We start from the raw sequence: 144,179 nt of genomic DNA on the forward strand, positions 1-144,179 counted from the left end.
GGAATGAGGCTCAGTTTTGCAGAGATCTCAATGGGGCAAGGTAGGCAACTGATTTGGCACTTCAAATTGAATGGAATGGAGAGATTTAGACAGGTGAGGAGTTGAAGAGGGCAAGAAAGCTCAGGGATCCTCTTCAAACTGCTGAAAACATCAAAAGCTAAAGCAAACCCTAGGTAGAGCACTACATTTTCAATGGATTCTACCATTTCCCAAGTTGTTTGTTTTAGTTAAGAAGAAACAAGATAGATAATGGCATATATAACACATAAGTAAATTCACAATTATAGAAGAAAGCACTATACCAAAACAAAATCCCGCATTAATCCCAAAGAGTGCTGCAAACCCTGATCTCAATTCTTTAGCCAAACTGCTGATATGAGTATACAATGAAGCTCCTTGCTTTCTCAAAAGTACAACCATGCTAATGACTGAAAGATCACAAAATATAGACAAACCATAACTCATCCTAGCCTCTAGGTGTCGATCTCACAAGTTTAGGAGTTGTTCCAACTAATTATAAACTGAGAACTAGAAATCAGGCAGTGGAACAGCTTACCTCTAGAAACTAGGGAACTGATTCATTCAGTTTCAAACAACTTTTTAATAGATGAATCTACCTCCATAAGTGAAAATTAGACATAATTACATCAAGATCCATCAATTATATCAAATTACATCACAAGTTTGACATTGAGAAGGAGAAAAAGTCAAACTGTCAAAAGCTAGGTGAAAAACAGAGTTTTCTTTGTCAAAATGAGCAAAATTTACGCAATGCGTCACGCTGATTTCCCTATGTGTAGCACCTGTTTGCAGCCACGTTAGGAGGCCTTCCCGGTGTCCAAATGTTCTCCAAGTGTGTTTTTTGGAAAGGTCTGCCTGTCCACTTTCCAACCCAAGTGGAATTTTTGAATTTGGCATCCATTTACCCCTCCAAAATTCAGTTCTCCCAACATTTCTTCCTGTGTGTCAAAATAGGGGCAGTAAGGTCATTTTTTGAGTGTTTTTTACCTTTTTGAGGGCTCAAATCCTGTCAAAATTTCTTGGCCATTGGTAGGCAAGCATATTTTTTCATGCAAAATCCAAAAATGCTGAGTTTTTGTCAATTGGAGGCTCCTATCAAAAGCGAGCGCCAAGTGGCGCGGCGCATAGGGCAGAAAATTCTGTTTTTTGAGCCAAAAATTCCAAAAATGCAAAAAGTGCCCCAAATTTTTTGAAATTTGGGCTGAGTCTTCTCCATCAAGTGCTGTGTTGGGCCAAGGAAGCCTCAGCCAAGATTTGAAGTTTATCTTGCACTTTTTGCCTCCTCGATCTCTTCTTCAATTTTGCCTTCAAGCTCCTGATTTTAGCTTGGCACACCATATTCCTTGACAAATAATGATATGCCATGTTTCTCAACATATTCTTCTCATTGATGGCTTTCTCCAACCTCCTCTCTAAGTGGATATTAGATCTTTCAAGCCATGATTCTCAATCGGCATTGATTTCTTGCTCAAGTGATGTGAGCTTCACCTTCCTTCTTTTGGAAGATTGGCGGTTTTCTCGTATGTTTTTCAATTCCATAATCACTTGATGATCCTAAAGTTGCTTGTTTCTTTGCTCCAGGTACTTTATTATCCACTCGGCTCTTTCCAAGTTGAAGGACAAAGCATTGATGTCTGCATGTTGCTCTTGGATGACTTCCTTGAGCTTTGAGCTTTGTTGGCCCAAATCAGTATCATCACCCTCAATGAGAATGAACTCAGTCTCCTGCTCACCTGAAGGCCCCTCATCATGTACTGGCCTCTTTCCCTTGTCCTGAACCTGCTGTACTGATGAAGGAAGCGATACCCCTTCCACGCCCAGTGGAGATAATGCTCGCTTTGCTGCTACAAATAACCCTCTAGTGCCCTTCTGATAGGTGACTAACACCGGCATACTAGCGATCTGTGTCTCATGACCCTCCTGCTGATGAGAAGGTCCACCTGCTTCATGAAAAGTCTCTGTTCGTACCTGAGGAGCCATGAAGAACTCATGAGAAATGAAATCCTCCCAAGTGATTCCCTGCAAACCAAGCTGATGCATGACCACAATCTTAATGAGAGAAAAATGATATATATTGTTGAACTGCTGCTGAGGAGTCTTTTATTGTACTAGGGTGGTCATCTTCTCAATATTTCAGCACATGAAGTAGGGGAGATTCATCATTCTCACCTTGGTAAAGTGCATCAACAACCTGATATGATAGGCATATAAATGAGAAAACCAGCCCTCACAGCTGAAATACTTCATTATCAGTTTCATCAAAGGAGCATAGGAATCTTTCAGGTACCGAAAAGGAAAAACTCTGTTGAGTTGTCTCAAATAACCGAGCTTGATGTATGGTTCATAATGTTTCCTGTCAATTTGCTGCCTTTTTTTCCATTACTCTCCAATATTAGGAATACCGGTTGCTAGAGAAATAGATTCTGGTGTTAAAGTGAATGTTACACCAGCTAGAGTGGCTTGACCATCATGTAAATGAAGCACAAACAACTGGGCCAACTCATAGTGATACTGAATTCTAGCAACCATCTCACAGAACTCATAGCAGGATTGGTGTTGGAAGCATGTGATGGCAAGAGGGCAAGCCTATAGCTCAGCAAGGTTAGTAGGTTCCTCTCGCATATGTTTGCCACCCTTATGAGGCCTCCTTGGTGCATGTACCTCTGTAGGAGAGTCACTGTGTATCTCTTCTTCACGATCATATGAAGGATCTAACTCCATTTTTGCTAGTAAGTGAGTTTTCTTGATGAGTAGTATGAAATTTATGGTGTCTTTAATTTTCTGCCACCAAGGGAAAAGTATATGAGGGACTGTGGAGGGAGAGAGTATAAGGGATTTTGGGACTATTGGGACAAGGTTTTGTTAGGGAAACAGGGGATTAGGGAGTGATATGTAAGCTTTAGGGACAGCACTTAGGGTTTAGGGATTTATATTTAGGATTTGGGAAAATGGGATTTGGGGATAGGGGAAGATGATTTTTGGGAATATGGGAGTTAGGGAATGGGGGAATAAGATGAGAAAATGAGTGAAGGAGTGAAAAGGTGAGGGAATGGCAGAATGGACTTGGCAGCCAAAATAACCAATGCAAACCCTAGGCAATAGTTTCTTGAGAAATGGCAAGGAGATAGGGTTTGATTTTTCTTTTAGACAACCACCATAAATTGTATGAAAAACTCCTTTACTAGCAATGAAGAGATCGTGACTTACTTGCACAATGGAAGATTAGAGCGATTTTGGCATTTTGAGGGAGTTGTTGAAGAAATCAAGCTTGGCAGCTCTATGCACCACGCCTCAAACCCAACGCGCCGCGCCTTCTGTGTGCACCGCGCCAGAACAAATTTACACTGAAAATCGTGGCCCTATGCGCCGCGCCTTCCACCCAGTGCGCCGCGCCTCCGATTTTGCACAATTTTCTCCAAGTTTCTCTCCTTTTGCTCAAACACCACTTACACTTTACTCACACTTTGTTCTTTGAATGAAAACGAGCCTTTTAATTGAGAAGAATGATTTATACCCAAGAGATTTTAATTTTTGTTTCATAGAACCCACTTTTACAATGTTTGGCGATATGACTTTATTTTTCCACTCCGTTTTTTGAGCATTTTACTTTATTTGAGCCTTCTGATGAACTGAATGACTTGATTTTTCTTGATTTTTGTTTGCTTTGCAGGGGATGGAGCTACTGAGGCTTGGGAAGGAGACCAGGGTTGCCTCTGAACTGCTTTGCATACAAGAGAACTGAAGATACATGAATTAATACAATAAAATATATCTCTGAGCAATTTATTATAAAATTTATTGGTACTGGAACCTCCTCATGTGCCTACTGACTGTTATTGGACATTCTGAAAACCTTTTTGATGAAACCTTAGACCTAATGACAGTGAAACCCTAGAAAATACTTTTGCAAATTCAAAGACAAAAAGTGACTGCAAATGATCTTGATGAATGGAAATGAGCCAGCGAGTAAAGGACATGAGGAAAAATGCACAACAATCCACTATCGTCAGATGATCCATGCTCCTAATGGAATGTAGCGAACTGAGCAAGACACCTAATATGCAATGCAACAAGAGAATTTAATCTTTGACGGAAGGATGAAGATACCGACACTAACAGCCCCCACTAGGTTTAGATTTCAAATCCTTTGAAGTCCGTTGGAGGAATAAAACCTCTGCCCTTTGTTACGAATCGATTGAATTTGTGAATGCATGTACTAAGATCTGTAGGAATCTAAGTAATCATGGAAGTCGATTCGAAGGTTCATCCGTTTCTTTCATACATTCTGTGTTTGAGGCCTCTGCGGCACCCATTGATGCTGGGCTCCAAACCCTCATCTTTGAACGCCATTGAAGTGGATCTAGAAGAAAATGAGTAGCATGGCAAGGCTTTGGTTAGAGAGATGCCTAAGCTTCTACAGCTGGAGCTTGTGGCTAAAATGACCGACGTTGTTTCTGATGTTGCGCAAACCAGATCCGTTCTATAATCCCTTGGAGATCGGCCGGATCACGAGGCTATGGATGAAGCCCGTCGACACGTTGCAGAGATCGAGCGCAATATTTATAGGCGATTGGAATAAATTGCCATGTAGGATTAGATGATTTTTTTATAGTAGAAAAACAATTTCTCTATGGCCTGCAGCTATCTCATAAATCTACCAGAGGGAAAGAGCCTTCAGTGAAGATATTAATGTGCTACAAAATTTTAAAAAAAACTTGTGAAACCCTCAGTATGAATCTAGAGCAACCCTGTGGCATTTGCAGCCCTCAAAAAATTGAGCCCAAAAAGTAGACGACTATGAAAAATGTAGAATTTCGTCTTTCAAATTCTTCAAAAATTCACTTGAGTTTATCTTTAGAAAATATGTTTCAAATGGTCAATTCTTTTGCTGAAAAAGGTTGAATATGGTTTGAGAAGCTATTATTTTTTTTGATACGCTAACTCTGAATTTTTGGTTGAAATTAACCATACATTTCTTCTAGGCTTCCGAGATTGAACTTCGAGAGCTTTGCTATTAAATTGCATTTTTTATATAGGGACTAAGATCCTAAAGCCGTGAGCTTTTTTAAGATTATTAATAACCTCTGGTCGAATTTACTTTTAACAAAGCAATCCATTCTTCTGAAAGTTGTTCTTTTCTATTTGTGCAAGCATCTTGGACGTCCTACAAAAACAAAGTTAATGAAAAATTCTGAAGGGTAGCTGTCTTCAAATCTAGACATTTTCTCCTCAGCCGCAAGTGAAATTCCTATTGCAATTCTGAATAAATCAAGCTCTTGACACTTGGGGTTTTAAAATTTTAATTTCCTACAAGCTTACGTCAAAATTTCCCCATTAATTTAGGTGAATTTCCTCATTGAACTTTAACATTAATTTTCCGAGGGTATTTCACTTTGAGAAAAATCGTTTTCCTTATTTGTGAAAAAAAATCTCATTTAATTATATTTGTCATTTTCATTATAGAGTAGAAATTTTTCTCATACGTTACTTTGGGAAATCAATCGGAAAAAATTTCATTATTAAATTCTTTTTATTATAAAGTTTTTACCATTTATATTTTGAGTAAAGTGAATTTCACTTTTGGAGAAAAATTGTCATATTAAACACAGTTGGCGCGCTAGTGTTGGACTTTGTTGGTAGATGTGAGGTCTCGGTTTCGAATCCTGCGAGGGTGCTACTCTTCCCTTACCAATTTGAATGTAGTAGATATTTAACAAAACTAGTCATGCATGCATGGGCCCATAGGTCTCAAGGGTTCAACATAGCTTTGATACCAAGTATAAGGACTAACCCTATAATTTTATTTTTTTTAAATACTAAAAATACAACCATAAGAAAATGGCATTGGGACTCAAAAATTATTAAGAATTACATAAAACTTTCCTAAATTTCATTTTATTGAACATATCATCTAATTTACATGTTATTAACTAAAACCATAATGAAGCCATACAAAAGAATATTATAACAACTTAGGTACCGTTCACCAGGAGACAAGATTCAAACTTGACTTGCCGCTATTTGCCCTCCTTTGTTGTCGATTGCCTCCAAGTGTGAATGTCAATGTGATTAATCTGAATGCAAAGACCCACTGGTTGACCTCCCAGCGTACTCCTTGGGTACTCTCCTTCCCCGCGGACCCCCGAGCTGCAATGGGATTGTACAATGGAGGAATGTATTAGCTGGTAGAGGAGAGCACTCCTTGGCTCAAGACTCCTCTCTCTAAAGTCCTCTACCTCACCAAACTCACTATAGCTCGTAGCCAAAGCTCTGACATAGTCTCATCCATCCAACAATAAGGTAAAGAAAAAAGTCCCTTCTCTTATGGCTCGCCCCATCTTTTATAGGAGTCCTCATAGGTGACACTTGGAATTTCATGCATAATTAATTATTTTCGATAATTCAATAGTTTGATTATTCACCCACCCATGTGTCACTCTCTCATCAAGGGTCTCCAAAATTATTTACTTAATTTTTATTTAAAACTAATATTTTTTCTCACCTCAACAAGATTCTTATTTCTTCTCCTAGTTGTCTCTTGATCCTCATTTTTACTCCTTAATTTGTGTTCATTACTAAAGTCAATTGATAAGTCAAGATTTGATCCCTTATCTACTCCCTAATTTAACTCAGTTTATCTATACCCATGTGTCACTCTCTCATCAAGGGTTTCCAAAATTATTTACTTAAATTTTAATTTAAAGCTAATATTTTTCTTCACCTCAACAAGATTCCTATTTCTTCTCCTAGTTGTCTCTTGATCCCCCTTTTTACTCCTTAATTTGTGTTCATTACTAAAATCAATTGATAAGTCAAGATTTGATCCCCTATCTACTCCCTAATTTAACTCAAGTTATCTATACCCATGTGTCACTCTCTCATCAAGGGTCTCCAAAATTATTTACTTAAATTTTAATTTAAAACTAATATTTTTCCTCACCTCAACAAGATTCATAATTCTTCTCCTAGTTCTCTCTTGATCCCCCTTTTTACTCATTAATTTGTGTTCATTACTAAAGTCAATTGATAAGTCAAGATTTGATCCCCTATCTACTCTTTAATTTAAATCAAGTTATCTCTTAGATGTATATTCTTATGTTGGTTGTTGCTACATGGAGGTTCTCTAAATTTCTCTAAAATTTAATTTATTAATCTTATTTTAATTCACCGTCCTCTTCTCTTAATTAGGTTTAACTATTTTATGATTAATATTTACCCTTACATTTATGTCTCTTTTTCCCCTTTTTACCTAATTAAACTACATTATCTATCTAATATTTTCCAACATGGGAAAGGTAGAGTTTTTAAAGCAAAATATTTTATTTCTTCCTATGATTCTCTTAACCCAAGTTTTATTCTTGATTTAATTACCTCGGTTTCTAACATCATTTACCCTTGATGTGAATTTACCTGATTTTCATATCTTGATTATATTTATTAATTTATTTATTTTTAATGATTTCAAGGGTGCCAAGTTTGGTCGTGCCCTTCAAGAACTTTCCTTGAAGTTCCAAGGGTGTCACGCTTAACAGTTCATTTGTGATGCCAAAGGTGCCAAGTTGGTCGTGCCCTTCAAGAAATTCCCTTGAAGTTCCAAGGGTGCCACGCCACTTGCCCTTCAAGCATTCAGTGGCTACAAGGGGAAAGTATAGGTGCAACAACAGAGACCACTATCATCTCTTACGCTGTCTGTTATAGTGAGACTAATGGTGTCAGGGATCAAGGAATCTACCTTGATGTGTGCCCCCCGGTAAAATCCTCACGAGCGACCCAACTTTGCAACCTGCCCTCATGTCATCGTGATCTTCAAGGCGAAGATGTTTAAACCTTTCCGGCCCAAGTCACAGTGGGAGTGCTGGTGGGTGAGACCATGGACACTGTCCCACCCCTCCCATGCAGTTCCATCCAATTGTACAACCCCATCACCCATATGTGAGTCATTTGGCCAAGAAACTAATCTATGCCTGCAACCACTGACATAACATCATAATATAGATAAACATATATAGCAAGTTTCAAAATTGAATTAAAATTTCAAATACAAAATAATATAAATTTTCATCAAACCAGGGGTCATCAGCGCGTCATATGTGAGTGCCTTTGATGGTTTCCTGTGATACTCAATAATCATCAGTTACAAGGTTTCTTAGTGTTAGTCATTGTCATAATAGCATCATCAACATCACCTAGTCATTCATATCATTGTTCATTGTGAACCAGAACTAATGCAAGTAGGTAACAAAGGGGGCACCATCATGGCTATCATCATCATAACATCAATGGAAACATACATATCCATCAAAGCTATCAACATTGTAACATCAATAGAAACATACCCATCCATCAAAGCTATCATCATAATGATATCAATAGAGAGCATACATATCATTTACTGACATCATCATCATGAATTCAATAGAGACCAAACATAACCATTTATGCTACAATCATCATAATATCAAGAGAGAACATGCATAACCATTAATGCTACAATCATCACAATACAAATAGATAACATACATAATCATTAATGTTATCTTTATCATAATATCAATGGAGAACATGCATAAACATCACAACCACTAATAATAGATTCATGTGCCCGGATCCTCAACCTGAGGTCCTCAAAGAATAATGTGTGGGCCTTAGGGCTAAATAAATGTTAATTTCATATCACTGTCAGCCAACTAGAGTGGGGCACTACAATTGCTGAGCAACAACAAAGGAGGATTGAAGAGGAGTGATTCGACATTTGGCGGGAGGATTCCCGTGAAGGAAATTAGGATTTAGAGGGAGTCTAGAAAGAACTTGTTCCTTAGAGGATTTCTAGCGCCAAAGAAATCTAGGTCCGAGTCTTGTTGGGGTAGCAGTAAGAGAGGGAGAAGAGAACCTATTCTAAACTTGTTTGAGCGGAGATGGCAATCAATGCAGTGAGGGATCAGGACAAATTGGATGGAGCATCCAACTTTGTCATTTGGAAGGCCAAGATCCTGGCAGTCTTGGACAAGAATTGCATCACGAATTATGCCTTGAAAGTGGTGGTTGTACCAGTCAATGTTGATCCTTATAATAAATACGAGGAAGCTCAAGCGAAGGCGAAGTGCATGATCTTAGACGGGGTCAAGGATCATGTGATCTCACATATTGCTGAAAAGGAAACAACAAGAGAATTGTGGGAGGCCTTGACCACCTTATATGAGGGAACTTCCGTCCAATGGAAGATGTTGCTTGAGAAATAGCTGAGACAGTATCAAATGCAGAAGGGAGAAGAAATTGATCCCTTCCCTCTCAGGGTGCAAGGGATTCGCGATCAGCTGACTTCCATGGGGTCTACACCAAATCCTAAGTTCATGATCAGGAAGCTAAGAGACCTTTTTCCAGTGCATCTTGGGCAGGGCTCCTCTCCCTAGTTGGGAGGAGATGTGGGCATCTCTTCGATAGGAAGAGATCAGGGGGTTAACTAAGGCAGGAAGTAGCAATAAAGGAGTTAGATTCAAGGAGGACGAGGAGGATGTAACTCTCGCATCAGTGGGATAGCCAGGGCAGCAAAAGAGGAAAAAGAAAGACATAACCAAAGTCAGATGCTTCAGGTATGGGGAACTGGGACATTTCGCCACTCAGTGCCCTGGGAAGAAGGGCAAGGAAAAGAAGTCTGACTCAAAGGCTGCTCCAACGAAAGCTGACAAAGAGGATGATGACGAGGATTGTGCCATGAATGCTCATGCACCTTTGGAGAAGAGGTGGTATGACATCGAGTTGTAGTCAGGAGGACTACACAAGAGAAAAATCCTTGAGGTGCTCAAAATCTTAGATCACATACGAGTACAGGAGCCCTTAATGACAGTAGCAGATTGACAGAAGTCAGTTGGTACAAGGGATAATGGAGCAACAGTGGCAGAGCTAGAGTGCCAGAGTTTGAAGCAGCATAGTGGAGGTTGCAGCAGTGCGAGAGGCACAGAGCATATTGCGGCAGCGCAATAGTAGCAACGGGTCGGCACAAATTAGCAGCAGAGGTAGCTTCAGCATCACTAGGTATCCAGACTGACCAGTATGCCAGATTTTGGGTGCCTTTTTCAGTTGCTTACTTCTCAACAACTGAGTTGCAGTGTAGCAATTAACAGTGGCAGTGTTATGGGTAGCAGGATGCAGCTTATTGAGAGGGAGTTGTAGTACAGATGCAGCAGTGGCAGTGGCAGTGTCATGGGCGGTAGTATAGGGTGCAGCGGTGCACTGGATGAAGGGCAGCAGGCCAAGCATCAGCATCACAGAGGACTGATGTCGTGGATCAGTGTGATACTTATGTTGAGAAGTATTGTTAGAGCACATTCCTCGCTAAAAGGAAGTGTTGATTTTGGGTAGCATCGAATGTGCTCTAGCTCCGAAATTTTGTAGAGAGGCTAGAATACATAAGATCTCCAAGACCCAGAAATCGTTTAGAGAAATTTCACCCAAATTGTGAGTTATTAAAATAATTAATATTTTAATGGGGTTCTGTTGAACCCCCGAAAATCGGGACTATAACAAGGGGGATACCCGCCCGGTCCGGACCTTGGTTGGCAGCTCCTTATCCGTTTGGTATAGCGGGTCCGACTAGGGATATGGGACCAGTTTCCCAATCTATGAGTGTGTGTGTGTAGAATTTGATGTTCCTGATTTAACAGTTCCTAATTAAGATATTCTAATTCTAATTTTAATCTAGTTCTATGCTATTGTAATTTAATAAGAAGCAACATCTAAGTCTATACTAACCCGGGATGTAATTCTTCTATTATGCGATTTAGAAAGATTTCAGAAAACAACTAGTAATAAAGATCATTCAGCTATTATAAGAAAAGAAATCAATAAGGATGAGCCACTTCGCATAAGAAGTTAGACGAAATAGTTGTGAAAAACATATCGCATAATGAGCTATTCATACATTAAGCATAAATAAATAGTTATCACCGTACAAAAGTGCCAAATGATAACTCAGGCATTTATGCAATAATACATAAACAACTAAAAATTGTATATCACTTTAACACATAAGCAGCAATGGTCAAGAGATAAAAGTACCATTTATGACTAGTCCTACTCATGAGCTTCAAGCGACAATGATTTATCTCTCCTTGCTCTAACATCTACTAAGAGTACAAAAGTGCAACATCAGTAGCAGATATCAAATGCAAACATCAACAAATCCTGTTCCATTTATTCACCAAAACCTCCTCTGAGAGTGCAAAAGTGCAAGTTCTGAGGACAAGTTTTTGATAAGGGTTTAAATACTACTAACTAAATAAATTAATTACACATATTCAGGATACGGTTTTAAATGACTGCCCTTTTTCTAAGCAAAAATAAAACAAAACTATTTCTAAAAATTAAATCTAATATCTAACTATTTCTGCATTTGCTCCTTAATGTTGCAAGCATTCAGTATTTGCCTAGAGTCGGTTGACTGTCTTCCACTTTTGGTTGAACTAAGAAAACAGAATTGGTAAGAGCTGGCACCATCTTTCCAGCAAAATCGATGATATACTTGAGAGTCATCTTCTGACTATGTGGCTTTACCGCATATGCCCAGTAATAATCCAAGTTCAACTTGATTAACCCTTGAATTGCTTCTACCTTTTCTTTAGCTTTCTGTTTCCATTTTATTTTATGATTGCTTTCTTGTAATTTTCAGGCTTACAAGGGACTGAGCAGTTAGAGGCTTTCCTTCTCGAACAATTTTCTCAGTGATGTGCGATTTAGGCGCTAATCGCGCATCGGAAACTACCTCTATTCTTTGATCCACGCTTCTCTAATGCATTTTTCACCTTTCGTGCCTCTTCATATTTATCGGGTATAAAGCTTCAAAATTTGTAAAAATAATGACCTCGTGAGCTCTTGACCCTGAGCATTAAACTGCCTGTTGATATCAACATCGTTCAGTACTCATTCAACCATGGTTGTATATGAAAGATCTGTAATGGATGGCTCAGCAGCATTCTGTGAATCTGCGGCTCTGTTGCATGCGGTATTTGTTTATGAGGGCGTCTTTTCTCTGTCTTTGAACATTGGAGCTTTACCCTTTTTCCTCATAGCTTCTTGCACATTGCTTTGTGTAACTTTTGTTTTTCGTTCCTGCAGTTCACAGGTGAGGAGAGAGTAATGATAATAAATAATGACAGGAAAGCTTTAAATGCTACGGATATGCAAAAACATGCCACCTGACGTGAACTGGCTCTTTGAAAACACAAAATCATATCTTATTAACAACTGGCATATAACTCATTAATTATCATTAAAGCGCGTATCCAGTTCTTGGTTTATGGAAAACTTTTTCTTGAATATTGAGCCAGGAAAATCTGCGATGGAATGTTTCTGCGATCTGCATCGCAGTATCGCATTTCGTTGTATCGCATTACCGCAATTTCATTGTGCTGCGTTATCGCAAGATCGCAGATCGCTTAATCGTTAAATCGTTATGTGTCTTTTATGCAATTTTGCGAGATGCGATATGCGATATCGCATATCGACGATTTTTTAAGGTTTTCCAACGTGAGTGTTTCTTAATGCATGCGATGTGATGGAGTTCGCGTCGCAATCTCGCATTTTACCATTTTGACTCATAAGAAAATGTCCTATCATTCTTTGCGCGATGCAATGTTTCTTAAGGAGTAACATATATGAGCACTAATTTTTTTTTGAATTTTTTAACTAAGGGTCCCCACTTACATAGTGTTATTGCTAATACTAAATAAGGAGGGGGGTTGTTGGTGGCCACAACAATTGGCGATTCACTTGGAAGAACCAGTTATCTCTGTTATTCTATTGAATTTTCTAAACTTCCAAAACAGAAAATTTTTCAGAAAATTAAACTTTATTATGGAAAGATAAAGTACATTATGCTCTAACCTGTCAATGATATTTTGTTTCAACTATTTTCCACTTTGATTATTTGCTTCCTCAGGCTAGTCCTTGTATTTACATCAGTCATTACTTGGTCTTGTAAAGATAAAACAAAGTCTTCTCTGTAAACCAATTTTAAATATGCTCATTTGTCGTAGGTAGAGCCTCTGCTGCCAGCAGGCGTTTATAGCCTCGACAGGGTTACCTGTTACCCAGCAATGATCCTGTATCCTACTTAAGGCAGCCTACAACTTTCAAAGAAAAATCCATATCCACACTTATTGCTTTGATTTTCTTTTTTTACTCTTAAAGAACAATGTCTTGGTTTGGTAGCCAAATTATGACACAGTCATTCACTTGATTTATAACTTTGCTGAACAAGCTGGCTCGTGATGAGACCCCTTGTCTTTTGATTGCAACAATATTGAGTCATTGCCCTGTTGTGGTGTACAGTATTGGCAAAGTCAGCAAGTTATAATATATGTGATTATGATAAGCCGGCTCGTGATGAGACCTCTTATTCTTCAAGATAAAGTGTATCCTTGGGTTGTTCCTCCGAAATTTGTGATTTCCTTAGCAGGGAGGAAGTCATTGTTTCCTTAAGATAGCTCTGGATGACAATAATAGAGTTTTTGGAAACAGTTGTTCTACAGAGAATCTTTATTTTGTTATTGATACCTTTCATTGTACTAAGATAAAACAATTTCTTCACTAAAGGTTGTTTTCATCAAACTTTATAAAGTTGAAACTAGTATCATATCTAGGCTAGAGTCTTTAACTGTATCTATCAATAATAAAGATCAATTTTCCAAAAGATTTGCTATTTATACAAGCGAAAAGTTCAAAATCTGAAAGAGAATTGGTGTCTTTTTCGTAAATGCCTAATGTAACTACTCACAACTGGTTTTATTATGAAAAAAAAACACTACTTTACAAAAATAGAAGAATAATCTTCTATGGAAAATATTTCTTGAGAATTTGTCCGTTAACAGGCAAAGAGTCTCTTTTACCTGCTAAATCCTGTAACACAAACGTTGATGGACCTATGACTTCTACAATTTGAAAAGGACCAAGCCACATTCTTTGAAATTTTGTATGTTTGCCTTTCTCTTCATGAGCCTTGTCCCACTTTAAAACTAAATCTCCCATCTGAAAATCTTCTCTGGTCATTATGTTTGAATCAAAAGAGGATTTTACTAGTGCTTGATGATGAGCATGCATTTTCCTAGCCTGTTCTCATTGTTCTTCTAATTTGATTATTTCCATTTGTCTTAGCTGTAAGGAGGAAGTGGGTACTTCATCAATGTATTGAACTAGAGACAAAGAGGGAATTGCTAAATGAGTCGGAAGAACCACTTCTTTCCCATAAACCAAATTAAAGGGAGAAGTGCCGATAGAAGCTTTTTGCGTTATTCGGTCTGCCCATAAAGCATATATCAAAGCCTTGTGCCAATTCTTATGATTTTGGTCAACTGTTCTTTTGATAATCCTGATTAGGTTTTTATTTGTGGACTCAGCTAACCCATTGCCTTGTGGGTAATAATTGGTCGAATATTTAAGTTTGAATCCTCTTTTAAGTGCAAATTCAGTCATTGAATTTCCAGAAAAGTATGATGCATTATCAAACATTAAAGCGGAAGGCAATCCAAACCTGGTGATTATAAATTGATCTATGAACTCAATGATATTTTCAGCATTAGCCGTCTTGAGTGGAACTGCTTCTACCCACTTAGTAAAATAATCTGTTGCTGTGAGGATGTATCTATGCTGCTTAGAAGAGTGAGGAACGATCTCACCTATTATGTCCAATCCCCACTGACTGAAAGGTTGGTCAATGTTAACCGGTTGTAGTGGCAAGGATGGCTTCTTTTGTCTTCCAGCAGTAGTTTGGCAGACTTGACATTTCCTCACGTAACTGTGCGAGTCTTTAAATAACGTGGGCCAGTAATATCCTGCGCGCAAGATTTTATGTGCAGTAGCATCTCCAGCATAGTGTCCGCCTGCCGGCCCATCGTGGAGTTCCTGCAAAACTTTTTTAGCTTCAGATTTCTCAAGACACCTAAGAAGAACAAAATCATAATTTATTCTAAAAAGAATATCATTTATGAGCTGATATTGTTTGGCTTTCAACCTTAGAGCTCTTTTCTTAGTATGGTCGAGGTGTGAAGGAGCATACCCATTCTTAAGATAATAAATGATATCAGCGTATAATGACTCTGCATCGTTTAGGCTTACCTCGCACATTTGTACCTCTGCAGATGGAATTTCAGAAATTTGCGATGCTCCAGCCAGCATTTTGCAAAAGCCTTGACCTCTTACAATGTTTGCTGGTTTAATCTCAATGTCATATTCCTGTAAGGCAGTAACCCAATTGGCCCTTTTCTCACCCACATCCTTCTGTACTAGAAGATTCCTTACCGCTGGAAACGGTACTATAATTTTAGTATGGGTTTTGAGCAAAAAGGTCTGAAGTATTTGATCGCTTTGAAAACAGCATAAGCCTGTTTCTCCACGTTTGAATAATTTAATTCAGCACCCTGTAAATTTGAGCTGAAAAAAGCAATTGGGGCTTCCGCTTTTTCTTGATTTGCTTGAGTGAGTATCGCAGCATATGACCTATCTGAGGCAAATGTATATAAAATAAAAAGCTCTGAAAAATTCGGAGTTGCTAACGATGGAGCATTAATAATAGCTTGTTTGATCAAGTTGAATGCTTCATGTTCATCTTGGCCCCATTTAAAATTTGAGTTCTTTTTAATCATGGCTTGCAAAGGAGAGACGATTCGTGAAAAATCTGGAACGAATCTCTTTACAAAGTTGATCTGACCAAGGAAAGATTGCATGGCTTTTTTGTTATGAGGTAAGGATATTTCAGAAATCTCTTTGATTCTGTCGGAATCGATGTGAATACCAGATTTTGACACTATGAATCCTAGAAGTTTCCCTTCACTTAATGCGAAAAAAGATTTCTTTGGGTTAAGTGAAATTCCATACCTTAAACACCGTTGGAAGATTTGCTTCAAATCTTTAAGATGGTCGCTTCGTTTCTTGGAATATACTGTTATATCATCCAAATAAATTACTACAGATTTATTGACTAAACCTTTGCATGCGATGTCCATGGCTCTCTGAAATGTGGCACCAGCAGTAATCAAACCAAATGGCATCTTTCGATATGCGTATGTGCCCCATTTAGTTCTGAATGTGGTTTTCAATTGATCATCAGGATGTACCAACACTTGATTGTATCCTGAAAATCCATCCAAGAAAGACATTAATTCTGAGCCCGCCACTGCCTGCAATATCTGTTCCATAGGTGGTAAAGGAAAATTATCTTTTTGACAGGCCTTGTTAAGGTTTCGAAAGTCAATGCAAATCCTAATATCTCTGTTTTTCTTTCTAACAGGTACCATATTGGAGACCCATTTGGAATGTCTGACGGGAAAGATTATTCTGGCTTTCAATAACTTATTGAGCTCAGTTTTTATCTGATTTTCTAAATTGGGATGGATCTTTCTCAGCTTTTGTTGGATAGGTTTTTCATTATCGATCATGGGAATAGTATGTTGGATGATGGAAGTGTCGTATGTTTTCAGCTCATCATAATTCCAGGCAAAAACATTTTTATATTGTCTCAAAAGACGAATATACGCTAATTTTTCTTCAGGGGTTAGGCCGAGACCTAGATTAATGTTTTGTGGTTTGGCATCGGTTCCTAGGTTTACTAATTCGTAGTTCAAGGTTGAACTTTGGAGTTTTGAATTGGTAGACCTTTTAAACCGATCCTTCAAATCGTACAAGTCTTCTAACTTGACTACCAACTTAGGTATAGCATTGTTAGTGCTATCTTGTTGCAATTGTCGATCATGTTGGTCTTCGTCAATTATTTGATTGGAGTAGGATCCTTCAGATGTGAGGAAATTTACAATATCAGGATCGTCATTGAATACTCTCCAATTTGTGATGTTATCAGGAATGGATGGTCTAAAGATTAATTCTATTGAGAATCTATCTGGACTAAAATCTTCTGAAGGAATAAGCTTAGAAGCTACGTTAGCCAAAAGGTCTGCACTTGCGTTTTGGAGTCTGGGGATTGAAGAGATATTAAATGCTATGAAATGCTCAGTCAGATCTTGAACTAAGGATTGATAATGTTTTAAATGACCTGATAAGCAATGTATAGTGTTACGTACCTGCCTAACCACAATCTCAGAGTCTCCGAAAACTTGAAGGTACTTGACGTCTAACCCAATTGCTTTGTACAACCCTTGGACCAAAGCCTCATATTCTGCTGTATTGTTGGTGCAATCAAATTCGAGTCTGCATGTTAGCATGATTTTATCTCCTTCTGGACTAATCAAAACGCATCCTGCTCCTGCTCCTTCGTTAGATCTAGAACCATCAAAAAATAATTTCCAAAACAAAGATTTATTTACAGGACTATCTAAAAAATTGATACATTTCGAACTATCAGTTCGAGAAAAAATTTCGACTTGGGACAAAACAGTGTTCTAAATAGGGTGACGCATGAGCATTGAAATTGCCGAGGAAAGAATCTACCGATTAATTGCCAATAATGCTACTGTTATATGCTACTGGTTCATTTCCCCCCTAGCTCCGTTACTATGTATTTCTGGTGTAATTCTCGTTCAACTTTTATTTGATTCGGTTTACCGTTGTAGGGCAGCCACATGTGCGACCAGTCAGTTGCGAAGTATCCATGAAGTTTTTCTGACCAATCCCTGCTAAGAATTAAGCCATAGAATTCTGGAATATCAGCAACTAAAATGTCAATAACTTGACATACCTTTGGGTTAGATGACAGCCTTATGGTTACTTGATTTAGTTCACCAATCATTTCGACTTGAGATCGATCTAGCTGAACTATGCGCACAGCGGATTTCTGCGGCTGAACGTTTAACTTGACACATATGGACTTTGGTAAAATATTGGATGAAGCACCAGAATCTACCAAACAATTGTGCACATTTTTATTGAAAATTTCATAAGGAGAAACGGGGGAGTATGAGATCTCGATCTTCCTCCAATTAGAGCGATGTCATTTGGATCAATCTTATTGATCGCGTTAGTTGGAGGTCTTCCCATGTTATGAGAAGCTTGAGAAAGTACAGTGGCAGGCAAAGGTGCAACTGGCACAGCATGTAATTCTTTCATCATTATCTTCTGTTGATGCTTTAACTTGCTCAGTTCGTAAAGGGTGATGTTGGCCCTAGTCTTTTTCATATCTTCTATAATATTGTACTCCATTTCATCCGACACGATCAGTGTTTTAGATGGAGTTGATTCATCTGTTTGGACTGGGTTGGTTTGAGTCGCTTTAGATGTCGTTTTCTTTGTTGCGACTTTATCCTTTATTGCAGAGCTTGCGCTCTTTGGCTTAGGGATAGTTTGGGGAGGATCAAGCTGATTTTTGCTTCGTGTGCTAACTAGGAATACTTCTTGATCTTCTTCTTGTGGGAGGATGAAATCCCACATTCCTTGTAATTCCACAACTTCTTCTTCATCAGTCTGCCCTTCAGTGGCAATTTCCTCTTCCTCTTCTTCGGATTCAGCATTTGAAATAGCATTGGGTGGCTTTGAATCCGTTGAAGGGCCTCTTTTAAAAGCTCTATAGGGCTTTTTTGAAGAAGTTTCTGCTACTTGCTTTTTGATGTCAACCATTTCATTGGACATGGTCTTTAAAACTTTCTACAATCCTTCCAAATCGAATGGATCTTTTGCTTGTTTCTTCTTGGAGTCTTCCTTGAAGGTGACTTTCTTGGATTTACGTTCCTCTATCGTGGATTTCTTTTCCAGGGCTATTATACGTTTCTCTACTGCTATTGCTTCTTTCATGTTTTCGGCTAAGGTTGTTTTATTAGCCCTGTCCACGAAGATTGCTATGTTTGATGGTAGAGCGGTGATATACCATTCACTTCGTACTTCTTCGCTGGGCTGGGAAGCAGTAGGAATTTTGTTTAGGATTTTATTGAAACGTAAATTGAAATCTTTTATAGGCTCTCAAGATTCGGCCCTAAGGTTGGATAGGTCGTTGATTAACGTTGCCGTAGACTTGTCATCACCAAACTTGGTCAGGAATTGTTGTTCCTTGCAGAGTATAAGGAAAGAGTCGAACAACAGCATCTTCATTAGTAACCCCATTAAGATTAATGGATAGCATAAAGTTGTTTATGTGCTCTTCTGCTAGCATGCCTGCCTCGGGATTAAATTTAGGCAGCCATTTCTCAGCATGGGTCGGTATTTGACTCAAGGGTGCAGGCATTAAGACTGCCCCAGGGTTATTCCATGGAGACTGGGCCATTGTTGTACTACTAACAGTGGAAAGTGCAGAAGATGATCCCTGTGGTTGGGAAGATAAGGATACTATGATTGTAGATGATTGAGGAAGAGTGGTGGGGGTTCCAGTGGACGGATGGACGATGATATGAAGTGGTGGAGTGGATGGTTGACTTCACGGTGAAGAAGTTGAGATGGATGATGTCGACGAAAGAGTCTCACTGTCGGACTCTTTAGGTGATTTCCTAGCTCTTTTCCTGGTGGGAAGAGGTAATTCGGTTGGCTGAACGCCAAACTTTTCACTCTTTAGCCTGGTCAGGGGATGAGCAGGGTTATATTGCGAAGTCACGCTGCCTTGAGATTTATCAGACCTTTGAGGAGAAATGGAAAATCGTTGAAGTTTTTGAATCAGAGTTTCGACTTCAGGAAGTTCAACGGTAGATTGTTCTGAAATGTCAAGGTTTGTAGCAGCGGTTGATACTCGAGCGACTTCTAATTCTGGATTTAAGTGTAACGGAGAAGTCGGGGGAGATGGTGAGGGCGATTTACTCTCAGAATGGTATTCAGATTTAGATTTACTTGCCATTCATAGTTCAGGCCCTCCTTCTAGCGCCAAATATGTTGAAGCCCCAAAAATCGGGTCTATAACAAGGGGGATACCCGCCCGGTCCGGACCTTAGTTGGCAGCTCCTTATCCGTTTGGTATAGCGGGTCCGACTAGGGATATGGGACCAGTTTCCCAATCTATGGGTGTGTGTGTGTAGAATTTGATGTTCCTGATTTAACAGTTCCTAATTAAGATATTCTAATTCTAATTTTAATCTAATTCTATGCTATTGTAATCTAATAAGCAGCAACATCTAAGTCTATACTAACCCGGGATGTAATTCTTCTATTATGCGATTTAGAAAGATTTCAAATAACAACTAGTAATAAAAATCATTCAGCTATTATAAGAAAGGAAATCAATAAGGATGAACCACTTCGCATAAGAAGTTAGACGAAACAGTTGTGAAAAACATATCGCATAATGAGCTATTCATACATTAAGCATAAATAAATAGCTATCACTGTACAAAAGTGTCAAATGATAACTCAAGCATTCATGCAATAATACATAAACAACTAAAAACTGTATATCACTTTAACACATAAGCAGCAATGGTCAAGAGATAAAAGTACCATTTATGACTAGTCCTACTCATGAGCTTCAAGAAACAATGATTTATCTCTCCTTGCTCTAACATCCACTGAGAGTACAGAAGTGCAACATCAGTAGCAGATATCAAATGCAAACATCAACAAATCTTGTTCCATTTATTCACCAAAACCTCCTCTAAGGGTGTAAAAGTGCATGTTCTAAGAACAAGTTTTTGATAAATTTCTGGACCCTTCTCTAAATGCATGAGAAGGGTTTAAATACTACTAACTAAATAACTTAATTACACAGATTCAGGATACGGTTTTAAATGACCGCCCTTTTTCTAAGCAAAAATAAAACAAAACTATTTCTAAAAATTAAATCTAATATCTAACTATTTCTGCATTTGCTCCTTAATGTTGCAAGCATTCAGTATTTGCCTAGAGTCGGCTGACTGTCTTCTGCTTTTGGTTGAACTAAGCAAACAGAATTAGTAAGAGCTGGCACCATCTTTCCAGCAAAATCGGTGATATACTTGAGAGTCATCTTCTGACTATGTGGCTTTACCGCGTATGCCCAGTAATAATCCAAGTTCAACTTGGTTAACCCTTGAATTGCTTCTACCTTTTCTTTAGCTTTCTGTTTCCATTTTATTTTATCATTGCTTTCTTGTAATTTTTGGGCTTACAGGTGGCTAAGCAGTTAGAGGCTTTCGTTCTCGAACAATTTTCTAAGCGCTAGGCGCAATCGGAAACTGCCTCCGTTCTTTGATCCGAGCTTCTCTGATGCGTTTTTCGCCTTTCGTGCCTCTTCATCTTTATCAGGTATAAAGCTTCAAAATTTGTAAAAATAATGACCTCGTGAGCTCTTGACCCTGAGCATTAAACTGCCTATTGATATCAGCATCGTTCAGTACTCATTCAACCATGGTTGTATATGAAAGATCTGTAATGGATGGCTCAGCAACATTCTGTGAATCTGCGGCTCTGTTGCATTCGGTATCTGTTTACGAGGGCATCTTTTCTCTGTCTTTAAACATTGGAGCTCTACCCTTTTTCCTCATAGCTTCCTGCACATTTCTTTGTGTAACTTTTGTTTTTCGTTCCTGCAGTTCACAGGTGAGGAGAGAGTAATGATAATAAATAACGACAGGAAAGCTTTAAATGCTACGGATATGCAAAAACATGCCACCTGACGTGAACTGGCTCTTTGAAAACACAAAATCATATCTTATTAACAACTGGCATATAACTCATTAATTATCATTAAAGCGCGTATCCAGTTCTTGGTTTATAGAAAACTTTTTCTTGAATATTGAGCCAGGAAAATCTGCGATGGAATGTTTTTGCGATCTGCATCGCAATATCGCATTTCGCTGTATTGCATTACCGCAATTTCGTTGTGTCGCGCTATCGCAAGATCGCAGATCGCAGTATCGCAAGATCGCAGATCGCTTAATTGTTAAATCGTTATGTGTCTTTATGCAATTTTGCGAGATCCGATATGCAATATCGCATATCGGTGATTTTTTAAGGTTTTCCAACATGAGTGTTTCTTAATGCATGCGATGCGATGGAGTTCGCGTCGCAATCTCGTATTTTACCATTTTGACTCATAAGAAAATGTCCTATCATTCTTTGCGCGATGCGATGTTTCTTAAGGAGTAACATATATGAGCACTAATTTTTTTTTTTTTTTTTAACTAAGGGTCCCCACTTACATAGTGTTATTGCTAATACTAAATAAGGATGGGGGTTGTTGGTGGCTACAACAGGTTCCTAAGTCTAAACTTAGGAAAATAAAAATATTAATGGGTGTTAATAAAAGTATGGGTGAGAAGCTTCTAAGAGATGAGGATCAAGTCTGTTTTAATCTTAGCCGTTGATTAGGGACTTAATCTCGATCATTGTTTCATCAACAGGAAAAGTATAAGAGGAGGCTTAAGGGTCACTTAGAGATACACCAAGATGATCAGTTAGTTTGATTTTTCTGGGGTGAGGTTTGATGAGAAAATTGAATAGGTGATCTGAGTTACAGTGAGGGGTAAAAGCAGATATTTGGATTGGAAAGGAGTTAAGAGCCAAAGAGTACTAGGCAGAGAGGTAGCAGTAGCATTAGAGAGGCAGCGCAAAGGCCTGCGCAGTCCAAGAAGGGGCTCACACAATGCTGATGCAGGCCAAGAGGGTCTCTTGCAGTGGCAGTGCAAGATATTCGTCAGAAGTTCAAGATTTTGCTGGAGAAGTGAGGTTCTAAGCCGGGAAGGATGAACAACAGTCTTCCTCTAGGAAATCGATCCAGCAGAAGGCGTGACGCAGTCTCCTAGAGGCAAGACGCTGGCCCAAGCAGTGATTGCGCTGGGATTTCACAGTGTTTGTCGGAGTCAGGTCACTCAGTGGATCAGTTATGACTTGGAGAACGAGGTAAAACCTTGTATGTATTTCTTGCTGCCAATATTTCTCTGAAAGGTTAGCCGGTGTGAGAGGCAACCTGTTGTACTCAGATTTTGCTTGCTTAATAATACAAACCCTTTATCTGCTGCATCGGTTTTACCACATTGGGTTTTTTCGGGGACGTGTTGTCCAAAAATAACGGTGTCCCTTATGTGTTTGTCTCATATATTTTCAGTTTATGATCTATATGTCAGATTAGTCTGCAGTAGTGTTTTTCATCACTGTTTATAAATAACTTGTTGAATGTAATAACAAGTAGGAGATGATAAACCAATGATTGCAGTAGGATTTCTAATATGTAGATTCAGAAATTTTCACGGTTGTCCCTAGAGGGTGTGACGTTGGGTTGACGCAGTGACTGCATAGAGGCAACCAGTTGTAGTTCATTCAGTAGCTGGATCAGCCAGTATTTTGAGTGACAATGTGAGGTAACCTCATTTATCTCTCTGTTAGTGATATTCTTTATAATTGGATTGTTTGGGAGGCATCCAGAGATTGTATTCAAAAATTACTACTGCATAACAATAAAACCCTCAGAGTTGTTGCACCGGTTTTCCTGCATTGGGTTTTTCCAGGAACATTTCTCCAAAAATAGCTGTGTAAATGTGTTGCATCTCTTTCTTGTTCAATTTCTTGTTTCTGCTTATAATTTAAATGGTGTAGAGTGTAGTGTATTAGTTTCAATATTTATTTTAGGAAACAATAAGTAACTTGATTCAGAAATTAGCAAGTAGGAGAAAACTAATCAGTTGTTGCAGTAGAAATTTGGGCATCCAAATTTTCACGTGGTATCAAAGCTGCAGGTGAAACAAGAGAACAGTGTTGGAAGATTCTAGCGCTGAAGGAGAAAGGGAGTTCGAAATTCCTGCAAAGACAACAATTTGAATCCCCGGAGGGTTTGCACAGTTCAAACCAGAAGGGCTAGATTTTTGTGGTAAACCTCTCTTTGAGTGATTCAATAGAGAGGTAGGATTTTCAAATCGAAATACGTCAGCGGCGGAGGGAGCAGTGCAGCAAGAGCTTCATTGAAGAGGGGTTTTCTAGTGGGACCCAAATTTCTGCTGGCAGTTGCTAGGCAGAAAGACGTCAGAAGGAAGGAGAGACACTTGAGGGAATTTCTTCCTCAGAGAATTCGTAGCCAGGGAATTCAAATTCTCATTTGTTGAGCAGCAGTAGGAGAGAGGAGGTCATTCGAATTTTTCAATGTGGCAGAGATGGCAGCCAATGGATTGAGAGATCAAGATTGGTTGGATGGTGCATCCAAATTGTTAATCTAGGTTGTCATTGATGTCAATATAGCAGTGTTTGTGATGGCAAATTATTTAATACATGATGTTGCCTATTGATGCCCATTGATCACAATGCTCATAGTGATGAAAGTTTGATATATCATGATATGATGAGATGGAGGAGCCAAGTGGATTGAATATATATATAATAGAAGCAGTAGACCCAAGAAGGAAAGCCATTGAAAGTCAAGAACAAGAGCAGTCAAAGAAGAGCTATCAGAAGAGTTCTTCGGAAGAGTTATCAGAGGTTGCAGGAAGATAAGCAACAGGAGCAACAACTATCAGAAAAGCGGAAGAGTGAAGAGAAGTCACAGGAGCAAGAACCCAAGAATAAAACCATGTAATAACACCGCGTCAGAGAATTTATATCAAAGGAACTTTATCGGCGGTTCCATTATATTAAGTTCTGTAAACACTGCTCAAACCCTGATTGCTATATAATGGAGTCAAGAAATGAACGGCGGAGATCAAATCCAAGTGCTTGCAGAAGAAGAATGGCGGAGGAATATATCTGGATCGTCAGATCGACAGTGATTAGCAACTCGGGGGTAGGAAAGTATGGATTTCCTTGAACGTGGCTGAAGTCCTGCACTCAATCCTAACCGTCGATCTCATATTCAACTCTTATATCACAGTCAACTGCGGGGGTTAAGGCCATTTTAATTCATGTGCCAGTCGAAGTCCCGCAAACCATAGATTGTGATATAATACGCAGACCCGATAGCTCCATTAGAACATATCTTTATGTAGTATCACGTCCAGATATCGGGGAAGTTACGCAAATCATAAGAGTTGTCACAGTCGGACCATCGATTGCGATAAGACTTGTGAACCCAACCGCAGATTGCGATAAGACTTGTGAACCCAACCGCAGATTGCGATAATATTATGGACCCGATGGATACATTAAAAACAGTTCATTGAATATCGCATCCGCTCCATCGGAAGACAGAGCATGTGCACACTTGTAAAACCTCTGATTTTTATGAAGTTGTGATTGCGGGATTAAAGGAATGACTTCGATTCTCATGAAAATGTGATTGCGGGATTAAAGGTGATGATGTGGCATGTGGGACCTCCATGTGGGTATAGCAGCTCTTATGTGATTTCTGTAAATAATAAGTCTATTGGATGAATATTAAAAAAGGGCCTCTCTGACATAATTTTAATATGCGACATCATAAGTCTGCCTCTACTCCAATAAACATGTCTTTTGGGTATTGATGAGACTCATATATATACAAGTTGAAACGCTTCACTTCAGGTAACGGATCTCGGGCATCTATCACAGAGAAGAAGGACAATTCACAACTCGTGAACGTGAATTAGCATAAGAAAGGAAGCCAAAGGTCAAGCAAATGAAAGTGGAAGTCGAAAGTCGAGCGAGCGAAGAAGGAAGCCGAAAGGTCCAGCAGAAGAAAAAGGAAGCCAAAGGTCAAGCGAACGAAAGTGGAAGCCAAAGGACGAGCGAGCAAAGAAAGAAGCCGAAAGGTCCAGCGGAAGAAGAAGGAAGCCGAAGGTCAAACATTTTGTTGACTGGGTTATGTATTGAAAAGCTCAGACCTGTGTTTGACAGTGATTCAGATAACATTTCAAAAGGACGCTCTGCAGATCTAAGAAGATTATCTGAGTATGAACAAGGTTGTTTTTAATTGAATGCACAATATGAAACCGCGACAGTGACTCCTCTAAAGAAGTCACTCCTGAAGCAGTTACTCCTGAATCAGTCACTCCTGAAGCATTTACCGTGACAGTGAGAACAGAGGTTTGTTTTTGTGCAGAGCTCAGTGCAGTTCATTGTAGACACATTGAAATTGTGAGCAGACTACTGTAGATCATGATGGCTATTTGAAATCATCATGAGTTAACTTTGCAGACTCTGTTTGGGAAATATGAAGAATTGTGAAGACTCCTTCGTATGAAAACAGGTTGTCATTGATGTAGCAGTGAAGTTGTAGATTGACATAACATAGTGAAGAAGATTTTGAGAGCAGTGTAATACAATCAAAACATTCCTTGACAAGATAGGATCGGAGCCCTTGGGGTTGGTGCCTCAGGATTGGAAGGATTGGTGTCCTTGGAGTTTGTGCTCCTAAATCCAAAGTTGGTGCCTTGACAAGATAGGGTCGGAGCCCTTGGGGTTGGTGCCTCAGAATTGGAAGGATTGGTGTCCTTGGAGTTGGTGCTCCTAAACACAAGGTTGGTGCCTTGAGAAGATAGGGTTGGTGCCCTAGAGGTTGGAGCCTCACAAAATACCAAGTTGGTGCTTGGCAACAGGTTGGAGCCTTATATATATTGTACCTGATTTATTGTAAAGATTATATTAATAAAAGCATTTATTCCTATTGTTCATTTTGTGTTCTAAATATAAATGATTTAATTGGTAAAAATAACAATTGAAAACGAATATTGATTCACCCCCCCTCTCGATATTTCCAACAATTGGTATCAAAGCCAATACCTTCACTCAAAGCCTAACATCTTGAAGGTTGATCATTAGAACACAAATGGCGAAGCCAAGGAAGAAAGTCTCCAATCCTCCTAAAGATGTGTCTCCCTCAACCACTGAAATCGAAGTCAATAAATTTGTGAAGGCTCCATTGTTCAATGGAAACTTTGATATATGGGAGGCAAGAATGAGGAATTTCTTAAAGACCCAAGGCATTGAAGTTTGGAAATCGGTGATTGTTGATAGCATGATGGATGGAGAATCCAAAGAACATAATACAAGAGCAATGAAAGCAATCTTGAATGGGCTACTTGATTCTATGAAGGTCAATTTTGAAAAATGCTCGTTAGAAAAAGGCATATGGGATAAACTTCACGATCTTCACTCAAAAGGAGCGTTGACAATGATATCTAGCCAAGAAAATGATGGAAAAAAAGAAGAAAATCCAAGGTCCATCAAGGAAGCTGAAGATAAGATTATTGACATCAAGGCTAAAGAAGACCTAGAAGATGAAGAGAATGAAAAAGACTTTGAAGAATATCTCCTCACTAAACTTATGGCTGCCATGGAAGAGATTATCAATTTGAAAAAGGAAAACGAGGAACTTAAGAAGAAAGCACTAGCTGGTGACCAAGACCAAACAAGGAAGAAAGTTGACCTTGTTAAGCTTCAAGTACAAGAAAGGGATGAAGAGCTTGCCAAGCTTAAGAAGGAATTTCATCAAAGCAAAAGAAAGCATCATGAAGAAGTCATATCCATGACAAATCAATTGGATAAAGCAAAGAAACGGGAAGATAACTTGTCAAGCCACCTTGAACAAAGGCACCAGATCTTGAACAAACTTGAAGCAGAGATTGGTCAATACAAGGAAGAGGTCTCCTCCCTTAGATCACAACTAGAAGAAGCAAGGAAACAAGCACAAGGAACTGAGAAGACAATGGAAGCATTGGTAATCATAGAAGGACAGGTTGATGAAGCAGAAAATGAGAAAAACACCATGATATGCCAACTAAAATCAAAGGATGAAGAAATATTCAAACTAAAATCCGACCTCAACCTTCTCAAGGCCGAAACATGTAAAGCTACAAGGATCATGGAAGAAATGGAGACAATTCTAGCTAAGGAAAATGAAGAAATCTTCAGAATGAAATCAGAAATCATCTCCCTTAAAATAGAATCAAATGAAGCAATATGTATCAAGGAAGAGTTTGAGAAAAAACTTGCTAAGAAGAATAATGATTGTGAAAGATTGGAAGAAGAAATTGTCTCCCTCAAAAAAAAAGGTTGAAGGGATGGACAAATTCTTGAAAAGATCTCAAGCCTTGGATGACATGCTTAGCCATCAAAGATCTCCATTTGATAAATCAGGTCTTGGCTATGAAGGTGAATCCTCAAGCAAGGGTGACCATACTTCAAACAACAAGGACATGAGGAAGCCTGATGGAAATAATAATGCTCCCAGTTCCAACAAAGGCAAGGAGAAGAGTCAAGGCAACAATGGAAGAAATCCTGCTCCAAGAAGACTTGCAGATGATGTCAAGAATACAAAAGGCGATGAATATTATCAAGGAATCCCAAGGCAAAAAGGATTTAGAAGTACATCAAGGAAATCTCCATCTCCCAGGTACCAAAGTTTATTCTTGGTTATTGTTATTCTTGTACAAACTTTGGACACATGGCAAAAGATTATAGGGCTTATAAGGATCCCCGTCAATCTCCAAGAAGCAATTTCGCAAGAAGAAGTCATGAATTCTTATTCATGAACATAGAATGCTTCAAGTGTCATAACATTTGTCATATGGCACGTGATTGTAACTTAACTTGGGTTCCTACACAAGCTAGAACCATGCCAGAAAAGAAAGTTACACAAGTATGGAGAAGAAAGCAAATACAGCCTGAAAATCTCCTGAACTCTCCAGGAAACAACACATGTTGTTGACTTGATGAAGATATTCTTAATATTTCTAGTGTTTGATGATGGGATTCTGCCAAAAAGGGACCATGCATGCAGTTAGGGGGAGCTTGTGAATTTTAATCATTATTACAAAAGCTATTCATGAAAGGGTCCTTATGAAATTCTTGTTGAGTTATATTAATAGTCATTCTTTGATAAAGATCATTTCTCAGGAGCACTACATTGAAGAACATGATCTTGTAACCATTCTTTGAACTGTTGTTGAAGATGTTTTCCACTTGATCACTAAGCAGAAATTGGAGCAGAAGAGAAGGCCATCCAATGCTAGATAAATAGGGCAAATAACTATGTTGTTGGTATTATAGAAGTTGAATGTCTCGACTCAGGGATATGATGTGAGAACAGGTAAATCAAGGACAGTAATAGAGGCAACCTTCAAACAAACAGACACATCTGGAATGGAGCTTGAAGCAAGAGCAGTTGGAAGAATCTAGCATAATTGAAGCATTGCAAAAATTTGTCAACCAGTAGAAAGAATTTAAAAGACAGTCAAGGATTAGATATTAAAAAAAAATGGGGAGAATGTTGTGCTGTCGAATATAACTCAGCAACTTAAAGAGAAGCACAGAGATACAAAGGAATCATGATTTGAAGAAAGATAGCGAGAATGACAATTTCAGTGGCATTTTCTCTTGATATTGACTGTGAAGGCCTCTTAAATCTGACTGTGGAGACAACAGAATATGGTGTAGAAGCATAAAAAAATGTACTTGGACATTTGGTGTATGAATATTTGGAGTTTGTTTTTGAAGCATTGAAGAGCATATTTAAGCATTGTTGAAAGCATTATGAAGAAGTTCTGAGACATGAAGAGGGGATAATGTGCTAGTTGATGATGAGGCAGCAATCCTTCTATCTTGAGTAAAAAGAAGAGCACCACGACAGGGGGAGTAACATACCCATAAAAATATACTATTCATACAGAACAGAAACAGTTTGACGGGGGGAGCAGTTCGACAGAGGGAGTCCTTGTGCACTCCTTTGCCATTGATGTCAAAGGGGGAGAGAAGAAGGATATTGCCATCAATGACAAAGGGGGAGATTGTTAATCTAGGTTGTCATTGATGTCAATATAGCAGTGTTTGTGATGGCAAATTCTTTAATACATGATGTTGCCTATTGATGCCCATTGATCACAATGCTCATAGTGATGAAAGTTTGATATATCATGATATGATGTGATGGAGGAGCCAAGTGGATTGAATATATATATATATATAATAGAAGCAGTAGACCCAAGAAGGAAATCCATTGAAAGTAAAAAACAAGAGTAGTCAAAGAAGAGCTATCGGAAGAGTTCTTCAAAAGAGTTATCGAAGGTCGCAGGAAGATAAGCCACAGGAGCAACAGCTATCGGAAAAGCGAAAGAGTGAATAGAAGTCGCAAGAGCAAGAACCCAAGAATAAAACCATGTAATAACACCACATCAGAGAATTTATATTGGAGGAACTTTATCGGCAGTTCCATTATATTAAGTTATGTAAACACTGCTCAAACCCCGGATTTCAATATAATGGAGTCAAGAAATGAATGGCAGAGATCAAACCCAAGTGCTTGCGGAAGAAGAATGGCAAAGGAATAGATCTGGATCGACAGATCTGTTAGATCGACGGTGATTAGCAACTACGGGGGTAGGAAAGTATGGATTTCCTTAATCGTGGTTGAAGTCCCGCACTCAATCCTAGCCATCGATCTCATATTCAACTCTTAGATCACAGTCAACTACAGGGGTTAAGGCCGTTTTAATCCATGTGCCAGTCGAAGTCCTGCAAACCATAGATTGCAATATAATACGCAGACCCGATAGTTCCATTAGAACATACCTTTATGTAGTATCACGTCCAGATATCAGGGAAGTTACACAAATCATAAGAGTTGTCACCGTCGGACCATCGATTGCGATCAGACTTGTGAACCCAACCATCGATTGCGATAATATTGTGGACCGGATGGATTCATTAAAAAAAGTTCATTGAATATTGCATCCACTCCATCAAAAGACAGAGCATGTGCACACTTGTAAAACCTCCAATTTTTATGAAGTTGCGATTGTGTGATTAAAGGAATGACTCTAATTCTCATGAAATTGCGATTGCGGGATTAAAGGTGATGACGTGGCATGTGGGACCTCCATGTCGGTATAGCAGCTCTTATGTGACTTCCGTAAATAATAAGTCTATTGGATGAATATTAAAAAAGGGCCTCTCTGATATAATTTTAATATGCGACATCATAAGTCGGCCTCTCCTCTAATAAACGTGTCTTTTGGGTATTGATGAGACTCATATATATACAAGTTGAAACGCTTCACTTCAGGTAACGGATCTCAAGCATCTATCACAGAGAAGAAGGACAGTTCACAACTCATGAATGTGAATTAGCATAAGAAAGGAAGCCAAAGGTCGAGCGAATGAAAGTGGAAGTCGAAGGTCGAGCGAGCAAAGAAGGAAGCCGAAAGGTCCAGCGGAAGAAAAAGGAAGCCAAAGGTCGAGCGAACGAAAGTGGAAGCCGAAGGACGAGCAAGCGAAGAACGAAGCTGAAAGGTCCAGCGGAAGAAGAAGGAAGCCGAAGGTCAAACATTCCGTTGACTGGGTTATTTATTGAAAATCTCGGCCCTGTGTTTGACAGTGATTCAAATAACAGTTCAACAGGACGCTCTATGGATCTAAGAAGATTATCTGAGTATGAACAGGGTTGTTTTTAATTGAACGCACAATATGAAACCGTGACAGTCACTCCTCTAAAGAAGTCACTCCTGAAGCATTTACCATCACAGTGAAAACAGAGGCTTGAAACAGAAGTTTGTTTTTGTGCAGAGCTCAGTGCAGTTCATTGTAGACACACTGAAGTTGTGTGAAGACTATTGTAGATCATGATGGCTATTTGAAATCATCATGAGGTAACTTTGCAGACTCTGTTTGGGCAATATTAAGAATTGTGAAGACTCCTTCATATGAAGATAGGTTGCCAATGATGTAGCAATGAAGTTGTAGATTGACAGAACACAGTGAAGAAGATTTTGAGAGCAGTGTAATACAATCAAAACATTCCTTGACAAGATAGGGTCGGAGCCCTTGGGGTTGGTGCCTCAGAATTGGAAGGATTGATGTCCTTGGAGTTGGTGCTCCTAAATCCAAGGTTGGTGCCTTGAAAAGATAAGGTCGAAGCCCTTGGGGTTGGTGCCTCAAAATTGGAAGGATTGGTGTGCTTGGAGTTGGTGCTCCTAAACACAAGGTTGGTGCCTTGAGAAGATAGGGTTGGTGCCCTAGAGGTTGGAGCCTCACAAAAAACCAAGTTGGTGCTTGGCAACAGGTTGGAGCCTTATATATATATTGTACCTGATTTATTGTAAAGATTATATTAATAAAAGCATTTATTCCTATTGTTCATTTTGTGTTCTAAATATAAATGATTTAACTGGTAAAAATAACAATTGAAAAGGAATATTGATTCACCCCCCCAGTATTTCCAACAATTATGTGATCTAGAAGGCAAGGATGTCATGCCTTCTGGATGAGAATTTTCTCAAATTCTACGTCGACACCGTGGTGGTTGAGCCCGCAGATCCAGATCTGCTCAAAAAGTACAAGGGAGAGATGGCAAAGACAAAGAGAATGATCCTCGACGAAGTGAAGGATCATGTGGTCTTTCACATCACTAGTAGAGGGACTGCCAAGGAGACGTGGGATGCATTGTCGACATTGTGTCGAGGATATTCCAAGCAGCGGAAGATGTACTTAGAGTAGAAGATGAGATATATGTAGATGCAGAAGGGGGAACGCATTGATCCATTCCTCTCTAAGATTCAGGAGACCCGAGATGAGCTGGCAGTTGTGGGGTCAACACCTCAAGGTTATGAGATGGTAAGACTGGCCCTAAATTCAGTATCTAAGGAGTGGCAAGTCTTTGTCCAGAGCATCCTGGGTAGGGCAACTTTGCCAAACTGGGATGAAATGTGGGCAGCGCTTAAGAAGGAGGAGTTGAGGAGAGACTTGGTCAAGTGTAAACTTGACGGAAGCAGCAACAGTGGGTCAAAGCCCAAGGAGGAGGAAGAGAATGTAGCCCTCACATCTAAGGAACAGCAGGAGCAACGGAAGAAGAAGAAAGATGTTTCAAAGATCAAATGCTTCAGGTGTGGTGAATTCGACCACTACGCAACACAATGTCCTCTCAGGAAGAAGGACAAAGATGAGAAGCATGATCCGAAAGTTGCAGCTGCGAAGATCGAGAAGGAGGAGTTCGCCATGACAACCCAAGCATCTCCAGGAGGGAGATGGGGTGATCTAGAGTTTTAGTTTGATAGGACTGCAGATGGGTAGGATCCTTGAGGAGCCCACCTCTCAGATCAATTCCTTTCTACGAGAGCCCAAATCAAAAGTAGCAGGATGGACCAGTGTCAGTTGGTGCAGAGAAGTGCCAGAGTGACATTCGCAGTGGCTAGGAGCGCCAGAGACTGATCAGTGCAAAGTAGAGTTGACAACAGTGCAGTTGGCATAGAGCAGAGGTCAACAACAACGCAGAGGCTTCATAGGGTCAGCGTAGATACTAGCAACAGTCAAAACTCCAACAACGAGGTGCATCATACTGAACACCATTTCAGTAATTTGGGATGTTTTTCTGTTGTTGATGCTGTAGCAACAGTAGTTGGAGAAGGTTGCAGTGCAGATGCAGTAATTGGCAATACCAGTGCCAACAGCAACACAGATGCAGAATTCAGAGAGAGTTGCAGTACGGATGCAGTGTTGACAGTGGTAGGGGCAGCAGCAGTACAAATGCAACATTTGCGCAGTAGTTGGTGGACAAGATGTCAAACATCAACAACGCAGAGGGAGATGATTCAGAATCAGAGTAATGCTTCAAAAGGTCGCATTACTATAGCACATTCCTCGCTAAGAGGGAGGGTTGATTTCTGGTCACATTGGATGTGCTTTAAGTCTCAAAATTTGCAGGGAGGCTTAGACACATGCATTCTCCAATACCCATAAATCGTTTTGGTAAATTCCACCCGGAGACAGTTTTATTAAAATAATTAATTATTTTTAATGGTACCCTAAGTCTAAACTTAGGAAATTAAAATAATTAGTGGGTACTAATCTAAACTGTGGGTGTAACTCCTAGAAGAAGACGAGGATCAAGCCAAAATGATCCAAGCCATTGATTAGAAGTTAATCTAGGTCGTTGGTTGTCCAACAGAAAGATATAAGAAGAGGCTTGAGGGCACTTGGATAACACACAGAGGGGAGATCAGAAGTTTGATTTTATGAAGCAGAGCAGCTGCCAGAGAGATTTTTGATAGTTTCTTTTGCAAAGAGGGGCAGGATAGTATCTGAAGGAAGATATTTCCTGGTCAGAGAATACTCAACAAAGAAGGCAGAGAAAGATCCAGCAATGGTAGCGAAGAGATAGAGAGGCTAACACAGGGCCACGCAGAGGCAACGCAGAAGCCAAGCGAGAATCTAAAAATCAGCTAATGGAATTGATTGCAGAAGCTGGAAGCTGGGGTGTGAGTCTGAGAGGTGAAAATCAAATTTCCTAACCAGCAAATTGATCAACTAAAGGAGTGACGCTTTCCCCAGAGGGTGTGACACTAGGCCGACACAGTGACTGTGCAAAGGCAACTAGGGGTAGTTCATTCAATGACTAGATCAACCAGGATTTCCAGCGATAGTGTGAGGTAACCTCACTTATCTCTTTGTTAGTGATATTCTCTGTCATTGGATTGTCGGGAAGGCATCCAAAGATTGTATTCATAAATTACTACTGCATAATAATAAAACCCTTAGAGTTGTTGCACTAGTTTTCCAACATTTGGTTTTTCCGGGAACATTTGTCCAAAAGTAATTGCGTAAATGTGTTGTATCTCTTTCTTGTTTAGGTTCTTGTTTCTAATTATAATTTAAATGGTGTAAACTGCAATGTATTAATTTCGATATTCACTGTAGGAAACAGTAAGTAACTTGATTCATAAATTAACAAGTAGGAGAAACTTAATCAGTTGTTGCAGTAGAATTTTGGGCATCTAAAATTTCACAGTACCCTAACTATATCATCCCCTTTAGAAGTAGAAACCACCTAATAGGATTATTGGTTAATCCCATTTGGACTTTAGGGGACATTGGCACATCCTGAAGCTCATTATGGAAGGGTGGGCCATAATGAAGTCTCCACCTGTGGTCCATGATTTCGTAAGCTTATTTACTCGATTTCTCTAATGACTACTTGTATTTGAAGGCTAGGGGACGCATTGAATCTTATGCAAGATTGTAGATGGTCTCCATTTTGGGATTGGTCTCCCTACAGGTCCCTAATCTTTTAGAGGGATACATTGGCACTTGTAGGGTGTGTGTTGAAAGCCATGGGCCTCCATAGCAACAGACAACACTCCATGTATCCCGACAATCATTCAAAGATTGCTCGTGATTCACTTATTGGACAAAGAAGATGCACCTGATCCATCATGCCTAGCTGACTCCAGATTTACACCATACACTCGGCAGATGATCCAGGCCTTGCACTATGATGTGGAACCACCTACACCGCCATCTTAGCCCTTGTAGGTGATCTATGAGCATCTTTGATTTGTTTGGAGACCCATGAGGACACTTGTGTGCCCCCACATGTCATTTGGAACACCATAGGTTATTACAAGGGGCCAACCCCTTGTCCATTGCTTTTGAGGGTCCTATTATTCATTGTCGCATCCATGGACCTCATTAGGCCTCTTAGAGGGCCCTATGACGTGCATAGATTATTATTTGACCTCTTGAGAGGCTTGTTTTTTTATTTATGAGCTAGTTTGGTGGGCTTGTCACCAAAAGTTGAATTATTAGAACATTATTTTATTTTGGGGGCTTATGTAGGCCAAGGAGGCTAATTCGAACTCCTAAGTTATGTATAAATACAAGTGAGATGAGCTCATTTGCTCATCATCACTTTGGATTGGATATTTTCTCTCTCTTGAGATTTTCACACTTTTTCTAGAGGATGAATTGAAACTTTATGGATGAATTTTGATGTGTGGATATTGGTCTATCTTCTCTTGGAGATTTTTTCTTGTCAATTGTGAATGGTTGGATATATTCAGTTACATGTAAGTTCATGTCTTTAATGTTATTCTTGTTTTACTTTTGTCATACATCAGATTGGGATTTTCGTTGTTCTAGAGCTAATTGTTGCATGCATTTACTGCTTAAAATTGTGAAATTTTGTCTCTATTATAGCTTCTCTCAATGTATGAGCCATGTAATGTGAACGAAATTTCCTAGGGGTAATTCTATCAAAGAATTTGACCTTGCTAAGACATTTCCTTTGCACAACGAAGTATAAGAGCTGCAAGATCGCTTCGTATTGACCTAGAAGGCTAATGAAGTGGTCTTGAGACCTCCTTGTGTAACAACCAAAAGTCATATACGCAACGGAAATATTTAAAATACTTTGTAGACAAAAACATCCATCATAGGATAGTAATTGTAAATTGTATATTGTATAAAGAACTAATGTAGGATGATACAAATGAGAATGAGGGTTCTATATATATAGCCAGGTAAGTACCCTTTCACGAAGAGTCATGTCTATAGAGACATGCATCTTTGTTTAAAAAATTATTATTTAATTATATATTATTATGATTATTATTTTTTATATATTTTTACATAATTTATGTTCATAACATTGCCTTCCCCTTCAAAAAGCTTTGTCCTCAAAGCTTGTTGATGAAAGGATTTGATCTCTTATCTGCTACGAATGTCTTCTCATCTCGAAACATTCATTCTTGTCGATACAAGTTGATATGATCCTCTAAGTGAAACAAAATTGTCCCACTGAGAAGGGATCAGACCATTCTAAATTGATCTTCTGTCGAATCTTACAGTGACTAGAAACTTGTGATGAATTGTTATCACATGAATAGATTGCAGTGACGGTGGTATTCTTCGGAGCATCAAGTTGTTGTTTCTGTTCTAGATACGTAGCTTGATTGAGTTGTCTACTCTCATGATTCGGATGTCGACAAGGAATTCTAGTGATTTGATTTTCCCTTATTTTGTTTGTGTTGTTTTATTGCTTTATTTGAAGTACCTGGTTTCCTTTAGCTATGGAAGTTGCATGGTTAATTTCTAGATCTTCACTTGAATCTTTTGTTGCTGGAACTGCAATTTCTTAGCACATCTTTACTTCAACTAACTTATCATTTTCTGGAGTTGTGATATTGACTGGATCAATATTTGTTGTTTTTTCATCAACTAGAATTTCTACATTTGATGCTTTCTTCTCAATAAGTTTTTGTACCGTGTTTTCCAATCACTTCTTGTCCTTCTTAAGCTTTTTAATTTGCGTCAATAATTTTTCACTATGGTCTTTAAGCCGAAAAACTTCTTCATTTTTGTCAATGGTGATCTTGTCTATTTCTCTTTGCAGATTTTGTAGTATTTTTTTACTGTCTTGAAAAGTTATTTTTGAAATATCTTGTATGTCTTCTGGTGTTACTGAATTTGGTTTCAGCGTAACATCCTAAGTGTTATTTTCTTGTTCATGTAGGAAAATGTTAAAAACTTCTTTTTTGTATTCAGGATGAAGGAACCAAAGGTTTCCATCCATGGCGAACCCAAAATAATGTCACCTTGATTGCTCCATAGTGTTTGAACTGAGAATTGCGAAGTAACTATATAATCGTCAATGTTTAACTCTAAATTGGTTATGTCATATTTTTTGTTGCCAAAACAATCTATTTTTTCGATTATATTGACTCTGGAATCACTAATTGGTTTGCGATTTCATGCGTTATATATTTTATGTTCAGCATGAGAGATAGCAATAGTGACATATTTTCCCGCAATAGACCATTTAATTCTAAATAGCATTAAAACATAAATACATGAAGTTTCTGGAAATTTTCCTTCATTACAGGTCTCCATTTTTCGTCTTGAAATGAGCCTTATGGTTTTTAAGGTAACCCCTTCCTAACTTCTTATAATAAATATTATTATCCTCTCTCCCTTGTTTTTTAAATAACCTTTAACATTTCTTTTATATATATATATATATATATATATATATAATTTAATTAATTAAATGGTTTTAAATTAATTAATTAGATTATATTCAAGTTTATAATGTTATTATTATAGCTTTATATGACCCAGCCAATTTATATGCAAGTCGAAATGTCTAAATGAATATTCTCAGGGCATTTGAATTGGATCCCGTTCGTTGACCACATAATAAGACAACGGTTGACTGCTCCCCGTGGCTCCAGTGAATTAACAGCGGTTTATGGCAATGACTTGCACAGCAGTGTTATGACAATGCTACTGACAATGGCTACGGACAACGTAGATAGCAGAGAATACGTAGCGGGTGTGAGGGCAGGGTTATGCGGCTCGATGAGCTTGGCTACGCGGCACCAGTGAGCACGGAACAGGGTAGTGCGAATGAAACAGTGGACGAGGGGAGGGATGAAGCAGGACGTATGTTGCACGATGAATTTGGTTGCGCGGGCATTGTTGGCACTGGTGGCAATGTGCGTTATTTGATGGCAGATAATGGGTATGTTGGTATTCAATGCGGCAATAAATGTTGTCGGCTGCTGCAAGTTCGAGTGGTGGTTATGATGGCAAACGTGTTTTGTTTTCTAATATATATATAATGTTTTTTTTAATATTTTCTTCATATTTATATATATACATACTTTTTTTTATATATGTTTTTTTTATATAATTTCTTTTTTATGTAGTTTTTTTTTCACTATATATATTTTTTTTAAAATTTTCTTTTGTTATATTTTTTTTTTATTTTTTCATTTTTGTTAAATGGCCAAAGGCCTAAATGGCAAGATGGAGAATCTCCAAACGCTTCAATTGATGGCAACAATGTTGATGAAGTTGATGGCCAAAAGTCGAGATCAGACGTGGCTCTGACACTAATCTAACGACCAAAAGTCATATACGCAGTGGAAATATTTAAAATATTTCGTAGACGAAGACATCCATTGTAGGATAGTAATTGTTTATTGTATAAAGAATTGATGTAGAATGATACAAATGAGAATGAGAGTCCTATATAAATAGCCCGGTAAGTACCTTTTCACGAAGAGTCATGTCTGTAGAGACATGCGTTTTTGTTTAACTAATTATTATTTAATTATATATTATTATGTTTATTATTTATTATCTATTTTTATATAATTTATGTTCATAACCCCTTGACCGGGAATCAAGAAATCCTACTCACATTTATCATAGACTCCATTCTCCCAAATATTAAGGCACTGATCTACCAAAAGTGGTCACCAAAAATCACATTCTTTCACCTTCTTCAAGGTCTAGCCAAGTTGGGGCACTTAGGGCATCAATTTCCCGACAAGCTAGCCCTCCAAAAAGTTCGATCTCCTCGGGTGTCTTGCGTTGATGTTTCCCCAAAGTATCCTCAAATTTTGAATCCATTCCAACGATGGAGTTGGGAGAAAAGCCAAGCCCTAACTCCGGGATCAAACTTTGCCTTAGTATCCCAAGGCCAGTACCTCATAGGATCAAATCAACACCTTCAAGTGAAAATTCTTTCTTTGATCCTTTCCCCCACCTTGTCTAGGGTAAGAACATCATTGGTTGTTATACTCATTCCCCCTATCCTAGACCGGGTCCACTTGGTCCTGTGTGGTCTCATTCTTTTGAAAAGAAAATTCTTCAAAAACCATCTGAGATACCAATTATAATAAGGATTTTAGGGATTGAGAAGTTCTTTCATAAGTCATATCCCATAAACCTAACCCTTGAATCCTCCTTCCCTTTCCCTAGAAGACATTGTACTTTGCTTAGGAAGCAAGCAAGCCTTATCCTTATAACTCTTCCAGAAAAGGGATTGTTTGGGTCACTTCATATCATTTCATTGACTTATCCTTCATCGGTGACTCCATAATATACTGGGTCTTCTCCCATCAGTGAAAGTCGGTAAATAGAAGGGAGCTTTTGCTGAGGTGATAGTGGGATAAGTCTCTATTTGTTGCCCGTGGCCTAGCATTTACCCTTTAGGGATCCCCCCTTAGGTCCCCTACTAGTTTGAGCGGTAACAAGACCAAATGGTCGAATTTTCAGTTGAAATTTGTTGGACACATGGAGACATTGTCAAAATTTCATCACAAACAAAGATTGTACAACTGAATTATGGCTGAATTACATCTAGAGCCATTTTGTGTTTTTTAGGACTGAGGATCTAAGGCTGTTTTTTGGTGGACATAAGTACATCTGTGCCATCTCAGCACAATCCAAATTTCTTCTTCATCCGACTTTGTATGCCCCTATTATGTCAAAAATATGAAACCAGTTTTAGCTCTTGCCCACCTCTGTAACAACCATATAACATGGTTCTCCACTTTCTATTTTTACAATTAAACTTGTAATATGAACCTGTAGTAAGCCATCAACAAGCCATTGCATTTTAATCATGATTCTCTTTTGGATCAAAGCCACCATCACATTAAGTTTACACAATAATAGAATTTTCGAGATACTGAACATGGATAAAGTAGTGCCTTGAAACTGTAATGCCAAATTGACTTACTCAAATACTTGTTCCAATTATCACTACATAAAATAAATGGATGATTAATCTGGCAACAAAGTGGTTCACAAAATGAGACAAGTCCAAAAAACTTAATTAAAACAGGCATGCCTCATTAAGTTAACATTTATCCATTTATTCAAGTGCAATCTGGAAGATGCATTTGATCTTTGTTTATCCAATTGATTTCACCCACTGTTCTTCACTTATATATTTCTTTGTCCTCTTTCATTTAGATCCTGTTAGAAGCCCCTATTTTTGGGTCCAGTTTGATCTGTGAGAGACGAGAAGTCACTTGCTAAGAATCAAGATCTTTGAATCGCTTTAGTTCTGGATTGAATGAATTATTAAACATCCATACCAATTTGCAGAAACCACTACAGCTTTAAAATTGATGAGAACGATATACCAGTTTGAACCTCCATATGAAGACTAAATAAGAAAAAATAAGTTCACATTGCATTAGGACTATTCATAGTGGCTGATTTTATAATAAAAAAAATTATGGACACTTCCAGTCAACACATGAAAGTGGGCACTTTTCTGGTGTGAGAATTTATTACAATAAAGCATGTCTCACACACTCACGGCATCTATCCTTTCCACTAGGTTTCTCTATTCCACCAAAATTACCCAGGACTTGCACCTGACCTCAACCACAATAAGGACTTGCGCCTGACCTCAATCACAATAAGCAGCCTGCTTACGCAGATGTGTTGGCCCACGAGTGGTTAACATGTCTTTGGGTGGATTTGAAATTTAGTGGGGGGAGTAGAAACACGACTGCTTTACCAACCAAGCCCCATGAATGACTTTATAATTTTTAAAACGATTGATTGTTAAATAGATTTGCTGGTCAGCTTATATCAAGAAAGGATCAAGTGAGGAGTTGGACATATTTCAATCAGGGTAGACATTCTCACAACACTCCATTTTTCTTCACTGTATGATCAACACACTTATATTGAATTTGACGTTATTTGCCATATTAAATGAATTGCAAGCTAGGATAATGCTAATACAGTAAGAACCTAATTTGTGCATATGAAATTTTCCCTTTGCAGTAACTTCCCTGTAATTAAATGACACTACTGTGACATCAAAACTATTCCACACAATTGCAACAAACTCCTAGATATAATATATGCCATATGGATATCTTTGTTTGTTAACTATGAGTTGTGACTTAAAATGACAAGTAGATCAGCAGCTTATAGGTTAACCATTTTATCAGATTAAGCACAAATGGATTGAATATCTCGTGACTAGATCTCCCTAGTTGCACTTGACCTACTAATGACAGTTCTGAATCCCTGATTACAAAACTGCATGGGAAATCTTTCCAGCTATCCCTATGAAAGAGTTTGTCATAGAACATATGACACATTAAAGACTCCAAAGGAGAAACACATTGGCATAACTTAGAACGCAGATGTATAGTACATACTACAGACTCAAACCTGACTAAATTTCGGACTCCGCCGACCTCCATAGAATTAAACTCCTAGTTACAACATGGAAAACATAATCTGAGAACTGATTACGAAACAGGTAATATAACACATATTAGATGAATTGCTAGGTAATAAACTTACTCATGCCGGCATCATATGGAAAAATCCCCAGTTTGGTGTTCCGCTTTCTGCAGTTCTTTTCTCATTGTGCTTTAACCATAACTCATTTTTCATGCTGAGTTTGTCTGTTTTCTCCACTTTATCAAATTTAAAATCCCCAAAAGTTTCGTGTACTTCCTCATCAGACTGAGAAGGACATTTTGAATCATATGAGCATAATTTCTCCTTGATACTTGAATCCCAAGAATACTTTTGGCTAGCTTCAAAGAGAAACTGTAAATTGTTTACTTCTACAGAGCTGTTGCTATCTGCAGAACTTCCTGAAATCCTTTGATCAGAAACCTGTGAACCAACTCTTGATATGTCAACAGAACGGTCAACTTCAGTTAGTGTTAGAGCACTATTTAGTCCAGTTGAACATGTAAGTCCATCGACAGTCTCCTTTCTAACTGGGGCCTCTACACCCTGCACAAAACAATCAATAGATGAACTATCAGTTCCAGAATCTGACAAAGCTAATTGTGCCATCTGCATCTTGGGATTCCCACTGAAATTGCCAATTTTTGGATATTGATCTTTATACAATTTCCATGTGTCTAATTGAGATCCAGCAAATTTATCCCCTGAGACTTCTGAGAGTGCTCCACCAGCACTAATTCCAAATGATGCCCTGTTTGCTTGAAGTTGTTTTGTCTCAGATTTATTTAAGCTCTCTTTGCCAGCCTGGCTGAACATACTTGCACTGAATGTATCTGTTTTAATCTGCCTCTTTTGTTCTGTGTCTTCACCACTACTACAGAACACATCCGGCTTCGTTGTGTAGTTATATTGTTCACCTCCGTACTGGACATGGGACCGGTATGTGAACTTCACTTTGTCTGAACAGAACCCCTCCGACGGACCAGAGCAGGAAACCTCTGAATCTTGTGAAAATATGAAAGTTTTGGACAGTATCTTATCAAGATTAAGCAGGCTGGATGGGTCATTTGTCGCAAAAAGAGCATCTTGAGCAGAATTTGAAACACTCAAACGAGCAGGAAACTCCAGGTCACGAAATGGAGAAGAGGCCCCTGATCCAGAAACTCCTGATTTTGGTGATATCAGATGACTGGCAGGGCTGCCTGGATATAATTGGTAGGAGACCTGAATATCCTTAGTTGCAACATAACGTGGCGAAGCGAGAGGAGAACACAATGTTAAACCTCTTTGTCTGCTAGCACTTTTTGCATCTGAAGAAGATGCAAACAGCTGTGCAAAAGGAACCTCTGGGGAAGAGGGAGTGGTAAGATGAACTGATTCAGGTGGTGGAGTGAAGGGAGCAGTAGAAGGTTCTGTGTTAGCCGTCGAGAAAACTGGAGGTGACACAAGTTGGGTCTCATGCGCATATGGTCCTGTGGCAAATATGTTTAATGTTGGTCCACCAGATGAATAAATACTTGGTGACATGGGAGATAGAGAGAAAATTCCAGCAGGAGACTGGACTGCAGATGAATTGCTTGAATTTAGAAATGAAGCTGGTGAAGACGGAGGTGCCGCTAATGTCAGAGACAATGTCGCAGGTGGATGGGCACCATTAACTAGTTGATCTTCATTTCCTGATGCAGTTCCTTCTGGAATATGTGATGCAGGTACAATGCGTTTTACTTGCTGCTTCGATCCAAAACACCAGAATCTAGTCCACCAGCCTCGCCACCTTCTTTTCTGTCACACGAGCCCATACTCCAATGACTTTAAAACATAAACTTCACAATACAATATATTAAACACGCATTAGAGCATTATAATTTAGATATGGCAAGCCACTATATCCCGCCTCTGTCTGTCTCTCTAATGAGAATAACGAAGAGAGATGGGATAGCTGCCCAGAAGAGTATGATTCAACTCAAAGATTCTTTGAAGCATAGGTGAAAGATGAATGAGTACATGAAAGATTTCATATTCATTTGAACCATGGGAATTATCGCATTCATTCTATTAACAGAGGCAACTGCGATTTCTCTAACAAGAGTTTAAGCCTGATGTTTCGATTCCACCAGGCAATGCAGGATCTAAATGCCAAAATGCTCACTTTAACTTCAGCATATAAAATTGGTCAATATGTAATCACCTAACCAGCATATCACAGACCAATGACAGACGACTGCCATGAAAATGTACAACCTTATTGTGAGTGGCTGCGTTAGCGGTGTGCAAAATTGCCTTATATGGATGCGTCGGTTTGGCTCAAAAACTATGAAAAGCTAGACTGCATCTGTGGGGACATAAAATATGGAGCAAAGATGTCATAGCAACAGCTATCCAGTACTCAATTTCATTCTTTTAATCGAGAATAATTTTCATGACAAGCAAATTCAAATGGAATAGTAGCGGTTTTCCCGATTTGCCCGAACAGAGCTTTTATTACATTAACAATATACATGATTTAAATCTCTACAAACTAAGCAAGCATTAAATATTGATTTACTCCTGTCCTTGATAAATTATACTTTTATTTACTACATGATATTTTACGTTTTGTTATTTTTCCAACAGCTACTATCTGGAAAGGTGGAGTGGAGCTAATCGTTCGAATCTCCGGGAGTTAATAGTTGATAAGAAAAATGTTTAACTATTCATGAACTATATGTTGAAAATTGCCAGGCTCCTAGTTAATCCTTTGTAGCCTTTCATAAAACGCAATTAGTTGAAATTGACTATGATTACTCAAATTAGATCAGACACAAAGTTTAGCTTAAAAAATGAAGCTGCCAACCTCATGGAAATTCCCTCTTTTGCTTCATGACTAAACTTCCATCATTGTTTATCAACAAATGGTTTCCCATGTCAATCTTTCTGTATCTGCCTAGCTTGACGATAGCAACCAAAAATTCAACAACAGTTTGAGGCATATACTGGCTTAGAATTAGAATGTGCTATGAGCAAAATTGAATACCATGAATTTGTTTTGATGGAATTATACCATATGGTACGGGAAATAAGGCAAGACCGCCGGTGTGATGGGCATAGACATTATGTGACAGCCCAGGCAGTGAGGAAAATGCCAAGTCATAAGTTGTACCTGCGCCACTCTCTTTTTGTCTCTGCCACCTGCCTGTCTGGTTGGCTACTGAAATCAGCCCCATGACTTCTTGTTTGTTAGAAATAAGTCTAAATCCTATGTTTAGGATTGTTATTTATAATATTCTAAGTTAGTGTGGATCCTATCAGTTGAACTTGGGTCATGAGAGGAATATTTGTCTCACTTGTAAGTCATCTTCAACGTGTCTTTACTATATGCACTTTAATAATGTATAATATATTTTGAGATTATTCTCTAGGCTTATCATAGTTGCGCCAAAAGGCGCTCTCCAGCTCAGTGTGGTAGAGATGTGGTAATGTTTAGCATTTTGACATGGTCAAAATAAACATAAAAGTTTAAATTAAAAAATAAAATAAAATATAAAATATAAAATTCTCCGGCCCATGGTTTTTTCCCATGGTATATTTTTTTAATGTGGTCTATTTAAAGGCCAATAATTAAACCAGCCTAGATCCATCTTAACTCCGGATCTACCAACTGTCAAGAGGGGTCAAGATTCAAATCTCTTTTCACTCTAAAAGAGATTTGCACGTCAAGAGAGAGATTTGATCCCTCTCGACGCTTGGTAGATCCAAAGTTAAGATGGATCTAGGCTGGTCGAAGATATGTCAGAGTATTTTTAGACTATTCTCTTCTCACATTTGGTAACTTCCATGAGAGTGTAGCTCCTATATTCTCTCTTATTTGTATAAATAGCTGTCCATTCTTGATCTATTTGACTATGAAAGGTAGTCTAGGACTGTTATTTTGGAGTATTCGTTCACTTCCTTATTAGGGTAAAATTGTTGTGACATGTATGCATTCTCATTAATGCAACATAGCTTCTTTCGTGTGAAATATCTTCTTCAGTAAAATATTTGTTCTGCTTTCTTTCAAATGTTCTCTTCATTTTCTGACATCACAGCCTGCATGTGTTTGTAGCATTCTGTTCATTGTTCTCTTGAATGAAGTGCAAGGGTGAAAAGAAGAAAGCTTGAGATAGGTCACTAGTTCCAGATCCAACCTTCCCTCATAAAATGGGTAACTTTTTCATTTGATATTGGATTGAGGTGATTCAAAAACTGCTAGAACATTGAAAAGAAGATGTAAAATTTTTATGTTCCTAAGGTTTTTGGATTCATCCTGCAAATATGCCAAAATCAAAATTCACTTAAAATTGTCTGATATAAGTGTAAAGTTCTCTGGATTTATTCTACTGGGACGCTAACAAGCTATATGCACAAATTATGCCATGTGGAAGTTCAAAATTTGGAGCAATTTGGGATTGAATAAGCTCAAGAAGATCATTGAAGGAGAATAAAAGCAACCCGATATCCTAGACTTATTGAATGGGAAGAAAAAGACGATGCCTTTCTTCATTATTGGCCTATTACAACAAATTCTAGCAATTTAGTGCAAAGCCTCAGTGGGTGACCTAAACAAAGTGCAACAATCAGACTACCACCACTGTCACCTTAGAAACTGCTCCCCTTGCTTTAGTGATGAACACAATCCAACACAAGGGAGTCTTCCCTAGTAGACCTTAGGGATCAAATAATCCAATCAACTTAAGCTAAGTGCCCCCTAAGGGTTCTACAATGATTTTCCACCAAAAGGATGAAGATAGAAATTTAGGGTTTAAGGTGGATTTGTGAATCATTTCCAGATTTGAGTTCAAAGGTCCCTACAGCTCTTTTAGAGGCTTACGTCAACAAAAAGATGCTCAAGATAGGTTCCCAGACATAGACAATCAATAAATTTCACTTGGTTATCATAAACTAGCTTGAAAAAATAGAAATTGCAACAATGTAACAGTTTATGGCAGTAGTGAATTTAGCCTCAGAAATATGAGAGCAAAATGTAAAATGAGGGCTAAGATAAAGAGTAAATAAGAGACTACATTACAACAAATTTCAGTGGTTAGAGAGACATATAACAACAAATAGAGCCTTGACGTCAGCCCTAATCAATGGCTGGAAAATGCATATAAACTGTAACTTTTACTTATTCCATGCATTCCAACTAATTCCTGACCTTAGAATATTAACATCCAAGTCAATTAAAAGCTGAAAATATATGATTTTGCTATAATAAAACCCCTAATTTACCCTAAAAGAAAAAAATGGCTTTAAGAGTATGATTGATTGTCACAAGAGAGACAGGACTAGTGCCTTCTCAATCTAGAGTTATTGGAATCTTGGAACGAAAAAACTAAGGGAAATATGGAGTAAATAGAAGACTTAGAAAGACTAGGTTAAGTTGACCTACCTATCCTAGAGATTTGAATCAAGGCTCACAATTTCCAAAGATGAATTAAGAAAAGGAGCTAACATGCTATTTCCTCAAAGACTTGGAAGAAGGGTTTGTTTAAGAAGGATAATGAAACAAATACTATGCTAACACTTGATTACATTCATCCAATAAAACACTAACCAAGATAAAAGAAGTTAACTTACTAGATTTATCATGCATTCATCCAAGCTTCACCATAACCATCCATGAAAAGAGATCAAATCCACATCAACAAAGTCCCCAAGAAAGTCGCTCAACTAGTGCTCCATAGTGAACTAGAGAAAAGTGTAATAATCCAAGAGATGAATGTCTCTCAAATGTTGTACATATATTTTTACTGATGTAGTTGAGCTCCATAGTGAACTAGAGAACAGTGTAATAATCCAAGAGATGAATGTCTCTCAAATGTTGTACATATATTTTTATTGATGTCAATTGCAGTGTCATTGATGTCAAAGGCCAGTAGCATGGGAGATTGTTGAGTGTGTGTTGTCATTGATAGTACAGTCAAGAAGCCTTATGAATAGCACGTTGTCAAATTTGCAGTTTGGGTAGCATATCTTTTAAGGCATTTCTTCCCCAGCTCCCTAGCCCAAATGAGAATGAAAGTTGTATGGTTGAATAGCTTGTTCTGAGACCTTTCCAACGATATATGACACTTCTCCTAACTCCACATGAACCAAGAGAAGAAGTCAAAGCAGGGTTCCAGCTGGTCAAAGTTTCATCTTATAGTTGAATCTGGCCATTTGGGGATGCACTGAGGCATCCAGGCATCTAGGCCCTTTGTTGCACATCACATTGGCATAACAACCGGATAGTGGATATATCTGAATAAGTTGTTTGGATCTAGGCATTCAAGCCTCCAAGAGTGCAGTAGGTAAACGCTTAAAAAATTAGCTAGATCCGGATTTCCTAGCACCAAACATAAGGTGGACCCCAATACGATGTGGCAGCACACATGGAAATAGGTGGCAATGATGTGGCTCAGGCGATGATGTGGTAGCCAAAGGTGACAACACGTGGCACTCATTTTCAACACTTTTAGGTGGCCAATTAGATAAGTGACAAATGACACATGGCAAGTACCCAGACATGTAGCAACAACAGAGAATGGCACGTGGTAGTATGATGACTTGGAAAATGAAGTGGTAGGGAATCGGGACATGGTAGAGATGACGTGGCAAGAGAACCACATGGAAAGTTCTATTTTGTTCTCGGAGTTTTGACGTGGCAATTTCTGAAGTCTCGAGATTCGCACGAGGGACTAGTTTAGCAAAGGTTTCATGTGTATTTCGTTTTGGCCAAAATGGTGAAAAATAAGGAAATCATGCCAAAATTAACAATGGGGCCCTTATCTGGCTATTCGACCATACGGGAGCACAAAGCGTTATCCAAGCATTTGGCATTCAGGGCGTACTTAGTGTACTAGCTAACAATGAGCCCAGATCCAGATACATTAGAACCAAAGGAGTTGGTCAAAGTTCCAAAATTGGTTGTAGTTCTATGGCAAAAGTATATCTGACTATCTAGGTCTCCGAGTGTGAAGCAAGTATATTTGTTAAAGTTTAATCCCGGATCCAAATTTACATAATGAAAAAAGAAATGGTCAGAATTCCAAATGAGTCAAGGTTCTATGTGGAGAAAGGTTATTCGGCCATCCGAGTATCCAGGGGTAAGCAATGATTGCTAGCTAAAAGTAAGCTCGGATTTGGATTCGAGCGAAGACAAAGGATCTAGTCAGAGTTTTGGTCCAACAAGATTCCATGTGGAGGTAAAAGATATTTGACCATCTAGATATCTGGGGGTAAGCAATGATTGCTACTAACAATAACGTCTGTATCTGGATTCAACTACGAAAGCAGACTGGTCAATGTTCTATGGTCATAATTCCATGCAGAAGTCATTAAAATGTATCTGACCTCCAATTCATCCAGGCCTCAAGTAGGTGTGTGACTTAAGGAAGACTCGGATTCTCGAATATCGAAGCTTGCACTTTAAGGTTGTGATCCCACCAATTGGTTGTATGGGATAATATTGAAGCCGCTAAAGCTAGAGTTAAAAGTAATTTGGGCAGATAAAAGATCCGAGTGTCCAATGATTTTTGGCTATGTTGTAGCGGCTACAACCACCCCCAAAATTTTGGCTTGCATGCAAATTTCGGAGCCTACCGTGGATCCTGTGATCAATCGTTCCTTGGTCGCTTATTGGTAAGTTGATGATCTCAAGTGCCACTCCTTGATCTCAAGAGTTGTTCACATTCTCATCTTTATGCAGAATGAGTCATCTTTAGGCATAGGGATTATTGTTTGTCATGCAAAGGGAATGTTGTTCTGCTTCAAGGGGAAATCTTGTGTATGGTTGTTCTCATTACATAGACATGTTTCACACTCACTTCACGCACTCTTGTCACGAAAGGTTGTTGCATCAAGCAGAGTATGTCTTATATGTTTTGGATGGTCTATGTTGTATCACTAAGTGTTCAAGTGTGTGATCATAGTCAAGTTCTATCACCGTTTACATTAGTTTCACTGATCTCACACTTAGCCAGTTTCCCAAGCAACCTAGCCTCGTCCAGCTTTCCGGAACTGCACACTTTGCTTCTGCAACCCTCAAGGTTTTCCCTTTGCCTGTTGGAACTGCATAATGCGCAAAGACCCCAGCTTCCCTTAGCATCCAAAACTGCGTCGTGGTTTCTTCCAGTGTCCTTCCCTAGCTGTAACCCAATGTCTTCAGAAACTGCATAGTATTGTCCCTTAGCTTCCCAGTATGTCTTGCATTCAGAAACTGCGTAGAGGTGTCCTCCCAAGACCTCATCCCTTAGTCTGCCTTGCATTCAGAAACTACGCAATATTGTCCCTCAGCTGCCCAATTTGCCTTGCATTCAAAAACTATGCAGATGGGCCTCCCAAGGCCTCATCCCGCAGCAGTGTCTTGCATCTCAAAATTGCGCAGTTTTGTCCTAGCTGTCCAATCTGCCTTGCATTCAAAAACTGCGTAGATCGGCCTTTTAGGGCCTCATCCCGGCAACAGTCATTGTCCACTAAAACTGCGTAGATCTATCTCTCAATGACTACAAGGAAATATGACATGCCAGATGACTCTCAAGGAGTTGAGGAGAAAGACCAAGGAACCGAGTTATGACAAGAGATTGGGACCGCATGCAAACTTCATCGAATGCATAACCATCTGGAGGGGAAGTATGGTAAGTAAAGTACATCTTTTTGAAGCACATCTCTTAGTGTATCTTGAAGTACTGTTGATCATCATCATATCATTCCGCCTGTTGGACCAACTGTCGTCTTTAGCATGTTGATTGCTATGCCATGCTTGCGATCCGGTTCTGGTGATTTCGAAGGTTTGTCTTTGTGTGTTTGGGTTGTCTTAGCTATGTGAACACCCATCACACTCACACATAAAGTCATAAGCACTATCGCGCAAGTGTCGTCACGGTCATCCGAAGGTCTATCCCAAGTGTCGCACTTGTCACTTTCACCTATAGACAGTCCCACAGAGGGTCATGCTTTTCTATGTTGTCTCAGTGGTTAGTGTCGTCATGTTGTCGAAATATGCTAAGTGTGTGATTACAATGTCGAAGTCATCACAAGTTCACTTGCCTCTCACACTTAGCCATTTTCCTGAAAACCTTTCGACGGAACAACTTCACTTCCCCGGACCCCGACTAAGCTGCCCTGCGCAGTCTTAGCCCTCAATGGTGCTACTCTGTTGTCTAGAACTATGCAGTGCTTGAGGTTGTCCCTCAAGCCAGCTTCACTGCGCAATCCTAGAAATGAGCAGTTGTCTTCCTTCCCAGAACTGCGCAGAAATTGCCTCCATGACCAAACTGAACTGCACATTTCTCAAGCACAGTCATCAAGCCTCCCTCTTGCTTGTCGGAAGCCTGCATTGCTCTGAGACTTGGGTCTGCACTATTCCCCAAAACTGCGCAAACATGCCCAACTGGTCATCTGCTGACCTGTCCTGCACTGTTCTCAGAAATTGCGCAGAACTGCCCAACTGACTCTTGCTGCCTTGCTCTGCACTGCCTCCAAAAATTGCATAGACATGTCTAGCAGTCCCCTTGTTGCCTGTCTTGCACTGTCCTGGAAAACTGCGCAATCATGTCTAGCATTCCCCCTTGCAGCACTATCATGCATTGTTCCTCAAAATTGCACAGAGCTACCCAGCAGGTCTCTTTGTAGCCCTGCTCTGTCTTCCGTTTGGAAACTGTGCAGAACTGCCCAGCAATCCCCTGCAGCCCTGTCTTGTCTTCCCTCTGGAAACTACGCAGAAGCTGCTCCCCTCAAGGTCCCATCTTGCAGCTGACACTGGTGACTTTCACTTCACAATTCTACCTCCCAGTGATCTCTACGTAATTTTTCCCGGCAGTGCAGGTTGTCCCCTCGGAATGCCTCATTCCGGTTGCGCTTTGCATTGTCTCAGTGAGTTTTCCTCCCTCCTTGTCACCCAGAACATGAGAACAATGCATCATGCTAGACTAGGAGGTTTTGGATTTGATGTTGTCTCATCATGAGTGATTGCAGGAACAGGTACATTGATGGAACATGGCGCAACAACGAACGGGATGAAGAAGGAGCGCATGCTAGAAGACTTGCTCGCAGTTGAACGAACGAACGAAGCACATCAAGCGGCAAGCGAAAGAAACACATGCATGGAACCATCTTGCGAAGACCAAGACCATTGAAGACCCCGCAACACCAAGCTATGTGGAGATGAAGACAAAGTACATCCAAAGACACATCCATCACTTAACAACACAACAACTTGACACGGACACCATAGTCAGCTAGTACATGTCAATAGTGTCATGTCAAGTTGTGTTATGAGTTGTCTCGGCCACCTCACTACTGTGAGCCATAACTGTTGTAATCAAATGTAATGTAAAGTGAAATTCCAAGTGTCATTAGTGGAATGCAAACAATCATATGTAATGTAAAGAGTTATATGTAATGAAGTTCAAGAGTCATGAGGGTAGTCCAAGAGTCAAAGGGGAATGTCAAGGGTCACCCCACCCTTTGCTATATATAGAACCTCATAACTCATAGAATGGGCTTTTGGGAGCCAAGCTTTTGATAGGCATTGCTTAGAGAGGGCTTGGAGAGTATTATGACGAGCCTTGGCTTCTCCATAGTGCAAAGCGAGTACATATCTTTGGAGGAGCAGGCGGTGTTGACTGTAATGTTCCACTACTGGGGCTAGTGGTTGTCATGGTGTATGTATGGATGGAACTTTCACTTTATAATATAACAGAGCCAGCATGTTTCATGCATATGTTGTTATTGTAGTTCGACTATTCTGGTTACTTTAGCAATGTATGTTGTTTTAACTTACGCATTTGTGTATGAACTATTTCGTATATGATTGTATGAATCTTGTTGAAGCATGTTGTTGGTTTAACCCATCACCTTGGATTGTGGACTACTCCGCTTCCAGCCCGTGATGTCATTCAGCTCATGTGTTCCTTTCAGGCTGCGTACTATTACAGGCTTCTAAAGGACACACTTCATTTTCCCTCCGTGTGATAGAACCCCCATGCATCTCTCTTGACTTGCTACAAGGTCACACCCTTGCTTCCGAAAAAGATATCTTGCTTACCATTGTGCGCTCTCGTAGTCAAGGCATTACTGTACTACCCACTGTTGGGACTCCTACCCCAACCGTCTGAGGTCTAGTTGAGACTTCTTACCAGGGAAATCCCCTGACATGTTGGTGGGTCCAGCACTGTCAACATGCTACTAATATTTGTTGTTTAGTTTTCAGCTACTACAGTGACACTTTTTACAAATAGACAATTCATATAAGCAAACACCTCCACTCTAAATGACTCTATTAGAGGCATTGATCTCAGTGAGGAGTTACTTGGGGTTAATTTAGGGATTCCTCCCTTGGCCATTTAGGGGGTGTTGGGTCTCTATAGTGGGGGCTTGGACCAAGGTGACAGTGGATCCCTGGCTTGTGTGTGCCTATCTAGCAAGTTGCCAAGGCCTTAGGAATACTACTAATTCAATCGGTAACAGAACTAAGACGATGTATGGATCATCATTAAGTACAAGCTCAAGGAATCAAGTAATATCAACTAGCATGGATACAAAAGTCGTTGAAGCATAAAAGGTGGACCATATTCAATGTCAAAGTCATGTAAGTATATCACACAAAGTATCTTCTTCAAACTTCACACTAGTTTAAGACCTTATACAAGTTGCCAAATTTAGGTATGAGAGGAACATAAAATGCCCCTAATAGGTGTTCCTGGACCTAGGGGAGGAATAGTTCCTATGGTGACCCTTCAATCAGCAAGTGTGAGAGATAAGTTATATGGTCTGGGATTTGTTGAACTTTTTAAGTATTACCCATTAGAAATTTTATCTGTATTCTCTGGTTTATTTCTCCTACTTGTTAATTACGAACAAGTTATTTAATCATATAAATACTGAAATAAACACAAACAGTCTCAACCATTTACAGATTAACAGCTGAAAGAAATAGAAAACACACAATTGACACCGTTATTTTTGGAAAACTCATCCCCGGAACAACCCAACTTGGGAAAATTGGTGCAACAATTCTGAGGGTTATTTTATTATGCAGTGTTTTTGAGTACAAATGGGTACCAAACTGGCTCACCTGACAGAGAAAATAATCTGCCAGTAATACCTCTCTATTCGGAAGCAGATATTTGGAAAGTCTACCCCACGAAACCCTCTCCAGCACAATCTGAAGCTCAACGTCAACGCACCTGGCCTCTATGTCAGCCCGAAATGCGTCAGCCCTTTAACGCTCTGCACAACGTCTACGGCCCTTTTTGTCATTCCTGCAGCATTTGCATGGATGACGCATGCCCTTCTGGCCTCTGTGTGGCTCCCTGTGGCTCAGCATCTGCCTCTCTCTGCTTCTGTGCTAGTCTCTCGGCACTATCTCTGCCTCTTTGTCTCGTACTCACTGCCCCTTGCTGCAACTGATCACTGATTCAACTTCTCTTAGCAAGCCCCGCTCTAAAGAATCGAATGACTGATCACTCTGGTGTGTTCACCAACTGACCCTCAAGCCTCCTCTTATACTTTTCCTGTTGGTCCTTCAACAGCCAAGATTACATCTCTAATCAAAGGCTAAGATTAGATTTGGCTTGATCCATGTCCTTTAGAACCTTCTAACCCAGTTTTATACTAATACCCATTAATATTTTGTTTTTCGTAAGTTTAGACTTAGGAACTCCATTAAAAATATTAATTATTTTAATATCTCCTAAACCGGGTAGAATCTGCTCAAACCATTTTTGGGTCTTGGAGATCTCATGTGCTTTAGCCTCTCCACCAATTTTCATGGCTAGAGCACATCCGATGCTACCCCAATTTAACACCTATTAGCGAGGATTGTGCTCTAGTACTACTCCACACTGAGTATCACTCTGATTATACGGCACCGGTACCTATGTTGATCCTAGGCCTACCCGCCCAACATCCTCTGCACTGTTGCATCCTATAATGCTGCCCATGGCCCTGCCACTGCCACTGTTGCATTCGTCCGGCAGCTCCCTCTGCATCCGTGTTGCTACTGGTCCTTTCTCCCAACACTGCGTCTACACTACAACCCCTTCTCGTCATGCTGCATCGTGCTACTGCACTGCAACTCAGTTACTAAGAAGTAAGTAACTAATCCACCCAAGCACTGACATCCTTGTCAAGCTAGAAACACTCCCGATGTTGAAGCTCTCTCTGCTGCTATCTCATGCTCCCTCTATTGCCTCTGCATTGCTGCAACAACTCCCTGCCTCTCGCACCGCTGCAAACCTCTTTGTGCCATCCTGCATTGTTGCAACCTCCTCTGTGCCTCTCGCACTGCTGTAGCCTACTAGCTCTGCGCTGCCCAGGACTACTGCACTGTAGCACTCTCTATCGCTTCATCCGCATACGTTTCTCGACATCTGCCAATCCTGCTACTCTCTCTTTGGGGCTCCTGTAACAAGGTATAATCCAAGAGTTTGGGTACCTCAAGGATCCTGCCCCTCATCGCCTGTAGTCTTCCTGACTACAGCTCGATGTCTCCCCACCTCTTCTCTAGAGGTACATGAGCACTCATGGCACAATCGTCATCCTCCTCTACCTCCTTTTCCACCTTCGTTGGCGCTGCCTTGGAGTCAGACGCCTCTCCCTTATTCTTCTTCCTCGGACACTGGTTCGCATAATGCCCCAGTTCCCCACAGTTGAAGCACTTTATCTTGGAGAGGTCCTTTTTCTTCCTCTTCTCCTGCTTCCCTGCAGATGCCAGAGCTGCATCCTCTTCCTCCTCTTTCTTGATCCGGACTCCTTTGTTGCTACTTCCTGTCTTGGACAGTCGTCTGATCTCTTCTTGGCGAAGAGTTGCCCACAATTCTTCCCAATCTGGAAGATTCGCCCTGCCCAGAATGCTCTGGACAAATGTCTCCCACTCCTCGGAGACTGCATTTAGGGCGGTCCTCACCATCAACTCCTGATCCGGTGTGGCCCCTATGGAAGTCAATTGGTCCCAGATCTCCTTCAATCTACTGAGGAAATGATTTATTTGCTGCCCCTTCTGCATCTGGTATGACCGTAACTAATTCTCAAGTAACATCTTCCTCTTCATAGAAGTGTGCTGATACAACTTCTTCAAGGCGTCCCACATTTCCTTTGTCATTTCCTTCTCGGCAATATGCTGGACCACATGATCCTTGACCCCATCAAAGATGATGCATTTTTCCTTGTCCATTGCTTCCTCGTACTTTTCATTTTCAGCTGGGTCAACTGGGATAGCCACTGTTCTCAAGGCAAAGGCCTTGATGCAATGTCTATCTAGAATGAACAAGATCCTGGCCTTCAATACGAAAAAGTTGGACATCCCGTCCAGACTGTTCTGATCCCTCAGTCCATTCATGGCCATCTCTCTACTCTTCCTTTCGACTCCTCCGAGTCTCTACTTCCCTTTGGAAGTTCTCTCTTCAACTCCCTCTGAGTCGCTACTTCCCTCCTGGAAGTTCTCTGCTAGAATCCCTCTGAGTCTCGATTTCCCTCCTGGAAATCCGTCTGCCAACCGTCGAGTTGCACCTCTCCGATCTCCTATGCACCTGCAACACTGATCTGGATTTCTTGGCTAGAAATCCGCCTAGGTAGCGACTCCCTCTACCTTGGTTTTGCCCCGTTAGGTACTGTTTTGTCTCGGCAGCAACAGCACCCCACCAGCTTCACTCCCCGCAATCTGCCCACAGCTTCCTATGCCCCAGCAATTGAAGGACTGAGCCTCTAGGCTCTGCACAATCCCGGCACTAGCTGAAATGCTCCCTTAGCCAACTGCGTCAACCCTCCTCGTCTCTGCGTGGCTCTTCGTGAGCCTTTTTCTGCCCTCCTCAACCTTTGCGTTGGCCTCTTTCTGGCCCGAACTAATGACGCAGTCCCTCTGCATCAACCCTTCTCTACTGCTTTCTGCAAAGAACAGCTTCTATCTCTCGGGACACATGTTTCTGCTGCAAATTCTCTACTTCAGTTGGTGCCTTCAACTCTCTTATGATCAGCAACCACGCTCTCATACCATGTTGAAATTTCTAAGTATTACCCATTAGAAATTTTATCTATATTCTCTGGTTTATTTCTCCTACTTGTTAATTACGAACAAGTTATTTAATCATATAAATAATGAATTAAACATAATACAGTCTCAACCATTTACAGATCAACAGCTGAAAGAAATAGCAAACACACAAGTGACACCGTTATTTTTGGACAACTCGTTCCTGGAAAAACCCAACTTGGGAAAACCGGTGCAGCAATTCTGAGGGTTATTTTATTATGCAGTCTTTCTGAGTACAACTGGGTGCCAAACTGGCTCACCCGACAAAGAAAATAATCAGGCAATAACATCTCCCTATTCGGAAGCAAATATTCAGAAAGTTTGCCCCACGAAACCCTCTCTAGCACAATTTGAAGCTCAGCGTCAGCCCACCTGGCCTCTGCGTTAGCCTGAAACTCACTACATCAGCCCTCTGAGGCTCTGCGTAGCCTCTACGGCCCTCTGCATCACTCCTGCAGCCTCTGCGTGGATGACGCAGGCCCTTCTAGCCTCTGCGCAGTCCCTTCTGCCTCTGCGTGGCTCCCTCTGGCTCAGCGTCTGCCTCTCTCTGCTTCTGCACTGGTCTCTCGGCACTATCTCTGCCTCTCTGTCTCGTACTCACTACCCCTCGCTACAACTGATCACTGATTCGACTTCTCTTAGCAAACCCCGCTCTAGAGAATCGAATGACTAATCACTCTGGTGTGTTCTCCAACTGACCCTCAAGCCTCCTCTTATACTTTTCCTGTTGGTCCTTCAACAACCAAGATTACATCTCTAATCAACGGCTAAGATTAGATTTGGCTTGATCCATGTCCTTTAGAACCTTCTAACCCAGTTTTATATTAATACCCATTAATATTTTATTTTTCCTAAGTTGACTTAGGAACTTTATTAAAAATATTAATTCTTTTAATATCTCCTAAACCGGGTAGAATCTACCCAAACCATTTCTGGATCATGGAGATCTCATGTGCTTTAGCCTCTCCACCAATTTTCATGGCTAGATGTAACGACCTATCTATAATATAGCGAACACAAGAATATTAGCATGCATATGATAGCTACATATGCATGTATCGCATGCACCGCACTAGTATTTATATAGTAAATTAACTATAAATATTAAATATCATGACACTCCTTCAAATAGAAGTTATATTCACCCATCAACATCCATATTGCTTAATGCGTCATGATTAATGGGCAAATACCAATGATATAAATTTAAATGTATAACGTAAAAATAATTATAAAAGATAGATGTTAAAAAATTAAGCTAATCTTAAAAAATGGTTATATAATTATATATCTTAGAATATTAATAAATTATATTAATAAAATAATAAAAATAAATTAAAGATAAAGTATTTAATATGAACCTAAACCTTTATATTAAAAACAAAAAAAAAGAATATTAAACCAAAATTCATAATACAATCAATATACCTTTTAAAAATAAATATATATTACGTGACATGGGAAGGGTGTCACGATGAGGAGAAGCGGTGGGTTGCTGGTGGAAGGGCGGCCACCGCCAAGAAACAGCTTATAAAGCACGAGAGAACAGTTTTGGGAGGGCATCGGGAAGAAGAAGAAAGAACGAAGGAAAGAGATACGGAAGAGGGGCGGAAATTTATAAACCTGAGTTACCAACAGAAGGAGGGCTGGTTGTTCTGAGGTTTCTGGGCACGGGGGAACAGTCTGCTTCAACTGAGAAGCTTACTGGACTGAGTAGCGAGGTTCTGCTCAGTTTGGCTGGGTGGTTTCGGTCTTTTGGTAACTGAAGCAAGAGCAGCTTGAGGCATCATCAACCGCAGGAATACAAGTAGGTACTCTCATCAATTCTGTCAATTAAATTTGTAAAATTTCAGGAAATTTTATCACAGGCTCATGATGTTTTTTAAAAAACCCTTTACTGTTTTTACAATGGTTGTACAGTGTTTACACTAGAGCACATCCGATGCTACCCCAAATTAACAATCATGAGGGATTTTCCTCCCCCCATAAGTTGATTTCAGCTCCCGAAACTAGCCCCTTAGCAATTCGCACTTCTTTCTACATCAGCCTCTGCATAGTGTTTGCGCTAGCCTTACTACTGCTGCCTCTGGTAGCTCCTGAAATTTGCAACTCTGCTTCTCTCTAGCTCTGGAACTGATTCACTGGACCCTCTGATCAAAATCCCAGCCACCAGCTACTGAATCAACTGCTCCTCCATCTAGATCAAACTACACTGTTGTTGCTGCCTACGCAGTCCTTGCGCAGACCCTCTGGGCATACTCGCACTCCCTCAATCTGACTCTCTAAACCTGGAAAATCTTCCTCCGGATACTGCTGACTTCTCCTGCCACCTTCTACTCACCCACTGGCTCGACCTCCACTGCTGAATCACTCCTACTACTATTAGTTCAACCTGCCTAGGCAACTGAGTATCTACACTTGTGTGTTCTCTATCTACCCATCGACCGCTTCTTATAATCTCCAGTTGGGATTCCAATGCCCATGATTAAAACTTAATCCGATTCGGATCATTTCCAATTCGCTCTGTGTGAGTTTCTAGAAGATTCACGGATTTCTCAAATTAATTCCTATTAATTAACCACTTTTCCTAAGTTAGGAACTTTTTAATTTATGGTCAATTAATTAGTTTCAATCTCTAGGTGGAATTTCCAAAAACGATTTCTGGGTTTTGGAGAACTCCTATGTTTTAGCCTCTCCACAAAGTTTGGAGACTAGAACACCATCTGATGCTCAAAAACTAACACTCCCTCTTAGAGAGGAAAGTGTTCTAGTGTCGTACTGCTACAATACCCTGTCTCTACATTGTCCTCTATACACGTTGTTGATGTTTGGCCACTGTGACTGCCTGCCATTGCCCACCAACCACTACGCAACTCTGATGTTGCATCTATGTTGCTGCTAACACTGCCATACTGTTACCAACTCTACATCTACACTGCAACTCTCTCTCAATTGTTGTTGTTGCCGCTGCAATTGAGAAGCATCCAAGATACTCTATCCCTACTACTGAAACAGATTCTCCATCATACCCATCTATTCTCTGAAATAGATGAACTTAGCTCTCCCTAGAGATTTCATGAGGATATCTACAACCTGCTCATCTGTGGAACATATTGTAGCTAGATCGCTCCACGCTACACGCAATCTCTGATGAAATGACATTAAATATCTATGTGTTTCAACCTGTCATGAAACACTGGATTCTCAGAGAGCTTGATGCAACTCTGATTATCACAGTAGACACTAGTTGGCTCCATCCTCTACCTGAATAAGCTTACCAGCAACTTCCAAAGCCATATAGCTTGCACGTAGTTGTGCTTGCTGCCATATACTCTGCCTCTGCAAAGCTCAGTGCTATTGACTTTTGCTTCCTACTGCACCAAGAAACCATCCCTAATCCAACGTTGAAGCAGTACCTAGAGGAACTTTTCCTATCCACAGAACTCCCTTCCCAATCTGCATCTGTGAACCCACATAGTTGGATGTCACCCCCTCAGGTATATTTCAACCCATACTCTATTGTGCCATGCACATACCTCAAAATGTGTCTCATTGTTGCCCAATGTACCCTCTTCGGTTCCACCAAGTAGATATTTGGCCTAGTGTTGACCAAATACATGAGAGAACTGATGAGTTGTCTCTACAAGGTGGGGTCAACATCCTTGTCATCTAATGCATCAATTTTCTTCCAGTTGGTGATTATCGGCGTAGACATGGGTTTACAATCCTACATTCTAAATCTCTTCAGAATATCTGTAGCATGTCTTCCTTGTCCAAGGAAGATCTCCCTGTCCTTCTGCCACACGTCCAATCCTAGGAAATAATGCAACCCCAAATCCTTCATATCAAACTTTGTTGCCAAGTTCTTCTTATAATCCTCTATGAGCCCTAAGTTTCCATGCTTTGATTTGTAGACTTATTCATCTTGAAAGAATTTATAATATCTTGTGCTAACAATTTAGTGTTTCACTTTTCAGGTTTATTTTGGCTTTCCATTTGAAAGCATTTCACTTCATCTTAAGAAAAATACAATTTCATTTCTTAAAGAGTGAATACTTGGAAGGCACTGGTTGTTTATGTATTTCATGCTTATCTTATGATGGTTATTGCTCATATCAATTTTTTGCTTATAAATCTTAAAGAGATAATTTATTTAACTCTAACAATTCTCCTAGAAACTCACATCCTTTTTAACTTAATTTTTCATTAGGGACCACCCCCCTTAGCTAACCTAGGAGATAGCTCAAACAGAGAGAGTCGGGATTAGTGTGACAGCCCCTTCTCTGAGTTCCTTGTCAAGAAGAGATCATCCACATACAACACTAGAATGAGTGGTTCATCATCTACCATCAAATAATAAAGGTTGGGATCTTCGTCACTCTTGACAAATCCCATCTGCTGCAAGTAGCTATCAATCTGACCATACCATGCCTTGAGATCCTGCTTGAGCCCTTATAGAGCTTTCTCTAGCTTGCACACGTGTGCATCTTTCATGGGTCTCGAAGCTCTCTGGCTGCTCTATGTACATCTCCTCCTCTATCATCTTGTTCAAGAATGTTGTCTTGACATCCATATGGTGAATCTGCCACCCCATCTGGGTTGCTAGGGATATAACTAACTGAATAGAGGTGTATCTAGCAACTGGGGCGAAGGTCTCCTCATAATCTATCCCTTTGTTCCACGCATACCCCTTTGCCACAAATCTAACCTTGTACTTCTCCACACTTTCGTCTGAAAAGTACTTGATCTTGTATATCCAACAAGAACCTACAACTAACCTGTACTCAGGTCTCGACACCACCTCCCAAACATCATTCGTCATGACAGAGTTGTACTCCTCTACAAGGCATCTATCCACACCTGATGTTGTGCAGCCTCCTGAAAGCTGGAAGGTTCTGCAACTTGAGCCACCAATGCTTGGTACCTATTAGGCTATCTACGTTCTCTCTTGTTCATCCTAGAAGCTCCAATGAACTCCTCCGCATCTCTCAATGTTTGACAAACTTCTCTGCTGGTACGACCACTAGTGTTGGGAGGTTCAACCAGCTCCTCCTCATCCTACCTCTACTGCTCTGTCTGCTGTGAACTCGGTGGATCCCCTGCACCTGAGGAAATGTTAGTACTGGTCATTGTACTGGATCCATGTTACTATTCTACTGGCGGTCCCACTGGTTGCCCCTATGGCTGGACCAATGGAGTTTTTGCTTGCTTACTTTGATCTCCTGCTAGCATCTCACGAGATCCCTTGAAGGCTCTGTCCATGAACTTTACGTCTCATCTCACTACGATCTTCCTATTGCTAGGAATGTAGATCCTGTATGCCTTTGAGGTTTCGCTATACCCAACGAGAAACCCCTTCTCTGCAGTCTGATCCAATTTGGTACGCTTCTCATCTGGCACATGGCAATAAGCTATGCTACTAAAGATCCTGAAGTGACTTACCTCAGGCTTCTTTCCTGAGAAGACCTCTTCTGGCGTTATCTTCCCCAATGCCTTATGAGGAACCCTGTTCTAGATATACATTGTTGTGTTACATGCCTCTACCCATAGAAACCTAAGCGCGCAAATCTTGGTCATATAACATCGCTTTTGCAGCCCCAACTATAGATCTGTTCTTCCGCTCCGCTACCCCATTCTGTTGTGGATTGTATGGAGTTTTCCACTCTCTTCTAATGCCTTCGCACAGAAATCTGTGAAGTCTTTATCTATGTATTCTCCACCATTATCTAAGTGAAGCACCTTGATCTTCTTTCCTGTCTCATTCTCTATCAGAGCCTTAAACTTTTTGTACCGATCGAAGACGTGATCTTTGCTCTTCAAGAAGTAGATCCAAGTTTTCCTAGAATGGTCATCAATAAAGGTGACGAAATACTCGGCCCCAGTGAGAACTCTAGTGGACATAGGGCCACAAATGTCTGAATGTATAAATCCCAAAATGCCATCTGTTCTACTGTCACTTCTTAGGAATCCTGCCTTAGCATATTTCCCAAGCATGCACCCTTTGCACACATCATCATGTTTCGTACCAAGTTCTGGAACCCCTGTCATAGTCTCCCTGAGCATTCTAAGTGCTCCATGGTGTAAATGTCCCATTCTCCTATGCCATATCTCATTCAGGTCTTTCCCGCTGCTATTGTCGCTGCCTACTAGTGCCATTAGAGAATCAAGTTGCAACCTGTACAATCTGTTGCTTCGAACTCCAATCTGTTTCACCCTCTTCCAGCTCGGGCGTTTGACAAACACTCTTCCCTACGAAGTGCACATCATACCCCTTACCCTGTAGCTGGCATACTAAAACCGGGTTCATGCCTAATCCTGGCACATGCAGCACATCTGGAGCATTGGTACTTTCCCTTGAATCCCTTTGAAAATCGATGGTACCTCTCACCACTGGAGTACACTTTGTCATGTTTCACATGGCAATCTAGAATTCCATCTGCTCTTCATTGTAGCTAGAGAAATATTCTCTCACCCCTATCATGTGAGATGATGCTCCACTGTCTATATACCAGATACCCCAAGAAGTTGAGCTAGATAAGAAAGAAAATTCGTCCTCCAATCTAGAAGACAATTCTGAAGCCCCCTGAATATCACATTTGTCCATGGCCATACTGGAAACATCTGAGGAATTTACTAGAGACATCCTGAGTATAATTCAGAGTGTTATTTCTCTTCCACCCAACACTGAATTTTCTCTAGAAAACTGCTGCAAACCCTCTGTGCCCAAACAACAAAATTTGCTCTGCAAAAATCTAAGGAGTTGCTCCCTCTTTCTGCTGGAATCGTTTTTTTGGACAAATCGTATTTTCTTGCAACTGCAACTGGAAAATCAAACCCTTACCCATCAATTTGCACTACCTGGCTAGGCACTGCGCAACCCCTGAAAATTTGTCTTCCTACTCCCTCTAAATAGCGAATTTTCCTTTCTCCGCCTCTAAGCTTCTCATCTGTCAAATTTGCTCTGATACCATGTGAAAAATTCACTACAAAATTTGCAGCAACTGGAATTAATTCTTGTAATTGTAAATTAATTAGCAACTTATTGCTACGACAACAACGAATTAATCGCACTGCAATCTTCACAAATAAAATACTAGAGAAAATAAAAGTGCTGGAAACTGAGAAATGCTAGAACACACACATAAAAATGACACCATTATTTTTGGACAAAAGTGCCAGGAAAAAACCCCAATGTGGGAAAATTGGTTGCAACAGCTGAGGATTTATATTATTATTTGGAGCGAAAAAGCTGAGTACAATAATTTAGATGCAAAACTGTGAAATCCAATCTGAGAGAATCATTGGCAAAATTATCGTGAGGATTTTTCCTCACCCCACAGCTGATTTCAGCTCCTGAAATTGGCCCCTCAACAATTCGCACTTCCTTCTGCGTCAACCTCTACGCGGTGCTTGCACTAGCCTTGTTGACATTGCCTCTGGTAGCTCTTGAAATATGCAGCTTTGCTTCTCTCTGGCTCTGAAATTGATTCACTAGACCCTCTGATCAAAATTCTGGCCACCAAAAACTGAATTCACTACTCATTCGGGCTCTAGCGAGATCAAACTACACTGTTGCCACTGCCTATGTAGTCTTTGCGCAAACCCTCAGGGCAATTTGACTCTCCGGAACTAGAAAATCTTCCTCCAAATACTGATAACCTCTCCCGCCACCTATTACTCACCCACTGGCTCGACCTCAATTGTTGAATCACTCTTGCTACTGTGAGTTCGACCTGCCTAGGCAACTCAGTATCTGCACTTGTGTGTTCTCTATCCACCCATCGACCTATTCTTATAATCTCTACTTGGGACTCCAACAGCCACGATTAAAACTTAATCGATGGTTGAGATCATTTCCAAGTCGATCTGTGTGAGTTTCTAGAAGATTCACACCATTCTCAATTAATTCTTATTAATTAACCATTTTGCCTAAGTTAGACTTAGGAAATTTTTAATTTATGGTCAATTAATTAGTTTCAATCTTTAGGTGGAATTTCCAGAGACAATTTTTGGGTTTTAGAGAACACGTGTTTTAGCCTCTCCACAAAGTTTCAAGACTAGAACACCATCTGATGCTACAAAAACTAACATGATCCAAGGCCCAGATGAGGTTTGTGTCACCCTTTGAAACATAGGAGGGCTAGCACCATTCTCCGACCCCTCAACGATGGAGCATATTCAAGCTATTCTATCACCAGGAGAACCATGAGACACATTTTGTGCCCCAAACACAAAACTGGGCCCCACTTGATGATTTGCATGAATGTCTAGGGGCCAACCCCTAGCAGACGATTTATGGAGCCCTCTTGACCCAATTTGGCACCAAGGGAGCTCAACACATGCCTCAAAGAGCCCCACACAGTGACGACATCTACATTTTCGATCTCTTGTGGGTTAACTTTTATGTTTTCACATTAGCTATGTGGTTGGCTTGTAACCACAATTAGTTTTTTCCCTCCATTTGACATCTAAGAGGGGCTTTAGGCTAAAATTAGAGTTGATTGAACATGTATAAATAGAAGAGACCTCATTTGAGTCTCTCATCATCATCATACTTGGAATCCGATTTCCCTAGAGAGACTCGCACTTGTTCCTGCTTGGCTATTGGAGATCTATTGGATGCATTTCGATATTTGGAAGCTATTTTTTATTGTCTTTGGAGCTAATTCTTTGGATAATGGATGGATATACTACATGTTGTCTTGTAAGTGCTTATTGTTGAAGATTTTCTATCTTGAAATTGTCTAATGTATTGAATTGTTGCTTTTAGGTTATGCTATTTTGTGCCCTAGTTGTTAAAAATTAATTTTGAAAGGCTATCTACTTGAGTATTGCATATGTTATTCATTGTACAACATGCAATGAATGTTCTTAGTGGAGGAAATCTTTGACCTCTCCATTAAACTCCATTTTCTTTTGAAGTGGGTAAATGCTAAAAGTTGATACCTAGGGCATCAATTTTTAGCCTACTTAGAAAGGATCTAGCCTATCTATCTCATCCTTGATTCTCTATGCGAAAAGGACAGGCACTAGTCCAAGTCATTGGTGATCAACCTTAAATCTTATCCATAATTTTCTTTCCTAAAATTGGTCCTTTTAAGGTTAGGGCGAAAAATCTAGGGCTTGCAACAAAGTTTTAGGGATGAGATTTTTTTGGTGATTTGAGAGCCTAAACATCAAGCTTAGGATCTACGCTACCTATTCTCCAAGTTTGGTGGGAATCCACTCAAATTTCATCCATAAAATCTCTCTCCCTAGGTCTTGCTCCAAGAGGGAAACCCTAGTTCCTTCTCCCTCAACTTGAGGACTTTGGTGAGGATTTCATGAGCCTTGGATTATCTGAATATCATTGTAAGAAACCCTTTCCCTTGGGCCTTGACCTTGCGAACACCTTTTACCATTGAAAACCTCAAAACCTAAGGTCTTGAGCCTTCTTTTCTAGGGCTTTTCTTGGAGAATGATTTGCTTCTTTGCAGCCTTGTACCATCATCAAGCCTCTCTTTCGAATGAGCTTTAGCTTGACCACTTTGTGTCATATATCCTACCGAGCAGTGTTACTTGGGAGCGGGAGCGGAAGCGGGGAGCGGGAGCGGAAGCGGGAGCGGGAGCGACCATTTTCAAAAGCTCCCGGTTTGGGAGCGAATCCCGGAGCGATTTTTTAAAAATATATATATTTTTTATATTTTTTAATTTTTGATACATATATGTCAACAAAAACATGTAGAATGATGAAATAGACATAAAAAACATAAAAAAACATAAATTGATCATTGAACCATATCACATCAATCATCTAGAAATTATAATCGTCATCAACCTTAGTAAAATAATAAATTAAAATAACATTCAATTCAATAACATTTATCATCATTGATCACCAAAGTAACAAGTTGTACTTGTAAGCCAAGTTTAACCATTACAAGAAGTAATATCGAAGATATTTCTAAGTCCTAACTTCTAACTGTTAACATGATATGAAATGTTAAAAATTTATAAAATGAAACATGAATAATGAGATGAAATGAAACAACTTTAGTCTTTCACAAAGCATCATATTCATAATTCACAATCATTACCAATGAGTTATAATTGCCAAGGCCCAACTTCAAACTTCAAATTTTCATTGTCACAGTGATATAATGTTTACAAAAAATATCATAATGTCATAATGATATGAAAGAGTCAAGAGTCAAGAGTCAAGGACTCAAAACTCAACACTGAACAGTTATGAAAACTAAAGTGACAAGTCTAATAGAAACTAAAAAAGACAAGTAAACTGTAAATCTACAAGTGGCCCTTGCCACGAGAGTCTCCAGGAGTATAAGTAGGTCGTGGCGGTCTTCTAGGAGTCTCCCGCCCAGACCGACGACCAGAACTAGAGCCTCCACGCGAGGGTGTCGATGGAGGTGGCGACAGCAATGGAACAAGACTCGGGCCCCGAGAACTGCTACTGGATGGTGGAGGTGGAGGTGGCATGGCTGCTGCAGCTGCTTCAGCTTCATCCCGTACAAGCTCATCTTCTAGTTCTTCCATATGTACAATGCCATCCTCCAAATTGTCGTCCTCAGGGTGATTGTCCCAAATTTTATATGTGGGATCTTCATTAGCCCGATCACAGTAATGGCTCAACAACCTCAAATTGTAGTGCACATAAACCAAGCTTTCTGCTCGGTTTTCGTTGAGCCTGTTTCTTTTCACATTATGTATATAACTGTAGGTGCTCCAACACCTCTCTGCAGAAGAAGAATTTACAACCTGTGCAAGAACTTTCAATGCCAATTTTCGCAAAAGTCCGTCGCCGCCATATGTTTCCCACCATGTGAGAGAATCAAATTTATCTTTGTCGTCCATTGCATGGAAGTTACCATACAAACCACTGCCAGTGAAGTATCTGCCTATTTCAAGGCGCACAGCTGCACATTCCTCCCTGTCAGGCACCAACTTTTCTAATGCATCCAGATATCCTTTAGTTACCTCTCGATCTAAATGGGGTTTGGTCCTAACACCACCCCCTGCTGCAGGTTTGCCCAACCAAGAATCTGAGTAGTATTTTGGCGTAAGGATATACGCCAAGCAATGTAGTGGAAGGTTAAGCCTTTTCCACCGTTCACACACACAATCGTGAATCAGATTGTACAAGTCGGGATCTCTGTTATTAACAATGTCTTTTATTTCCCCCAACATGGTATCCATTTGCTCATACACCTCGCCAATCACTGGTTTGTCTGTATCTGCAAACCGAATCATGTTATAAATTGGCTTGGTGAAATCCAATACCTGTCTCACAGTTGTCCAAAACTGCCCATCAAGAGCGGCCTCCTCCACCGTTTCAAAACCTGCAATGTCAGCTACATTTGTAGCCCTTTCCTTTAACACCTGCCAATTTGGACTTGATACCATGCTAGCTAAACCCTCTCTTACCTTCAAAAGGCGCCTGAAGGTGAGGTAATAGCTACCAAATCTAGTCCTCGCAATCTTCAGCAACTCCAATCTCAAGTGACTGCGGAAAAGGCCATGGGTATTGCTATGATTTGTAATAAATTTTATCATTTTTTTTCCTTTCTTGTACAAATCACCAATCCATTGGTATTGTTCATTTTTGTTTTTGACAATATCATGCAACAGAAGGTTCAATGTGTGAACCAAACATCCAGACCAAAATATGTTCGGGTATCTATCCTCAATAATTGCTCCCGCTGCCTTACAATTAGGAGCATTATCAGTGATGACTTGGATGACATTGTATGGGCCAATACGCTCAATTGTTTCAAGCAATGCTTCTGCAATGTTGATAGCGGTCTTGAACTTGTCTGAGTAATCATGTGCAGCTAGAAAAATGGGACCACTTCGGGACACAGCAAGAACACTTATCAATGGCTTGCCTTTTACATTTGTCCATCCATCAGATACAATGGACACCCCATTGTCAGTCCAAGAACTTGTCATTTTATTCAAAGAATGTGATATTTTTGCTTTTTCATGATCAAGGCCAACAGTTCTTGCCTTGTCATACCCAGGGCTCTTGTATCCTTTAGGGGCATCATTTATGGCAGAAACCATTTCGTGCCAATAAGGTGAGCGTAGAACATTGAATGGTATCCCATTTGCATAGAGGAACCTGTAAATTTTTGAATCCACATCATTCCTACACCCCTCATCAAGGAAATCTGATATGGTTCTACGGCGTAAAGATGATGACCCTGAGCCTCCATGTCCATATCCACTGCCTTGGGAGGATGCTGAAGGAGTTCTTTGTGAGCTTTCAAAGAAACCCCTTGATCTTTTTGCTTTGTATTGGGCGTCCTCCTCTTCCTTTATGTATTTGGCTCTATCTGCTGTTGACACCGCGTTGCAAGTTCTGATTCCTATTTGTTTCTCTCCATCCCATGCCCTTTTCCCGCAAAGGTGTCTTCTCAAACGGGTGTATGAGCCTGTGTAATCAGCGTTGCAATGGGGGCAATGAAATTTAGTGGTTCCACCCCCTCTCCCTGTTTCAGCCCTCTGAACATATTTCCACAATGGAGTTTGGTCTTGTTTAGTTTTTTGACCCTCATGTTCACCCTCCTCCACATCCTCCTCACTGGGGTTTTCACCTATTTGACTTCCTCCGGCTTCTTCATCCACCTCTTCAGTTTCAGGCCCCCTCCGTTTCCTACTCTCCACCACCATAATAACCAGAAAAGGGACCAGGAAGAGGAAAATGCCAATAAAAATCCCCAGGTCCATCGTGTTTGATGTTTGTAGGGTTTGAGTCTTGAATCTGCAAATTAATTTAGTTTATTGGGATTAATTCATTTAATTTATTAATTTAATTTAAATTAATGATCTTTAAACTCAAACAGGTAAATTAAACTAAACAAACTAACTACCTAACCAACTAAACTAACTAAATGATTAAGTTACTTACCTCTGCAAGCTTGCTCCTCGCTCCTTGGCACTTGCTCCTCGCTCCTCAGCTCTGGCTCCTTGCTCCTCAGCTCTTGCTCCTTGCTCCTTTGCTCTCCTCAGCTCTCAAGCTCAAGCTCAATCTCATTGAAATGATTTTTTTTTGGCCCATTGGGCTTATAAACCAAAAAAAAATAGTTAAATTTTTTTGTTTTTTCGGGTCCGGCGGAATTTTTTTCCGCCGAACCGCTCCCGGATTTTTAAAATTCGCTCCCGGAGCGTTTTTTAATGCCCGGGAGCGATCAGGGAGCGATCGCTCCCCGATCGCTCCCGGGCATTAAAAAGCGCTCCAGGAGCGCGGGAGCGATCGCTCCCTGAAGCGCTCCCTCACAGACCAGGGAGCGCAAATTTTTTTACGGGAGCGCGCTCCCGAAAATCGCTCCCGTCCGGGAGCGATTTGGGGAGCGCGCTCCCGACCCGCTCCCGAGCCGCTCCCGCCCGGAGCGCGCTTCGGGAGCGGGTTCGAAGGGGGGGGGCCGCTCCCCCGCAACACTGCTACCGAGACTCCTCCCATCGACGAAAGTCCATAAAGAGTAGGGGATTTTTGCTGAGGTGACGTTGTGCCTCTACCCCATTGTTAGCAATTTGTGTAGCTTTTGTCTTGTAGTCTTTCCCTCTCCAAGGCCTACGAGATTTTGTGGTAACGGGTCCAATGTGTCAATGAACTTGGCCCTCTGAAAGTTTGACCCAATAGCGGTAACTCAATCTTCTAGAAATAATATCAATTCGGCCCTTGAGAATTGCTACAAGAATCACCTACAATTTCGAGCACAAATGGGAAATCTAAATAATTTCCCCACAATGCCAACTAGGGTGGCTATGGATGACCACTGAAATCGACTGAATACTAGCTAGGGTGGCAATGAATGTCCACCAAAACTAGTTTGAGAGTCTCACCTAAAACCTCGAGAGGAAACTCGCCTGAGCTCCAAACCAATCACAAGAAATAATTATAAACCAGAATGAATGAGAAATGGCCTTCTCTCCCCTTTTATAAGATTTTGTCGGATCTTCTCCAATCTTCTAGAAATCTCCTTTTTATTATTTTATTAATAAGTCACTTAATGCATTTTCCTCCTATTTTCCAAGCGACTTTTGCCCCTTTTCATTTACCCCTCAGATAAAAACACTTTTCTACTTTTATTTAATAAGTGACTTTTTTATTAGTAATTAAAGTCACTTTTCCCTCCATAAAATACTTAAACTTCCACCATGGTCACTCGGCCTCCCAAAGCCCCTTTTCATCATCCTGCCTTGTAGATATTTTTGTCCTGATTCCAACGATTTGTTACACTAAGGTGTTTCTCCAAGTAATCAGCCCTGTTACTGCTCAATTTAGTAGGGGTCCTAGGAGGGGTTCCTAAGGAAATATTACTAGATCAAGTGGCAACAATGGGACAAGGACCCACTATCACCTCAGTTAATGTCCCCTGCTTTTTACAAACTTTCACTGATGGGAAGAACCCCGATATGAGAGAAATCACTAATGAATGATAAGTCAATGATAGGATAGGTAGTGATTTCTAGAGCCCATTCATAGGAGAGACTCAAAGGATAGAGTTTGCTTGCTTTAGAAGCAAGGTGTGGGGCTTTCCAAGAAAGGCTCAAAGGAGGCCTAGACCTAGGATTAGAGATATTCCTTGATAAGGGATGCCCTAGACCTAAGATTCCTAAGGGAAGAAAGTTTCTAGGTGGCCTTGTGAGATAATGAATGATGAAGATATGGGACCACAGAGAAGCTGAGAGGACCCAAGCCAAGCCTAGGGTTTCAGGTGAAACTTCAAACAAAAGGTCTAGACTAAGCAAGGGAGAAGAAGGGATCAAAATAAGTGAACTTCCTTTGAGTTTTCAAGCGAAATAGATCCCTTTGAAGGCCACTAACCTAGAAGGACCAAGGGCTAAACGATTTGGGAGCTAGGGCTTCGTGTATCTCACAAACCGACCGTGGGATTGACTTCAAATTTGGAGGGCATGTAGAGGATACCCCAACGCAACTCCTCACCAACTCGCTAAGCAAACCAGTGGCTAGAATTGAAATCGTTGGATGCCCTAGGAAGGTCGTCTAGGGTTAGGGCATGAAAATTTAAGAAAGGAAAAAAATTTGTGGTGATCACCAAGGACTTGTAGACCAGTGCCTTGCCTATTGAGGAGAATGGAGTCAAAGTGATTTTAATTTAGGATTCTTGCTCTTTCAAGGAGCCTTATTGCACCTTTGCATGCCCTAGAGAAGCAGCTACAAGGTGGCAACAAGGATTTATACTTTGTTGTGCAAAATAATGGAGTTTCAAGGTGTAAAGAATTAACCCACCCCTAGGAATAGTTCGATCTCCTTGCCAAGATGAATAATGTATACAACGAGCCAAGATTACAATGTGTTTATGAATTTTGCATCATCAATTAGGGCACAAATTAATCAAGCATAGCATTCCATACATTAGACAAATTACATGAAAAATTTCACATAAAAGAAGCACTTACATGACAAGAAGACTATATCCATCCATTAGACTTGCAAAAATGAAGCTCCAAGACAAGTAGCAAATATCCAAACATCAAAATGCATCAATTAACATCCAATTCGTCCATCAAATTGTAGGTCCGAGTTCTTTCTCCAAAGAGATACAAATCCAAGTGATGATGAGGAATGAAATGAACCTCTCATCAATATATATGATCCTCTAAGGGATTTGACTTGCCTAATTAGGCCTAATGATGCCCCTAATAATAAAATAATGTACAAATAACAACCCTTTGGTGACAAGCCCACCAAAATAGCTCCATAATATGAAAAATAAGCCTCTCAAGAGGGCCGAAATGATAGACAAGTAGCTAGGAGGGTCGTTGGGAGGCCAAATGGAGTCCAACATGTGCCAAAATGAGTGGAAGGGCTCCAAAAATAGTGATGAAGGGGGTGGCCCCTTGATCTCCAAGAAAATGACCTGTGGTGCCCCAAAGTGGCTGTGGGGGCACAAATCATCCTCATGGGTCTCCAACTGAATCAAACAAGCATGTATCCCATCTACAAGGGTTGGAACAATGATGCAAAGCCTCCCTTTTGTTGATTTTTGGTAGCATCGGATGTGCTCTAAGCATCAAAATTTGCAAGGACGTTAAGACACATGTTTTCCACAATACCCAGAAATCGTTTTGGGAAATTCCACCCGGAGAGAGTTTTATTAAAATTATTAATTATTTTTAATGGGTGCCTAAGTCTAAACATTAAAATAATTAAAGGGTATTAATCAAACTGTGGGTGAAACTTCTAGAAGAAGACAAGGATCAAGCCAAAATGATCTGAGCCATTGATTAGAATCTAATCTGGGCCGTTAGTTCTCAACGAGAAGATTATAAGAGGAGGCTTGATGGGCATTTGGAAAACACATCGAGTAAGAGAGCAACGCAGCAGTTGCCAGAGAGGATTCGAAGTGATTTCTTACAGTGAGAGAGGGGCAGGGATAGTAGACCGGAGGAAGTTTTCTTGATTGGGGGAATGCATAGCAGAGAGACAACGTATTCCACAAAGAGGCTGACACAATGCAAAGAAGCAGCGCAAAGCTTCAGAGGGAGATTCGTACTCGCTGAGAAGTCGAGTTTCAGAGGCAGGAGCCAGAGTGGGAGCTCGGAGAGACAGAAGATCGATTTCCCAGAGTAGCAACTGATCAGCAACAGGAGAGAGAGACGTTGGTCCCAGCAAGCTGATGCAGAACTGTGTAGGCTGGCGCAGAGGCAACAAGGGGCAGCGCATCTTGAGCTAAGGTCAATGTCGGATCACCGATGGAAGTGAGAATTTTCTCACTAGACGTTTGTCAGTTATTTTCTTTGCATGGATTGCTAGTTCTAAAGCATCCATAGATTTGTACTCAGATTACTACTGCTTAATAATACAAACCCTCAGCTGCTGCACCGATTTTCCCTCATTGGGCTTTTCCAGGGACTTTTGTCCAAAAATAACTGTGTACATGTGTGTGATGATTATTTATCTCTTGTGCTATATTTAGTTTCTGCATTTTTTATTTGTGTAGGCTGCAGTGTATTTAATTCGATATTTGTCATAGCACACAGCAAGCAAATTGTTTAATTGAATTAACATCAGTTGTTACAGTTGGAATCGGGTAACCGATTTTTCACATGGTATCAGAGCACAGATCGTGAGCAGAAGAGCTCAGACACGAAAAGGAAGAGGAGTTCAAAATTACTACAGAGGCAACAATTCAAAACCCCAGAGGCAGTGCAGTTTGTGGGCCAAGGAAGTCAAAGTTTTGAGGAGAATTTGATTTCTCTGAGTGAGTCGATAGAGAAATTCGATCTCCAGATCGAAGCTTTCAGGAAGCAGAAGTGAGCAGTGTATTTTTCCTTGCAGAGTAGATCTTCAACTAGGACACAAATATTTTGCAGCAGTTGCTGGCAGAATAGTGTCAGTGGGGGAGAAGAAGACACACTTGAGGGAATTCTTCCTCAGAGGACTTCCAGCCAAGAGGTCTGAATTCTCATTTGCTGAACAGCAACAGGGAGCAGCAGATCTACTAACTCCAACAGAGAGTGAGTAGGCCAGCCTAGCAACAGTGCAGAGGAAAGAGGAGGCGGTTCGACATTTCATTGGCAAAGATGGCAGCTCATGGGTTGCAAGATTAGGATCGGTTGGAGTGTGCATCCAACTATGTGATTTGGAAGGTAAGGATCTCATGCCTTCTGGATGAGCACGATCTCAAAACCTATGTTGACGGTGTGGTAGTTGTACCTGCGGATCCAGATCCACTCAAGAAGTACAAGGCTGAGCTGGAGAAGGGCAAGAGGTTGATCCTCGATGGAGTGAGGGATCATGTAGTGTGTCACATTGCCAGCAAGGATACTGCCTGACAGATGTGGGAAGCTTTGGCCACGTTATACGAAGGATCTTTCGAGCAGCGAAAGATGTACTTGGAGCAGAAGATGATATCCATGCAGACGCAGAAGGGGGAACGCATTGATCCGTTCCTTACGAAGCTTCTGGAGATATGAGACTCGTTGGAAGCTGTGGGGTCAACAACTTAGCCTACCAAGATGGTGAGGTTGGCCCTGAACTCAGTATCAGAAGAATGGCAAGTGTTTGTCCAGAGTATCCTGGGCAGAGAGAGATTGTCAGATTGGGAAGGAACGTGGGCCACTCTTCAGCAGGAAGAGATAAGGAGAGACTTAGTCAAGTGCAAACTTGATAATAGCAGCAGCAGCTGTGGGACAAAGCCAAAGGAAGTGGAGGAGAATGCAGCCCTTACATCTAAGGGGCAGCAAGAGTAGCGGAAGAAAAAGAAAGATATTTCGAAGATCAAGTGCTTCCGGTGTGGTGAACTTGGTCACTACGTTACACAGTGTCCTCTCAAGAAGAAGGACAAGGACAAGAATCATGATCTGAAGGCTGCATCCGCAAAGATCAAGGAGGAGTAGTTTGCCATGGTTGCCCAGATAACTCCAGGGGAGAGGAGGGGTGATCTAAATCTAAATCTCCAGATCTTATAGCTAAATCTAGACCCTCGAGGGTAAGATCTGGGCTCAAAGATTGTTTGCAGGAATAGATCTAGGAAATAAGCCAAGTAAATCTTCAGATCTGAGATTTTTTCAAGCAGATCTGGGGGTTTTGAGACAGATCTAGGCCCTGGAGGGCAATATCTTGTCCCAAATATTTTTGCAAGGCCAGCCATTAAAAATTTTGCAATAAATCTAAAGATCTGAAGCAAAATAATTTTTTCAGAACAAGGGTTTCAAGTTTTGGGGCTCCTAAGCCCAGATCTGCCTTCTCCTAGCCCAACGCTAGTTCTATTGGGCCTAGTGCTAGCTCTCATTGGCCCTAGATTCCCCTTGCTCCATTTCTGATTTGAATATTTGATTTTCTGAAGCTAATCATTAGTGGGTTTTTGCAGAAAATTTGGTAAAAATTTGTGTTTCAGATATTGAAATTTTTTTGGCAACTTGGGCAAGTGATCTTCAAGGCCTAGGGCCTAAGGGTTTGATCTTTAAACCATCTTTTTCCTCACTGTTTGCTACAGCCTTAGTCACCGCATTCGGCGAATTTAATCAAAAAAATTCGAAATTCGGCGTATTTAATGGACAGTCGAATTTATTCGTTTCAATTCGGCGTATTTAATGGCGTATTCGAATTTGAATGCGTATTCGAATTTTTGTCGAATAAATTCGACATTAAAATCGATTAAATTCGTTTTAATGCGTTCAAATTCGTTTTTCGGGCATGCGTGTTGGTAAATTGCTGTTTTAGGCTTTAGATTAGGTTTTATTGTTGTTTTCATTGCCGCCGCACGACAGAGACAGAGAGACTACACTGTAAGTCTGTAACACGACGCGTCGACACCTTGACGGCTCGGGCTAGGGTTTCATTGCTGCCGCAGGCCCGCACACGCTGTAACTTGTAAGTTTTTCATGAAATACATATATTAGCTACCCATTATAAATGATCAAGGCTCTTCGTATGAGTTTGTTTCAATATGAGGATCGAGGCTCTTGCTACGACTCACGAGTTTGTTTTCTTTTATCTTTAAACACAAATTTTAGTTTGTTATAGGTTGCAGTCCTTTGCACACCCGCACTCTTTCTCTTGTGACCTGTGATGATATTTTTCATGCTTGACATAACTAGGTGGATGCAGAAATTTTAAATAATGGAACTTCCGTAGCTATTGATATGGTTGTGGTCCAAATATGTATTAGAGAAAACATTGAGCTGTTTGAAGATCATCTCGCCATGCAGAGAGACGGTATTAAAGTCAGTGGAAAAATGCAGCAAGCATTAGTAACAAGTTGGATCGGAATTGTAACCAATTTTGTATACATTTTTAATTCAAAAAAACTTAAAAATCATTATTATGATAAATCTTTCAACACAAATATAACTTTTTTGTTTTTGATATTGACTTTTGCGCTAGATATATGATTTTATTTTTTTAAAGGCAAGCACTTCTTTGCATCCAAATTTGTGTAGTTACTTTCTGTTTGAGGAAACGATGTACCCTTTTTATCATTCAGTGAAGTAGTCCATGTAATCTAATCCACCCAATCGGTGCTAAAGTTCGGGTGATAACTAGAATTTTCATGTTTCCTTCAACTAGGTTAGATTGTAATGCGGTGACTTTGTGTTTGAGGGACTCGTATAATTTGTGACTTAGTAATTCATTGACCATATCTATTCAATCTATACCGATGCAAACGATGTCCTCCAGGAAAAACGACACAGAAAAGAGAACCATATAAAAATGTCAAACTTGAAATTGCAAATAGCATTTAAATGAGAAATTTCTAAATCGTCTTCAATGAATCTGAAAGGACTTAAGTGCATCTAAATCTATTGTAATATAATAAAATTTTAATTTAATTCTCTAGAAACCTTTATATTGTCTCTCAACAGTGACAACAAACCCAATTCACATCATAGTCTACTTATTCATCAATAAGACATATTTAAAAAGGTATTAAATTGAAGACCTGCTAATAGAATGCTAAGATTATAACCCTTCTCTCTTTCAGAACAAATCTTTGCTCATATTGAATCAAAACAAATCTTTGCACTTAAAATTTTAACTTGTAGACCCTATTCGTGTGGAATTTTATGATCTGTAATTCATATCACAGCATTCAAGTTCATCTACGCGGAGGGAAAAGAAGACTGATAAATTTAATAACTTTTGAGCCCAGAAAACTTTATAATTCAGTTTTGAGAACTTGAAAGTTGAGGTAAGGTTCACCGAGGAAAAGGGTTGAATGTGCTAGTAATTGAAGTAACATTTATCTGGAAAAATATTCAGCAGATTAAACGTGGAAGTAGCTGGAAACTAGCATCCCATATCATACACCCACTAGAACAGTCTTAAATCAGGCTCATTCTATTCACTCAATAGACAGAAAGGTAGTTTATTCTAGGCTCAATTCCAGGCTCATTCTAGGCTCAAATTTCAATGTATTCTATTACTAATTTACTATACAGAAAGCCTGAAAGGTAAGCCAGAAACAAGCTGAACAGAAAGGTAGTGTCCACTGTCCAGTTCCACTGTCTTTCACTGTTATTTCAACAGTCATAACAAGATCAAACCTCTGTAATTTTATGTCAAGCCACTGTTCTGTAATAAATTATAATGATATCAGCCACTGTAATTATGTTCTAACTTCTCACTGTGTTGAAGGCTGAAGCCTGATTTGACTGTGTTGAATATGACTAACGAAAATGTAATTTCAACACGAATTGCAGGCATTTCAGACATTGAACAGACTTCTAAATTCCAATGGCACCCCCAAAGTCAACTGCTGTAGCTTGGACTTTTATCCAAAAAGATGGTTCTAATCTTTCATGTCAGCTGTGTGGACATAATTTCAAGGGCACTTTGACTAGAGCAGTGGATCACCTTCTCGGTATTACCAATGGAAGTGGAGGTGGTGTTGAAGCCTGCAGTAAGATCACTGATGAACAAAAAGCCAAAGTGGATAAAGACCATTCCAGTTCACAGATGCAAAGGCAGAAAATGGTGAATAAGAGGCAGCGAATTGAGAGGGAGATTGCCATGTCTTCCTCCACCATTAATTCAGTTTCAAACATTGGTGGATCTAGTTCTACAGCTCCTCAAGCAAAAACAGGTGTGCCGAAAACATTAAATCAATTCTGGAAACCTGTTGAGAAACAGGAAGTTGATGACGTTGTTGCTGAGTATTTTTATGCATGTGCAATTCCCTTTAATGTGGCGAGGAGTCCATTTTTTACAAATGTAATTAAAAAGGCCATTGATTTTGGGAAGGGCTATGTTCCTCCTGGATCTGAAGCTTTAAGGACAACTTTGCTAAAGAGAGCGAAAGACAGAGTGACAGAAAAGTTGGCTGATATTAGAGAGTCCTGGAAGCTTACAGGATGCACAATTTTGAGTGATGGTTGGTCAGATTTGTGTCATCGCCCATTGATCAATGTGCTTGTTTATTGTCCTCAAGGGGTAGTTTTCTTGAAGGCAGTGAATGCAATGGATCAAGTGAAGACATCAGAATTCATTTTTGGAATTTTGGATGAAGCGATTCAAGAAGTTGGGGTGGAAAATGTTGTCCATGTTGTTACAGATAATGCATCAAATTGTGTTGGTGCAGGGAAGCTGATTATGGAAAAATATGGGCATATTTATTGGACCCCTTGTGCAGCTCATTGCTTGGATTTAATGTTGCATGACTTAGCCAAATTTCCTTGGGTCAATGAAACAATCCGAAGAGCCAAATCAATTTCAAACTTCATCATCAACCATCGTCTCACTTTGAGCATATACAGGAAGAATGCATCAAAAGAGTTGTTGAGGCCTTGTGATACAAGGTTTGCCACTTTTTATATTACTCTGAAAAGAGTTGTTGAGGAAAAAGCGAGCCTAAGAGCTGTTTTTTGCAGCACTGAGTGGGAGAGATCTACTCTCTCAAAAGAAACTAAGGGGAAAAATGTTGAACAAATAGTGCTCAGTAATGGCTTTTGAGAAAATGCAAACAAGGTTTTAAAAATTTGTGGCCCAATTGTTAATGTGCTCCGCATGGTTGATGGTGACAAACCTTGTATGGGTTTTGTTTATGAAAGCCTTGATCGTTGCAAAGAGGCCATTGCAACTGCTTTTGATAATGTGGAAGCTGATTACAAGGAGATATGGGATTTAATTGATAATAGATGGAAGAAGATGCATAGTCCATTACACGCAGCAGCATGCTATTTGGACCCTAGATTGTTTGGGTTGCCAAGACATAGGGACGAAGAAATCATGAATGGACTTATCCAATCTATTGAGAAGCTAAATCCAGATCTAGAGATTGCAGGTTTGATCAGAAGTCAGTTGAGAGCATACAGGTAAATGTCTATTGAATTATATTCCTTTGCATGCAATTATATGAATCTTGTTGTTAATGTCTTGCAATTATATGAATCTTGTTGTATATGAACTGATTGAGACTCTCAACTTGAATGCATACAGGTTAGAAGAAGGATTATTTGGAACAGTATCAGCAAAGTATGATAGGAGCAAAAGTGATCCAACACTATGGTGGGAATGGTATGGTTCAGGGGCACCATAATTGCAAAATTTTGCAATGCGTATCTTAAGCCAAGGAGCAAGTGCATCAGCATGTGAAAGGAATTGGAGTTCCTTTGACCACATTCATTCCAAAAAAAGAAATAGACTGTCATCTCAAAAATTAGAAGATCTTGTTTATGTTCGTAGTAATTTGCAGTTGGCATTGAAGAATGTGGCTAAAGAGTCATCCAATTCTTCTACTCCGTGGATCGATCCTGTTCCAAATGCAACAATGGGTGATGCTGATTTGTACATTGATAGTGACAGGGAATTCGCTGATGAATCTGGTGCTGAAGCATCTAGCGGATCCATATCTCATACTGCTCTTGATGACATAGAACTTTTTGATATAACAAGTGGGCAACAGGAACGTCAAGAATAAAACTTGTGTTCCTGTTTTAGAGTTCTAGTTTAGTTTTTGCATGAACAATTTGCTAGAGCCTAAAACTGCCAAGCTAGCTGCTACTTTAAAGTTTAAAGTTTAAACTCTCTTTTTATCTAATGTGGAAGCTGTTCACTCTTATTTGATGACTATTTACTCAGTACTGTTCTATTCGCTTTGATGGTTACATGGTACATCATATTTTGGTTGGTGATCAAATGGTATCTTTTAGAAATTTTCATTATTTCTTTGTCAATATTGTTGACTCATTAGAAATTTTCATGTGCTACATAAGTTATAAGTTATAACTTGCTGATTTTTCCTATACATTTCAAGCTTTTCATCGAATTATGCTTTGACTCCATTATTAATATAATTTCTAACAATAAGATAGTCTTTATAATTGTATAAATCTGCCCTCTATCTTTAATATACATTTTTTTTTTCGAATTTCTATATGTCGAATTTTATGTCGAATTTTATCGACAAAATTTGAGTTGCCGAACTTTATTCGAATTTCAAGGTCCTCGAACTCGAACTCGAATTCGAACCTGGTGACTAAGGCTACAGCAGTCATATACCTTTCTAATAGTGGTGAAAAATACATCTAAGTGGTTTGAAATTAACTAAAAAAATTGTTAAATATATTAATAAGTCATTTATGTTTGTGTGTATCAAAAATTTGGCCTAGATCTACATTTTGGGTGACTGTTATCTCTGAATAATTCTGTTTCTGAAAACTGAAATATAACAGTGGCAAAATTTCATGTGGGTTAGCCTAAAATCAGTTCCTAAGTTATCTAATACATCAAGAAATTAATTTCTTGAGTTGGGCATTCATCATTAGGCTTATTTCATGTTTTAATTGATGGTTGCAATAAGTATATCAGATCTGATATAATTTTGGAAATCACATCATAACAGGCTGAAAATTTTTGATAATTCATGTGGGCAAGTTTGGAAACTTTTCGGTAAATTTTTGGCATAAAGATATCATTGATAACTTACTGTTTTCATTGTCATATCGCTGCTATCATAAAGTTTTTCTTACTCTTGTCCTAAAAACTAATTTTTGAAAATTAAGTGCTCTGTCATGAAATTGTGATAAAATGCATATATTTTGTTTCATAAACTGGACATTTTTTGAGCATCTGTTTACATTGATTGCAAAGAAGTTTTGTTCTCTTTGAGTTATAATTGTATCAAAAAAGATTTGAAATAAGCTTGTGGTTTAAATGTAATATTTTCAGGGGTTTATTTTTAAGTCTTCATCCAACAAAGCAAGCATTTTATTTTGATGATTAAGGGCTTTGATATATAACTCTGAATCAGATCGTAGCATAAGCACTTTTCATCCTTGAATTTAACTTCATCTCATGTTCTAATCATCTTGTGCGTTTGCATATTAAGTTAGTTCTGCATAACTAAAATTTACTTCCAAGCATAAGCTTGGTCGATAGAGAGATAGGTATCCATCCATCTTTGCTTGAGAAGCCTGCTTTTAATAGTACTTAAAATGGTGACCTTGCAGTCGTCAGAGCCACAGCTCTCTGCAGCGCCGGAGGCACCGGGTATGTTAGATTTTCAAGAGAGGTATTGTTAATCACACCTTAGTGTGCTTCACCTTATCTTCTTTCTGCCAATTACTATGAAATCAAGCTCAATATAGAAAGGATCGAAGGGTTAAAACTTAGATAGGCATTTAACTAAAATTAACCAAGATTCTTGCATCTCATATTAGCTTTAGGATCTGCACTTCATATAAGATAGTCATTCATCCAAGCAACAGTTGCAAATCAATTACTTGGTCCTAAATTTCCTAGCAAGATAGTTGACTCCATAAGGCACTGGCATCAATTGCTTAAAATCTAATCAAATCCTATAAACCTTGCTAAATCTAAATCAAGTACTTGGTCGCTTCACTATGTCTCCTGAACTGGCTAGTTTCCAACTAGTTCTCCTTCATTCCATTTTCATAGAGTCACCCCCCTTAGACTGTTGTAGGGAGACAGCTTAAACGAAGAGATTGGGGATCAGGGTAACAGCCCCCGATCTGCGCCGTTGTCACAATGCCTAGACATTCTGTGCGACAATAGGAGAGATAGGCTCTAATGCCTCCTTCCTTCTCCTATTGTGTCATATTTGTACATCCTTCAATCCTATCCCAAGTTTTTCTTAAGGGGGGATGTTAGGATATTCCGACACATAGGAAATAGTTAAGTATAACTTGGTCTAATGTAGAGTTAGGTAAAGTGTGTTTCTTTACTATCTACTTTTGTAACTTACAATCTGACGATCACAATATATTCTAGACATGAAGTGATCTGACGGTTCATTCTCTCCTCGGTATTACTGACACTTGATCCGTGGCTTAACACCTGATTGGTCCATGCTCTCTATTTAAAGAGCATGGAGGGTCATTTGTAGGGTGACCGTTCATGAGAGAAGCTTATGTAAATTTTCTTTCTTTTATTAATAGATTCCCTAAAGTGGCCGCGTTGGCTCAGGCCATGCACTATTTCCCTCTTTGAGGGTTTTAACCATGTCAAGAATACTGGTGTATTGATCTGTGATCTGTTTGTGAGCAGTGTACTTTGGTGTTCTATTTGAGGAACTTACCCTGTAAATTCCTACAGTTGAGGATAAGCTGGGGGTGTAAAACATTGTTTTGCTTGTTGGCTGACCTTGACAAGTTGTCAAGAAATACAAATAAATTCATATCTCCATGAATACATGTCGGAATCAGATGATCATTAGATCAATCCTACACCTATCGATGAGAGAAATCCAAGAAAAATATCAGCTGCCATAAATAAGGTGACCCACATGGAGTTTGGCCCTAGTTGCCAATTTTAACAGAAATTCAAATACATTCTTGCCCAATGGATTTGTGAAAATATCTGCAAGTTGATCTTTGGAACCACAAAAAGCAAGTATTATGTCCCCATCATTGACAAGCTCACGGATGAAATGAAAACGTGTGTCAATGTGCTTGCTCTTTTTGTGGAAAACATGATTTTTTGATAAAGAAATTGCTGAACTGTTATCACAGTAAATTGGAGTTGGCTCCTTCTGAACATTTGAAATATCTTTCAATAATCTTCTCAACCACACTGCTTGACAAGTTGTTGAATTTGCTGCTACATATTCTGCCTCTACAGAAGATATTGAAATGATTGATTATTTCTTGGATGCCCATGAAATCAGATTGGTTCCAAGATGAAAAACATACCCTAAGGTGCTTTTGCGATCATCTAAACTCCTTGCATAATCGTTGTCTGTATAACCTGAAAGTGAACAATTTTCAAAATGTGTATAGAACAAACCATAGTCTATTGTCCCTACAATATACCTTAAGATCCTTTTTGCAACCTATTACTGCTCAAACTAGCAAGGGACCTAAAGGGGGTTCCTAAAGGGTCAAATGCTAGACCAAGGGAAACAAATGGAGACTTAGCCCACTGTCACCTCAGCTAAGGATCCCTACTATTTATGGACTTTCACCGATGGGAGGAGACCCAATATATATGGAGTCAGAAATGAAGGATAAATCAACAAATGGATATGAAGTGACCCAAATAATCCCTTTCCAGAAGAGGGTCAAGAATGGAGCTTGCTTGCTTTCTAAGCAAGGTACAATGTCTTCTAGGAGAAGGATGTGGGGATTTGAGGGTTAGGTTTATGGAATATGACTTGTGAAAGAGTTTCCCAATCCTAAAATCCTTATTGAACTTGACTTCCCAAATGGTTCTTGAAGATTTGACTTTTCAAAGATGCGGGACCACACGAGACCAAGTGGACCCAACCTAGGTTAAGGGGCAAGAATTTAGCAACCAATGATGTTCTTAACCCAGACAAGGAGGGGGGAAAGGATCAAAGTAATAATTTTCACTTAAAGGTGTCAAATTGATCCTATGAGGCACTAGCCTTGGGGATGCTAGGGCAAAGTTTGATCTCGGAGCTAGGGCTTGGGTTATCTCACAACTCCACCGTCGGAATGGCTTCAAAATTGGAGGAGGCCTTGAGGACACACCAACACAGGAGAGGCTAGGAGATCGAACTTTTTGGAGGGCTACTTTGTCGGGAAAGTGATGCCCTAGGTGACCCAACTTGGCTAGACCTAGAAAAAGAAAAAAAGGTGAAGAAATAGGTTTAAAGTGACCACCTTTTGATGGATCAATGCCTAATTCCTCTTGGGGATATGGAGTCAAGGAGAAATATGAAGATGGATCTCATTTCTTGTTCAAGGAAGCTCTCAAAGTCAACTTCGTCTAATGTTGAGGGCAAGAGAAGAAAAGTGACCTTAAAAGCATTTATACTTCGTTGCAAATGGAGACGGCTTTTCAAGGTAACTTTGATCCCTAGGACAATTCGTTCATCAAACATGGCCCATACATAGAGATAAGCTATATAGAGACATAATTCTACATTGATGTCGTAAATGCATGCAACAACTAGCCCTAAAATAGCGAAAAAAATCATGATCAATGTATGCAGCAAAGTAAAAGAAAATAGCGTCAAAATTGTACTTACATGTAAGAGAATATATCCAACCATCAACACATTTGCAATTAAGAAGCTAAAAGATAAGAAGACCCAATCCACACATCAAAATTCATCCATGATCCAAAAATATCATCTAAGGAAAAAAAATGTGAAGTTTTCAAGAGAGACACTAATCCAAGTGATGTGTTGATCCAAAGTGAATTCATCTAACTCCAATTTATACACTCATTAGGAGTTCAAATTACCTAATTGGGCCTACATTAGCCCCTAAAATGAAATAATGTGCAAATTAACTAACTTTTGGTGACAAGCCCACCAAACTAGCTCACAAATAAAATAATAAGCCTCTCAAGAGGTCAAATAATAATCTATGCATGTCGTAGGGCCCTCCAAGAGGCCTGATGAGGTCCATAAGTGCCATAATGATGAATAGGACCCTCAAAAGTGATGGACAAGGGAGTGGCCCTTTGTTCTCCAAACAATAAACCTATGGTGCTCCCAGTGGGTGTGGGGGCACAATAATAACCTCATGGGTCTCCAAATGAGTCGAAAATGCCTATAGATCATTTGTAAGAAGTCTAATGATAGTGTAGGTGATGCCCCATCATCCTACTAGTCCTAGCTCAGCTGCCAAGTGCATGATACAACTGTGGGGCTGGCTGGGCAAAGGTGAACCAGGTGCATCTTCCTTGTCCAATAGGTGAATCTCGAGCAATCTCTGACATCCTCGGGAATCCATGGAGTGTTGTCTACTATTGTGAAGGCCCATGGCTCTCAACACGCACTCTACATGTGCCAATGTGGCCCTTTGGAGGGTTAGGACCCCGTATAAGGGAGACCAAACCCAAGATGGAGACCATCTGCAATCCTGCATAAAATCCAATGTGTCCCCTAGCCTTCTCGTGGAACAAGTCATTAGAGAAATCGAGTAAATGAGCTTACCAACCACGGACCACAGGTGGAGGCTTCATGATGCCCTTCCATAATGGGCTTCAAGATGTGCCAATGTCTCCCAAACTCCAGATGGGGTTAACCAAGTATCTTATTAGGTGGTTTATACTTCTAAAGGGGATAATATGTTCAAGGTACATCCTTTAAAAGGTGGTGGTATGTGATAGAGAGGTGAATGAAGTAGGGGATGATAAGGGGCAGCCTTGGGCCACATGCTCGGGTGTAAGGGCAGCTAATAAAAGGGAAGCCCACACTTGGGTTTATAATGTATAGGAGGGAGCAATCGGTGGTACATGAGGATGCCCCAGCCTTGATTTTTCCACCCTTGTTTGTATGCCTTTTGCCTTTTTTTTTTTTTTTCTTTGATTAACTACTCGGGGCGCAAGGGGTACGAGCATGATGTATGAGATGTAGTAGTGGATACCCCCTTTTAAGGTAGGGCGGTTCATTCCCAACCAGTTCCTATTTGACGAAGGAGCCTCACAAAACCTGTAGGAAGCAGGGTGATGGCCATGATGATGGGGTAGAGCTCATGCATTAGCTTTTGCCCACGTGCTAAATGTGTTTGTCTCGACTATCTTTTGCATTTTGTGATACATTTTCCTGTTGAATGTGGCCAATTATGCTTTTACTTTTCTTTTTAACTGCATCAACCTCCGGGGCATCATTCTAGACCCGACCCAAGGTGTGGGCAAGGGGAAGGGGAGAGCTAGCCCTATGTGGACCCAGTGGAGGAATGTGGACCCAAGTGGGAGAAATGATGAATGGGGTAATAATGAATGGAAAGGGGAGAATATAGGTGGATGTGGGGGCAGAACCACGCAACCAAAATCAAGGTTTCCCGTGAAATACCATCCCTAAAGCCAAATGGTCAGTAAAAGAGATCCCACAGGACTAGAATCAAAGGTTAATATCCAAAAGGGTTCTAGGGGACAAGAGCACAGACTTAGCCCATTCTTTCCGCCGAATCCCCCCATTAATCCATGCCCAAAAGTGTCCATGATAAGCAAACTACAATACCCAATTATCAAATGACAAGGCATACCTTTAGGTTCGGGAGGCCCACCTTCAAACGTACGATCATGGCAAATGGGTGAGGGACCACATGGCTGGCCTAGGTGGCGGAGAAATGGCATAATGAGCTAGTTGGTGGCTGCAAGGGGCTGCTAGCTACTCGCTGAAGACCATCTTGGAGAAAAAAGTTCTCCTAGGGATATCACTCACAAAATGGTGGGTAATAGAGCTCATGTATTGGCTTTTCCCCACGTGCTAAATGCATTTGTCTCGGCCATGTTTTGCATTTTGTGGTACATTTTCCTATTGAATGTGGCCAATTACACTTTTACTTTTCTTTTCAGCTGCATCAACCTTCAGGGCATCATTCCAGGCCCGACCCAAGGTGTGGGCAAGGGGAAGGGGAAAGCTAACCCTATTTGGACCTAGTGGAGGAATGTGGACCCAGGTGGGAGAAATGATGAATGGGGTTATAATGAGTGGAAGGGGAGTAATATATACAGATGAGAGAGCGAGACCATGCAACCAAAATCAAAGTTTCCCATGTAATACCATCCCTAAAGCCCAAGGGTCAATAAAAGAGATCCCACGGGATTAAGGTCCAAGGTTAACCTCCATAAGAGGTCTAGGGGACAAGAGCACAAACCTAGCCCATTCTTTCTGTCGAATCCCCCCATTAATCCATGCCTAGAAGTGTCCATGATAAGAAAACCACAATACTCAATTACCAGATGACAAGGCATACCTTTAGGTTCGGAAGGCCCACCTTCAAACATACGATCATAACAGATGGGTGAGGGACCACATGAATGGCTCAAGTGGCGGAGAAATGGTACAACGAGCTAGTTGGTGGCTGCAAGGGGTTGTCAGCTGCCGATTGAGGACCATCATGGAGAAAAAAAATTATCCTAGGGATATCACCCACAAAATGGTGGGTAACATGCTCCAAACCCACATTTGGGGTCCACAAGATGATTTGCACCAAGGTACAGGGGCCAACCCCTAGATCTTGATTTTAGAGGCCTTCTACACCTGTCATGGCACCAAAAGGCCTCAATGTCACCCTTCAAGAATCCCACACATGCATGACGTCAGCATTTCGGTTGGCATTTGTAGAGATAAATCAAATTTGCAAAAGTTATTAGGTCAACATGTTACCTAGGCCATTATTCGCACATTATTTTATGATTAGAGGGGCTTGTAGGCTAAAATGGGATATGATAGAGCACATATATATTAGATATCTCTCATTTGATCTCTAATCATCATCACACTTGGAATTTCAGCCTCATAGAGGAACTTGCACTTCTCCCTTGTGGATGAACTGGTATCTTTGGATGAATTTTGATAGTTGGAGTTAATCTTGGATATTCTTTGGACCTATTCTTTGGAATAATGGAAGGAATTCTTGCATGTTGTCTTGTAAGTGACCTAATTTATTGAAAAATTATTTTTCTATGTCTAATGTATGGAATTATGATCAATTTGGCGGGCATCCACTCCAATTTCATCCATAAATTCTCTTGCCCAAGGTGTTTTCCCTAAGGGAAATCCTGGTTTTTCTTCCCTCAACTTAAGGACTTCTTTAAAGGTTTCATGAGCCTTGGCTTAGCTAACATTCATTGTAAGAAAACTTTTCTCCTTGCCTTGACCTTGAGTTGCTCCAACACTTGTCAAATCTATCAACCCCCAAGGTCGAAAGAGAATTGCTTCCTTGTGAATTCTTAAACAAAAATTGTGTCTTTCTTAAAGACCTCCTAGCGAAATCATTTCATACTTTAACCCTAGAATACCTATTATAAGTGATCTCTTTTCTACCGAGACTCCTCCCATAGGTGAGAGTTTGTAAAGAGCAGGGGGTTTTGATTGTGGTGACAGTGGGCCACTACCCCATTGTTAACACTTGGTCTAGCTTTTTCTTTGTAAGGTTTCCCTCTCCAAGACCTACTAGATTTGGCGGTAACAGGACAAAAGGTTCAATAAAATCGTGGGGCATGACAATCTATGTAGGGATGCGGGCTATCATAACCTAAAATTAATTTGTCCCCCCTTCAGAGAAACTCTCTTACTCTCACACTATCCTTTACACTATCTTATCCCAAAGTACATAATTCCATTCTCGACTCTAGTTAAGTCCCTGAAGATATCAAGAAGTTAAACAATAAATCTAAAGATCAAGAAACCCTTAGATATCATTTGAGATCTTCAAAAATATCTACTAAAGAAACCAATATCGGAGAGGTGGTAGAGGGGTTTGGGACAACATGACTAGCTAGTCCACTATTGTTACACCTGGAGGGAAATCAATGTTGAAATTGGCATAGAAAAGGGCTGAACATGAGATTATTAGTGGTAAACAACAATTGATGATTGGGGCCCTTGGAGCTAGGTTGGCCTTGGGAAGGGGTAAATAATGTTAGTCCTTTCCATCAATATCTAAGGGTTGGGTTACTCCTAGAAAACACTAGCCCTAAAACACCTCTTCAAACTGCACAATCTAGATATCTTTTTTATCCAGGAATCTATGTTAGATGTTGAACAGTCCAAAAATATTCTAGCTTGCTTGAGCTTTCTAGAAATATACCATGTATAAAATTGTATACACAGTTAACCTCCAGAAAGCTCAAGCAACATTATGACTAGCTATGAAAACCTACACACTTAGAATATTCTGGCTTCCTCTAAAAAAACTAGCAAATTTTAGGATCAGATTCTAATAATGGGGGTACTGTAATTGAGTAAAACTACTCCCTTTATTTAGGCATCTAGACACAATTCTTGTGAGAAAAAATTGTTGTTTAACTCTTTTTGTGGCTTGCTGTTGTCCATGAGTAGAGCTCTTGGATGTGCAAGCCTTGAGATCATTTGCAAATGCCACAAGGTGAGTTAGATAATGGAATATGAATTGGGAACATAATGGCTTGATATGATATCAAACAAAAATGGAACCCTTGTGGGAGAATCACGCTTGATGAGATTAGAATGAACTTTGCATCACGATGATAACACTTGGCTTGAAATTGATTTGATCGGAGTGTGATAACGATTAGTGCATGTATCACGTGATATGTTGGAATGTGACTGAAGGATCGGATACCCGTCTGAACAGTTGTTGAAACCTAGGAAGTGAATCTCAAGAGAGATGAGATTGTCACAAGGAGTGTACTTGGTTCGATGAAACCCAGATTGGGTTTATGTATGCGGATTCTTGGTTAATGCCCTAAATGCTCTCTTGTATCTTTTGTTATGTCTTTTATGAAATTAACAGAAAATTCTATGCAGAATACAATTAGATTAGATGCTGGATTGTGAATGACCCTTGAGATTGATGATTTGCATGGCCCTTCTAATGTTTGTTGGAATAGGGTTGCAATCACATTGTTTGTGTGTAAACATTCTTGTGTTTAAAAAAATGGTCATTTTTCCAGTTCGACATAGCATTGAGGGCGCTGCACATTACAGCTCAGCCTTCACTTTTGTGGCTTCCTCTACCTAACAATCATACCTCAATATAGAAAGTATGAGTGGTTCTTATACTATCACTGCACTGCTGTCAAACGATTGGAGAAACTTTCTTTTGAGGCCAGTGGGTTGTGTGACATGACAACATTTGTAGCATTATAGGGACATTCCCATCAGGCGGCAACAATTCTGCCTGACCCTACTAAAGCATGACCTTGCTTTTGCAAAGGCTTGGTGTGAAGCCTCGGGGACAAGGCACCCCAATAACTGGGGGACTACGGGCCCGGGGGAACTGAGAAAAAATTTCTTTGAAGTAACTGACGAGGTACATTCACACTCATTCAAACTACGTACTATTTCGTCAAATTTAATCCACTCTATTCTTTCTAATTTAGAAATGAATTTATCTTAATCTAACTATCAATATAAACTAAATCTTTCCCGGATGCAAGTGCCCAGCAAAGATAGCAAGGTGGCGGCAGAACAAGACGGCATGTGGCCAGCCGCCATACCACATTGCCCTCCGTAATCCGACACATCAGTCTAAAAAATGCATTAACACTAGCCATAAATGGCATTTAAGTTGGCGTTGTCTTCAACCAGCCTGCAACTACCCACCTCGGCTCCACGCAAAGATGACCTCTGGTGATAATCATACCACCGCACCTGTCTCTTATCCCCTGCCTCTGCAATGTCTATGCCCTCAGGCAGCTGCAGCACCTAGCTCTCGCACTACTACGGGGAGGCGCTGCAGCCTCCTTTGTTGCATTGATTTAGGCCCGGGAACTCACTTCACTCAAAGCCTGGCTTGCCATTTCGTTTTCCACTCGGCCTCTGCAGCTAATCCCTCCTTTGAGCCGCCCGCTAATCCTACTGAGCCTTCTCATCACTCTGAGCCTAATCCTGGCAGCAATTCTCATACACCTGATGTCAACATGCCGAGAACACGACATCGAATGCGTAGTCGCAAGGGTGGAAGTAGAGGAAGATTGACTCGTCCCCCTCATTCTTCGGCCTCTGAAACCACATCCTCTATGGCTCAGCAGACTACGGGTTGCTACCCAAACACTCGTAGTGGCAAAGGCCACTCACAACCTCACCACCTCTGTAACGACCCAGCTAAATTGATCCATTATATAAAGTTTTAAACCTTATAATAAGACCAAATGTGATGAAATTCAAACAATAAATGTGTTAAGTTTTTATAAATAAAATTTAAATTATAAACATATATAAGTTAAACTTTATAAAAAGTATAATTAAACCTTTATAATATATATATATTAAATTTACAAAATACATAATTGAACTTATGATATAAATCTTATATACTATATAATGGACCTTATAACATAAATCTTATATACTATATAATGGACCTTATAATATAAATCTTATATACAATGGACCTTATAAATCTTATATATTATATAATGGAACTTATGATATAAATTGATAACTTAAATGTTATAAAGATCTGGCTGAACTTATAAATACGTAGGCAGCGTACAAACACAACCTCATTAAAGGGTCCATTAATCAGAAGCGCGTTCCACCAATTGAGAAGTTATAACAGAGCGTAGAGGTCAGTAGAAAATATCGGAGAGCCTTCAATGCGTGAAAGGCGGTGGCTGCAGGGAGGAGGGCGGCCACCGCCAAAACCGTAAATAAAAGGAGAGGCCTGATCCGAGAGAGGGGGGCAAAACCAGGAGCAGAAATTCACCAGGAGAAAACCAGGAGGAAGATAACTATCCATTGGAAAAGCTTTAAGGGTCTGAGGTTCTGGGCACGGAGGGACAGAGAGCTTCTGTTGTGAAGTTCTCTGGATTGAGCAGCTAGGTTTGCTCAATCTGGCTGGGTGGTATTGGTCTCCCGGAATCTGGATCCAATAATCACGACACCACCAGCAGGATCAGCAGCACCAGTAGAATCAGCCGCATCAGCAGCAGTTGAGGTAAGTACAAATTAATTCTTCAGGCTTCTGTATTTCAGATTTTAAATTCTGTGTGTGAATAGTTATTTCAGATTTTAGTTACTGTTGGGATGCCTCCATTTGAAGCTTTATATGGCAGACCTTGCAGAACACCGTTAAGTTGGGACAGGTTAGAAGATCGAGTGATAATAGGACCAGAATTAATCCATGAAATGGAAGCACAGGTCAGACAGATTAGACAGCAATTAAAGGAAGCACAGGATAGACAAAAGAGTCATGCGGATGCTCACCGAACTGATAGGAGGTATGAAGTAGGGGACCAGGTCTTCATCCGCATCAAACCAAATAAAAGTACTATTCGATTCGGAAAAGGGACAAAGCTGTCACCCCGATTTATAGGACCGTTTAAAGTCGTGGAAAGAGTTGGACCTGTTGCCTATCGTCTTGCCCTGCCACCCCACCTGCATAGAATTCATAATGTATTTCATGTTTCTGTATTAAGACATTATGTAGCTGATCTATCTCATAAGATCCAGTGGAAAGAATTGCAGGTATCGGACGAGGGAGTCATAACGGTCGAACCTTTACGTATACTGGAACGTAGAGTTCGACAGTTGAGGAACCGTTTGGTGGACCAAGTTAAGGTCCAATGGGACAAGTATAGTCCTGGATCAGCAACTTGGGAAGATACAGAGGACATATGTCGGAGATACCCTAATTTATGTCCATTTTGAAGAACTTTACAATATGTTTTGTATATATTTACTTCACTACAGTCAGAGACTCAGAAACATTTTGAATGATTATGGATAAACATGAAACTTTGTGGCATAATATATGTTTAAATTTCTGCTGGTACATGGATACCAAAACAATATATGTGGTTCATTTTACTAAATTATAGTTGTTAAAGTAAAGACATTTATCTATAGACCGGATTTATTTATTTTTGTCAAATATGATCAATAGAATAGAGATCAGAAGGTGAATACATTCTAGATGAACGTCAAAAGACATGCATGGAATATGACAAAATATGTTGTATTAAAGTATCATAGGTAAATTCATAAGGGAATAATATGTGAGTTATTTGAATATGCTGATACACATTTTATGAATGCATGGATAAGCGTCTGATTGCAGGTAATACACAGTTACCGGGATGACCACGTGACGACAGAACCTCAGATCAATTAAAGCTCAAAGTGATCCTATGATAGGGTAGTAGCCCTAATTTTATTGGGAGGGGTGGAGGTGTTGCCCACCGTTTATCCTCCGAACCCTGGGGTCATGGGAGGACTGTGCGAGTCACGCTCCCCTAGACGTGTGATGATGACTGCCGGATGCCTACTGGGGATCAGGTCGGTATAACCGACGCTGTCACCTTAGAGTTATGAATGGAGAGGTCAGTAAAACTGACACCATGGCATACTCTGGTAGAGGACGGATAGGATGGGAGCAGAAGAGATTAGGGAGGATAGGATGATTTTGAATAGCTTGGGGACCGGGATAGAAAAGGTCATGTCCATTAAAACCTTGAACCTAAAACTCTAAACTTCGGGACGAAGTTCTCAGAAGGGGGGGTGTATGTAACGACCCAGCTAAATTGATCCATTATATAAAGTTTTAAACCTTATAATAAGACCAAATGTGATGAAATTCAAACAATAAATGTGTTAAGTTTTTATAAATAAAATTTAAATTATAAACATATATAAGTTAAACTTTATAAAAAGTATAATTAAACCTTTATAATATATATATATTAAATTTACAAAATACATAATTGAACTTATGATATAAATCTTATATACTATATAATGGACCTTATAACATAAATCTTATATACTATATAATGGACCTTATAATATAAATCTTATATACAATGGACCTTATAAATCTTATATATTATATAATGGAACTTATGATATAAATTGATAACTTAAATGTTATAAAGATCTGGCTGAACTTATAAATACGTAGGCAGCGTACAAACACAACCTCATTAAAGGGTCCATTAATCAGAAGCGCGTTCCACCAACTGAGAAGTTATAACAGAGCGTAGAGGTCAGTAGAAAATATCGGAGAGCCTTCAATGCGTGAAAGGCGGTGGCTGCAGGGAGGAGGGCGGCCACCGCCAGAACCGTAAATAAAAGCAGAGGCCTGATCCGAGAGAGGGGGGCAAAACCAGGAGCAGAAATTCACCAGGAGAAAACCAGGAGGAAGATAACTATCCATTGGAAAAGCTTTAAGGGTCTGAGGTTCTGGGCACGGAGGGACAGAGAGCTTCTGTTGTGAAGTTCTCTGGATTGAGCAGCTAGGTTTGCTCAATCTGGCTGGGTGGTATTGGTCTCCCGGAATCTGGATCCAATAATCACGACACCACCAGCAGGATCAGCAGCACCAGTAGAATCAGCCGCATCAACAGCAATTGAGGTAAGTACAAATTAATTCTTCAGGCTTCTGTATTTCAGATTTTAAATTCTGTGTGGGAATAGTTATTTCAGATTTTAGTTACTGTTGGTGTTTGGTCACTACAACCTCCATCCGACACCCCCTGCTTCGCCTCCCAGTGGCATTCCTTCCAATCCACAGCCGCCTCTCCATTCCGCCCAATTCATCTTTCGTTCCTCCATGAACAGGCCCATCATCACTGCCACCATCTCCATAACCTTTCACGAGACGGAGCAAGCTATTGAGGGTGGACACCATTCCAGAACAACGCCAGCCAGAGTTGCGGGGAGCTCCCATTCCATCACCTCTAACGAGGAGGAGCAGGCCACTGAAGGTGGTGGCCACACCAGAGCAGAACCAGCCATGGTCCAGAAGAGCACTCACAGTGCAGGGACGCAGCAAACTGGGAAGGAGACGGACCAGGACCAGCATGACGACGAAGACATGGATCCTTACCACTGTTTTATCGAGGAGGAACAACCGGCGCAACAGGCAGACAACACGGAGGCTTCAAAGCAGGCAGGTGTCGACATGGAGGCTTACAGATGCTTCATTGTTGAGGAACACCCGTCGTCTCCGCCACGCACCTGATCGGCCACACAACCTGCCACATGTCTGTTATTCTCAGGTTTTGGGAATTTGCTTACTGGTTTCTTTTTCGGGGCTATCGGAAAAACTGTTGGTATTTGGTTACTTGGTTGTTTTATGTTTCTCCCTGAGAAATTGATAAAAAAAAACTATGCGAAATTGCTGGTTTCCCCTGAGTGGGCAGCAAGATAATATTGGCAATCCTATTTTGGTTCGGACTGGCTTCCCATTATGGGCAGTCCAGACTCTGTTTTCGCTGTTTTTGCCCAACACTCAGGCATGGATATGCACAGGCTAAAGCCTCAGTGTACTATATTTTTCAGTAATAGAATTAGCTTAATTTAGAAAGAAAAAAATATAAACTGAATCTTAGATGAAAATATATTCATCCATTTCTGAAACAACAGAAATACATTACGTTTCCTTGCCAGACACCTTTGGCTGTTAATATGCTTCAATACCAAAATTTCAGAATGGAATCCCTACGATTTGCAGATGATACAGTTTGATTTCTTATTTTAGGATAAAAAAATCATGGAGAGTTTGGTGAGCAGAGATGTATAAAGTGGAGAAAAGAGTTTCTACATTAAAATTCTGCAAAACAGTTTCGAGTACTGCATATCTTGTACAAGTGTTTTAAAAATTTTCATTCTTTAAAAACAGATAGTAATAATGATAACTGGGCATTGATTCACTGTTGGGATGTGGGGTTGGGCTCGATGGATTATTAAGCCATCTACCACGATTCCAATCTCACTGTGTTCCAGTCCACAGTCAAAATGACGTGATATCAAAAGAATCAAAATATTGCTAACTGGGCAATAATTGACTGTTGGGATGTGGGGTTGGACACAATGGAGTATTAAGCCATCTAACAAGATTCCATCCTCACTGTGGTCCACTCCACACTCAAAATGACATGCATATCAAAAGAATTAGAATGAGTCCAAGCGTTAAGTGATTTGGGTAGAATTGTTACCCCTCAAACCTGACATTTAAGTCCAAAAGGGATCCATAGCAGGGGCATGTTTTACTAAGCACTTCCAAGCAGAAAAGGGAAAAGGAAAAGTTTTGACTTTGGAATTGCTGTCTAACAGGAGATGAACTTTATACTTTTTATGTTGGGCTTGCCAGGTAGTTATACAGACAGCACAACTTCTAGACCCGGGTTTCAATGTTAACAGAGTCTGCAGCTTGTGTAGAACCCACTTTACCTTGGACAGCCTTAACAGACAGCACAACTTCTAGACCCGGGTTTCAATGTTAACAGAGTCTGCAGCTTGTGTAGAACCCACTTTACCTTGGATAACCTTCACAGACAGCACAACTTCTAGACCCGGGTTTCGATGTTAACAGAGTCTGCAGCTTGTGTAGAACCCACTTTACCTTGGATAGACTTCACAGATAGCACAACTTCTAGACCCAGGTTTCAATGTTAACAGAGTCAGCAGCTTGTATAGAACCCACTTTACCTTGGGTAGCCTTCAACTTGTAGATACCAGTTTACCTTGGGTAGCAGGGAAGTACCGCATGGGTTTATAGGCCAGTGCATTTCACCAAAATCATATAAAAACATGATGTCTGGGGAACGGATTTATGGAGAAGTGTATTCACCAAAATTATAATATATATACCCACATAAATATCACAGATTTTTGCAAATTAACATCAAAAGAATTTTAGAAAATTCGATCCTCTGACGTATCAATAAAATTGGGAAATTACCTGTTGTGAAAAAAGATTTCGGGAATCAATAGCACTGATGGCAGCTACAGCAGCAGTCAAGGTGTCAGCACCGCCCAAGCCATTGTTGTTTGCCATCATCTTCACATTTCTATCCTTGGAAAATATTTCACATCTTTTGCTTTGTTTTTCTAGATGGCGGGCAGCCCTGCACTGCCATGAGAACAAACAGCTCCCATTAGAAGTCACGAGACCAGGATGGTCAAAGGATTGCTCTTAGATTTTTGTGGGAAAAACTTAAGGGGTCGGGTACGTAAGTTTTGACTTTTGGTAAAGTTAAAAACTTTATGTCCTTGAAAGTCAAGTCTTCGTTGCCACGTATGGCCATATAGCACCAATAATATCAACCCAAATTTCTATCCAGAATTGGCCGGGACTGTGAATGGACATAATATTAGAACAGAAATTTGGCCGGGACTGTGAATGGACATAATATTAGAATAGCCTGTGATAGGTAAATAATGGAAATTTTTAGTAAGAATATGATAAAATTTAGTAGAAAATTTTGAAAATATAAATAATAATGGTTAAATTTCAAAATTTAAAAAAAAATTGAAACACTCCAACATTATTTTTTAAAATATTTTTGTCAAATTCTAACAAAAATCTACCATACAGTTAATAATAAATAACACCAATAAAAATTACAAATAATTTTAGCTTGATAGTTTTTGTTTAGCTGCAAACAATTTTAGTTTAAGTGTTCAGTGGTGGAGTATGCAATTCCTATTTGTTTATGTGTGAGTGACATTTCTTTTATGGTCTTCGAAGTCAAACATATTTTTCGGTATTGTGAATGGACATATGTTAGAATTATAAATAATTTTAATTTGATAGTTTTATTTTAGCTGCAAATAATTTTAGTAAGTATAGTTGAGCTGCAAACAATTTTAGAAAGGCTTCGGCGGTGGAGTTTGCAATTCCGATAAACCTTCGGTGATATTACTTTTGTCGTCTCTAAGCTGCAGTGATATTACTTTTGTGATCTGTGGAGCGAAAGATAGTTTTTTATTTAGATAAAAAAATTTAATGTAAGAGATTTTTAACATAATTTTGATAATAAAGATTTATTTTTAACATAATTTTGATAATAAAGATTTATTTTAATTATAGATTTATTAAGTTTTAGAGGAATTAATTTTTTTTATTTGTATTTGGAGAGTTTGATTTCTAGAGATAGTTACTAAATCTCAATTATATCTATATATATATATATATATAATTTTTCAATTCTAAATGTATAAATAAATTGTTTTGAATTTTTTGTAGACCTTTCGAGAGGTAATCACATTGAATTTCACCCAACTTGCGACGCAGCTCAAAGTCATGAAGATCTCGTAATCTTGTGAGGCATGCGCATATGTCATGTGATCTGTTGCAACTGCAGTTACGCAGACAAGGTGGGTTAAAAAGAATGCGCACCTTAGTTGGGTCCTGTTAGTATCTTTAGCGAAGATTGATTGTGAAGTGGTGAAAAAAGATCGTTGTTGCGTTGTTTGAACTGGAGATCGGGAGCCACGGCTGCAGTAAGGGAAAGCCATGGATCGAATACAGAGTCGACTTGAGTTACGTCCCGAGAGATTTTTGTATGAAAATTAAGAGCGGGCAAACCGCAGAAAAGCGCCACCCTGAAGCCGACAGCCAGCCAAAGAGGGTTAAATATTAGGGCAGGTCATCTCACCATAATGGTTTCTCTTGGAGCGACAATGAGTTCTCGTTTGTTCAGTGCAGTTGTTTGAGCAATGTGAGCAGTGTGGTCAACAATGAGAGCAGCGAGTAGTGATCAGTGTCAGAGCAAGTTGCTTTTATGCAGCAGATGTATCAAGCAACGAACAAGGAGCAGCGATAACCTGAATAGCAAGGAGCAGTGCGAAGTAATCTTGGCATTTTATAGACCTACATATTTCTCAAAATAGGTTGGACGACAAATGCATTCAAACATGACAAAGGAACAAGAAATTTCAGAGCATGTGGAGACAAATGATTTAGGACAAGTGAAAATTTCCTCGTTAGCCAAAGCTGGGAAGTGGGTTTGGGTCAATGCCAAACAATATCGAGGCATTTTAAAACAAAGAATAGCCCGTCTAAAATGGGAGAAAACAAGGAAGAAACGATCTAAAAAGAAAAGTACTCGAGCCCTTCGCAAAAAGCACTCAAACAAGTCTCCTCTACAAGCACGTGGCAACAAGAAGTCCAGAGGAAAAGTCATTGATGATTTTGCCTTATATAGTCCCACATCCACACCTCTCACCTGGTCATTTGATCTTTATGTGAAAGAATTGTTAAATGCAAAACAAAGGTTGGAGGTTTTAGAAGCTAAAGGGCAGGAAAGAGATCATAAAATTCATATAATAACAACTGAGAACAAGGCTTTAGCATAAAGAAATAAAGTTTTAAAAGAACAAGTGGCATTGCTACAGGAAGCTCTCCTGATAGGGAAGACAAAATGGCAACGCATGAAGGCGAATGTGCAAAACATAAAGAAATCTAAAGTGGAAAGTACATAGGTGGTGAATGTGAAATCATCCTAGGATAAAGGGAAAATGATTGCCCAAATAAACAACCATGAAGAGGATGCAAGAGAAGAAATGAAAGGAGATTCAACCAAAGTTTCCAAAACTTGGGCTCAAGTTATTAGAAATTCTACTAATAAGGAAGGAGAAACAAATATTCAAGTTGACAACATGCAAGATAGTGAAGGCAGGGAAAGACAAAACAAGGCAGTAAACATAATTATTAAAGGGGTGAAAGACTATGGGAAAAATGAATGTACTCTTGACCTTGCAAGAGACTTCTTGAAAGACAAGTTGCTATGGCAAGGAAAAATATGCCAAGCATGGAGGGTGGGTAAGTTTAATGAGAAGAGAGCTAGGCCCATAAAAGTCATTATGCCTAGATTGTGTGATAAATATATCATTCTAAGCAAGAAACATCTCTTGAGGGGTTCTTGTTTTTTCCTAGAAGAAGATTGAATGAAGGCAAGAGAGCATGGATTCATAAAGGCAAAGTTGTGATAACGCGATTTGGACCTCCTTCCAAAACAAAGCAACAAGATGGTAATAAAGAAGAGGCAACAAACTCTTCAACAGGAAATCAGAAAGAAAGATCAGTATGTGAAAGCAGGGACAAAGACTCAAATGTGAGTCTTGCATGTCAAAATAAATAACAATCAAGTCATACCCAGGTTCCTTAAGATTAGTTTGTTGGAACTGTAGAGGTTACCCATGGAGATGAGGACCTGGGTTAGGGCCTATTGCGAAAGATAGAGACATAATTTGCCTCATAGAAACACATGAGTATGAAGGGTGCAATACACCTCTATTTGAAGGATATTGGAAGATGGGAGTGTGGAACAAGGTAGCATGGAATCGCAAGGGGCATGGGGGTATCATGGTTTTAGTAAGGGAGAAAGAAGGTCATCTCATTTAGTTAGAAAAAGAATACTCAAATAAGCAATTCATTTGGTTTAAAATATCAAAAAATGGAAACCACATCAGAATTGCAGCATGTTATTTTGTGTCTTAGCTTTCAAAAATATACAAAGGTAGAGGGCTTGACCACCAAGATCCATTTGCAACCTTAAAAGCGGATATTGCAACATATTCACAGCTAGGTGAAGTCATTATAGTGGGTGATTTCAATGCTAAGACTGCAAGTGAGCAAGCTAGCATTCTTTGTTGTAAAAATGATTGTGACCCTATTTGGCTTACAGAAGAAAGTAATCATCAGTGGGAAAGAATTTCAGAGGACAAGGGCTGCAATCTCTTTGGTGAACAATTGTTTACTCTATGTGGGGCCTTTGATTTAGTCATGTTTAAAGGCTTGACTAGATGGGCAAAGTCTGGTAATTTCACTTGCAATACTTATAATGGAGCAAGTGTGGTAGATTATGTAATTTGCTCGCATGGTTTGTGTGAGAAAACGGAGGAAGTTTTGATTGGAGATTAGCTGTGGGACTTGAAATCAGATCACAAGCCAATTTATTTATGTTTCTCTTGGATTGGAAAGAAACAATTAGAGTAAAAAATTCAACATGTCCAATAAAATCTCCCACAGGCAGAATTCTTTTGACCCCAAAAAAGTGTAATACCTTCAAAATGACGCTAGAGAGGCTCTTCGAGAAGGAGAAAATTACAATTCACAGCCTTCATAGTCATGAATTAACACAGTTAATTCAATGCACACTTGCAAAGTGCAAAAGAGCAAAAATTAAGAAGTCTAAAACAAATTGCTTTCTGGTTAATGCTTGGTTTGATGAGGAATGCAAAAGGCAAGGAGAATGTGGAAAGAGTCAAACAAGGCTAACATAAAGCTCAAAGCTTACAAGCAGATATTAAGCAAGAAAAAGGTTGATTTCATGGTTTCAAGGAGGGAAGAACTAATCTTCCTTGAGAAAAATAATCCCAAATTATTTTGGAAGGAGCTCCAACCGAAAAAGATACAAATTGGAAATAATATTACAACTTCTAAATGGTTTGACTATGCAAGACAACTCTATGAGCATCTTCCCAAGGTTGACCCTCCCCCCTTGGTCAACACTGATATTGAACTCTTCACAGTACAAGAGGTAGAGATGGGTATCAAGAAGTTGGGTGTTGGAAAAGCAAAAGACTTAGCTGAACTCCAAGCAGAATATCTAAAGTGGGGCTCAAAGATTCTTGCACCCCACATTACAAAAATATTCAACAACATCATACAACAAGGGCTCCCCAAAGATTGGACAACTAGTCTGGCAATACCTATTTTCGAGAGTGGTGACGTTAATAATCCCTACAATTATAGGACCATCATGATAAACCCTTTGTTTGCAAAGCTATTTGGAAGCATGCTAGAAAACAACATTAGCAAGTAGGCAGAAGAAAGAGATAAGCGTGATAAAAGGAAAGCAGGTTTTAGACCTAAACGTTCCACAGTTGATCATTATATAACTTTAAGGCACATCATTGAAAAAGTTTGGGAGAGAAAGGAAGAAGTCTTTTGTTGCTTTGTTGATTTCAGAAAAGCATTTGAATCAGTTCCTAGGGATAAGCTTTGGCACAAAATGGAGGAACTTGGGGTTCCTAAACATCTGAGAGCAGTTGTGCATAGGCTGTATGAAGAGGTGAAAGTCAAAATTAGAACTTCAGTAGGCATTTCTAAAAGGTTTAGAAGTGATATCGGGGTCAAGCAAGGTTGCCCACTGTCTCCTACCCTTTTTGGTTTATATATCGACAAGCTTGAGGAGTGGTTAAATTTGTGAAGGGGGTGCTGGTATCTATTTGGGCAAGTTTGTTATAAGGCTTCTTTTGTATGCAGATGACCTTATTCTAATTGCTAAATCGGCTCTTGGTTTGCAAGAGCACTTACTACCCCTTGAGCATTTTTGTGGAAGTGTGGGGATGCAAGTCAATATCAACAAAACGAAAGTAGTGGTCTTCTCTAAGAAAAGAAAACATAACTAGCATAAGTTCTACTTTGAAGGCAACATTCTAGAAGAAGTTGTGGAGTACAAATACCTCGGAATTGACTTCAACAAAAATCTAAGCTGGATGGTTGCAGAAAGAAAAGAACTTTGAAGGGTTGGAAATCATTTTATGCTTTTCAAAATAGGTGTAGAGAGGCAGAGTTATGGGACTGGAAAACCACTCAAACTCTTTTTGGGCTTCTAGTGATTTTGGTGATTCTCTATGGTTTGAACTATGGGCCAGTAGTACTCTGACATGCAGTGGAGACAAATTGAGAAAATTCAGAAGCGTTTGATTACAAACAAATTTAAGATTAAAAGTGCAATTCCTTATGATATCTTGTTAAGTGAAACAGGGACTGCTCATATTGAAGCAATTGCTATGGTGCGAGTCATAAGGTATGTAAAAAAAATTGAGCAAATGGAAGAGGGTAGATGGCCTAAGGTTGTCTTTATTGATAGGTTGTGAAAGAGAAAAAAGACTTGGATGCAGCAAAACAACAAATGGTTTAGTAAATGGGGTATTTGCTTGAATGTGTGCCTCATAACAGCAAAGAGATAAAAGCTTTTGTTATGAAAAAGTTCCACAAGCGTACTTGGGATAAGGAGATATGAAGAAAGAAAAATTACAATATTGAAGTGTTTAATCTCACTCATAATCATCAACCAAGAACATGCATAGAGGCCAATATCTCTTGGAGAGCCAAAATTCTTATTGCTTAGTTAAGGACTAATTCTCATCAACTCTGTTGTGAAACAAGGCGCTGGAAAAGGCCAAAGGAAGTGTGGGAGGAAAGAGTATGCATTTTTTGTTCTTTCGGAAAAGTGGAAATAGCAAAACATTTCATTTTAGAATGTGAGGCCTTCAAAGACAACAGGGAAAGTTATGCAGCTATGTTGGCAGCTAGCTCTTGGGATAATCTATTTAGCGAGGGGTTTCTCGAGACGCTGGGAGCATTTATTTTGAAGCTTGACAGAAAAAGAGCCGAATACATCAAGCAAATGAAGAAGCAAACTATCCCATAGGTTATCTTTAGTCTCATGGACGTTAAAATAATTTCTTTCTTTCTTTCTTTCTTCTTTCCATATAGAGTTGACATTGAAATATTTTACCTAACATAAACATTGAAATGTTTTATTCATCAACCACATTATCCACATTAAAATGTTTTTTTGTTATTAATATATTTTTAAATACACATTAATATTAAAATATTCTATTTATGATCTATATTAAATTTTATTGTTATTATACTATATTTTGTAAATGTCATATATTAAGAATTAAATGAATTGTGTATTTTCCTATGTGTTGAAATCTTTTCCGAGAAATCACATTAGAGATCGACATGTTTCTAACAAGTGTGGTTCATCTTCAGGACAATATGGAGAATCAAATCATGGCACCAAATTAAATAAAGAAACCAATGTAGAGACCCTTAATATTTTTAAGGGCTATATTAAACAGCTAGTGTTGAAAAAAAAAAGATTTTTAGGATGTTAAAATTGACTCAAGTCAAATTTTGAAAAATTCAAATATTCTTAAACTAAGTTAAAAAAAAAAATGACTAAAATATAAATAAATAGGAATAAAATTAAACTAATAAAATAAAATTTTATTATATATAATCAAATATTTATATTGATTATATTAAAATTAAATTTATTAATGAGTTATGGTTAGATATTAAGTCAAATTTTAAGATTTTCTATGGAGAAAGATGGTGTATCTACCTCTGGGACTGCGGTTGTTTTGGATCTTGCCAACCGCCCCCTTAATCCCTTATCCCTTCATTTGCAATGTCCCATCTGTGGGTTTATCCTATCCTCTTTACCTTAATCCCATTGTTAACAAATATCATGTTAATAACTTTGAATCTGATTTTATTACTAATAATAACAAAGTAGAAAATAATAATAATAATAATAGTTGGGAATCTAATAAAATAAAATAAAAAATTAGATGAATTCGGAATCTAAATATACATTCAATAATAACACTAAAAATAATAATTATTATTATGAATCTAATTATATCTTTAATAATAGCAATAGCAACAACCATAATAATAATAATAATTATTATTATTATTATTATGTTTCTCTCTTCTTATAATAATGAGTTATTAATATTTCAAGTTTTTCTTCTGAGGCTCTGGTTTTTAGTCTTTTAGGGAAGGGATTAAATTTTTCCCTTGCCCCCAAACAAATCCAGTGAACGCATTATTTACGGCATTGAGTATGGGATTAGGGATCTGTCGGACAACATTAAAGATAGCATCAAACAAGACTGTGTTGTTGTCCTAAAAAAGGCAAAGCCCCCTAAGAGCAACATTAGTAAAGAAGAGTTTGTTGCCCTCATATCTTTGAACAATAACCAAGACATTGTTGTTCTCAAAGCCGACAAGGGTGGGGCTGTAGTTATCCTAAATAAGGAAGACTACCGGTGTAAAATGATGGATCACCTTTGTAACAGCGGGAGCTATAGGAAACTTAATAAGAATCCCTTAAAGAAGATTTCTAGAACAATTTTTATGGTGTTAAAATCAAGCAACAGTGTTGTCTCCTTTTGTCATAAGTTCATGGAGAGTAACCTTATCACTGCCCAAATCTATGGGCTTCCTAAGATCCATAAAGAGGGCCCCCCCCTAAGACCCATTGTCAACACTATTGGGGGTCCTACCTATCTTCTAGCTAGTTATTTAGCGCAAAATCTTAAGCCCCTTGTTGGTTGTACTGAGTCCTTTGTTAAAGATTCCTCATCTTTTATCAATGAGTTAAAGGATATAAAGTTGGATCCTAATGATATTCTTGTTAGTTTCAACGTGGTCTCCCTTTACACTAATATCCCTATAAATGAGGCCATTGAAGTTATTAATCGGATCACAGATCCAGATACTGCTAAATTGGTTGAAATTTGTCTTACTTCAACTTTCTTCAGCTTTGAAGGAGAATTTTATGAACAAACTTGTGGTGTCACCATGGGTTCCCCCCTCTCTCCTGTAGTGGCCTATTTGTTCATGGAAGATTTTGAATATAGAGCTTTGGCCTCTGCTCCTTTCAAACCAAAGCGTTGGAAAAGATTTGTGGATGACACCTGCATAATTTGGCCTCATGGTTGGGAGAAGTTGGATCTATTTTTCCAACACCTAAACAATCAGTCTAACTCCATAAAGTTTACCATGGAATGTGAGGTTGATGGTTGTCTACCTTTCATTGATGTCCTTATTTCAAGGAGAGATGATGGTTCTTTTTCCTACCAGGTCTTTCGAAAGAAAACTCATACTAAGCAGTATCTTCATGTTAAGTCCCATCATTTCCCTGCTCAAAAGCTAGGTGTTCTCAACACCTTAGCTACTCGTGCATTAATAGTTTCTGATGAAAACCACCTTTCTGATGAAAAATCCCATCTTCTTAACGTGTTCAATAATAATGGATATAGTAGGCATCAAGAGCTCAAAGCTTTCCTCAGGGCTAGTAAAGGTCCTCCAATTAAGAAAGAACTCAAAGATCGAATTTCAGGTGTCCATCTTCCTTTTATCCAAGGGATGACTGATAAGATTGCTAGAATCTTGAGAAAGCATAAGGTTCCCTCTACCTTTAGGCCTCTTAACACCATTTGAAGCTCCCTAAGGTATGTAAAAGACTCGGTTGATCCTGAGAACATGAAAGGTAAATTTCCAAAATTCCATGTTCTTGTGGAACCCTCTACATTGGTGAAACTAGCCGTTTGAAAAATCAACAGATCCATGAGCACACAGTTGACATAAAACATGGGAGAACCCACTCCTCAGCTTTAGCAGAGCATGCAGAAAAGACGAAACATCACATATGCATTAAAGAGGCCCGGTTCATTGCAAGGGTTGATCATTTCTTTCATCGAAAGTTTAGGGAGGCCATTGACATTGATATGAAGTCTTGCAATCTAAACATGGATGATGGATGAAAGATTAGTGATCATTGGGTCCCTACCCTTTCTTCCTAAAAAAATATTAATAATAATTATTATTATTATTTTATTACTATTATTATTTTTTGGGTCATTAAATTTACTAATAATTTTTTGAATGAATATAATAATTAATTAATAAATTAAATAATACATATTGGTCAATAAATTTATTTTTATTTCTTTAATACTTAGACTAAAAATCTATTTGATTTTATTTTGAATTTTTACACTTGCTTTTTTATTATTCGAAAGACTTTATTATTTTATTTTTGTTTGGACCTTGTTTTAAGTTTGACTTGAATTCATTATTTTCATATTTGAATCTAAATAATTTATTTTATATTATTACATATAACATTTATTTCAAATAATTTAATTCTTGAATCTAAATATTTGACTTAATATATAACCATAACTTATTAATAAATTTAATTTTAATATAATTCAATATAAATATTTGATTATATATAATAAAATATTAGTTTATTAGTTTAATTTTATTCCTATTTATTTATATTCTAATAAAAAAAAATAACGTAGTTTTCATCTAAATATTTGAATTTTTCAAAATTTGACTTGAGTCAATTTTAACATCCTAAAAATCATTTTTTTCAACACTAGTTGTTTAATATAGCCATTAAAAATATTAAGGGTCTCTACATTGGTTTCTCTATTTAATCTGGTGCCATGATCTGATTCTCCATCTTGTCTTGATGATGAACCACACTAGATGGTTTGAAATGTGTCGATGAACTATCTTTAATGTGATTTCTCCGAAAAGATTTCAACACATAAGATATGGATCACATAAGCCTAAATTCAGTTGTATTTTTTCCTCTTATTATTGTTATTAGGAAGTAATTGCATTTTTTTTCACTTTCAATTATTTCTTATTAAAATAAATGATATTATATAATTTTTTCTTTAAATATATGAATTATACATCTTCCTCATACTTAAGAGTCAAAATATACGATTTATGTTTTACTTCTAATTACTTTATTTCTTTTTAAAATTGATACAATATTATCTTATTTCACATGGACAATGAAATATCAATAAGAGAGCAAGCACAGTTACAACAATATTGTTAATCTAGGTTGTCATTGATGTCAATATGGCAGTGGCTGGAATGGTAAATTCTCTAGGGTGCTAGATGACATGTCTTACCTCTAGTGATCTTAATGGATGATGAAAAAGACCACTCTTGGTGAAGGACTAGATGAGGATGGATGACATGATGACATGGATAACATCATGAGCCTATAATGAAGAAGCCTAATAAGAGGAAGTCTAATTCTACACCAGTCACATTAGGTCTAATTCTGCACCAGTCACATTAAGTGTAATTATGCACCAGTCACATTATAAATATTCTTTCACCTCCTTAAAGGCTGCATCTCACCATGAGACCTATACCATTCTTTAGAGAATAATTTTAGCTTTCCAATGAGCTATTATTTAGTCCGAAACTCCAAGTAACTTGAGAGAAATGAATTTTATAAGAAAAGAATGTTATTCTCGACAGTAAGTCGACCTGTACTTTGTCTCTCATGTCGACCTGCCTATAGGAGACATGTTTTTTCGCATTGGCACCAAAAACACTATATATAGGGGTGCTCAGACATCATTTTAATCATCAAGTCTTCAGTGAAAAAGACAGACGAAGATAACCACAGTTCACAACTCATGAACTTGAAGATGGAAGGTGTGTAATTGAAAAAGGAAAAGACAACGAATATATGATTCTGGGTTATATTGGATGGTTGAAAAACTCCAGGTAGCGGATCAATCTTATTCACTATAAACATTCCTAGGACCCACACTAATACACAGACTAGAACTTGGTGCATATCACAGAAGCTCGTAACAATGTTAAAATCCTTGGAGACAAACCCTCGGACCTGTCACATAAATTTTGTGGCTCGGTGAGTATCACAGTAGCATGAATCTAGTGTAGTCTCTGCATTTCTTTGACCTACAACAATAAACTTCGGACCTATACCTCTTATTTATTGTTGTTACAGTGGTGGTAGAATTGGAGCTTCGAACCATATCATAAACTCTAGACTTCGGACCAGTGCAAAACTGTAAGTACCTTCTTTTTCGGACCCGTGACAATCCTTAAAACCTTAGTCTCGTGGCTCTATTTCAATCTGAGCAGTAGCATTGGAGTAATATAATTCGACACAGGAATATTGATATGATTCTTATGTAAGAATATTGGATTTGTTTGAACAGTGGTCTTGGTGCAACAGTGTTTAAGTTGTCTTGAGATAATCTAGTGATTGAAGCAGTGGAGAAGTCATTGTGTAAACTTTGGTGCAGTATTGATAAAGAAGTGGAGATGATGCAGTATGGTGTAGATTGGTGAAATGAAGCATCCTTGAACTAACAACTTCAATAAAGTAGCAAGGAAGGATCGGTGCCCATAAACACAAGGTTGGTGCCTTGGAGAAGATAGGGTCGAAGCCCTAGAGGTCGGAGCCTCATTAAGTCCAAGTTGGTGCTTGGCAATAGGTTGGTGCCTAAATTTTGAAGGGTTGGAACCCTCACATCTTATTATACTCTTTCATTTGATAAAATGATTTTTATCCTCCCTGTCTCTATAATAAGATCATTCATTTCTCTTATTTTAATTATGTAGAATATAAGTGGACATAATAACAATTGAAAAGAAATATTGATTCATCCCCCTCTTAGTATTTCCAACAATTGGTATCAGAGCCAACTTCTTCATAATCAACCTAACAGCTGGAAGAAGGATTCTTAGTCACAATTAAAAATCATGAGGAAGGCTTCCTTTGTTTGATGGCACAAATTTTGGTTTTTGGAAGAAAAGAATGACCTACTACTTAATGTCCCTTGGACCTGAAGTTTGGCATTTTGTTTTGAATGAGTACACTTCTCCGTCCACTCTTCCAAATCATCAAGATGAAAGGAAAGCTTAAATTGCAAATGCGAAAGCTTTAAATTCCATCACTAGTGGAATCATTGACTCTGAATTTACAAAAGTCATGAATTATGACTTGACCAAAGAAGTATGGGACAAGTTGATTGCCTTATATGATGGGGGTTCTAAAGTTAAAAAGACAAGGCTTCAAACTCATAGAAGACAATTCGAAAGTCTTAAAATGGATGACGAAGAAGATATTACATCATACCTTCTCCGTGTAATTGAAGTTGTCAACTCCCTTAAAGGGTTAGGAGAAAAAGTTGAAGAAAGTACAGTTGTTCAAAAAAAATTGAGATCTCTTCCTGACAGATTTGACTCCAAAGTGAGTGTTATAGAAGAAATGAAGGATCTAGACACTCTCAAGATGGATGAACTTCATGGAATTCTCACTGCCTATGAAATGAGGAAAGGAATCCCAAATTCCAAAGAAGCAGCATTCAAAGCCTCAAAATCAACAAGAGGAAGAAAAGGGTGGAATACCAGCAGTGATGACTATGATGCTGAAACTAAATTAACACAATTTGTACGAATACTCAAGAAAGGATCCATGCTAAAAGGTAAGTACCTTCTTATTTGTTTCAATTGTGGAATAATAGGTCATTATGCTGCAAAATGTCCTCGTAAACATGATAGTGATTATGAGGAAGATTCTAAAAGGATGGTATACAAAAAGAAAGGTTTTAATAAAAAAAATTTCTTCTCTCAGCAATATGAGTCTGATGAAGATGAATTTGTAATCATCAAGAAGAAATCAACCAAAAATTTCCCTCATCACAAAGGAGGCAATGATGCATCAGATGAAGAAAATGACTACGCCAGAAGCCAAGAAGTATTCTTCATGGCATTCACAAATGATGATGATTCAGGATTAGAAGGAAATGTAGATGAATTGTTAATAAGTGCCATTGAAGAAAATGAGAAATTACGAAATAAGATCATTTATCTCAAGACTTAGAAAAGGGGGAAGCAAAAAGAAGGGAAGACCTCTTGAAAAATAAGCTAAAAGAAAAGGAAGAAATCTGTGAAAATCGTGAAGCTGAAGCAATATCTCTAAGGAAAGAATTGGAGCAAGTCAACAAGAGTGGGAAAAGCTCTCAAACACTTAATAATATCCTTAATGCTCAAAAACCTCAATATGACAAATCCAGGATTGGTTTTAAAGGAGAATCATCAAGTACAAAGGATAATGCAAGGAGTTATACTGATATACTTTCTAGCAATCCAAAAGAAGAAAAGTCATCTCATCCAAGGCCCATCTCAAATCCAAAGAATGAAGAAAGAGTAACTCCAAGGAATAATGTTGATTCAAGTCATGGCTATTACAATAAGTACCAAACTATTTTTTTGGGTATTGTTATTATTGTAAAAATTTTGGTCATCAAGCTAAACATTGCATAGCTCGTAAGAATGAAACACCAAGATTGAAGTATCAAACAAATAAACCACGTGGTCTCAAAGGGCAAGGACAAATCAAGACCTATAACTCCTTTGATCCTTTGACCAAGTTTGATCCAATTTTCTCATTATGTAATGATTATGGACATAACGAACAAAATTGTCCACTAAAAAGAAGAGAAGCAAGAAGGGAGAATCTCAATACGAATAATTGTGGCCTAGATCTATGTGCTCATAATGATGAAAACCATTGCTTTGTGGACAGTGGGCACTCAAGACATATGACAAGTGACAAAAAGAAGTTTGTCTCATTGAACAATAAGGATGGAAGTGGATATGCTAAAATCACTGGAAAAGGGATCGTTGCCCTTGTTAATGGAAAAGGAAAGGCTCAAAATACTTTGCTGGTAGAAGGACTCAAACACAATCTCTTGAGTGTTAGCCAAATTTGTGACCAAGGACATAATGTTGTCTTTAGCACCAAATATTGTGAAATAAGAAACTTGTCCTCGGGAGAACTTGTGGCTAAAGGAGTAAGAACACCAGATAACGTTTACATCTTGAGAAAAATCCACGAAGATAAATGTTACTTGAGTCAAACAGATGAAAGTTGGTTATGGCACAAGCGATTGGGGCATACAAGTTTTGATAACTTGCTCAATATTTTTCAAAATTAATGCAGTAAGGGACATTCCAAAGATGTTCAATCCAGATCACGTTGTATATGGCCCATGTCAACATGGTAAGCAAACTAGAACCAACCACAAGACTAAGGAGTTCTCAACATCAAAACCTCTGGAGATCATTCATGCAGATTTATTTGGGCCAACTAGAAATCCAGCACTCCAAGGTGAAAGGTACTTTGCTTTATTTTTGGATGAATATACTAGAATGATGTGGGTATATTTCATAAAATATAAATCCGAAGCATTTGAATGTTTTAAGAATCTTAAAGCTCTTGTATAAAATGAAAAGGATTCTAAGATTAAATGTCTTAGAACAGATATATGTGGAGAATTCACATCAAAAGAATTTGATGAATTCTGTAAAGTACATGGAATTGAAAGAGAACTCTCTGCTGCTAGAACACCCAAGAAAAATGGGGTAGTTGAAAGAAGAAATTGAACTGTTCAAGAAATGGCAAGGACAATGTTACTAGCAGCTGACTTGCAGCCAAAATTTTGGAGAGAAGCAGTCGGGACAACAGTTTATACCTTGAATCGAACTCAACTAAGACCAAATAATGATAAGACTCCTTATGAATTATGGAAAGGAAGACCTGCTTCAGTAAAATACATCAGGATTTTTGGAAGCAAATGTTTCATAAAGGTCAATGATGACTCACCAGGAAAATTTGATTCTCGGGTTGACGAAGGAATATTCCTTAGATATTCTACTAGGAGAAAAGCTTACAAATTCTACAATAATCGACTACGGAAAATAGTGGAAAGAATTGATGTGAAGATTGATGAAGCCCTTCCAGAAAAGGAAATTGAAGATCATGAAGTTGACCCCTTCATTGAAGAAAACAAAGAAGAACCTGAAAAAGAAGAAAAAGATCAAGAAAAACAAAAAGAACCATCTCAAACTCCTTCAAAAGTGAAATTCCTCCAAAAACATCATCCAAAAGAGCAGATTATTGGCAATGTAGATGAGGGAATACAAACCCAAAGAAGGATGACAAGTACACCAAGGAAAGATGATGTTTCTCTCCTATCTATAATAGAACCATAAACTTTTACTCAAGAAAGTAAGGATCCTCATTGGGTGGAAGCCATGGAAGAAGAAATGTCTCAAATCGAGAAGAATGAGACATGGGAGTTCGTACCTCATCCAAAGGATAAAAATATAATTGGAACCAAGTGGGTATTCAAAAAAAAAATGAATGAAGATGGACAAATCATCAGAAATAAGGTAAGGCTTGTTTGTAAAGGTTATTCACAAATTGAAGGAATCAACTTTGAAGAAACCTTTGTACCGGTAGCTCGTACGGAAGCTATAAGGATGTTCTTGGCGTTTTCTTGCTCAAAAGGATTTAAAGTCTATCAAATGGATGTAAAATCAACATTTCTGATGGGGAACTCAAGGAAGAAGTCTACATGGAGCAACCAGAAAGGTTTGATCTAGCAGAAGGAAAAGAATTTGTATTTAAGTTGAAAGAGGCATTATATGGGTTGAAACAAGCTCTTAGAGCTTGGTACACAAGATTGGATCACTATCTACAACAACAAGGCTTCAAAAAGGGGGTGGAAAGAAGTAATCTCTACATGAAGATGGACGCAGATAAATTACTAGTCATTGTTTATGTTGATGATCTAATTTTTGCTAGCAATGATGATGAGATGAGCCATGAGTTTGCTCAAAATATGTCAAAAGAGTTCGAAATGTTGATGATTGGTGAGTTATCTTACTTCCTTGGACTACAAGTATCTCAAACCACAACAGGCATGTTCATATCTCAAGCAAAATATCTTAAATACATTCTTAAAAGATATGGGATGGAAGATTGTGCACCTATGAGCACACTGATGACCACAGACTGCAAATTGAGCAAAGATGATGAACCCCATCGATAGATGCAACACTTTACAGGTCAATAACTTGAGCTCTCCTATACTTAACTGCTACAAGACCTGACATTATGCAATCAGTTGGAATGGTGGGAAGATTCCATCAACGCCTAAACAATCCCATTTGTTGGTTGTGAAAATAATTCTTAGATACTTGAAAGGAACTCTTGATTTTGGTATTTGGTATCCCAAAAGCACAACTCTTACAGTGAAAACTTACACCAATGCTGAATGGGCTGGAAGCGTGGACGATCGAAAATTTACCAACGGAAATGCATTCTTCATGGGAGATTGTCTAGTATCTTGGCTCAACAAAAAGCAATCATCTATATCTCTTTCCACAGCTGAAGCTAAATATATAGTTGTTTCAGATTGTTGTACACAGATATTATGGATGAAGGAAGCTTTGAAGGATATCAACATAGAAACTAAACAACCAATCACCATCTATTGTGACAACACTAGTGTCATCAATCTCTCAAAAAATCCAGTAATGCACTCAAAGACCAAACATATTCCTATCAAATATCACTTCCTCCATGAATATGTTGTTGAGCAAAAAATCAAGTTGGAATACATCAATACAAAAGAGAAAATTGTAGATATCTTTACAAAAACTCTTCCACGAGAAGCATTTGAACACCTTCGCCAAAGGATGGGGGTCATTTCTCTTGCATCACATTAAAGAAATCAAGCAAAGAAGCAGAATGATAGGGGGAGAAACATGACATAGGGAGTAGCATGACAGGGAGAGTCTATCGACACCCCATTTGGCATTGATGTCAAAGGGGGAGGAAAAGTTGGAATATTTCCATCAATGAAAAAGGGGGAGATTGTTAATCTATGTTGTCATTAATGTCAATATTGCAATGGTCGAAATGGAAAATTCTCTAGGTTGCTAGATGACATGTCTTACCTCCAGTGATCTTAATGGATGATGAAGAAGACCACTCTTGGTGAAGGACTAGATGAGGATGGATGACATGATGACATGGATAAAATCATGAGCCTATAATGAAGAAACCTAGTAAGAGGAATTCTAATTCTGCACCAGTCACATTAAGTCTAATTTTGCACCAGTCACATTAAAAATATTCTCTCACCTCCTTAAAGGTTGCATCTCACCAAGAGGACTACACCATTCTTTAGAGGATAATTCTTTTCTAATGAGCTATTATTTAGCCTGAAACTCCAATTAAGCTGAGAGATATGATTTTTCTAAGAAAAGAATGTTATTCTGGATAGTAAGTCGACCTATACTTTGTTTCTCATGTCGGCCTGCCTATAGGAGACATCTCTTTTCACATTGGCACCAAAAAAACTATATATATGGGTGCTCGGACATCACTTTAATCATCAAGACTTTGGTGAAAAAGACAGAAGAAGATAACCGCAGTTCACAACTCGTGAACTTGAAGAAAGAAGGCGTATAACTGAAAAAGGAAAAGACCACCAATATATGTTTTTGGGTTATATCAGATGGTTGAAAAACTCCAGGCAGCGGATAAATCTTATTCACTATAAACATACCTTAGACCCACACTAATACATAGAACAAAACTCGGTGCATACCACAGAAGCTCGGAATAGTGTTAAACTCCTTGTAGACAGACCCTCGGACCTATCACATAAATTCTATGGCTGGGTGAATATCAAAGTAGCACGAATCTAGTGTAGTCTTGGCATTTCTTTGACCTACAACAAAAAACTTCGGACCTGTACCTCTTATTTATTGTTGTTATAGTGGTGGTATAATTGGAGCTTCAGACCATGGCATAACCTCCAGACTTTGGACTAGTGCAGAACTGTGAGTACCTTCTTTTTGAGACCTATGACAACCCTTAAACCCTTAGTCTTGTGGCTCTATTTCGATCTGAGTAGTAACAATGGAGTAATATAATTCGACATAGGAATATTGATATGATTCTTGTGTAAGAATATTAGAGTTGTTTGAATAGTGGTCTTGATGCAACAATGTTTAAGTTGTCTTGAGATAATCTAGTGATTGAAGCAATGGAGAAGTCATTATGCAAATTTTGGTGCAGTATTGATAAAGAAGTGGAGATGATGTGGTATGGTGCAGATTGGTGAAATGAAGCATCCTTGAACTAACAACTTCAGTAAAGCAACAAGGAAGGATTGGTGTCCTTTGGGTAGGTTCCCATAAACATAAGGTTGGTGCCTTGGAGAAGATAGGGTCGAAGCCCTAGAGGTTGGAGCCTCATTAAGTCCAAGTTGGTGCTTGGCAATAGGCTGATGCCTAAATTTTGAAGGATTGGAACCCTCACATCTTGTTGTACTCTTTCATTTGATAAAATAATTTTTATCCTCTTTGTCTCTATAATAAGATCATTCATTGTTCTGATTTAATTGTGTAGAATCTAATTGGACATAATAACAATTGAAAAGAAATATTGATTCACCCCCCTCTCAGTATTTCCAACAAATATTATTGATGGTTTTAAATTTATTTAATTGAAAGTACCAAATATGTATCTTTTTCTTTGTTTTTTCTATTATAACTGAGATTACTTTTTTTATTTACAAAATATTTTATTTTTTATTTTAAAAGGGACACTTGTCAACTCAAGGTTGAGTATGGAAGGAATTACACATCTCCTTCATTTTGGGTTGTAGTATGCACCTCTCAGTGCAATAAAGGAGCAAGCACGGTTACCACATCGTTATTAATGTCTTGTAATGTTTTTAACTAAAATTGACCAAATATGTATATTTGTTTGCATGTAGTCTAAAAGTGGCCTTTTTTCAGGGCATTTTTTCCTAGTTAATTTTGACCAAAATCTGGATATTTTTAAAAACTCGAGCTTAGGTTGTTTAATATGTAGAATTCAAGTATCTCAAATGCTTTTCATGGGGCTGAACATACTTATGCATTAAAAAATGTATTTTAAATAATAATAAATCACAACCTTGCTTGAAATTGTATCACCAAATTCCAATGGAAAATGTCATTTCGTTTATAAGTTAGATTGTGCCTATTTGTTCTTGGTTTTTTATTATAGCCTACATTACTTTTTAATTTAAAGAATATCTTATTTTTATTTTAAAAGGTATACGTGTCAAATCAAGGTTGAGCGCGGAAATAATTACATATCTCTTTCACACTGAGCTATAGAATACACCTCTCGAAGCAATGTTATTTACTTTTCCATTCTGACATTTGGTTTGTATAACATAGTGGAGAAGATTTGATATTTAGCAATGAATGAAATGTAACTACAATGTGGATCCATACCTTTAGAACTAGAAAAAGGCCATTTCATTTATACATTAGACTGCTCGTATTTTTTTTTTTTGTATTATAGCCAACATTACTTTTTATTTAGATAATATTTTATTTTTATTTTAAAAGGGACACATGTCAACTTGAGGTTGAGCATGGAAGAATTACACATTTCCTTCATACTAAGCTATAGAATGCGTCTATGAGAACAATGTTATTTACTTTTCCATTCTAACATCTTATTTGTATAACATAATGCACAAGATTTGTTATTTAGCAATGAATGAAATGTAACTACAATGTGGATCCAGGTCCTTTATGTTAGTTTTTGATGGATATTGTAGCATCAGACAGGTGTTATAGTCTCAGATGACGCTAAGAGGATAAGGAACATGAGATCTCCAAAACCCATAAAAGGTTTCACAAGATAATTTTGGGAAACACCTTAATTGAATTAATTTGCCATAATTAAGATATTTCCTAAGTCTAACTTAGGAAAAGTTGTAAATTAATTTTAATTAATTAAGGGTGTTTGAGATTGCTCTAGAGAATTCTATTGATAAAGGCCAACTGATCTTAGTCATCAATAGAGATTTAATCATGGTCGTTGAGACTCCAACAAGAGATTATAAGAGCAGGTTGAAGGGCTTAGAGATATCATCAGTGTGATTAATTGTGAAAGGTAGTTCGACTCACCCAGGTTGCAGTATTCAGTGAGGGCACAGTTCGAGCCATAAGGAAGAGCATTGGAGAGAGGGAGAAGTAGAGATTTGGGAGAAGATCTACGGAGGATATTTTCCTGAGTTTCCAGAAGAGGGTTTGTTCATTTTTCGAAGGTTAGATCAATGTATGGAAGGCAAATAAAATTCACTCTACAAGTAGAGCGGGGATAAACAACCTAATTGGAGGTAGATACAGGGTTGTGTGAATTGCATAGAGCTAGCATTGTGTATTGCGGGCGACAGTGTGAGTTGCAAGTGTGGGGTGCGAGCAAGCTAGAGGAGGCCAAGTTGATTTGCAAAGGAGATCTGGGATCTCCAGTATATTTTGCTAGTGTATTATTAGAGGTTTTCCAGTTGGGAAACATTGTAATAATTACCAAATTGTTGTATCATAAAATAAATCCCCATTTGTTTCTCTAGTTTCCCCTTTAGGGTTTTTACAGGGATGTTTAGTCCAAAATAACGATGTCAATTTTATTATGTGTGTGTGTGTGCATCTATTTCCCGGTTCCTGTTTTATTTCCATGGTGTAATTTTATGGTAAAGAATTGCAGTGTGAATTATTCATTATTTGTCGTTAATAATTTAACAAAATATGAACAAATTGTTAAGTTAGAATAATAATACTCAGTTGTTGTAGTTTGAGGAATTTTCACATGGTACCATAGCATTGAAGAATAGATCAAAGGCTCAAAAGTGAAAGGAAGAGAGATCCTGTAGTTTTAGAGGGATATCTGAAGCACTGTTTCTAAATCTACACGGGGAATCCAAGCAACGCGAGTAGCAGAGGGGCAAAAATTGATTTCTAGTTTAGGCTGAAGGAAAATCTCAAGTTTGGCTCAAATATGTAGCAATAGGCAGTGGAATTTCCAGAGAGAGGGTTCTGGTGAGCATACTGTTATACTGGAAAATACCTCCTCATCAGCTCAGAGGAGAACAACAATTTTTTACTAGAATAAACCCTTATTATAGGCCTTCTACCACTATAACACACCTTGAAAACCTTGAACAGAGGGTGTTAATGTTGGCCACAAACCAACAACCTGTGTTACCCTAGCCAAAAACGATTTGTATCTCAATGAAGGTCGTGTTACCCAACTTTCAAGAGCCCATGAGAAAAAATCATGAGTTAACTCATTGTGACTTCCTTGCTTACTCAAAGCTGACTCTAAAAATACATAAGATATCACCTCAAGCTCATTTATCAATGTTGCCTACCCTAACCAAAACTGCTAGACTGGGAATCAATAAAGTGGAGGAAACATCCTTCAGCCTTTGGCTTTTGTCGAAATTAAATTAGTGAAGAAATTGGTAAAAGCTCTAAGCCTTCCATTGCTTATATATTGGAGACTAGGTCAATTAGGATCAGAATTCATGCACTATTATTCTGTCAAGAGATCGTCTAAGAGAGAGAGGTTGAAAAGTTAGGAGTTGGAGGGGGTTATGTTGCACCCATATATGGTTGTAATCTTTCCTCACTAAATATATAGACTTACTGTTGTTTTGTCCATATCATTGTCTTAATCTTATGTTGCTTATGTTATGTTGTAATGATTTGGATTATGATCATTGTTGATGTATTTAACGGTATCATGTTGCTTACTTACTAGTGTTTTGGATTGGTGAAGTTTATATGCTGTGAAGATCACATTTGTCTGCCTTGTGTGTAGGTTTTGTCTTTAGGACTTGTTGAGGATCCTTTCTCAACCACACTGACTGTTCCAGCTGAGCTGTGCATAAGGACAAGTAGGTTATCATTCACCTCTTCTTTGTCAGTTTCAATCTAATGCTTTCTTTATCAAATGCATCTACCTTTATTGCATTAGATCTCTTAATTCATTTGCCTTAGGTTCCAGGAAACCTGTGAGGGTTTTCTAATTTGTACACCTGAGCTAAATTTCCTACAGTAGAATTGGTGACTCCACTGGGGATCATTTCAAATTCCCAGTTTTTATTATACCTCCTAGATCTTGAATCTATGCACTTATTTGGTCTTGTCGCATTTGAATTCATGTCATTTGTGTGTTTTTCTACTAGTATTACTGGTCTGAGTCTATGTTGTGACCTGGATTTTTCTTTTTGCAATAAAAACCTTAGTAACACACCCTACTAGTGCCTTCTAGTGCGTGTTAATGCATATTTCTCTTTTACGTGGTGCATTACCCTAGTTGTCAAGGCCCTGTGTAGTCCAGAAACCTGCGTTAGTGCCCTGAAAACTTTGTTTTATGCCTAGTTTGTGGATTTCACTATTTTGGGTTTGCTTGTTTGCTAGTCCTTAGGTCTATGCTGTCTAAAACTTTGATTCTTCTCGTGGCTTATATGCATTTTTATTTCAAAAGTGTAGCTTAATTTGAAAATCGCAAAAAATTACTTTCTGTCAATTTGGTTTGTTTCAATCAGCTGAAAAGTGAGCTTATTGTTTTGAGTTTGAATGTTTGCATGTGCTATGAAATATTAGAAGTTTCTTTAGGTCTGTTTGGTTTGGAAAAGGCGTTATTACTCTCTCCTTGTAGAAACTTTTTCTCATCAAATTCAATTGCAAATAATTTTCCTGTATGGTTTGAGTCAGGTCTCACAAACATCATACGCCCACACCCTTAAAAGGACACCAATAAAGTTCCTTTAAAAGCAAGTACGTAATAAAAGCAATCAATAACTCTTTGTTTCACGAAAACATGCATTAGCTTTAGTTAGGGCCTTAGGTTAGGCTATGAAAGTCAACTCCCTAAGGTTGCAAAACTAAACTAGTGTCATTAAAGAGAGGAAATCCTACTCCACTCAAATCATCTGAGACCAATCCTCTAACATGGGAGTTAAGTGCAAGACAACATCAGAGTGTGAAAGAAGGTAGTCCACCTTCAATTGCATTTCGGTGGGTATTTTGTGTACTGGGATCCTTTTGAGGATATCAGAGTTGAGTTGGGGACTCAGGTATCATGTACACCCAACATACTATTGACGACCATGTCCCCCCAGGTGGTGTCTATAATTTGACATGAACTTAGTGACCATATTCCTAGGGATTTCCGAAAGGTGACTGGAGTGGGTTGCCCCAGTACCTAGACAGACGAACCTACATCGTCTTTGGTTTTTTGGGAGGGTGTTCGTCTCCACGAGAGTACATGGCCCCTTCTTATTGAGGTTTTGGTGAAACTTAAGAGTAATCGTAACTATCTCGTTTTGGCTAACTTTCTCTTGTATTCCTTCGATACTGGATTCCATATACAACTATTTGTGACTATCAGGCAAAGTTCGATTGCTTGTTGATCTCATAGAGTTTTTGTTTTTTTAGGAGTGTGTTGGTTTGGTTACTGAGATGATATAAGAAAAATACTTAATAATTTTTTTGAAAAAACTATATCAATCACCGTGGCTTCCACTGGACCCCAGTGTCAGTCTCGACGACTGTAGGGTCTTCCTCCACTCTCTATGGAGGAATTCTAGTGAATCAAATTCTCCTTTTACTCAGGGGAATCGGTCTCTAGTTTCTAATTCTGAATCATTACGTACTAACTCAAAGTCAAATTTGTCAGAGGACCCTTTCACTAAAGTTTTGTATCCTCATATAATCCTCCACCTATAGATCCTCTTAGGCCTGTTTTACTTCAAATAACACCTTTACCTATTGTTTATTTGTCAGTTTCCACCTCAAACACCCTGATGACTATCAGTGAGTCATGGTCTTTTCTGGACACTTTTGGTCCATTTCCATATGTCCCATGTGTTTCAGTTTCTATACCATTTGTTGATTATCCCACTGTCCCAATTATGTCTAATCCAAGAACCTTAGTTGTGCCAATATGGGTGGCGGATTGCAATTTTTGCCTCCTACTAACCCTTCTTCTATTGTGTCGACCCCTGGACCGTCGACTCACACCCTATTGGGTGTGGAAAATTTGCTAACCTTCAATAATCCTTCTGGTTGGAATCCACTTCTAAGTTCAACCCCACGTCCACCTCAGGGTGGGGGTCATGTTTCTAGTACTTATCCCATAGCTGGGGGCATTCCTGCACCCGCGTAACCCATGGTACAACAAGGTCTTTGTTTGATTGATTCTATTCTTTTGTTGTTTATCATGTTTATAATGTTAGTCACATTATCATAAAAGGTGGTATTCCTACACTTAACCCGACTTTTGTGGCCAGCGATGCTCCATATCCTGGGCATGTTTCATCTCCTTGAGGCCTTCTAACTCAACAATCAAATCCCGTTGGAGGAAACCTCTATTTTGGGGGTAACCAATTTATTGGTAACATCCCTCAGGATGAGGGTATGCCATACGACCCACTACTTTACATGACTCCACCTCCACCACCAGGGAATTACTATCCATTTGCACCCGTGTAACCTTTCGAAAAATAGTTTACGGATGGACCTTCTGGTCTTTCAGGTCACCCTAGTTTACCCTGGTCAGCTTCAATGGCACCTACTTCATTGCGATTTTTGGCTACTCTCGACATCTCAGATATGAGAAGGTTAATTAATGACCCCATCAACCATAACTTGTTGTGGCTACACAAAATTCCTGTTGACATTCGAAAGTTTGAAGGCAAACGGGGAGATGACCCGAAAATGCATGTCACTACGTACCATCTTTGGTGTGTTTTCAATTCCATTATTGATAATAGTATTCGGCTCAGGCTCTTCCTCTTTACTTTGACTGGTAATGCTTGTAAGAGGTACATTGAGTTACAACACACCTCAATTAATAAATTTAAGACCCTCGCCATGGAATTTCTTAAACATTTTCAGTTACCAATCCATTATGAAATAGAAACGGAATTACTAACTACCTTGTGCCATAATACTTCCACCCATATCTCTAATCATATCCATGAATGATGAAGACAGACAAGGTTAGTAAAGGCACCCATTATGGACTACCTACTTGTTGATTGGTTCTATAAATCACTTTTACCTACCATCACAAAGGACGCTTCCATGTACGGAGCAGTCATTGGAGACCAGGGCATTAGACGTGCCCAAAATTTCGATATTATCTATTCATAATTTGGCACTCTTTATGACTTGATACCTCGCGATGCCCAAACTTCGAATGCTCCCACCACTTAGGAAATCAATCCACACGCCAATGGTCTCATTGGTGATACGACCACGAATATTGTAAACTAGTTGAGTGGAAAAATCACTCAGTGATCCATTACTACAACTCCCACTTCAACTACAATGACCCGCCTTACTACCCCTCCTATCGCTGGAATTAATTCGATGCAATCTACCCAAAAAAAAATGGTAAGAAAAAGAAAAACAAGAAGAAATGTGCTCCTTCTAAAGAGAAACAATTTGATTGAAACAACCTAACTTAGAAAGCCCCTGTTATTGCCAAATATGATAAAGGAAAAGGGAAAGTGGTTAATTTTCCTTGCAAGATTTGCAAGAAGGTCCATTTGCCCTAAGAATGTCCTTGTTTACATGAATGTATCGATCTCCTTTCACAGAAGGATTCTAGGACCCCTGTTGTCCTTAATAATCCTTTCCCTACATCACAACAACAATAACAACAACAACACCTTGTTACGAACCTACCCCCACCCGAGCAAGGGGAAAGCGGTGGTTCTCATCCCCCTCCTTCTAGAGAAGGATCATTGATTGTTTACATTTTTAAGACAGTTGCAAATATGATTCTAGGTATTTATATGTGAACGGCGTAATTGAACAACAATTTTGGACTGTAAATTGTGTGATTGTTACATGGTTTGAGATTGAATCAAATCCTTGTCGTTAAACCAAATTTATTTCTATTGTGAACTATTATTGATTGTAGTTTATTCTTGTGCATTGATATTGGTCATTTTATGCAAAACATGTAGCTTGTTGAACATATTTATATTAAAAATTTGAATCTTGTGGCTTCAATCAATGTGTTATTTGTCCATTTTCCTTTTGAGGTTCTTGTTGTATCAACTTTAAATCTTGCGAAGTAAGGTGTCATTGCATTCTAGAGTAGCAAATGTGTGGTTTTTCTACGATGTGAGTACCATCAACAAAAACAAAGCACCCTATTTTGAATACGCCAAAAAACCCTTTGTGATTAGTTTTCTAACGATCAAATTAAAAGCAACATTGCAAACCCCGGTGAAGAAAGGAAAAGAAAATAGTTTATTGTGTTGAGTAGCAAGTCATGGATGTGAAGAGTTGGATTGGGAAAGAGCTGAGTCAATTTATCTTCCTAGAAATCATACTACATAAATTTGATAGTGTGTTGCGAAATTATCATGTAGCAAACATCACTACCAAATCATTATGTAGTGACTAAATAAGTCATTCTGTAGTGAATAAAACGAATGCTACAAAATCATTTCATAGTGATTGTGCGAATAATTTTTTTTTTTTTTTTTTTTGGAGTACTGTGTGTTCGGTTTGAAATCTCATTTTGGCCTACCCGTTGCACCAATTTGTGGTATCAAAGCAAACTTTTTGGCGTAGTTGATATTGTCTACATCATAAGAGAAGATGGATATGCGAGCAAGAAGAGCACGAGGTCGAGGAGGTATACCCGTGGGTAACACGGAACTTAGAGAAGAGATAAGGAGATTGCAAGCTTAGTTAGAGGCCATGGAGGTAGGAATAAAATGAGATCCTGAGGCTGGAGATATTAGTGAACCTGAAGAAGAAGTTGAGGAAGAAGGAGCAGCACCTGCTGAGGAACCTCTAGAAGTCAAATTATTGAGATCATTGTTAGGCTCAAGTTCAAGACCAAAGCCTGAACTATCTACCTATGATGGCAACCTGACAATTTAAAATTTGTTTGATTGGATCAGTGAGTTAGACAAGTATTTTGAATATGAAGAGATGGACAATGACAAATGGGTTAAGTTTGCAATAATAAGGTTGAATGGTCATGTTTCACTATGGTGGGACAACGTGTAGGCTCAAAGAAGAAATAAGAACAAGCCATTGATCAAAAGCTAGGACCAGTTAACTCTCTACATGCAGATGCAAAACCTCAAGCAAAGGTCACTGACAGTAAAGGAATATACTGAAGAATTTTACAAAGTTAACTTAAGAGCAGGTTATGTGGAAGATACACCAGAAAATACAACAAGGTATATTGATGGCTTAAGAATGGATATTCATGATGAAATATCCATGATTTCTCCAAGGACCATGGAAGAAGCATACCATTATGCCTTGAAGGCAGAAGACAATATAACAAGAAAGAAGCACTTATGTAGAGTGCGTGGTTTTTCCAATGGAAAAGGATAGTCAATTGGAAGAGGAAAGCTTCCATCTCAAAAGAATGATGTAGGCAGCTCAAAACAACAAAGGCAGCTAGAGAAAGAAGGTGTAACCAAAGGAGCAAGACCTTACCAGAGAGGTAGAGGAAGAGGCAGAGTGATTGTTTACTGGTACTATAAATGTGGCAAAATGGGTCACAAATATTTTGAGTGTCCAGAGAATGAGAATATGGGACAACGTGGTGCACACATAGTTCAACCAGAAGCATCACAAGCACATGAGGCAAAAAATATGCCAGAAACTAGAGAGGCGTTGATGATGAATAAAGGTTTGTTGAAGCCAGCTAAAGAAACTTTTGAACCATCCCAAAGAAGGTCCTTATTTAAGGCTAGGTGCAAAGAAAAATGGAAGTTTTTCAAGGTATTGATTGACAATGGGAGCATAGACAATCTTGTTTCCTTAGAAATGGTGGAAAAACTAGGATTGAAGAGGATTAAACATCCAACACCGTACAAGGTATCATGATTGCAAAACGGACACCAATTGTTAGCGAATGAGCAAAGTGAAGTTGAGTTTCACATGGCCAGATATAAGGACAAGGTAATATGTGATATAATGCCAATGGATGTCTTCCACATCCTTTTGGGTTGACCATGGCAATTCGACAGGAAAGTGATACATGATGGAGAGAGAAATTGCTACAAGTTTGAAAAGGATGGCATAAAACATACTCTTGTACCGTTGAAGGAAGAGAGTGCAGCTGAAACAAGCAGCCCAAAAGCATTGTTGTTAAGTGGTAAAGAATTTCTACAACAAATGGAGAAAGAGGAGGTCAGTTATGCAGTAATCTGCAAACCAAAGGTAATACTTTTGCACACTAAAATTGCAGATTTACCTATTAAAATTCAGGAAATGTTGCATGAATTTAATGATATTGTAGTAGATGATTTTCCAAGCGAGTTTCCACCCAAAAGAAGCATCAACCATCACATAGAGTTCATATCAGGCGTAAATCTTCCAAATCAGGCTGCATTTTGAATGACACCCAAGGAAAATGAAGAAATAAGGAAACAGGTTCAGGAGCTACTGGACAAAGGGTTGATAAGAGAGAGCTTGAGTCCATGTGTTGTGCCTATCGTGCTAAGTCCAAAAAATGGTAGAGAGTGGAGGATGTGTTCATATTCCAAATCAATCAACAAGATCATTATTAGATACATATTTCCATTGCCATGGATGGATGATATGATGAACTGTTTGAGTGGAGCAACTTACTTTTCAAAGATTGATTTGAAAAGTGGTTACCATCAAATTTGGATCAGAGAAGGGAACAAGTGGAAGACAACTTTCAAGACCAATGATGGGTTGTACGAATGGTTGATCATGCCATTTGGAGTTACAAATGCACATAGTATATTCATGTGGTTAATGAACGAAGTGTTGGAGGAGTTCATTGGTAAGTTTGTTATTGTTTACTTAGAGGATATCTTAATTTTCAATCAAACTAAAGAAGAGTACCTTAGACCTGTGAGATATGCTTTGGAAAGATTGTAGCAAGAAAAGTATATAATTAACCTGAAGAAATATACTCTTATGAAACCTAAGTTAGTATACTTAGGCTTTGTCATTTCGAAAGATGGATTGAAAATGGATCCAGAGAAAATAGAGGCAATTGTGATTTGGCCTTCACCCAAGAGAATTTTAGAAGTTAGAAGCTTTCATGGTTTATCCAGCTTCTGTCAGAATTTTATTAAGAACTTCAGTGGTATTTTCAAACCTATCATAGATACAATCAAGGAGGATAAACAACCATTATTTTGGACAACATCAATAAATAAGATTTTCCAGCTATTGAAGAAGAAGAGCGTTGATAGACCAGTCTTGAAGTTGCTTGACTTCAATCAACTTTTCCAAGTAATATGTGATGCCAATGGGATATTTGTTAGAGTTGTACTAAGCCAAAAAGATAAACTTGTTGCATATTTTAGCGAGAGTTTGTGTGACTCAGAAAAGAAATAATCTTCTTATGACAAAGAGTTATGTTAGGATATTCCGACACATAGTAAATAGTTAAGTATAACTTGGTCTAGTGTAGAGTTAGGTGAAGTGTGTTTCTTTACTATGTACATTTGTAACTTATAATCCGACGGTCACGATATGTTCTAGACATGAAGTGATTCGACGGTTCATTCTCTCCTTGGTATTACTAACACTTGATCCGTGGCTTAACACTCGATTGGTCCATGATCTCTATTTAAAGAGCATGGAGGGTCATTTGTAGTGTGACTGTTCGTGAGACAAGCTTATGCAAATTTTCTTTCTTTTATTAATAAATTGCCTAAAGTGGCCGCATTGGCTCAGGTTGTGGACTGTTTCCCTCTTTGAGGGTTTTAACCACGTCAAGAATACTGGTGTATTGATCTGTGATCTATTTGTGAGCGGTGTCCTTTGGTGTTCTATCTGAGGAACTTACCCTGTAAATTCCTACATGGTATCAGAGCTATTTGAGGGCCGCATCCGTTGGTGATCCAAATCTAAAGCCGGTACAACTGCGTTCGATTGTCGTTTCCTATATCTACTTCTTTTGACTGGTTTTGGGCCGAGAGGACTGCTCTATTGTGTTAGGAGCATTTGTTCCATTGAGGAACCCCTTTCGTTTCACGCGAAAAGGTTTCTGGTAGCCCTAGCTACGTCATTTTTAAGATTTGGAGGTATACAATTTTTTTTCTTCAGTTCTAGCTATTCATCTCTCTGTTTTATTTCAGTTTATTTAGCCCTCTGTTTTTTATTACCGGATCTATACCTCTCATTTCTGCGTATGCTCTTTGCTCCGTGACATTGTGCGATCTGGGCAAATCAGAAACAGAAAGAAAGGATTTTTCTCATGCGTATGCTCTTTTCCACCGCGCCTTAGTGTGATCTCGGAAAATCAGAAACATTGAGGAAAATATTTAGTTTATGGTGAAAGCTAACTTCAAGGCATAAGGTTTGGTTTTTTTTGCATGTCCGTGTTGGGTTGTGTGGTTTTTTGTTTCGTAAGAAAAAAGAGTTTTTCAAGTAAGCACGCACCCCAAAGTTTTAGCGACTAAAAAAAACAAAAAAAATTCCTTCCTCTTTTCCAAAAAAATACTAACCTTGTAAACTAGCTCATTTGGTCCAAAGTTGCTTTATGAGAATAGAGGTCTTCAGTTCAAGTATTTTTTTTGACGAGTTACTTTTCAAAAAGCACATGTAACTTATGTTTTAAAGTTACTTTATGTAAAAGTGCTCTCACCCATTATAAATAGTGAGTCACTTATAATTCTAATGTCTCTTTATATTTTATTTAAGTTACAATTTAGTGAGTAACTCATAAAGTACAATTGTAAAAGTGACTTTCACTTATTTATAAAATTGGGTCACATAATTTTTTTTTTTTTTTTTTTTTTTTTTTTGAAGTGAGCTAACTAGATTAAGTTTGGAAGGGGGGTGGGGGAATTTTTTTTAAATATAACATTATCATTCACTTCCGCACATTCATGCACTTCGTCGACATCTTCAACAACTTCTCTTCAAAAAGCCATAACTTCTTCATTTGAAAGTCGTTTTTTTTAATCGGCCTAATTTTTCGAGATCTTTCCATTAGAACACTTAGTTTCAGCATCTACAGCTTCAATTTATGTTAAAATGGAAAGTTCATGCCAAGTTATTCTTGGCAACACCAACTACTTCCAATGGTGGTCCTACATTGTGGATGTACTTGGAAGTAAAGGTCTTTACCGAATAGCCTCAGGCCAAGAAACTAAACCTAAAGATGAAGATAAGTAAGCCAAATGGGAAAATAGGCAAGATCAAGCATGTGGGTTGATAGGGATGTTTATTTCTCCAGACCTTAGATTCCATATTGCAGAACTTGATACCCCTAATGAAACAATGAAACAACTAACTAAAGTTTTTGGAATTAAAAATGAAATTAGAGCCCATCAACTTGAAAATGAGTTGCTTATGTTGGACCCAAATAATTTTTCTTCCGTTGAATATTTTTTGTCCAAGTTCAAGACCCTTAGACTTCTCTTGGAAGGTTTTAAGGTTAAGAAAGAAGATGGTAGCCTTATCTATTTCATTCTTACTAAGTTGAGACTAGCCTACTCTATGTTTGTTTCCACCTTCCATTCTACTAGAGAAGCCTTTATTTCTCAAGGACAAGACTACAAGTCCCCCTCTTTTGATGCCTTTTGTGATTCTTTAATAAGAGAACAGGAAAAACTCTTACATCTTGGTCTTCTTAATCTTGGAACCTCTTATAAGAAAGCCTTAGCCGCCCTGCAGCAACCAAATTCAAAGAATCCTAAGAACTAGCATCCTAAAAAGAATGGTCCTAAACCAAACAAGGGTCATAAGCAGTTTTAGTCTCAAAATGAAAAATCATTTCAACAAAATGATAAGGCAAATAAAAACAAAGGGAAGAAGACCGATAAACATTGCCACTTTTGTAATCGAGATGGCCACTTAGAATCCAAATGCTTTAAGAAGATGGAAGCCTTGGAAGCAGCAATGAAGAAGCATAACATCCATTTGGAGCACTCTTCAACTTCAACTTCATCTTTAGGAATATCACTTTCTGCATGTGGTTTTCAAGCATCTCAGTCTAGTTATGCACTAAATGTATCTTCTTCTTCTCATTCTCATGAGTGGTTCATTGATTTTGGAGCTTCTTATCACATGGCAAAAAACAAAGCCATGTTTTCTTCTTTAAATGATTGTAACACCAAAATATATATGTTGGTGATGATAGATCTCTTAGTGTTGTAGGGACTGGAACTGTTCATCTAGACAATGGTCAATTTAATAATGTATTATGTGTTCCAACCTTATCCTGCAACCTTCTATCTGTATATCAGATAACTCATTCAGGTAAAGGTAAAATCGTTGAATTCTCACCTCATGATGTTGTAATTAAGGACCTAAGAGATCCTAGACAGATTTTAGCTACTGGAATTGTTGATGATTCTACAAGGTTGTATAAGTTTAACAACTTTGGATCATCAACTCTTCCCTCAGTATTTGTTGCTCATAATGATGAAGTGAGCAAACTTTGGCATGAGTGATTTGGTCACTTAAACTATCGCTCCCTTCAAAATCTATGTAAAGAAAATATGGTGACCGGTCTTCCTATGGTATCTTGTAGAGATGGTGTTTGTTCTGGATGTGAACTGGGAAAACATCGTCGTGATAGTTTTGAAAAATGTGCCTCTTGGCACGCCTCAACCCCTTTACAACTTGTGCATAGTGATTTATGTTGTCCACTTCTAGTTGTTTCATTCTCTGGCTACAAGTATTTCTTAACTTTCATTGATGATTTCTCTAGACGCACTTGGGTATACTTCTTAAAACACAAAAGTGAAGTATTTAACATGTTCTTGGCCTTTAAGGCCTTTGTTGAGAAACAATCTGGACATCAAATTCTTAAGCTAAGATCTGATAATGGAGGAGAATATGTTAATAACAAATTCATCAACTTTTGCAATGAGCATGGAATTCAAATGCAACATATTGTTCCATATACTCCACAACAAAATGGTGTAGCTGAAAGGAAGAATCGCACCTTAAAGGAAATGGCTAATTGTATGCTTCAATCTAAAGGACTTAGTCTTAATTTTTGGGCAGAAGCAATTAACTGTGCAAATTACATAGTAAATCACACTCCTACTAAGGTTTTAAAGAATATCACTCCAGAAGAAGCATGGAGCTTAATTAAACTAGATGTAAGTCACTTTCGTGTTTTTGGAAGTGAAGCATGGGCCCATATTCCAGATGAGAAACATAAATCTTTAGAACCTAAGAGTGAAAAATGTATTTTTGTTGGATATTCTGAAGATGTCAAAGGATATAGACTTATTCCACTTAAGTCCAAAAATGTTATCATTAGAAGAGATGTAAAGTTTGCTGAAAATATACCGGCCTACGAGCCTAGTTCGACGGATGTGCCACCTCTCTCTATCCCTTCTACTTCTGAAAATATTTATTCTTCAGATGATGACAACAAGGATGACAATCCTCCCCCACCTTCTGAGGATTCTCCTTTAGCTCCTTATCCTCCAAAATGGGTCTGTGCTACTCGAGATGCAACAGGTACTCTTGCAGGTGATCCTACAGATCAGCGATGTACACGTTTTCAGTTTGATAGAGCCTCTTCTTTACTGGCTCAAGCTTCAGCGAATTATGATCCTGACACCTTTGCAGAAGCTTCAGGCCATCTAGGTTGGGACGTAGTTATGAATGAAGAATATCGTTCATTATTGGCAAATGATACATGGGATCTTGTTCCTCTTCCAAAGGGGTGAAAACTTGTTAGATGAAAATGGGTTTACAAAACAAAGTATGGACCAGATGGAAAAGTTGATAAACATAAAGCTCATCTTGTTGCTAAGGGTTTTTCACAAGTTGAAGGCATTGACTATACTGAAACCTTCTCCCGTGTTGCCAAAATGAACTCTATCCACCTTGTTCTTTCCTTTGCTGCCTCTTTCAAATGGGAAGTCCATCAGGTGGATGTTAAATCTGCCTTCTTGCATGGGGACCTGCATGAAGAAATCTATATGGAACAACCTCCTGGCTATATACAAACAAACTCTAGCCTTGTATGTCGGCTTAAGAAATCCCTTTATGGTCTCAAGAAAGCCCCTCGAGCTTGATATGCCAAAATGGATAGCTTTCTTTTAGATACTGGATTTTCTAGGTGTCATTCTGACAATACTGTCTACACCAAGAAAGTGGGTAAGTCTCTTATCATTCTTGTTCTTTATGTTGATGATCTTATCCTTACTGGTAGTGATCCCAAACTTATAAAAAATGTGAAGCCCAACCTTAAAAAGAAGTTTGAAATGATAGACTTAGGACATTTGCATTATTTTCTTGGTCTTCAAGTCTTACAAACCAAGGAAGGTATTTTCCTTTCCCAGTCAGAGTATGTCGGTGATCTTCTACGCCACTTTCACATGGAAGATTGTAAGCTAGCACCTTCTCCCTTTCAGTCTGGAGCCAAACTTTCAGTCACTTGTGCTTCCCTTGAAGTTGTTGCTACCTTATATCATGAGCTTGTAGGAAAGCTTTTGTATCTGACCCATACTTGTCCTGACCTTTCCTTTGTTATTTGCCTTATTGCTCGGTTTATGCAAAACCCACATGAAAGTCATTGGAAAGTAGCTAAAAGAATACTTTGTTATGTTCGAGGTACAATTCAATTTGGGATTCATTACAGTGCAGAAGCATCTCCTCTATTGGTTGGTTTCAGTGATTTCGATTAGGCTGGTGACCCTGATGATCGGAAGTCTACAGGAGGTTATGTCTTCACTCTTGGTTTTGGACCTATTACATGGGCTTGTAAGAAACAAAGTGCCATTTCTCTTTCTTTAGCCGAAGCAGAGTATCGTGATGCCATAGAAGCTAGTAAGGAAGCTTTGTGGCTTCGTCAGATCCGATCAGAGTTTGGCTTTCAGCAGGAGCATCCAACTACACTTTGGTGTGATAATCAAAGTGCCATTCAACTATGCAAAGATCCAGTCCAAAATCAGCGCAACAAACAAATTGTAATACACATGCACTTCATCAGAAAGCTCATTCATGACCATGTTCTTGAAGTGCAATATTGTTCAACTGATGATCAAGTTGTAGACATCTTTACAAAGGCTCTCACAGAGGCGAAGTTTCCTAAACGTCGATTTAAGGTTGGAGTTCAGGAAGTTGTCACTAAGGGGGGATAGGCTCTAATGCCTCCTTCCTTCTCCTATTGTGTCATATTTGTACATCCTTCAATCTTATCCCAAGTTGTTCTTAAGGGGGGATGTTAGGATATTCCGACACATAGGAAATAGTTAAGTATAACTTGGTCTAGTGTAGAGTTAGGTAAAGTGCGTTTCTTTACTATGTACATTTGTAACTTACAATCTGACAGTCACGATATGTTCTAGACATGAAGTGATCTGACGATTCATTCTCTTTGTTGGAAATACTGAGAGGGGGGATGAATCAATATTTCTTTTTCCTACTATTGTTTCACCAGTTAAAACATATATATTCAGAACACAAGATGAACAACAAGAATAAATGCTTTTATTAATATAAACTGTGCAGTAAAATAGATACAATATATAGATGGTGACAATCAGTTGCCAAGCTCCAACTTGGACTTTGGTGAGGCTCCAACCTCCAGAGCACCAACTCTACTTTGCCAAGACACCAATCTTGGACTTAGGAGCACCAACTCCCAAGGACTTCAATCCTTCCTACTTCTGAGGCATCAACCCCAAGGACTCCAATCCTACTTACTTAGGAGCACCAACCCCAAGGACTTAGGAGCACCAACCCCAAGGACTCCTATCCTTCTTGCTTTTGAGGCACCAGCCCCAAGGACTCCTATCCTTCTTGCTTCTGAGGCCCCAGCCCCAAGGACTCCAATCCTTCTTACTTGTCAAGATTCATTTGATAGTACTGTTATGCTCTCAGAACTCTTCTCTGCTGAGTTCTTTCTATTTACAGCTTCACTATAGTCTCCAAACTACAGTATCAATGACAACCAGTCTTCTTATGAATGAGTCTTTACAACTGTGCACACTTCCCACGCATAGTCTCCAATAGCCTTCATGCTCTCTGATAATGTCTTCACACAGCTCTAGTCAGTCTACTGTTAGCTGCACTAAGCTCTGCATAAAGAACAACTTCTTGTTCAAGCTTATGTTCTCTGCTAGCTACTTCTCCCCTTCGACTGTCTGCTGTCCTGTTAGCCCTGCGACCCTCTTTCTATTATTCTGGACCCTCTTTCTGTTCTGTTGTTTTCTCCAACTGCTTCAACAGTGTTCAACAGTTGCAGCAGCCTTCACCAGCGTTCACCAGCAACTTCATACAATGCTTAACCACCTCTGCTGCTTCTGATACCTCATATTCCAGTTCTTCGGCACACCAACAGCCTCCACAGTCCTCTGTTTTCACTCTTTTATGCATTCCCATGCCTCTGTCCATTCATGTCCTCTTACACCGCCTCTTAGACTTCCTCAACGCTTGCTGTCATTTCCTCTGTGCTCCCTTGCTTCTTCAGCTTCCCAACTTTCGGTTTGCTTTGTCTATTCATGCTCACAGGACACGTTGAATCAATGGCGAGGACCGAGTCATACGCAGAGGACACATATTCAGAAAACTGTAACAGCGCTCATGTTTTCTCATGATAGCAGGCATACACAGGGACTGCTTCTTTTAACGAACAGCGACGTCCTGATCACAATCGCCATCGACATTATTTTAGCCTCCTGAACTATCAGGAGCATTATTGTATTGCATTTCTGCCTCCAAACCCCGCGCAGGCCAAATGTCAATTACACAGGAAATATGAGCAAAAACAGGTGAAAGTGCTAAAGGGCGGACTTCAAGGATCATTGCACCCGTATCTATACCTATGTCAGGTCCACAGTGAAATCGAAATCGGCAGTCAAGACTTCTGGGGGTCCTTTATACATCGGGCTCATGACATCGCCGATGGCCGACGGCAGATCCGCCACAGGATGCGATATTATATTAATCCATGTTATAATGTTTAATCGGGTCCACATGCTTTATCACAATCAACGCTTCTGGTTGGACAACCCTCTGTGTAGCATTGCGATGGGCGGATGCGATAATAGATTAACGTATATTGCAATGTTGCGATGGGTCCGCATATATATGTATTGCTATCGACGATTGCAATGGTCCACTTGACACACTGTAACGCCGTTCTCCTATCACATCAGTCAAAAAACACGTGAAGTTAAACCCACCGTCCGATCATTCATCAGGCGATCTGACGACGTTTGGTCCTCCTGATCCCGCGAACCGCCCATGCGTTAACTCGCGATAAAGCGGTTTTCAACTGTTCCCTGCCGCCACACATCACAGTTCTAATGGAATCGCGAGCCCGTGTACGAATACCACTTGAATCCCAAGGGTAGTGTGAGCATTACCGCTTACTGCTTAAGCCTGCTCTCCCCGCCCGATAAACCTTATGCATCTTCCGCGCCCCGCGACTGTTGGATCTGCCCGTCGTGCTGTATCTACCGTCCATCTGCGCAATCCGGCGGTCAGCCTTGTTCCTCCATTTAGTTTGTCTACCCACCATAAAGACCGTGCTCCTTAATTTCTCTGTGCATCCGAAGGTTGTTTATAGCTGTTACCTGCATGCATATAAGCTCTCCGATGACTTATTTGCATGCCTCCATTGGCTCTGTCTGCTCCTCTTCATTGGCATATATATCTGACATATACATATATATCGCTCCTTTGGTGGTGCTCTGTTAGCTCCTCTCGTCTCCATCGGCTCCTCTGGTGGCTCTGTCTGCTCATGTTTTCTCCTCTTCTTTGGCATATATATGGCATATATGTATGCTCTGTTCTGCTTGCTCTGTTTTGGCATATATAATTCTATATATATGTGGCTACTCCTGTAGGTTCTTTGTGGGCATGTATTACATGCAACGCTCTTCCGATATGGCTCCTCTAGTAACTCCTTTTGCTTATGGCTTGGCTATCCTGATGGCCTTGCTCCTGTCTCTTCATGAATCTGCTCTGCATCCCCTTTGCTTCATGTCATCCTCTAGTATCCATAATATTGCCATATTGACATCAATGAAAACCTAGGTCGACAATCTCCCCCTTTGTTATTGATGGCAATATTCTTCTTCTCTCCCCCTTTGACATCAATGGCAAAGGAGTGCTCTGGGACTCCCCCTATCAAACTGCTTCTGTTCTTCATGAATGGTAGATATTCACGGGTCTGTGACTCCCCCTGTCATAGTGCTCTTCTTCTTTTTACTCAAGATAGAAGGATTGATGTTTTATCATCAATTTGCACATTATTCCTTCTTCATGTCTCTGAACTGCTTTATCATGGCTTCAACAATGCTTAAGGATGCTCTACTTTAATGCTTTCATTTAGATTGGAAATGGCCATACACCAAGTGTCCAAGTCCAAGATTTTGTGCTTCAATCCATATTTCTATCTCAACAGGTAACATTGAGAGGCCTTCATAGTCCGAATCAAGAGAAAATGCCCCTGAGATTGTCTTTCTTGCTATATTTCTTCAAATCTGAGTTCCTTTGTGTCTCTGTGCTTCCCCTTAAGTTACTGCCATCTAGTATTCAATCATCATTGCATTTGGACAAAAATGTGAGGGGTTGTGCCTTACTGTTGCTATATTTCTTAAGTGATGTGTATCAGCTTAAGCTATTCTTGACTACACAACATTCTCCTTCCTATGAGCCATCTTTTCCTTGCGTTCTTGTACATATCTCTGCAGATTCAGATATCCAATCTGTGACTGTCCTTTAAATTTATTTTGTTGATTTGCATCTTCATGCAATGCTTCAGTTTTGTTATATGCTGCCAGCTGCTCTTACTTCAAACTCCATTCCAGATGTATCTGTTTGTTTGAAGACTGCCTCTATTAGTGTCCAGAATTTATTTGTTCTCACATTAAATTCCTGAGTTAAGACATAAACTTCTGTGATAATAGCACCATGGTTGTTTGCCCTATTTCTTTAACAACAGTCCAAAGCATGGTTACAGGATCATATGCTTCAATGGAGTGCTCCTGAGAACATGATAGGCTCCCCCTAACTGTATGCATCATCTCCTCTTGGCAGAGTCTTCTTATAAAATGCTTAGATTGTCAAAATTTAGGCCAATGACATATGCTGTTGGCTGAAGAGCTCAAGGGACTTTCGGATTGTATTTCCTTCTGTTATAGACATTTTTGTGCCTTGCAGCACCAAGCATGAAATGTCCATAAACCAAGGGCTCCTAAGTCCCTAAAAGTGTTGTTCTAACCCCTAATGGCGACTCCGTTGGGGACGATTGTCTAATTAGTTTGTTTGTGTATCTCTTTGTTGTTTGTTTCATAAACTTATAAGTAGCATTCGAACTGCATTTGCCATAACAAATGCAAAGTAGACATCTGCTGCTTCAATCCATTCACTGGATCTGTTTATGATTTGAACAGCTGATTCACAAATGATCTGATTGCCCTTTGTGATAGCTCTTAGACCCTCCTTAGATCTACCCCCTGATTGTGCATTACTGATTTCTTTTAGTCGGCCAAAAACCAAAGACTAAACTGCAAACCGTGACCCAGAACCCGGATAGAATTCTCGTTTCTGCCCCAGCGCAGGCACTGTGAAGAGATCCTGCATTTCAACGCACTTCCCGAAAGGGCAACCTGCGCTGCAATCCAGTTTCTCTGTGTAACAGGTGCGCTGATCAACCTAGCCCTGTGTAGCTGAGGTTCTTGTGCTTCATTCTTTCCAGTTTTGTCTCTGATTTTTGCAGCCTGTGATTAGTATATGACTGTTTTAAACCCCTTTTCCTTACTGATATTCTGCCTCATTTGTACAAAAGAACTGTAGATGTTTTTGTGTGTTTGTTGAGTCGTTTACAGTTTTCCATTGCAAAAGTATAATAATCATACTGTCGTCCTTTGATTTAGATCTGTCGCAAGTGTCGATTTCGATCATAGGAGAAAGTTTGATTGCTGTTGATGGTCGACTATACTTTTACTTTTGCCTTTGGTCTGAATTTGTGTTTTTCTAGTGTCGAAAATGAGTATTTATTTCAAAATCATAAAGTGTCGTAATCATCTTTTGATTTCGAAAAGAAGCTTGTTTGTGTTTGTCGCTTGAAAGCAAATTCAGATTTGTACATCAACTTTCTTTTTAGCATCAATACTAAGAAAGTCGAAAACAAATACATGCACATGTGCATTTGCATATTGACAGTCTGTTTGGCTTGATTTAGGAAAGTGAATTTACAGTGTGCTCTTTGCTCTTTGTGAAAAGATTGTGTCTTTCTTTTCCCCTAGTAGCTAGGATTTTCATTGCTGAAAAGAGATAAAAGTTTGTTTATCATCTTTAGATTGCTTTTTAGGAATTACATCTACATCTCGTGGTGAACCCAAAAGGCAAACTTCATAAGAAAGATCAACTTAAAATAAATTCAATGAATCTAACAATGCTTTGGAACTTAACGCACAACATTTAGAGGTCTAGGCTAGAGACGTATTCCGGCGTCGTAAAGCCTGGTAACTGTTGTCCTCACTGATGGTTGGGTGATTCCTCCACTTTGAGACGATAAGTGCCAGTACGGACTTGTGCTCCCACGTACCGTCGAGTATATTTTGGGAGACCCCTATAGGCTTAAATCCTTTATCCATAGGAAGCCGTGTCTGCCGCCCTATCGATCGCAATGCACTGAACACAGCATTCGGGAAGATTGACTGCCGTACCGTAAAAAGTATTATGCAGTTTTGCGATTGGTTTGGTACTCCCTCTACCTAGATCTCCAGATCAGTCCCTTTCGTTCCTTTTCAGACTCCTTAACGGAAAAGGTCCATCTGAGCACTTGTCACTTCAGGCTCATTAAAAATCGAAGGAGACTAGAGTCATCTTTTGTTTTTTCGCGACTCTTAAAAACTGAAAAAACAAGTTGTGTCAAAGCGTCTAAAAATTTATTTTAAACGAAATATTCATTACCCCTTTCCTACGTTGATCTTGGGTTGAGAAAATGGAGTCTACCAACCAAGGAATTCCCCTTGGAGGAAATCCTAGTCCCTTCTCCTCTTGGGGAGATGTTGGTGCACCCCATATGGCCACATTGTCGCTTCCAGGACTGACAATTGGTTTGCCTGTATGGCTCTTCTCAACCTCTGTCATTCAGAACACCACTATTCCTGAACAATCGAATCAGCAATTAGACGAGTCCAGAGTTGCCCACCAACCTTCTACTTCCTCTAATTCTTCTTCTCCACCTTCCTCTTCGCTTGATGGGGCTGGTAAAGCCAAAAATCAAGTTCCTAAGGAGAAGAAGGAAAAGAAGAAGAAAGAGAAGAAGAAGAAGGAGCCAAAGGCGAATGGGGGAAAACAAGTGTCGTCTAACGAAAATCCACACACTGCACCGATCAGGCCTAAATCGCCATGTGTCATTTGCAAAGGAGACCACTTTCACAGAGATTGTCCTTGCATCCCTCAGATATTAAAGGACTGGTCTCCTAGATTGCACAACCCGGTGTCATCAACCTCTGATGATCATGTTGAAAGCACACCGTCGACTAGTGAAAGTGAAGTCCCAGGACAAAAAGGAAAATATAGATTTCCTTGGAAATGACAAATGGCAGTGTCATTCCGCGAGGTGGAAAGACAATGGAAGCTTCCAGAATCTTCTCCTATGACACTTGCCTCATTGAATTCGACCAAGGATGAGTAAGAGGCCTTCAGTCTCCAAGTGGAAGCAAGAACTGACAGAGAGAAGCCACTAGTCAAATCACAAGCTGACTCATCCTCCTTGCATACATCTATATATGGATCCCTCATCCCAGAGATCCAGAGGCTGGAATTTTGTATATTGCAAGAAATTGCTGTTGGTTTTGAGATAGATATTAGAGTATTGGGTGATTTATGCTTTGTTGGAGGTGAAGAGGGGCTTCTTTGCTGGGAGGTTGATGCTGGATCAGGAATCATCGGTTGTAACTCCTCCTGGATCTTCTTGTATATCAATAAAAACTATTTGAGTTTCTCCTACATGCTTGTGTATCATTGATGCTTGTTACATTTGTATGTTTATCTTAAATCTGATCCTAAGCTGTTTATGAATATAGATCCATGTCTTTGTATAGTTTTCTTCTTCTGTGATCTTACAGGTACTTGGTGAAGCTAGGCAAGTAAGGGAGCAGGTAGCTGGAAGCTGTCGAAGTAGAGAGGGATTGGATCAAAGGATTAGCGCAAGACACAGGTCGGTCCTTTCTATCCCACTCTATCTTTAATTCATAAAGGAAATACAAAAGTAGTTTTCTCTGTTTGTTTCTAAGGCAGCTGTCACACCTTAGTGGGATAGAGCAGTTCTAAACAGACACTTTTCCCGGTAACAAAATGGCGACTCCACTGGGGTCGATTGTCTAATTAGTTTGTTTGTGTATCTCTTTGTTGTTTGTTTCATAAACTTATAAGTAGCATTCGAACTGCATTTGCCATAACAAATGCAAAGTAGACATCTGCTGCTTCAATCCATTCACTGGATCTATTTATGATTTGAACCGCTGATTCACAAATGATCTGATTGCCCTTTGTGATAGCTCTTAGACCCTCCTTAGATCTACCCCCTGATTGTGCATTACTGATTGCTTTTACTCGGCCAAAAACCAAAGACTAAACTGCAAACCGTGACCCAGAACCCGGATAGAATTCTCGTTTCTGCCCTAGCGCAGGCACTGTGAAGAGATCCTGCATTTCAACGCACTTCCCGAAAGGGCAACCTGCGCTGCAATCCAGTTTCTCTGTGTAACAGGTGCGCTGATCAGCCTAGCCCTGTGCAGCTGAGGTTCTTGTGCTTCATTCTTTCCAGTTTTGTCTCTGATTTTTGCAGCCTGTGATCAGTATATGACTGTTTCAAACCCCTTTTCCTTACTGATATTCCGCCTCATTTGTACAAAATAACTGTAGATGTTTTTGTGTGTTTGTTGAGTCGTTTACAGTTTTCCATTGCAAAAGTATAATAATCATACTGTCGTCCTTTGATTTAGATCTGTCGCAAGTGTCGATTTCGATCACAGGAGAAAGTTTGATTGCTGTTGATGGTTGACTATACTTTTACTTTTGCCTTTGGTCTGAATTTGTGTTTTTCTAGTGTCGAAAACGAGTATTTATTTCAAAATCATAAAGTGTCGTAATCGTCTTTTGATTTCGAAAAGAAGCTTGTTTGTGTTTGTCGCTTGAAAGCAAATTCAGATTTGTACATCAACTTTCTTTTTAGCATCAATACTAAGAAAGTCGAAAACAAATACATGCACATGTGCATTTGCATATTGACAGTCTGTTTGGCTTGATTTAGGAAAGTGCATTTACAGTGTGCTCTTTGCTCATTGTGAAAAGATTGTGTCTTTCTTTTCCCCTAGTAGCTAGGATTTTCATTGCTGAAAAGAGATAAAAGTTTGTTTATCATCTTTAGATTGCATTTTAGGAATTACATCTACATCTCGTGGTGAACCCAAAAGGAAAACTTCATAAGAAAGATCAACTTAAAATAAATTCAATGAATCTAACAACGCTTTGGAACTTAACGCACAACATTTAGAGGTCTAGGCTAGAGACATATTCCGGCGTCGTAAAGCCTGGTAACTGTTGTCCTCACTGATAGTTGGGTGATTCCTCCACTTTGAGACGATAAGTGCCAGTACGGACTTCTGCTCCCACGTACCGTCGAGTATATTTTGGAAGACCCCTATAGGCTTAAATCCTTTATCCATAGGAAGCCGTGTCTGCCGCCCTATCGATCGCAATGCACTGAACACAGCATTCGGGAAGATTGACTGCCGTACCGTAAAAAGTATTATGCAGTTTTGCGATTGGTTTGGTACTCCCTCTACCTAGATCTCCAGAGCAGTCCCTTTCGTTCCTTTTCAGACTCCTTAACGAAAAAGGTCCTTCTGAGCACTTGTCACTTCAGGCTCATTAAAAATCGAAGGAGACTAGAGTCATCTTTTGTTTTTTCTCGACTCTTAAAAACTGAAAAAACAAGTTGTGTCAAAGCGTCTAAAAACTTATTTTAAACGGAATATTCATTACCCCTTTCCTACGTTGATCTTGGGTTGAGAAAATGGAGTCTACCAACCAAGGAATTCCCCTTGGAGGAAATCCTAGTCCCTTCTCCTCTTGGGGAGATGTTGGTGCACCCCATATGGCCACATTGTCGCTTCCAGGACTGACAATTGGTTTGCCTGTATGGCTCTTCTCAACCTCTGTCGTTTAGAACACCACTATTCCTGAACAATCGAATCAGAAATTAGACGAGTCCAGAGTTGCCCACCAACCTTCTACTTCCTCTAATTCTTCTTCTCCTCCTTCCTCTTCGCTTGATGGGGTTGGTAAAGCCAAAAATAAAGTTCCTAAGGAGAAGAAGGAAAAGAAGAAGAAAGAGAAGAAGAAGAAGGAGCCAAAGGCGAATGGGGGAAAACAAGTGTCGTCTAACGAAAATCCACACACTGCACCGATCAGACCTAAATCGCCATGTGTCATTTGCAAAGGAGACCACTTTCACAGAGATTGTCCTTGCATCCCTCAGATATTAAAGGACTGGTCTCCTAGATTGCACAACCCAGTGTCATCAACCTCTGATGATCATGTCGAAAGCACACCGTCGACTAGTGAAAGTGAAGTCCCAGGACAAAAAGGAAAATATAGATTTCCTTGTAAACTGTGTGAAGGCGATCATGCCGTCCACTGTTGTCCCTTCTTAGACGAAGCTAAAAGAGTTCTGGATGATCGTCCGGTTTCATCGTTACGACTTCCTCCTGGATATAAAAAACTCTTGCCGAGTCCGTCACTAGTTGAAAATCCGGCTGGCCCGCTCAGGTGGTCGGTTGAAGCACCTATCATTGAAGATAAACCATCTGGATCCATACCAGACGAAAGTCAAAAGGTCGAGGCGGCAGTTGACCCGGTCTTGCCTTCAGAGGTTTCATCTTCAGATGATACACTCACTGAGGAGAACAAGGATGACACCGTCCAAATTCTCTTCATAAGCACAGACTCCAACGAACATGGGGGCAATATACCCGTTCCTTTACCGCAGGAAGGAAGTTTGTCAGAGTCGTACCCGGCCATCTATTCGGTCCCACCTCCAAGCAACCTAGTTGTCTCCTTCGACTGGAATCAACTAGGCAGACCTCGTTTACCAGCTAGCATACCATTCTGAATTATCGTCCAAATATATAGAATGGTTATGGCTGGTACCATCATAGATGAGGGGGCTTCTGTGAGTATCCTTTCCTCGATTGCTTGGAAAGCGCTTGGTTCGCCATCGCTTTTGCCTGAGATGAGAAATGTGACAGGCTTTGATAAAGGAACAAGTCGACCTTTAGGGATCCTTCCCGATGTGCCCATAACATTGAGAGGGAAAACCGTTCATTTGAACGTAATGGTAGTTCAAGGACCCCTAGATTACAATCTACTCCTTGGACGAGACTATATTTATTGCATGGGAGCGATTGTCTCCTCACTCTTTAGAGTAATGTGTTTTCCGCACGAAGGAAGAGTGGTCAAGCTCGTGGACCAGCTTTCATTTCCCGGATCATACAGAGCAAATAGTCATATACCATCCCTGAATGGTCTTTTCACGCAAGAAATGTCTCAATCTCCAGTCCGTCCTCCCGATAAGCGCGAGTAATTCGGAGGGATATGACTGAAACCCAGGGGGCATGCATCCTGGTCTGCTTCGGCAAGAAAACTTCGGGTATAGGGTAGGTTTCCGCAGGAGAATATGACTAGTCTGTACCCCCGTCCATGATTGGAAGAGGGGGTTATTCTGGAACAAGATTCTCTTGTCAAAGTTATGTGAGTTGGCGGGCATCGTCGCTCACCTTTGTTTATCTCGGTAGACATCACCGAAGAAGTGTTTTGTTTGTGCCGCGAATAGAACAATCTTTGGGTAACCTGTAAGAGGTAGGCCTCTCTCATTAAAACAAGTGTTTTGACGGAGAGAAGTAGAGGTAACCTTGAAAATCTGTTTTATACCTAGGGGCATGCAAACCTTTTGGAGTGCAAGCAAAGAGCGACTATTTATTTTTTAAATTTTTAGGACCTCTAACCCTTTAAGCTCGTAGGATTGGTCGTCTCCTAACTTGCATAAAGAAAGGATGTGGGGCAAAACTCTAAAAGTTGTCATTTTTATATGAGACATTCTTATCATATGACTGGATTGATCGAGCAATGTTTACCACGAGGTTCAAGCTCGTTAAAAAATAAACCCGAACCGAGCAAATGTTTCCACCCGCGTTTAAGCTCGTTAAAAAATGAACTATTCCCCGGTAAATAAACACCGTGAATGTAGTACTTCAGCCATTAAAGCCTTGGTCGTGTTTGCACCGTCACCTCCACTTTTACATTGGCCGATCATTCACCTCCATTTGATTGTTTACCCATTTTGAGGAACAGCTGCGAAGAGTGATTCCACTAGCCATCCTTGTGACACTGCCGTGATTGGAAAATTCCAAACCTTACCTGGAATCAGCTGCTACCCATTTTATCACTCGTTCCTCAAAAGACGAGTCTTCTTTAAGCTCTTTTCAACTGACTCGTACAATATGAAAAGATTGCCGAGTCCTTGGCCTTCCAGCTCATTAAAGGGACATGAAGTGCTATCCCTCCTCTAGATTTTAATCTTTTTGGACCTGAGGGATTATTGCAGAAAAAGATCGAGCGCTTGTTTTGTTCGGCTCGTTAAAACTATCGAAAATTCATCCCTTCTGTATTGTTTTATACTTTTTCGGACTTAAGGGATTAGATGACGAAAAAGGAATTTTGGAGTTACCTTTATGTACCTTTTCAGACTCTCTAAAAATGAAAAGGATCGAGTTATCTTTGTCGTTAAACTCGTTAAAAAGATTAATAGCGACAAACTTGTCTTTAGACGAGAATGAGTTTCACTATCGCTAGGCTCGTTAAAACATAGCGATGGGTTTGCCCGAAGGGCAAATTATAGAACAAGCATATGTTATCCTCCTCAAGCTTGACAAAAATAAAGAGGTACTGGTCAGCAATGACTGGGGAAAAATTGGGAAGAAAACTCAAAGAATCTTTATTGGTAGCAAGTTGCTCTTGAACATGACACTTCCACTCCGTGTCCGAGTCGGGTTGGGTTGTTTCATTCACCAGTCACATCACCATGGTCACGCCATACCATCCACATTTGGGGTTAATGCTACCAATCCATCACATAAGTGTCGCCGACATGTTCAAGAGAAGTCATCCAGAGAAGTCACCTGTGTCCCACCCACTACCATACATTATACTCCATACTTTCATGACCGCCACCCTGAACCGTATATCATCAGATTGTTTTCACCTCCATCAAAATCATTTGCTCTGTTCCGTGTCATTGATGTGGGATTCATTAAGGCCCTCCTTTGACGGATCACTTCTTGTCGACATCAGCTCATTATCCAAGAAGTTGGTCTAGGAACACCCCATTCAGTACTTTGAAGCTTGCATGCCTCAATGGCAAGTTTCTCACTTCCGGCGACAGGTTTACATCAATGGCCTTCGA

General features: G+C 39.2%; 1 protein-coding gene across 1 annotated transcript; it reads right to left on the reverse strand.

The window, feature by feature from the left end:
- Positions 1-41,186: 41,186 nt before the first annotated feature.
- On the reverse strand, positions 41,187-96,856 carry LOC149147215 (uncharacterized). The gene is made up of 2 exons (XM_089439870.1): positions 96,590-96,856; positions 41,187-43,323 (listed from the first exon to the last, which is right to left on the reverse strand). Exons 1-2 carry the CDS (start codon positions 96,686-96,688, stop codon positions 41,644-41,646), a joined length of 1,779 nt encoding a protein of 592 aa, XP_089295996.1. The 5' UTR covers positions 96,689-96,856; the 3' UTR covers positions 41,187-41,643.
- Positions 96,857-144,179: the final 47,323 nt, after the last annotated feature.

This window comes from Pinus tabuliformis, chromosome 9 (genome assembly GCF_031772625.1).
Source record: "Pinus tabuliformis cultivar Carrire ecotype Pingquan chromosome 9, CPIR1, whole genome shotgun sequence".
Classification (NCBI taxonomy): Eukaryota; Viridiplantae; Streptophyta; class Pinopsida; order Pinales; family Pinaceae; genus Pinus; species Pinus tabuliformis.

What these genes read in the sequence shown, in the direction of transcription:
- LOC149147215 (XM_089439870.1), bottom strand. Translation starts at nt 96,688, where the DNA reads ATGATGGCAAACAACAATGGCTTGGGCGGTGCTGACACCTTGACTGCT. An exon ending in GAAATCTTTTTTCACAACAG is followed by an intron (nt 43,324 to 96,589) that starts GTAATTTCCCAA and finishes CTCGTGTGACAG; the next exon opens with AAAAGAAGGTGGCGAGGCTG.